The 144,179-nt window shown below is 41.2% G+C and overlaps 5 protein-coding genes and 1 non-coding gene across 10 annotated transcripts; 4 read left to right on the top strand and 2 right to left on the bottom strand.

The window, feature by feature from the left end:
- The first annotated feature begins 47,753 nt into the window (after nucleotides 1-47,753).
- Nucleotides 47,754-51,041, top strand: LOC113142282 (serine/threonine-protein kinase pim-3). Its single transcript, XM_026327237.1, has 6 exons — nucleotides 47,754-48,266; nucleotides 48,485-48,594; nucleotides 48,717-48,767; nucleotides 48,901-49,264; nucleotides 50,086-50,262; nucleotides 50,618-51,041. Exons 1-6 carry the CDS (start codon nucleotides 48,179-48,181, stop codon nucleotides 50,818-50,820), a joined length of 993 nt encoding a protein of 330 aa, XP_026183022.1. The 5' UTR covers nucleotides 47,754-48,178; the 3' UTR covers nucleotides 50,821-51,041.
- Nucleotides 51,042-78,894: 27,853 nt separating this feature from the next.
- Nucleotides 78,895-83,879, bottom strand: creld2 (CRELD disulfide isomerase 2). The gene is made up of 10 exons (XM_026326293.2): nucleotides 83,513-83,879; nucleotides 83,290-83,372; nucleotides 82,234-82,344; nucleotides 81,910-82,001; nucleotides 81,594-81,770; nucleotides 81,385-81,483; nucleotides 80,638-80,721; nucleotides 80,365-80,460; nucleotides 79,916-80,056; nucleotides 78,895-79,128 (listed from the first exon to the last, which is right to left on the bottom strand). The coding sequence occupies exons 1-10, from the start codon at nucleotides 83,645-83,647 to the stop codon at nucleotides 79,070-79,072; spliced, it is 1,077 nt and encodes a 358-aa protein (XP_026182078.1). The 5' UTR covers nucleotides 83,648-83,879; the 3' UTR covers nucleotides 78,895-79,069.
- A 288-nt stretch (nucleotides 83,880-84,167) lies between these two features.
- On the top strand, nucleotides 84,168-87,511 carry alg12 (ALG12 alpha-1,6-mannosyltransferase). Its single transcript, XM_026327327.1, has 9 exons — nucleotides 84,168-84,336; nucleotides 84,684-84,816; nucleotides 84,935-85,108; nucleotides 85,256-85,450; nucleotides 85,533-85,636; nucleotides 85,784-86,007; nucleotides 86,185-86,354; nucleotides 86,708-86,783; nucleotides 86,867-87,511. The coding sequence occupies exons 1-9, from the start codon at nucleotides 84,178-84,180 to the stop codon at nucleotides 87,132-87,134; spliced, it is 1,503 nt and encodes a 500-aa protein (XP_026183112.1). The 5' UTR covers nucleotides 84,168-84,177; the 3' UTR covers nucleotides 87,135-87,511.
- A 108-nt stretch (nucleotides 87,512-87,619) lies between these two features.
- Nucleotides 87,620-94,736, bottom strand: zbed4 (zinc finger, BED-type containing 4). The gene is made up of 2 exons (XM_026327326.1): nucleotides 94,575-94,736; nucleotides 87,620-92,433 (listed from the first exon to the last, which is right to left on the bottom strand). The coding sequence occupies exon 2, from the start codon at nucleotides 92,238-92,240 to the stop codon at nucleotides 88,461-88,463; it is 3,780 nt and encodes a 1,259-aa protein (XP_026183111.1). The 5' UTR covers nucleotides 92,241-92,433; nucleotides 94,575-94,736; the 3' UTR covers nucleotides 87,620-88,460.
- A 703-nt stretch (nucleotides 94,737-95,439) lies between these two features.
- On the top strand, nucleotides 95,440-110,288 carry brd1a (bromodomain containing 1a). 5 transcript variants are annotated; one of them, XM_026327325.1, is made up of 13 exons: nucleotides 95,440-95,543; nucleotides 97,108-98,536; nucleotides 98,906-99,062; nucleotides 99,337-99,468; nucleotides 99,581-99,709; nucleotides 100,989-101,301; nucleotides 101,438-101,758; nucleotides 103,031-103,612; nucleotides 104,096-104,237; nucleotides 106,129-106,262; nucleotides 107,103-107,212; nucleotides 107,855-108,009; nucleotides 108,562-110,288. In XM_026327325.1, exons 2-13 carry the CDS (start codon nucleotides 97,125-97,127, stop codon nucleotides 108,743-108,745), a joined length of 3,771 nt encoding a protein of 1,256 aa, XP_026183110.1. In that variant the 5' UTR covers nucleotides 95,440-95,543; nucleotides 97,108-97,124; the 3' UTR covers nucleotides 108,746-110,288. The 5 variants fall into 5 exon arrangements, with proteins under 5 accessions (XP_026183110.1, XP_026183106.1, XP_026183109.1 ...); XM_026327321.1 differs by having other exon boundaries at nucleotides 98,906-99,122; XM_026327324.2 differs by lacking the exon at nucleotides 95,440-95,543 and adding an exon at nucleotides 95,640-96,088.
- On the top strand, nucleotides 100,605-100,677 carry trnak-cuu (transfer RNA lysine (anticodon CUU)). The gene has a single exon. It is a non-coding gene; the product is annotated as a tRNA-Lys (tRNA).
- Nucleotides 110,289-144,179: the final 33,891 nt, after the last annotated feature.

The following is a 144,179-nucleotide window of genomic DNA, read 5'->3' as shown; positions in this document are numbered from 1 at the left end:
CATAAATGCACTGCTGTGCTATACACTTACACACCTCTGCTGCTGGAGTTCATTAGCATTTATCAGATCACTGGTTCAGACAGACCATGAAAGTCCCACTGGGTCGCTATAGCAACTAGAGCCAAAATAAAGCAGCCGTCGAGACAGCAGCAGCAGCAGCTTCAGCTGGCACACACACAAACACACAACCCCCTCTGGCCTTGGCACCTAGGAACAGACACAAGATGAGCTCTATATTAGACTGCAGAGGGCTGAGAGAGAAACGTAAAGAGTGACGAAGAGGGGAACAGTGTGTCCTGGACTAATCCCTATTAGCTCTGTTCGCTGTTCCCAAGACTGGAAAGAACCCAGAGTCTCTTTTAGTCTCTCTTTCACCCACACACACAGATACACTGTCCTGGGCCGGCTGGCACTCAAAGACTTGCTCAGCTCTCCTTAATGTGGTCTCACTCACTACATTGCTTTTAGCGTGGGTTTTATGTGTGTGTGTGTGTGTGTGTGTGTGTCATCCATGCCAACGGCCAGACGGGCCAGCTGTTCATAGTAATGCACTGTGAACACTGAAGCCTCCTCATCCTCCTGTTTCTCATCTGGGCATTTACTAGAATGTTCCAGGGGCTCTGCAGGCCCAAGCTGCCACCCCAATGCCTGTAAACCTCTATAGTGAGCTCCGGCCAAATAGTGATAGTAACTGCACATCAGAGTGATGATGCTCTGCAGAGAGACAGATAAATGATGAAATGAAATAACTGCAGATTTTTTGGACCTGTGTGTGTTTGTGTTGGAGACTTGTAGGTGGATTCTTGTAGCTTTTTTTCTATTGATCTTCTTTATAATAAGAAAAAGCTTATTTCAGAGAAAGGTCGACCTATTTCTTTAAGAGTGAGACAGCAGACATTTGAATAAAAATGCATCATAGATCTCTGAGTTTTAATATAGAATGAATTCCTTGCTGAAATACTTAATGCAGTCGGTCCACAGGAGTGTTCAAGACATTTCTTAGAAAGTAGACTATACATATCGGCCTACGTGTATACATTACATTCGTCATTGTGTATTCATTTATCATAATGCAAATGTTGCAGTCAGAGCCGTGCTGAAAGATGGTGAGAAGCAGTAGAAGTCGTACTGAGTCATTTTACATTTGAAGCAGACGCTGTGATTCAGAGGCCTGGATGAGAGAGCCAAAGGCCCCTTGCTGTGTCAGATGAATTTGCTCGTGCCTATATCAGTATCTGATGTCTGATAGAACACGCGACTCACACGTCGACTATAAATGAACACTGCGGTCCCCCACATGCCAGCCACGGCAGCTGCCTGTGGGTTTTTATAAATCAAGGCGTGTGACCTGGGTTTATAATATTAGACGGATTAGCAGAAATACCATGTGTAGTGTGTTTACAAGTCTAATCATTTTAAGATGTCTCACTTCACCAAGGAAACAATGCTATGTTTGTCTTTCTCCCACATAACATAAATACTAATATCTATAGATTTTTCTGTGGCTTTTTATTAATGCAACACGATATCGTTTGGTATATTAATAAAGGATGGACTGCAATAACCACATTCTAAAATTATAAGCAATACTAAAATAGCTAAGTAGGGGTTCTCAAAGCTAATAAATTATGTGTCTTAATTTCTATATATTTTTGTATTGTGGCTCAATGCAGTCTAATATTTAGATACTGGCCTATAACTGTAAAATTATACCAACAGCAGTCACATGGCCCATAATCTCATTTCATCAGAGTATCCTGTTGACCTTGTGGTCTTGATATATGAGGAATTATCGCACTCTCCCCTGCTCATTTCTAAACTCAATTTCAATGTAAAGTAGGAATGTCAAAGTTCCTACTTTAAATGAGTCAAATAACTTATTCAAAACCTGTTCTGATTATAATATGCCTATAATTTTAGTATAATGTGCATTAATTTTGAGTTAAAAGTAACCAAACTGCTAATCCTTTACATACATTTGTATAATGATGCATGTTCAGAAGAGGAGGTGTTGATTCTTGGAGATGCCATCATTAAGTCTGCCAGTCACAAGAAAGCCATGAAACAGTGCATCACACTCCACTTACTGAGCTTTAAAAAGCAGGAGACACCAACAGACGCTTTGACACGCATGCACACATACGCAGACGCACAGGCGAGAAAAACAAGTAGCAGGTCTGTCAAGGAAAGGCCCCCAGAGAGGCCTGATCTCTGAGCCCTGACAACCACACACATACAGTACACTCGATGCTTTCTAGGCAAAAGGAGAGTTATGAATATTCATGGCCATAATCCAGACATGGTAGAGTAGACATGCCACGTGAGTGTGTGTATTCAAGTGTTAGGGGTGTGTGTCTATCTTTTGGCCCACCAGCTTCTTGCTTCGCTGCTTTTTCCCTACTATCAAAGCAACCTTGAAATGATCTTTGGATCACTCATTCAAGTGTCTGCAGGGCCTGAAAAGTACTCTCTCTTTCTCTTACACACACACACACACGCACACACACGCACACACACACACACAGTGGCTGTCTCTCATGGGTTCAGTAACTTGATGACTCCAGTAAACAATCCTTTCAATCCTTTCCCTGCACTTGCCTACATGTGTACAGTTTGCACATGTACGTTTTGACTTTTTTTCATATCTTGTATAATGTCAACAATACGCACACCTGCCTCGAACAGACACACTCCCACCATCCATGTGTATAAAACATTGTATTTTATGTCATTTTATCGGCAGCACTAATTACACTGGCTCGCGCTCCTGCGTGATATGGACCATGGTTTACATATAAATTAATCCCCAGTGATGGACTTCAGGAAGCATCGATCCTGCCTCCTCCCCACACTGAGGGCACTTAAAGCTGATGGTCCCTGCACATTTCTCCCTCGCTCACCCACTCTCCATATTTTTTATCAACTGCTGGGATTAATGGTGACTGGTTTTAATTGTAATGGTTTTGCTATTAATAGCCCCATGTGATTCTGTTTCGCCTTTTAAGAATTGATGGATCTTTTAAATGCACTTTAGCTATAAATCATAGTTGACCGTTCACTAACCCCTGCCCCACTTAATTCCACCTGTCAAGCCTTTTGTTCTCACAGTTTTTGTTGATGATGGTGGCAGATTTGCCACATGGAAACTGTAGCAATTTTTTAAATGGGTTAAATGGGTCTTTGATTTTGCACAGAGGTGGACAAAAGCAGACTTCTCATTTCTAGCTGGCGACTATTGATTTTACCTCTTTAAACCCTATGTTTGGTATATTTGCTTGTAGCCGGAAGAGATATGATCACAGTCGACATTTAATTGTTCTTGTCACTGCGCTGCCAGTGTGTAACTGACTAAGTGTGTGAGTGTGTTTGTGCACAACTCCCGAGGGCCAAGTGGAGCATCAATAAATATTTTACAGCACACCAATCCTCTTCCAATTGTAATGGCCGGCCATCCCGGTCACAGCAGGCAGGGGGGTGGATTGATGAAGCTGTAGCATGTGGAGACTGGCACAGAGCTGGAACAGTGTCTGTACTATACCTGTAATAGTAAAAGCAGAGACTATGAGGATTAAATGAAAAAATAAGAGCTCCTGTGTTGATAAGGTTATTCCTGCTTTTTTTAAGCAGCTTTAGATGATTTGTACGAAGCTTTAATTAAAAAATGATAAATAACAGTAAATCAAAATTAAAAGAACCTTGACATGGACTTTTCCATCCATCTGAGATTTGTACCTTCCCAGTCCCCAGGCAGGTACTCCTCACTGCCATTCCACCTATATGTCTTAACAGTCCAATATCTTTCCCCATTTCTTGTCTTCTGTCATGCCAAATCGGTGACAGAGCAGTTCTATTAAAGCGTAAGTGCCACAAAGTGAACTACACATGTTATGAGGCTATCACGTCAGGGCAGGCAGAAACGCTTGACTGATTTCAGACCACGGGCAGGCATGTACGAAAAGTGAGCCATTCTGGGCAGTCAAAGGGAGAGGAATCCATTTCTGTGATTGCAGTATGAATGGCTTTGTATGGGATTAGATTCTGTGTGTATGTGTGTGTGTGTGTGTATGTGTGTGTGGCGCCTTATGTGTATGACAAATACAGCTTTGTGAGTTTGACCTATGTGGACGTGTGTGATGTATGAACATGTGTGTGGATAATAGTATTTAATGCACATGTACCAATTGCCCTGCATATTTCTTTGACCTACGTGTGTGTGTGTGTGTGTGTGTGTGTGTGTGTGTGTGTGTGTGTGTGTGTGTGTGTGAGACAAGAAAAATACTTGCCTGTCAAGTCAAAGTGATAACTGGTACTCTTAGGAACGCCAACTGTCTCTTTGTTTTGCTTCCTTGACCGGTCAGCAGTTATTTGTCAGCTTACAGCTAGGGCTTTTCTTTTTTCTTTTTTTTTTTTGTTTTTTGTTTTTGGCTCAGGTAACGTTGAACATGGGGTAATAACATCTGTGAGTATTTCTGCCATTCCTCATATGCCTCCTTACATACACTCAGTGTGACTGATGGATGCCCTAAGAGTAGATGTTTATAATGTTGCTAGAATAAACTTGATGGTTTCATAATGTTACATGCAGGGCTTGAGCTTTGTTTGTGGCCTTTCCCTTGTCACTGAATGATATGGCCTCAACAATAATGCTGTTTATGACCAGTCTGAGCATGACCGAGGCTATGTCACTTATAGCTATAATCACTATTATACCAATACCATAGCTATAATATTCTTATAGGCCTTTATCTTTTGTTTATTCATACCTAACTTTAAATTAGTTTGGATTTTATGTAATAATATGTGTTCTTTAGTAGCTACTCAACATTTGACATATTAGCACCATGTTAGTGTCAGTCTGTGTGTCCTGTTAAAATAACATGGATGTGGTTTGTCTGTGAGGAGCCAAAGCTGAACTGAGTATGCAGAATATTCAGAAAACCAGCTGTTGCTTACAGGGAGGGCACAGCAGCCTGAAGCTTAAACAGCCTTTGACCAGAAGGTTGCCAGTTTCTACATACTTAATACACAAGAATAACCCAAAGAAAAACAAGGGCCAGAGAAGTGGAGGACTTCTCTTGCTCTTTTGAACTGGCCATTAAGTATTTACTTTTATGTTTGCAGCCCTTTCTTCCTCTGCTGCCTCAAAGAGCCCGATCTGTTGCTGTAAATATGAATTTGCTCTTAGTCATCTCGCCGTCTTAAATAAGGGTTTTTGGCCTTAGTCATAACATAGTAAATTACCATTATCATGTTGCAAAACAGACACTATGATTTTTGTTATTGCCACAGTATGCATGCACTTTGGTAATTATGCCATCAACAGAATCCTCCTCCGTCCCAACACATATACGATTAAAAAGATTCGAGTCAGCCCGCTAACAGAACATGAAAGAGACAAATAATTCTCATCACTTGAACTGCACCTTTATGTGATTTTTTTTTTTTTCCTTTCCTGGGGAGCTGCCAGTGCGTCTCAGCTTCTCAGTAATTCATCGGAACAGAAAAGAAAGTCATGGACTGAAGAAAAGAAAGGGAAACATGACTTTAGATAACTTCAGCCTATGCTATTTTCTTTCTTTTTCATCCTCTTGGTGACGTAGATACTCAGTTTTATATGTTGTGCTAAGAGCTGCTGATACACTGTAATAGAGTCATATAGCAACAGTTGGCAGTTGAGCAGTTTTTGGGTTAAGAATAACTTGTTGTCATAGGATTATTTGAGTCATCAGGGCCTTTTTGCCCTGGGCCAAAGTCCCCACCCCCACCTCAAGGCTTCAACACAAACACAAGGCCAGCCGCTGACCTACTGACTGGAATTATTTTCACTTTAGCTTCACAGATAAAAACAGGTTTGGCACTTGTTGGGGCTTCAGTGGCAGCAGCTGTGCTCACAGAGCAGCTTTCTGTCCGAACAAGCTGCTGATCGATCGATATTTATAGCGAACTCCGAATCTTTAAATATTTAGTGAAATATAATCATCATCTAATTTTATAGCTTGGTTTTAACGCCCATGTCAGCGAGAACCCAGTAACCTGAACTGCCCTGCGAGCAAAGCGCTGGAACGCTACCTGAATCAGCAGAGTTTGATCGTGACATGTCGCTTTTTTTAAACTGTAGTCTTTATTTTTGACATGTCAAAGGCTGATGAGATCGGCTTGTCCTTTTCCACTCTCAGTAGGTTTACTCAGAAACAGTGTCACATTTCACTGTTGGATCGATGTAAGTTCAAGCTTTTAGTGAAGAGAATAAGGGGGCTGCCCGTCTGTGTGTCTGTGTTTGGACAACTGGACGGTGAGACCTTTAGAAAGGTCAGTGGCTAAGAGTGAAGTGGCTAAAAATAACACACACACACACACACATTTGCATGCACATGTATTCACACACATGCAGCTACAGAGCATAGGAATGCAGAAGAAATGCTGAGTCACAGTGGGAGGGCAAAGGTAAGAAAACGTGGCCTGTGTTAAATCAAATGCTGCACCACAAATACATGCACATTTTCTTTATTTTCCAGCTGGACACACACCTACACACACACTCATCTGGTGTAATTGGTAAGTGTTAACTTTCCCAGGGGTCACTGCTCTGACTGATATGGCTTAAGCAGCTACGGTATGATGGCTGCGAACCTGAAGGGAACTCTGAGCTCAGTGCATTCACTTAACAGGGTACAACCCGTACTCTTCCAGGTACTATCAGAGCCCCACACTAATCACCTCTAGGCTACACACCGTAGCGCTCACGTTACAGAAGAAACCTTGTGACTGTCAGGCTGATGTAAAGAAAAGCTTAAAATGATCATTTTGCAAGTGAAAACTACATATTAACTTGGAATCACATCATCAGTGATTGATGTGTCACAACACTGAATGAAGCTCAAATTGGAAAGCTGGAAAACAGAAGTATTTTGTTTAAAAACACAATAGTACATTTCATTTCCAGTATATTAAGCTCTTATTTTGCTGTGTGATATGTTGCCTGGAGTGTTGACTCACTTTTACTCCCGAGTTACAAACTTGATTCACATGTGATTCACTTTATGCGAATCACAAAGGTTGCCAGTGGGGATTCCCTGGAGGAGAAAGGCCTAACTGATTGATGAAAGTGGGTCCTAGTCTCAGGTCTTTCTGGATGCACAGATAGTGAGTGAAACATTTTCTACATCCACAAGATGCATCTGCAGTTTTCTTTTATTAAAACAATCTGTGCATTAAATATGGAGCTAGAGTCAGCAGCTAGTTAAGCCGTACGTAAAAGAGTCCTATAATCCTAGGCTAAAATCTGTAGACTGATGGCTGGTTTGACATGTTCACACACAGCCAATTAATGGCCGTTGCAATCAGTTTTTAACTCTGATGAAATTCTGGCAGCGTGAGAAGATTTCAGACACTTTCCTACAGTGTGACTTCTCCTACAACGACGTCAAACCAAGAATCAATAGCAACGCCGGACCTGATTACACAATTAGCGTACTGTTATTGTTGTGTGCCTATTCACACATATATTAACAAGTTCACCTCTGAAAATAACAAACCGTTCATATGAGGACACTTTTGATGTCAATATTAGTATAGTAGTAATATTAGTTTATTTATTAAGGGGCAGGATGTTTCAACTAGAAACTAAATGACCTCACGTTCACTCTGTAGAACTAGGAGTCCATAACATCCTCTTTTTGCCCAGCCATGACTTGCTCCACATGTCGTCTTCATTTTTTTTTGATTATCAGGGAATGTCATCAACAAAATCAACGCTACAGATGTTTTTGTTGTTTTGTTGCTGCTTGTTACCATTTGAGAATGTGGGTCTGAATGTGTCACCGATTAATGACGTAAAACTCCAGGCGAGTCTTCTAGTGTGCGTCCGTTTTTGACAGATGCTACAGTGTGACATGGGGATCACGTTCCTACAGTCTGACAAAGCAGCAATCACCGAGAACTATTAAAAATGTGCCTGGCTTTGGCTTAGTTTAGCCTAAAGGCATGAAGCAAGGGGATATGTATAGCTGGTGTTTTTTTATTTTTCTGTTGTATATCAGTTCTGCAGAAAATGCATAAATTACAGTAATATCAGTGTAGGAAAAGGAATTTGACAGGTACTTAGAATAGGCAATCAAGAGTTTATCTTTGTCTACTCCACAGTGTCTGCATTAAAGTGCTATCCATGCAGTGCATTATGGGATGAGGTTTACTATACAGTGTTATGCATCTGTGTCTACTTCAAACAGCTGCGATATTTGCATTCTTAAGATGCTTAGGCGTGGGCCATCTTAACTGGGGTCTGCCTGCTTTGCTCAACAATGGCTAATCCCATTCTTTGTGTTACTCAAGAGCACGTGTGTGTGTGTGTGTGTGTGTGTGTGTGTGTGTGTGTGTGTGTGTGTGTGTGTGTGTGTGTCAGAAGCTCACTCACATGATAAAGTTGTGCTAATATGGGCCCACGCGTGGCCACATTCTTCTCATAGTTAGCATTTAACCAGACATTTATCAAAGAATGCTGTTGTTTTTGTTGTTAGGAGATGCATGTGACCAGGAAGTAAGTGTGTGTGAGAGTGTGTGTGTGTGTATTCAAAAGTGTGCTCCATTGATGAGACAGCCTTTCATAAAATTCTGGTGGACATGTGCAGATCCAGTCACACTGTCCATCCATTCATCCATTATCTATATCCACTTAATCCAGTTTAGGGTCAGGGGGATCTGCTGGAGCCTATCCCAACTGTCTTTGGGTGAAAGGCAGGGGTCCACCCTGGACAGGTCACCAGTCCATCACAACTATAGTCACACTATAGATATTTTATTCATGTAGTTAATGATGATGTTAAATTCATGCAGAGGGAAATTTCTTTACCATACCAGCATCATGACCTTTCATGGAAAACCTTCTCCCTTAATACCACTGTTGATGTGGCAGTGGACAGTGGTCCCTCTTTGTCATCATCACACTGACACTTTGTGGGGGGGTTGTCTCCAGTTGGCTGCTATTTACGGGGCTCTGTCGCTTTAAATCTATAACATTGACAGTCAACTCAGGTGTCAAATACAGTTACTGCATGTTTGATAACTTCTCGTTAATGATTCACCTAATTCATGATTTGCTGATTTGCAACAATATCAAGTTCTTTGTTTTAACACTGGGAGCATTTTTGAAACTTGTGCACAAATGGCATGAAACCAGTAGACTCGTATACAGATTTGGGGTTTACACTAATGCTCACATTACGGACATTTAACATATTTATTATATTTATTCGTTTCACTTTATCACCCAGCTGTTCCCTGGTTGTCGACCCTCTGGTCACAAGGTTAACTTTTAGCTGTAAAAATATCACCTGTGACCTTCCACTTGCAGTTTATATGCCTATGAGGGGGCCTTATGTGTTCAGCTCACTCACTTAGTAATAAACTAATTAAACTAATATGCATTTAGTTTGGATTGTCCACAAATCTGGGCTCTTCCCTCACAAACATTTACTGTACGTGTAAGCAACGTATAGCACAACACATAGTCGTTCTGTGAGTCTGTGCCATAAAGATACATAAATGGCTTTGCTGCAAAACTTACTCATCACTATAAATAGATGCTTTACTAGTCTGATGCAGTAGTACTTCCATGAATGGTGTGGAAAGCCAGAGAGTGTGTAAGTGTGCTTCTGTGTGAGACTGCATTTGTCTCTGTCCATTGCTTTGATACTCACGTGCCTGTTCTGACCTATGATTGTTATCATGATGTGTGCGTGTGTGTGTGTGTGTGTGTGTGTGGTTTCTGGTTGTAGTGAGGAGGTAGGGGGATGAGTAAGCCTCATGAGGCATGACATGATCATAAGACACAAGTGCAGTGGCAAGAATGGTGAAGTGACAGAGGGGTGTGTGTGTACGTGTGTGTGTACGTGTGTGTGTGTGTGTGTGTGTGTGTTTGGAGAAGGATTTGACAGGACGGGAAACGAGGCCACAGGTGGTCAAGTGGGGGGGGCATTAGCAAGTGAAACATGGAATAAGGCAGGGATGCCAGTTTTTACACACCAACCCTATGTGGTCACTGTTTTTTACAAAACATGTATCCAGAAAGAGGACGAGGCTTTTTGGTCTGGTCTTGTTTGTGTTAAATTAGGCCACAGGACCTTCATAAGAAGTGGATTTTTTGTAAGAGCTTGTTCCCGATGGCCCAGAGCGTCCAAAAAAAAAAAAAAAAGCTGTTTCTGTGGGTTCAGAGTAATTGATGACCAGCTGAAATAGTTAGCTAATGGATAAACTGTTGGACAAATTGTTCGGTAGTGTCGATGAAGAATCATTTGGGTTCATCTAACAAAGCGCTTTTCTATCTGTTCACTGTTCTGCTTGTGAGAACCACTTTCTGTCTAGACAAAGAGAGGAACAGGTGAGAGGAAAAAGAAAAGCAAGACGGTGGGATGTGAGAGACTGTAATGAGAGGAATATTAAGAGAATGAAATGAGAGAGAAATTAACAGACAACACTCAGCCTGTCGATATGTAATTTTTCTCACATTTCTTTCTAGTCTCCTTCACTGGCATGTGGATGACCATGTGCAGCAGTTTGTACTTTATTAACTTATTAATATTCACTGTGTGAAATGTTGAAGACTGTGTTTCACAGCACTGGCTGTATGACTGAGTCTCAGCCTCACAGGGGAAGGGAGGCTGAGAAAAGAGAGAAGAGGATGTAAAGTAAAAAAAATGAAAAAAATGGTGGGGCATGATAAGATGTGAAGAGCAGAGAGGGAAGAAACTCCATGTCGCTGACAACAAGTGAGAGGAAAGAGATGAGAGCGAGAGAGACGATGGGCGACACAGAAGGGGGGGGGGGGTGGAGTCAGAGCTGACAGTGTAGCGTGACATTTTCCTGTGAGGACAAATCGTTCTGAAAAATCAACAAAAAGGCAAAAGAGAGGCAGGGTGACACTGCAGCACCAACTGCATAAATGTTCTTTTTGTTCCTCAAACGTATATAAGAGCTGCAGCACATCCACCCATTTTTGCCTTTTGATTGGCTCGCTCTGTAACTGCTCTGCACACCAAATCGAACCTAATCAAGGATTTCCTAATTGGCTCATGAGCTTGGTCATATGTTGGAACAAAACCGCACACTTCATGTATGTCTATTCCACAGTGTGCCTAAACCATCATATGCTCTGGATTTACACAGACACACACAAGATTAAATCATGACCATCTGTCCACTCCCATATCTCGGTTAATCTCCTATTTTCATTCACTGGGTTCTGGTAATGTGAAACTGTGGCAACGTAGGGAGACTGTTATCCAATTTCAGTTGGTTTACTAACCTCTTTCCCAGCCGCACCACTGCTCATCCTCTCCTCTCATCTCATGCCTCTCCCTCCACTTCCTCTAAGGCATTTTGAGGACATGGCGTACCCGGTGCCCTCCTGTCTCTGCTCGCCGCACATCCTCCCTCCTCCTTCCCCTCAGCTTCCCTCACTTTCTCTTTCCCTGTTCTGCTTTTCTCCTCACCTGACTTCAGCTCTTTGGTCGTCTCCTCTTTCCAACTGGCCTTGTTTTCCCATCTACATCTCCATCTTTTTTTTTTTTTTTTGCTGCTGTTGCATTATAACACCAAGCTGCTCTGCAGAGCCAATAATGTAACATCTGGGCTTCAAAAAGAGGAGACGACAGGAGAGGACTGCTTTCCTTCCTCATGAATATTACACCATCAGAGAGCACTGAGACGGCAAGTGGCCGAAAATAGAGCCTTGCACAGAGGTGTGAAAAGACTCAGTCACTGACATTCTCACACGTGCGCCCCCTGATAGGATAAATAGAAGCCTGCTCTCATGCAGGTGTATATATTTAGGCGTGACCGCGCCTGTTGGCAGCGGCTGGTATTTGGCATCTTCTCGACAGAAGAGCCTGCAAGCGGGGTCAGCTGACACTCAGTAGAGATGGGGATAACGGGAACAAACACAGAGAAAGACGAGGGTGAAACAAGAAATAGGGAATTCAGATTTTCAAGCAAAAGTATTTTTTTAAATGTTGCAGTTTTAATGTGGTGCACTGGAAGAAGCTTGACACAGACGGACAGTCTGTGTCAAGCTTGACACAGACTGTCCCTGAGCTCACGTCGCCATAACATTGCCTGAGACACACAATATTTGATGAAATTAAACACATTCTTAAAGATACAGTACAAATTTACATACACCCAATTACTAATATAAGAGGGGCAAGTTCCATATCTACCTAATTAATATGAGTTTTCTAAAACAGTGGGTGGTGTGAATAATTATTACTGGGGTGTGATTTGGTCTTGAGACAGAAAAGGGAAGATGGGAGAAAAACAGGGGAAGACAAGGGACAATTTAAAGCTGTACAGACAGGTAAAAGGATAAATGGAACGAGAGGGAGAAGATGCATCACACTGAGCAACCTGCAAGGTGCAGTACGTTCCCTGAGGAGCCATTTAAACAATACACACGCACACACGCACCGACACTCATGGCAGCATGGTATCAATATTGTTTCGTGCAGTGGTTGCTATCATGGTTGTGTGCACCAGCAGATGAAATCTACATGGCTAAAAACCCTGCTTTAAGGTGTGTGTGTGTTTTTATGTGTGCACAGGCACATCTTCTTTGTGTGTGTCCATGTGTATGTGGGAATATGTATGTGTTCAGGCACACGTGGCACAAGTGAGAGAAGGCAAAGATGCTGTTCATGAAATTGGTATCATTTATCTTGGATTTGTGGAGGTTGCTGGGGGGCTTCCATTGCTGGAAATATCCAAACGCAGAAAAAAAAAATCTTTGTTGTTGATGGTGGAGTGAAGCAGATAGAGCGTTTATTTAGAAACAAACACAACCAAATCTGGAATTGCTGTCTTTAGATTCTAAAATATTTTTTTGCTTCAGGGTTTTAAGTCTAGACTTAATGGAGACGGGTGGTGGTGGATCCAGGGCTCAAGGGACATTTTCAGAAATTCCTTGAAAAAGCTACTTTAAACATAGTGTTACCTACATGCACAGCATGTGTCTTGCATAAATAGAAACATATATAAACATTGTATTATAACAAAACTTAGTTACTAAAAGGTGCATTACTTACATTAAAAACACTGTGTGTTTTTCCCATTTTAAGGTTTAGGACCCCAAGACAATAAGTCTTCAATGGATAGTTTACTGTCTTTTGTTTTCTAGGGCTTGGAAATAAAATAGAAGAAACAAGAAAATGTATTAACTGGCCACTAGTAAATGTTGTTCTGTGGTTTTTCTTTTAAGAGTTACAAGCCCAAAAGGTTAAAAACTGGGACAAAGTGATACTCTAAAAAGCTTCTCCACAGGGTGACAAGCAGGTCAGCCCTTTATTACAGCCTCCAGACAGACACAGTGACATGGGTCAAACTGTCATCTGTCAAATAGGCCAATGTATCATGTGAGCTGACTCTGAGAGCATTCAGCCCACCGGGGTTAAATCCAGCTGGTAATTGAGGGAAGTTAGTGATATGAAATGAGCTTAGTTTTTTTTTATGAACAGTTAGATGTGAATATTGAGATCACTTTTATGTTTTTGCATTAAGTATAGAGCTAAGCACTGAGGTGTGGTGCAACCACATGTTCCAGGCATGTTATTATAATTTCAAAAATGTCAAACTAATCCTCCAAATGATACAAAAAGCCATGAACGAGAAAGAGTTCTGTTATTTAGCTGCTTCTCTATGAAGTCCATTCTAGATGAGGAACATCAACTCAGTACCCAAATGTAAAATCAATGATGCACTTCAGTTTAGTGGATTTAATTTTTTTTTTCCAGGAAAGCTGGGCTTGAATGCTAACAAACACTTCTCTTTAGTGAACACTGACAACATCATGTTAGTTATGTTTATAAATCACATCAAACGAGTAATGGTTTTCCCTCCGCGCCCTTACGTTCATGCTGATGTTTGCTATCAGTCATTTATAATGTGGACTGTATGTAATCTGATAGGGAGTGATCTCTGATGAACATCACTTCTGCCTCTAACAATGATTAAAATGGAGTACGCTGCAGTACACTCAGATGATTGGCAGGCCAATGTCATTCAGTATGCGTGTGTGTGCGTGTGTGTGCGTGTGTGTGCGTGCGTGCATGCAAATGAAAGCTTACATGCACTTTTACATGTTTGCACAGTAATGACTACTTATGTGTGTATTTACAGTTTAAGTGCAGTCACACAGACCGGGCACACTTACTGCGGTGAGGTTTGTGCGTCTAAGTCTGTCTGTTTGCACTGGTGTGTTGTGAAACATGTAGCGCAGGCATTAATGAGTTCAGATGGCTCTGACCTTGCCTAGTCTTTACCATAACTCTCTCTCTCCCTCTCTCTCTCTTGCTGTTGGTCTGCATCAAGCCCTGTCTGACGGCTTTGGCAGCTCGTCAAGTCTACTCTGCACACATGCCAATCAAACCCTGTCCGAGCAAATAAGCAATTAATCATTAGCATCCACAAGCAGCCAACGCGAGGGAGGCGAGGAGGAGGAGGAGGGGGGGGGGGGGGGGGGGGGGGGTGCAGGGAGAAGAAAGCAGTATCAGGGATCATTTGGGTCCAGATATGATCCCACCCCCTTCACACACACATACACACACACAGTGCTGGTGACTGTAGAACAATGGGATTATCTTAATAAAACGGGGGATGAATTATGGAAATGAGCATCGTACCATGCTCATTTCCATAAGAAGAAACAACTGGACAGCATCTGTTGACTAACCAAACAAACCATTGTGCCCATTAGGTTTTCCTCTCCACTCACACTAATGGCGATTAGATGATTAGTCTGTGATTGAAATGATTAAATGGCTCTTAGGGAAGAGGGTATGTGTGTGTTTGTGTGTGTATGTGTGTGTGTGTAAAACACAGATATGATCCATAATAATACATAATGCAACACCATTTTGCCATGATGCCAGCACATTACTGCTGGCATCATGGCAAAATGAGTAATGAATGAGGTGACGATTAAGCATTACCAACTTCAGTATAGATTCCTCTCACCCACAACTTTTGCGTTTAGTGTTTTTACATATATGCCTTCTATCTCCCAAAACTGATGGTGTTTATTTTGAAACCTTTAGGCCAATACAAGTATGAACACAGGTGTCAGGGCCTTATGTTGTGAGGTGAAAACTAAGGGTGTTCAGGGTGTTCAGATGTAGATACAGTTAAAATACATTGTCATCTGATGCAATCCATGGTTTTAGAGAATAATTCACTGTTCTTTTTAATTAGCAAAGCCGACATTTATTTATTTATTTTTTATTGCTTTATAAACATTCTGTAGACATTCATCAGATAAACTCAGCCAGGCTACATTTAATTTGGTTTCATATCTCACATATTGTTGTGTGAGTGCGTATACATTTAACTGCCTTTAGTCATTCTCTCCCATCTCGTTTTGTAACATATATTGTTTCCGCTCTCTGTTTGCTTAGTGTCAGAGAGAGATAGCAGGTTCAGTGATAGCGACTGCCCTGCCTTCTCTTCTAATTGATCCAGAAGCGCTGATTGTCCTTTATTGCTATCGACTGATCTTCTGTCACTGGACAAGGTGCCTGGGTCAACCTCTGACCCCTGTAGATAAAGTCACATATTTAATTACATAATGGGTGTGAGCGTGTAATCCTGCTGGGGATTTGATTAAGACAGAATGTGGAAATGATTTTGTTACTCTGGCACTTGCCAAAGGAGAGTGATTTTCTTCAGCCGACTTTACCTAAGTATAAAGGTTTAAATAAAATGCCTGAAACATTATCCCACTGTCAGTGACGAATGCTCACACACAATCTACCGTTTCATGATTCCTACCACCCCACCCCCACCCAACACACATGAATAAACAAGGGAACATGGTGACTGCGCCAGCGCACTTTTCGATGTGATAACTTGTGATAGTTGGATGGTAGGCTCCTGTGCTTCCTACAACCCCCCCCCCTCCTCATCCTCCCCTCACCACCACCACTGCTGGAGTCATGCCCGTCAGCTGCCAGGGCTGTGTGTGTTTGTGTGTGTGTGGAGGGACATGAAGGGAGAAACAGAAATGTAGAAGAGGTTGAGAAAAAAAAAAGATACAGAGAAAAACAGTTTGGTGGTAAATAAGGGCACTGACAGATTCTCTGTCCTTTCCCAGGGGTCCAGCTGTGTCTGTGTGTGTGTGTGTGTGTGTGTGTGTGTGTGTGTGTGTGTGTGTGTGTAGTCTCATTATGTGTGTGTCCTTGTGTGCTTACACCCTCTGTGTTTACCGCCCAGCAGCATCTGCACAGATACACATGATGCATTTATGTTACTGTCCCTCATCACGTCACCTCATTCAAAAGTGCCTCCAAAAATGCAAACAGATAACTCACTCTATCTGCATTAACACAGCTCCAAGCTGTTAATATAGGGATACCTACTACGTCGCCACTGTCTGCTGCACACACACACACACACACACACACACAGTGGCATGCGAAGAATGAAGCTTTGACAGGCAGACAGACTGTCTCTTGTTGATATCAGATGTGTGGCGATGAACCCAGCAGATAAGGTGTGGCATTTCTGAGCTGACATGCAGTATTCATGCAGTAAATTCCAATTAGACCTGCAGGAGGGAGCCCATTAGGAATGTTGTACAATAAAGATAAGATGTTTCCTGTCCTATGTGTCCTGTCCTAATTCCTAAATGAACTACATGTTCCATCTAAAGGACTATTGTTTATGACTGTACCTTCAGCTTGTTCCCTCAAAGTCAAACTGATGTGAGAGGTAACTGTTGTGCTTTTGCTGACTGTTCCTATAAGTCAGTATAGCGTTATACTCAACTGCTGAGAGAATAAAGACATATAAAGGGTTAGACAATAAAACATGTTTTAGACAAACCCCCAGAGTTAGGCTGATCTGCAGGTGGAACAAAGTGGTTCATGCAGTGTCTTCTGACACAAATGTTTATACCAGACAGCCACAGTCCAAGGCAGGGCAGAAAACTGCCACCATAGTGAGAACATAGATAATTAAACCTGACGAACAGAGATAGCTTTTATTTTTTTGCAACATGGTATTGTTACAACAGTTTACACTGAAGCCATTAGAAAACATGACCAAAACTGTAAGAAAATAAAAATTAAAAAAAAGTAAAAGTAAAAGTAAAAAAAAAAAAAAAAAAAAATTATCTTTTAACAATAATTGACAAGGGAAATCCAAGGTCAATTGGTAGTTCATTTGCTACCTTATCAAAACAATAAAGATAAAAGCTCAGTTTCAATCATGTGGTCAAGAAAGGAAACTTCTAAATCGCTGTCACATGAACTATCTCACTGTTAATTCTCTCTTTCTCACCTTTCACTGTACAAAGTATGTCTGCTGTGTGGACTGAAGGCCGCTGACTTGTAACATCGTATCTGAGTTATGCTTTTGTTTTCACTGAACACTCGAGCTATGACGCATCTGGGCTAGCGTTAGCCTTCAACTCTCTATGGCACTCCCTGAAGTGAGTACACTGATAACTGCATTTCAGGCATTCAAGAGACACGCTGTACTTATGTGAAGACACGTGTTGGGCCATCAGTGCAACAGCCATTAAAGTCATGTGACAATATAGAACTGTAACCATAGTGAAAAAGGCAGGGTATGGGTAAAAGGATAACAAATTGTGATTTTATGTTTTATTCTGCATGAAATTTTGAAGTGGGTCCAAAGGGAGCAGTCAAATTTTTCAAAATTTGGCTGCCCTCTCCGTCTGCATCTTTCTCTTCTTCCATCTCTTTTCTTCTGCCTCCACTCTGTCTGCTTTTCCTCTACTCCCCCGAGCAAAGGGGACAGCTGCTTATCCCTGATAAACGCCTGGCATTTGGTGCAGCGGGAGATGGGAGAGAGGGAGTGAGGAGAAGGGAGGGACGGGGAAGGGGGGGTGGAGGGATGGGCGCGGCACATCGATCGAGACGGCGAGGAGTGAGTGAAAAAGGCAGCAGGGTAAAAGAGCAAGGTTTTCTGGCAGCGGTCACCGTGGAAGAAAGATGAGAGAAGATGAGGTCTAATCGTGACCTAGATTCCAAGACGCCCAGACATAATAGGCAGAGCTTTACCTCGAGTGAACCCCCCTCACCCCCAACCCTCCACTGCAGTCAAAACAATAACAAAGAAGAGAGGAGCTGCAGGAGGAGAGAGGGGCCTGGTTCAGGGATGGTTCCACCCCACCACCTCAGCCCACCCTGTGCTGCTGTGTTTGGCCTCTTGCACTAACGCTCAGCAGCTGTATGTAATGTTAGCCCTCAAACCTCTGGAAATTCCTGGAAAGGGAACTTAGGGAATTTTGGGCCAGTGTTTGGATAAACTTCTGCTTGGGTCTGTTGAACCACCTGCAACTTTATTAAGTTCTGGATTGTTTCTTTTACTGGGAGAAGACTCCCAAGTGGAGTTAGCTACAAATTGACTTATAATGTGTGTGAGTGTGTGTATATAGATGTTTTGAATCAGAATTTGTTTCTTTTTAAACTACAATAAAGGAGTAGTTCAACATGTTGAGGAAACAGACATGGTCTGTGCTAAAACAGCACTGTAAAAACAATCATTTCACAGAATATTTGCGATGCACAAAGAACTCTGATTTTGTCTTTCCACAGTTTGTCAGAGCTTTTATCGACATATCACGATCCCGGCATGTTTTGCCTGTGTGTGTTTTTATCTCCACTCCTCCTCCTCTACCTGTTACATGTTGCCCTGGTTGTGGAGTCAGACCCAGACAGTCATGGCGATGTGAGATATCTCGCCGGGACATGTCATGTGGGACTTGAGGCTGCCCCTGGGAGTTGTGTCTTTGTAGCTTCTTCTGAACACACACACACACACATACAACAGATAACCAAAGCACCATTCTCTGTAGCTCATGTGCTTGTGACTGTTGGGTTTAACACTTATTCACTGGCCAAAATGTTTTAAGACTCTGATCTATCTAAGAGTCAGACGTGATCGCTGTCTTTGCATGTGCTCTGCTTGATGAACTAAATTACAATTGTCGAGCAGCGGTGCAAAACTATAAAGAAGGGTTGAATTTCAGAGCAGTTATGCAATCAGAGTTATTTTTGATACCTACTTACTCATCCACTCACCACCTCTCTGCAGCTACAGCAGGTGTTGCCAGGTCCATTCACCAGCTTGTCGATAGTAGTAGCTTGTTGATAGTAGAAATTAAAACAACTAATAGAATCAGCCAGACCACAAAGATAGGATCGTTGTTGACTCAAATCTGATTATTAGGTGCAAAACATTTGCCTAATTGCTACACAATGCCATTTTACTCCTATGGCTCTGTTTAAGAGGAGTCAAAGGCTAACTCCATTATGTGGCAAGAGGCAGCTGATGGTAGCCTGACCCAAAATGCTGCTTATTGGCTAGATTAGCACGGGTGGATCACAGGAATATTTGTAAACCCAAGGTCAGTGGGTTGGTTTGGGTTAAACAGAATTTGGTTGTGAGTCAGGGATAGGGAGTTAGTGAGTGCAGGCGTGGGAGGATTGTGGGTTTGGTGCAAGGGAGAGAGGCAGAGAAAGGCTCATCCCATAGCCACCAGCGACAGTGACCAGCCATTGGATTTGCAATCTGCAATCATTCCAAATAGATGCTGTGAATCCATAATAAGCATTTTGTACTCATGCAAAGTGACAATTTGCACTTAAATACAACTGCTGGATGATATGGTGGTCTATTTTTGACTCATGGCTGCACAGGGAATAGGCTGAATAGTAAAGTGGAAAATGTTGGAACTTTATTGCGTTGACTTTCGATGGAGACAAACACATTCGGATTTTTAGAAGAAGACAAAACGGTGTGAAATGAACCTCCACCCACAGATTCTCAAATACTCCCGGTAGCACGTTGGTTGTACTTCATGTGCAGTGGCTGCCAGGGAACACAATACAGCCATTACACAAGTGGGAGAACGACTCTATTAAAAAGTACAGGAGACTAAAAATAAAAAAGGGAGAAAGGTCCTGCGAGGAGAGCGGAGAGGATCTGCCAGGCTGGCTGGTACAGTGAAAACATACAATTACCCAAGCTACTTATGTGTTTCACCCAGGGCCAAGTGATTGTAGGTGTGCTCTCAAACAGCAGCATCCTTGACAACCATTCACTAAAACAGCCTGTGTTTTCAGCACCAAATCTGGCTGAACTCGACTAATATAACCATACTCCTAAAAATAAAACAAAGATATAAATAACCCCAGCAACTAATGTCAGGGGCACTTCCTTCCTTTGTTCCACGCTGAGACGGGCCTGTGGGTAAAAATAGAGAGAGTGGGAGCGGGAAGAAGGAGGGCAGTTTCGCGTTAAATAAAGAGGAAAGAGACAATGTGGGCAGTGAAAAAGACTGTGAGAGAGACTTGTGACACACATGGCGGGTAATGATGTGGCCCCGCCACAGAGAAGAAGAATGTGACAACTTTCCCTTCTCTTCCCTCTGATAAAGGGTCTAGTGGCTTGGGGCCAATGAGGCCAGGCAAACACTTTAATTATTAGAGACAAAGGACGAGAAAGGAGGTTTTGATGGTGCTGGTGTTTGTGGTGTGTGTTTGCGTGAGGGTCCTCCTGTGTGTGTGTGTGTGTGTGTGTGTGTGTGTGTGTGTGTGTGTGTGTGTGTGTGTGTGTGTGTGTGTGTGTGTGTGTGTGTGTGTGTGTGTGTGTGTGTGTGTGTGTGTGTGTGGTGGAAATGGGAGTAGAAAGGGAAATGGAAAGATGATGAAAGTTGTGTCTTTTCATAACTGTTCAGTTAAGAGCTGTCAAACTAATCATGTTTAATATATATTTACCCTTTCAAAAACACACTTGCAAGCATGTTCACCCACAATAGAGAATGGAAAGCATACATTCTCCTATAACCATGTCCATTTTCTAATATGAAAGGCTAATAAAACTGACAAAGATCTCAAGGAATACAGCTGAGAATATAATTTGACCTGATTTGAAACTGCAGCTTGGCGACAAATATAGAACCACAAAACACCAGCTCTGTCTAAAAATATTACTCCACTGACTGCTTGAAATCAAAAGTATAGTCTTTGGAATGACACTTAATAGCGATTCATTTTTTTTACTAAATTGGGCCAACAATTGAAACTAATTAAAGCTCATTCCTTGTGGGTATAAAAAAGCTTTCATTGCTGCATTTGAAAAAAAAAAAAAGAGCTGAATTGGTGTTGTTGTATTTGGGACAGTTGGAGGCAGACATGGCTTGACATGAGGTTAGAGTGGACTCTTATTAGAGGGTCAGAGTTTATGGAGGTTGTAATTGGGTAAACAGAGGTTGGTGGTGGTGCATTGAATAATGGATTTTTTTTTTTTTTTTGAGGTAAAATGGGCACCTAGTAAATGACGGGCTGGGCAGCTCTTGCGGCTTATGTGACATACGAGACAAGACTGCAAACATCATTAGGTGCACGTACACACATATACAAAAACTGTATTAATCCATATACACAGCACACAGCCACATTTGAACATTGCACAACAAGTAGTGACAGGTGCAGGTGGTTCAGGGACAAATGTCTGTGTGTGTGTGTGTGTGTGTGTGTGTGTGTGTGTGTGTGTGTGTGTGTGTGCGTGTGTGTGTGCGTGCGTGCGTGCGTGCGTGCGTGCGTGTGTGTGTTAACATGAAATGGAAACCCAGGCCACTCTTTAAATACTGTATGGTTAAAGAGCATATGCATTAGTCATGGTAATGTGTCCTCACCCCCACCCATACATTAGCTTTGAAACAGGGACATGGGGGGACCTCTGGGTTGGCATGACTGAAAGCTTCCACCACATGAAGAGAAGAGAAAATAACTCTACTCTTGATCCACTCTCTTCTTTTTTTTTTCTCCTTTTTTCAATTTTCAACATCTGGATAGTTGATTGCTTTGAAAATTAAGGTAAATGAGCCTCCTGTGTGGATCACTCTACCTTACATTTAGTTCAATCATCGAGCAGCTCACAGTCACAGAGCCAAACGTCAGTGTGTACTTTGCTGTTGACACATTTTGTGTTCCTGAGATGAGACCTCTGACCTTTTCAGTCACAGGCCTAACTTCAGTATTTTCTCAGCTTGGTCAGGTGATAATGAGAAGCTGGATCTTGTGGGAGCTGAGAAGGCGAGTTGTGATCGGGCACTCGTGCTGATGCATGTCTTGACACACAGCCAGCAAAACCTGAAACTCTGGGTATGTAAAAACCACAGTGTCACGCGGACTCACAAATAAACAGGCTGGGGGGTAAAGTTGCCTTTTAAAGTTCAGAAAAACCCATTGAGGGCACACAAAAAGGCTGTTCGCTGAGCAAAAGAACACAGTCCAAATACAGTGTTAGAAAGATGTAATTTAATTTGGTTTGACATTTAATGAATTCGCTTTCCTGCTAAGACTCAGGATCAATAACCCACCAATCTGATGTCTGTCCATTAAATCCTAAGCTACAGCCAGGTGACATTTAGCTTAGCTTAGCATAAAGGCAGGAAGTAGGGGGAAACCGCTACCTTACACCTGTCATTACCTCACAGCAGGTTTTTAAGATAAGCTAAGCATCTGTCTGGCCATTGCCTCATATTTAATGGATATGAGAGTGGAATCAGTCCACATGGAGGCCAGATGTTAAGTTCAGCTACTGATCTGCTCCACTGGAGCTGAGGCCATGATTCAGAATTAGACTCTGTTTTGTAAAAGACAGTAACCGTATTTCCAAAATGGCAAAATGTTACAGAGGCATAGCTTTGTTTCCCCTCAGCCATCAGTCATGAGGTTTTATTGGCGGTTTTAAAAGGTTTGTAGTTAAAAGGTTATCACATGACAACATTCAAGTAAGCAACACACCCCTCACATCAGACCAACCTATACTATATGTTTACTGCTAAACGGTAACAAAATGTCTTTCTTTACTTGACATTCAGGTTTAATCTCAGGCCTTATGAGGAAGGCACAAATGGTTCAGAGAAAAGGAAACAAATCGGGGGAGGAATCAAAGAACAATGGCCACAAGCACAACCAGCAGCTATTAAATTGGTGGCAGCTTGTGCCGTGTCTTTCCTTTGACCTTCACAATGTTGCTGCTATTAACTAACTTTACCAAAAGTCTCTGAATGGCATAATCAGGACATTATGTTAATGTAATGCAGGTTCACCAATGTGGAGTGGCGTCTAAGCTCCACTGGCCCGAACCTCGACTATGGAGAGGCAGTCATCCGTCCCACGATTGAGTGATGGATGTTGATTGAAGGTCATTGCTTAGCACCCTGCTGAACTCCTGACCCCCCGCTCAGGGAGGCAAAAGCCCCTTAACACAAGGTCGAACAGAGCATCACACATATGAATTGCCTCCATACAAGCGATAGAGACGCACACAGAGGGACAGGTTTACACACCACAAAGCTACACACACTCACACAATGGCTACAGCCCAAAGAGGATTCAATATCATATGCCATAATCGGTCTCTAAGCCTGAACAGAGGGGGTCTCTGCAATAGATGAGCTTAGAGCACTTCAATCCTGTTTTATCTGCTTATATTTCCTGCGCTCATAAGTTTTGGGACTTAATACAAGCTAGGGTCAAGGTAAGGTTAACCTTTAGGTGACCCTGCAAAGGTCTGTAATGCTGCGGTTTATTCAGAGGATAATGTCTGTCTACCAATTTCTGCTTTTTTTTTTTTCCTCTGTCTAAATTCAGGATAAAGTCATCTGGGTCTTTTCCTGCACAAAATTTTTATTCCGCAGTGTGGAGTAATACACAACACGAAACTACACGTGACCACACACACACACACACACACACACACACACACAAATACTTGCAATGATTCATTTACAAACCCTGGCTACATCATCTCCTGGGAACCCATTTAAACAAGCACAGAACAAAACACAGGCAAAGAGAAAAAGCTGAAAATTGGATCAGAACGTGTCCCTTGTTCCCTCGTTTCTTTCCTCCCTCTAAGCTTGCTTCATGTGTTACAGCAGGGCTCCTTTCTCAGTCTTCTGAGAGATAGGCTAATCCAACTGTGGACCCCCTGAGAGGAGGGGATACCCCCCCCTAACCCCCACCTCTTGAATTAGGAGAGAGATGATAAATGTAGAAAGACAAGGAAAGCCTCCCATAGTTATTTTACTAAGGCCTCTCTGTGGCTTTTCAGTATACCTCCTGTGTATTTAAGTCTTTATTCACCTGCTTCTCTTACCAAAGGGAGCATCACGTAATTTCTTCCTCATCAAAAGACAAGCTGGCTCTCCTGCACACACAAACACACATATATGCTCATTCAGACAGACACATGCAGCAGACAAAAGACATTGGTCCTTATGCATGTTTCACATAAGGCCACATAAGGCCTGAATTCTGTATAAATAAATTAAAGGTACAGTAGTGTGAATAGCTAAAGACAAACGTGTGAGGTATTTATCCACTCGTACATGGTGTTGAGTGCTTTGTTACCTTGCTGTTGTCAGTAAATCTTTTTTAATCTAAACTGTTTAGACCTGATTAGACTGACAAGCCTCCTCAATACACAGGTTTGGTGGGTTCATTAACTCATAATTGTGAGCGACATTAAAAATGTAAGAGTTAGCTGTGACCCAGTAAATGATAACACTTCATAAAATAAACAGAACATGATCAAAATTAATTCTCTTTCTCTCTACTTCTGTCTAATTGACTAAGAAGAAAGGTCCTCATCCTGACCTACAAGAACATGTGCTGGTGGGAGGTTGGGTTTGGATAGGAGAGGAGAAAGAAAAGGAACGATGGCACGGGGCGAGATGGCAAGATATACTGTTGGAGCAGAAGAACAAAGGGGACAGTGAAAAATATGGATAAGAAGAAAAAATGACCAGTAAGCAAAAGCGAAGAAGCACAGGATGAATGAAATCACCAGAAGAAAGAGAGAAGGGGGGGGGGGATACAGGAGGAGGCGGTGAACTCATCAAGGGCTTATACCGCAGGGATAAGGCCGAACAGCACCCTGGGTGAGAGGGGGTTAACTAATCCAAGCCACAGTCCCTCCCCTGGTATCTGGACCGCACACACTGCTCCACACACCAGCCACCAGCTAAAGAAGAAGGTGATTTCTTTCCACTTCACGCTTTTCCCCAGTACATCCTATAAGTGGGTGATGAAGACAATGTCATGGCTGATGTTGCTGTAAGGACCCGCTGGGGTCATGCTGATTGTTTGGATCTCTGGATGAATTCATGCAACAATGAAACACTGTAGTACCATATTTTCTGGACTACAAGTGTAGAAGTCTATAAATTGCTTTTAGCAAAAACAGCCTTGTTGAACACAAAAAAACATATAAATCACTGGTGTATAAGTCGCATTTCTAATTATACCAATTACAGTCTAAATTAGCCTATGAAGAACATAGGTTAGGCATAACAACAAGCAGAAGTGCATTATGAAGTTCATTCATCTGTGTCCAGTAACGTTAAATAACTGCGCGTCATCAGGGTGAAGGTGAAGCAGCTTAGCAGGTTGTCTAAATGCTGACACTCACTCCAAACTGTGTTGCAGCTCCAGACTTTATTACTTCTTTGGCAGCACAGTATTATCATCAGTTGAGTCAAGAGTGTCATCTAACGCTAGTTAGCTAGTTACTCAACAAAATGACTGTAAATATACACATATAAGTCCCTTCACTGTATAAGTCACAGGACAAGCCAGAGGAGTAAAAAAAAAGTTTGACTTATAGTCTAGAAAATACGGTAATACAGCTCCAAAACTAATGTCTTACTAATCAAAGAAAAAGGGTTTGTTTGGAGGCTCTTTATATCTCCAGATATGAAATTGAGAAGGTAAACATACCTGCGAAACATCAGCAGATTAGGGTTAGCATTGTGAATATGTTAACAGGCAAAGTGATGATTTATCTTCAGTTTACTTAGCTTTTAATTTGATCTGTGTGCAAGTTATAGAGCAGCGAGAGTAAATGTGAGATGATAGTTTGTGTCTGCGAGTTTCCCGTTTACAAAAGCCAAAAAGGAACAGTTTTTATTCACTGCCATTAAACAATAAAAAGATATTGACTAACTGCTCTACAGCTGCTGTGTCGTTTTCTGCAGCAGCTCACAGAGATCACTGTCTTTGTTTGCTTAACACTGAGCTCAGAGATCAGTTTTCACACTCATTTCTGTTAAACTGGCATTAACATTGACAGCCCGGTTGACAAATATCCAAATTTTTCTTAAAATTCAGAGTACAGTTATTTTTTGGCATGGAAAAAAAAAGTAGCATGACTGCCCTTTAAAAACTTTAACATAGTCCAAAGATATGTTTTTGTCCTTACATGTGTCTCTGTAAGGTAAAAAAAAAAACTCTTTATGCCCTTTTGAGGAAATTCTCTAAGTGAAGGAAGCAGAGAAACGTGTCTCCTGTTTAGTTATGTGTTGCACACCATTTGCTCCTTTTTGTACATTGTAGTTCTTTTGTGTCTTTTGTGCCTGTCTCTGTGTCTATTTCTGTCTTTTTTTTATTGGGCCTCTTTCACTTTGTCAATCTCTGTCAGTCTCTTTTTGTGTCTTCTTTCCTCATTCTTCTCCTCTCTCGCTCTCTCTCATAGTCTTTCCAGACAGTGGGCTGTGTGCTCTTTACTACATGTCGACACTCCTGCACCGCCTTGCTCTTGCCATAATTGGCCGCCTGGCTTCATCCCCACATGCTGCACAGAAGAGAGAGAGAACGGCAGACACAGAGAGACAGGAAAGGCAGAGCAAAAAGAGGGACAGGGCAAAAGGAAGGGGAGTGGTAGCTACCGGCGTCTGGGCCTGCTGAGTGTCTGCTGTTGATATTGGTTGTAGTAATATTTAGTTTAAACAGTAATAGCCAATTGCATGTAAGTGTCAGGCAGCCTTGGACGAGCGCCCTGCAGCGTGAGGGCTGCAAAGTCAGAAAATAGCAGACGGATGCAGAGGTGGAGAGGCAGCAACACAAACACAGTGGTGCACTAATACTGTACATACTGGAGGAGGTTGGAATACTCCACATAGAGGCAGCAAATATTACAGGCAAGCTTGTAATTGCCGAGAAAATACAACATGACAGATGGTTGTTCCTTTTTACCATCCATGCTCAATAAATTCAATTGCACTATAAATGCTTCTTATTGATTCTAAATAGCTATGTAACGCCGCACATTAAGCAGTATTGTCAGTATAATATATATTCATCTGCAGAAATGAGGCTTATTTATTATCTTATCCAAATAAATATAGCCTCAAACTATTCAATCACAAGGCTTAAACTCCCTATTTTACTTGTTTTGCAGTGTAAAAGCTTTGTTGTGATCCCAGGCCGAGAGCATTTTTTCCCCCTGAATTACTCGTCTCCTCTGTGGAGTAGGAGGGCTGCTTGGCCTAGATTTGTCTGCCCTGCATACACTTAGGGGCTCTAATGGGAACATAATGATTCCAGTGTAGATTTACCTGGGCTGAGTCCTGCAGATAAATGGGTCAGAAGGATGAAAGGATGATGGAGCTACTCAGCAGAAACAAGACCCGGCTGTGAGACTCAGAGGGGGCTTGAAGCGAGTGGGTGGGATTAAAGTAGTAGTAGTTGTTTGTGTAGTTCTAATCCTTAAGATTTCATTCCTGGTTAACTTGGTGTCGTCTGTGATTACAGTTTTAACAGCAGCTTCACAGCAAACATTCCTTTTTTTAGAAACACAACAGGAGCTCAAATAAAGTGTGTCTGTTTACATTGCAGCCAAACATATGTTAAAGCAGTCAGTCGACAATAATCTGTGACTGCTCTTTCCTGTTCTGATATTCACTGCGATCTTCCAAATTGATTTGTGTCTGTGAATGCCAAAAATGACCATTGTCTTAAATGAATGATCATGATCGTAAAGTTAAATGCTTTTAATATGAAGCAGCAGCAAATGGAAACGTTGGGTTAACATTTATTAATCGATAAGCTGAGATGGGTCTGATTAGGCTGTGGGAGTGTGAATAGTGAACAGTGGAAGTGATGTTAATGAGACAAAAGTAAAAACAGTAACCCTGGATTATTTCAAATAGAATTGCTGAACGCATGTAGACCATAGTCTCACAAAAAGCTATTTGATTTCATGAAAAGGCTTGTTATTCAAAGAAATAGTTGTCAATGACATCGTTTATCTATATTCCAACCTAGTATGACTTTGATTTGATTCAGGTCATGCTAATCAGCGTTTGCCCTTAAAAGGCCTGGTCCAGCTTGGTTTGATTTGGTTCAATACAGTTCAGCTCAAATCAATTGCACCTTTGATGCCAGCCAAAGATAGGACTGTTTAACTTGTGAATCCATACTGTGGCTCATTGGGGGTCCTTTACGCAACACAATCACAGCCCCTGACACGTCACCGCACCTTGGAAGCAGGCAGCCCATCTTTGCTTGACCTAGTTTGGGTTCACATTGGTGACATTCCAGACCCCATTCTCAAATAAGGCGTGCACGTGTGAGACATTTCCACTGTCTTGCACTGGGTAAGTATAGACATGACATTCAAAGAGCTTCTAGTTTGACTAGTCAGTTCATTTTGACAGACATAGAATAATCAGATGCCCCAGCGCTGTGTAAACTCACAAAACCAACTCAAATGAGCGGAGTGTTTGTTTATGTGTGGTGTGTTTTATAATAGATGTAGATTGGCTCGGCTATTTCAAATACACAAGGCGCATGCACTGTGCTTGCATGTATAGTATATTACTCACACATACAGGTATGGGCCTGCCTAGGATTCAAGGGAAAACACACAGATTGTCGTTCTCACCATAAAAATCCAACATCCCTAAACCGCAGAGCAGGTCTCTCCCACTGCTCCAAGGGGGGGTGAGACCGTTCCTCTGCCGTTGACGTGTATGTGAATGTATACGACAGCCACCAATAATCTGCGCTCATTTGGCACAGGATGAGAGGGAACCTCTACACCCTGATTTACAGGAAAAAAAGCAGGAATATTAATGACGTACATGTGTGCAAATAAAATACACCTGATGGGAAAAGTATGTCAGACTTATGATGGGGGAAGAGGAGGGTGGAGTGCTGACCAGGCGTGTCCTCGAACACAGATTGATAAGTATGCTGGATGTGCATGATGATTTTACACATAATATATGTGAAAAATTCCATTTTACTGTTTTATGAACACATTTTTCCAAAAGTTGATATTTTATAGTGAATCTGTCCACACTTTAGATATTACGCAGGTTTCTCTTATTCAAATTTCAAATTTTGATTTTGAAACGATTATTTGATTTTTTTCCTCATACTTGATTTGAAGAATTAATAAAATAGGTTGTGTTAAAATATTTATTTTGGATAAAAGAATAAAAAGGCTACAAGGGTTTAAATACAAGCAGTTTTATCTTGTTATGCAAATTCAGAGCAAGCTGAAATAAGCTTGGCAACCATCCAGCTTCCCTTCAGTCATTCTGTTATAGGCTATGCCTTGGGCTTTCATAAAACAGCATATAAATCTAAATACTGATCCCACTTGTCAGCTTTCACATAAATCTTTCTGAAAAATTGTTCTCTGTGTCACATTTGCACCTTAATACATTCAATAAAACTGTCACACAGCATTGAAAAAGAACGCAGGTTTATGTGTTTGGGTTAGTGTGTTCACCCAAAGGCAGGACAACCCTCTCTGAGCCTGATGGTGTGTTTGAGTAAGCGCTACTGTGAATGAATGTGTAACGTGTAAGGTGAGCAGCCTGAGCCGGATTGAAGCGGCTGAGTAGGGCATGAATAATGGAAGCTGATGCAGTCGAGCCACGGCTGTAAAAGCTACCAGTGTCAGTGCAGCCTGCTTTTGAGGATGGCCTGGCATTTTGAATTTCTTTACACATGCTCATGTTGAATTTTTTTTAATCTTCTTTCAGCTCAGGTTTCCCAGTCTAGTCAAAGATGCAAATTTTTCTCCTTTAAGCAGAATCCATCATAGTTGAGTTGATCTACTCAGTTTATGAATCATCAGGGATTTGAATTAGTGTACAGTGGTGTGTCATTGTTAGTTAAGCAAACAACCATAGTTACAGAATATGATTCATAGTTACACGACTGTATATTTACCCAGCTTAGGCCAACACTAGACAGGGATATCCCAAGGAATCAGGACACTCCTTGGGCTAACTTCTCTCCACCTTATGGCTTAAGTATCCTTACTCCATCTTTATTTATCCTGGGAAGGTTAAGTGACCACACCCTGCACACTCACTGTTAACTCACTCACTCTTCAGACCTGGCAGCAGCTAGAGCCAGCTGCACCTCAGTCAGGAGAGAAGGACTAGGTTGCACAACACTGGACAACACTAAACGATATAAGAAGCATCTTTGGCAATTAGACCCCATTGGCTAATTGCTTTTCACATAGGTAGTAATGCCATGAATCACACATAAGAATGCTTATCCCTCAGTTACTGCAAGTCTAGACATAGGTGGTAGTGAGGATCTGAAGACAGTAAGCTCTCTTAGTCAGTAAGACAGACGTAACCTGAAGCAGAACTTGTGGTGATTTTATTGGATGGACACATGCTGGGCGTGGAGGTTGAACTGGACCTGGAGTTCCAGAAAGAAACAGTTTCATTCTTGACCTTGGTAGCTGACAAAACAACCTCACCTCAAGGTCCATTTAGTAGCAGCTCCGGAGCGTCTGATCTCATCACATGATGATTTCGATCCACGGGTGAAAGCTGCAGGATTGAGTAACACGGACGTGAAGTCCTCCAAATGCTGAGAATCGAACAGCTATTTGAACATCTGGGCAAACTGCACCTGTCAGTAATCAATATGCGATCTGACTAAAAGCTATAGTACAACTACTAAATGGTCTTTGAGGTGAGTTTGTTGCATATACTGGCAATGAGAACATCACTGGTTTGCAGAGTGTTATACCAAAAAAGAAAAAAGAACTGTCACAGCAACATCATATGTTTCAGCAAAGAAATGACATTTGCTTTTGTCTGGAAATACTGTGACATTATTAGGGTGAACAGTGGGTCAGAAATGTGTTTTTCTGAACAGTATTGACATGTTTTGCAGGTTAATTCAACGAATTCTAGGTCAGTTGCTTCAATTGAAAGGGCAAAAAGAAACAGCTTGGCCATAGAGGTCAGAGGTCATCCACATCAAGAGGAGCTGCTGATGGAAAGAAGAGTGCTTCTCTTTCGCTTCCTTGGTGTGCACTGTTGCAGCTGCTTGACAATTTTCATCGACAACCTGGCAATCCTCTTTGATCTTTGACCTCCCAGCTGTCCGACTGCCACATCAATGGGTTGATCATATAGTTGATTAGCAGTAATCAATAACGCGTGATATGTTGATATGCTAAGGAGTAGCGTCAGAATGAAGCAACACTGAAATTTCCCCTTTTGCTTCTGTGTGTCCATAACTATTATGGGTCCACTCAGCATTTCAAACGTGATTCTTGTGTCAACATTATCGTAACCTACGCATTCTCCCTGCGCTGTTTGTTGCCATAGCAGAGCGTGCACCGTTTTGTGTCGACATTCAACAGAGCTTGTCGTGGATTCCGGAAGATTCTTGGGAAGGCAAGAACAAGAGGCAGCACGAGAAAACATGAGGGCGTGGCCTTAATCACGAATCATAACAGAAAGGTGACAGCTTTGGCCTGTGTCACCAGGAGACACATATCCTCATCAAAGTGTCCTTGAGGAAGACCCTGAGTGAAATATAGACCTGTCTAGCTATTTTACTTCTCACTATCTCACTCTCTGTAAATCTTTTTTGTTTGTTTGTTTGTTTGTTTTTTTTTTACTTGTTCCCTTCCCTTCTACCTCGTTTCTCACCTCTCTCAGTTTCCATATGTCTCTCTCTTCTGGTACAATTCGTGCTTTAGTGCGTGAGTACCATTCCCTTGAGGGTGCTGGAGATAGCAGGGGGATGCCAGAGCGGTACATTGTCTTCCTCGTGCACCGGTTCAGATGTTTGGCATTGTTCCATGGTTGTTCACACCTCCAGTGCAGGGGCTAATGATAGCATTGAAAAGAGGTTATAGGTCAGTATTGAGGGACAGTTTGTGTTTACCAACCTATTATGGATGTGTACAGTGTCTCTATAGATAGAGACATCAAGATAGCCATAGTAGGTAGGTCACAGCTGCTGCCTGCATGGTCACTGTTAGGATTTAAGTGTTTTAATGGAGGTTTTTATTTCTTGATGTTTTTACTGGGGAAATCTCTTGAGAAACTGCAGTACTAAGGGTAATTTTTAGACACGTACGGTGGTTAAAGCTGCACTAATGAGTATTTTTTTAACAATGGATAAAATCATATGTATAATGGAAGCGGTGTTGTTCGCAGTGATCTCTCATGAGCTCAACATTTCCAAAATCCTGGCTGTGAAACTGGAATTTGAATCGGGTGTGGGAGAGGTTTATGTTGAGGTTTCTGTGAAAAGACCACTTGTCAGTCATGTATTGTGCGGCCTATTTAAACTACACCTGTCACAAAAAATAAAATGCCTGGGGAGCCCTGCCAGGCTATAATTAACAAAGCCTAATTTGTGTATTGGCTTTAAGTGGCTCAACAAATACAGTTTAACCGCAAGTTTGTGAATGTGTTTTTTAAAGTATGCTGTAGGGTATGCCAAACTTCATAAGCGTCTACCTGCGAAATTGTAATTGAAACTGTAATCCTAACTTGCATTCATAAAATATACAAATAGTGTCTGCTGAATCAATGAAGCAAAGTAATTGCATGGTGTTTATTAGTAGCAATGATATTTCAATACACTTTTGATATAGTCTCCATGAATCAAATTGATAAGCATAACATGAGTGGTGATGCTCAGATGATACTTCTGACTGACTCATTGTGTAACCGGCTGATCAGCATCACATGCAGATGGGTAGTCCAGGATGAGAAAGGCAATGTACGCAGGAATATGAAGTTGCTCACATGATCAGAATGCGCATGTAAAATGAATCACACACACACGCTAATAAATGAATAGAAATTAATAAAAAGGAAAAAAAAACCTGGATATATATATATATATATATATATATATATATATATATATTTATTTATACACACATATATATATATATATGTGTGTGTGTGTGTGTCAAGGTTTTTATATATCCTGATAATTATCTACCTCATAGTGTTTTTGCCTTACAGACATTAACAGATATTATCCTAGAAAACTTGATTATCCGAGGTGGATGTGGGCAGTGATACATTGGTTGACATTTTGGCTAATCCCTAAGGAGAATGAATATTTCACTCAAATGTTGCTAACAGGATAATGTTTGTGTCCTTTCCTCAGCCACCTTTGTCCCTCAAATTTAATATTTTCAGTAATGCTGTATGGCTGCTGGCCTCTGTATAATAATACAAATATATAATAGCCCATAGCTTCATTTAAATCAAATTATCATTTTGTCTGTAAAACAATGAGGCTATATTCCATATTATCCTGCACAATTTCCATAATCATCTATTTTTGTCAGTCATTGTATTGTCCATATGTATATGTGACTTTGGACCGATAAAAGGAAAGGTAATTAGAGAAAACTACTCTTATTGTTATTAGGTCTTTAGAGAAAAGCATTTGCCCGTGTCTTTGTTGTTACATCATTCTCAGGCATCACAAATAACTGAAAATGTGTAATTCATAAAATAATAAAAAGTCACTGCATATTGTGCTTCATTGTATGATCATTTCTGATTTATTCAGTCAATAATTTCATTGAACGTTAATTGAATCACGGTGAGAATGAAGGTGCAGCGGAACAGAACGAAACATTTGAATAATATTTCAAGAGCTAATTATGCTTAAGGAGTATTATCTAACTGGACTTTCCAGTTGTCATTCAACCAAATCAAATTAATTCTCCATGCAAATATGGTTCTTTCTAGGAAGAAAAAATTATAAATGAGCAATTCAGCTGTGGTTGGCACTTCCATTTCTGCCTCTAGTTTTCTTGGAAAAAAACAGTCTGGATTTGCCTGAGATTGAGGTTTTGTGGGTGATTGAATCATTTGTTTTGTCATTTCATGCTGATTAGAAAGCAGACTTCCAAGATCCTTCCACTAGAAAGTGAACAACATGTTTTTCTGCATGAGATAATATAGCCAGCAACTGGAAACATGGCCCAAGTCTCTACAGATAGAGCCATTTATCATTAAATAGTTTTCTAAGGAGGTAATATAGGGAGCTACGCAAAATATGATGAAATGTTTGGCATTTTTTATGACTGTACATCATTTTAAACCAGGTTCTTAGCTGGTGCAGCTCAAATAGCATCAGTAATGGAAAACAAACTGAAAAAATGATGAAATGAGTTTCTATAAACAGACATTTAGCCTGTTCAGTGAGATCAAGTGTTTTTAACGCTGTTGACTTAATGACTCCTTCACATAGTGAAAGAGTTCATGTAATGTCTCTGAAACATGACACTTTGTCACTGGTGTGGCAACAAGAAATGCAACAGTGTAGTATGTCACAGTATCCAGACTTAAGCATTAGTTCGGCTTCATGCATGAGAAGTAGCTTTTAAAGCTGCACAATTTGTTGTTGGAACAACAAAAGCTCATTTACAGCTATTGGCAAGAAGTGTAAGTTAGTGTTGATTTAGCTTTGTCTGGCTTGGCTGAAAGATGCAGCGGTTCAGATCAGGAGGGGAGGTGAGCAAGCACTCAGACATTTTCTATCATTTCATTTCATTCATGCAGGCCAACTAATTTTAAAAAAGGGACTAAAGGAATTAATTTGACGATGTACTTTTTTACTTTCTTGGCAAGATCGATGCCTCTGTTGTCTGTACCGTAACTATGAGCAACTAGTCAGTTAGTTCAGCTCAGCACAAAGAGATTGGGAGTATGGTAGTCGAACCCTGTCAACTTCAGTTTTACCACTGTTGAAGTCAAAGTGCCTTTTCTGCATTGTTTTTACATATGTTTATATTCGGACCACCAAAAATGTACTTTGGCCACCAAATATAGGGGCTTGGTAGGAGGCTTGATAGGAATAGAAATTTGTGCATCTATCCCTTCATGTTTTTGAAATTATGATATGAATCCACATGAAATGTGGAGAAAGGTGACAAATCCATTAATTACGTGGTGGATAAACAATGCGTATGTTGATTTCATCATAAAATCAGCGTCAGTATGAGGACAGGGTATGCATCTGGGTCTGTTTCATTTCAGCTCCATTGGAAATGTACTAACATTGTCTCCTAAGTCCTTTTTTTCGTACTTCTTTCCTTGCAGTTTGACAGGGTTGCTTTACCTCCCAATGTCCAGAGCCTAGCCACACAGGCCTGAAGGCATGGGACTTCCAGGGTCCTAACATGGTCCCTCCCTTCCCCAGCCCACTAGCTGGTGTAGCAGGTCCCTCCTGTCCTTTATGGAGCTGAATGGCCGAAGAAATCAAAACCTCAACAAGCTCTATTGTGCCCAAGCATCAAAGGGACCGGTGGCACAGCAGGAGCTTTGATCATGAGGCAAACACAGGAGGGGAAAGGGGCTGGTCTGGGGGGTAGGGCACCCCCTGCTCGTGAGCTCATAAAAAGACACTAGCACACGCTGCACGAACATACGGTGTAACCGTGTGGATATGGACATACCGTGCACGCACAGTCACACTGGCGTTCACACACACACGCCGTCACATGAAGAACATGTGCTGCCGTTCCCTTTGATGCCCGTCTGTGTTTACACCTGAGGCAAAGTCACAATGAGTGTAATGTTTCACTATGTTTCACTACTGAAGGTTGAACTGGATTTACCACCGGTAGACTTTGGTAGCGTTTGCCAATGTGTTTACAAAGTGGGGCACCACTCCCAACCAGTTCTTCTAAAGGAGCACCTGAGCCTGTCCCAGAGTTTGTCTAGATGCTCTCACCAGTCATTACAAAATAGTATCATGTCAGTCAGCAAAAATGGACCTGTTGTGTTTCTGCAGCCATACGTGAGTCTTTTCCTCAGCATTAAAAACAAGACTAATAGTTTGTAGCTCGTTGCACGTTACATGCTATAGCGGTGCTAATCAGTACTACACATAAATTACAGCTAAGTCTTATAAGAATGTCATTAGTTTTGCACATATTTGGTAGTTTCCCATTTATCATCTCCTACTTCCCACCAGTATGGTTTATGTATCGATGTGTCAGCAGAACCGCGCTGCAGCTGGGTAAGCAGTGATTTCGATTACTTTCTCCAGCCCGAAATCTTGTTATGGTATTTTTATCAACCACATTCCAGTGCAACTCCAACCTCTCCTGACCTTTTCACACCACCGTGCTAATCTGTGTCCAGATATACACTGTTTATGTTGCTGTGTACCATGTTACTAGACTGGAGTCTTTGACAGCAATATTTACTTCTATCAGGTTTTATTTCAGGCTGCGTGTCAGTACTCAGAACATGGAATTACTGTAAAAGTACAAATATATTTTTCCAAAAAACTTACAGCAAATCAGAAGTGCATACAGTATGAAGACTTCCTGAATCTGACCAGGTGACATTGGATGAAAGGCATTTCTGTTAATAATTTTGGCCATGAAAGAAAGGACAAAGTACCTTAAGACAAATAATACATTTTGTACTCAAGTGAGGGTGTGACCTATTCCAGCTCAGATGTAGTTTGAGGCCTGTTCTGCAGTTTCCCCAGAGGGATCTGTTCTGTTGTTACTTCACCAGCCCTGGTCACATGTGGCAGAGTTCCCAGTGGAAAAATATCGGAGGGAGAGGTGGGCACCCAACAACAAATCAGCGGTCACCTTGGAACAAAAACCTGCGAGTGGTCAAACAGCGGAAAGTCACAGCCTGTCATAATCAGGGGTTGATTTTCTGTGCTGATAAGAGATTAAAGGCTATAGACCTGCAGTACAAACATTCATATATTTGTTGAACTGCCACACTACCATTAAATGCAAGTGTAAACCACCATTTAGATGAGAGTTTATCAGACAAACTCGTTGCTGACAGCCCAGACTGCATCATTAGGAAACCGCATAAAAGTTGTCCAAATGAATTTTGTACATTCCCTAAATAGCCAAACATATTTCATTGAATGAAATGTTATGAAACCTGTGGTGTTGTTTATTTATTCATCATCACTACAGTTAAAAAAAATGCAAAGGGATGTTATTTGCTTACGTTGACTTGATTGTCTTTTCATGTCTGAAAGGCAGCAGTCTGTCTGTAATGGAACTTGAAGCACTGTGGGGGACTGTTTTGCAAGCTGATGTTTAAAATGGAAAAGTAGACAGAGAAATATGAGTTAGGGACTATTTACACACCAACACAGTGTTGATAAAGGGCAAACACAGCTTGTAAAAGTCGAGGTGTTCTCCCCATTATGGAAAGTTTGCAATTATCTTGATATTAGTTTCCTAATCAGTTGAGAGGGGCAGAGGCCTCTGGAAACACTTGACCCCAGTCAGTGTGGTCACACCCTCAGACTGATTTTTGTGTGTTTGTATGAGCTGGGTCTGTGCGTGTATATGTTCGTGTTTGCATGTGAATGTAGAAGTGTGTGTGTGGGTGTGTGTGTGTTCTGGGGTCCTGGACAAACAAAGGCAGGGGTCCTGTTGACCAACCAATTAAAAAGCAGGAAGAATGGGGGAGGACACACCAGCCCAGCATGCTTCACCCATCATTCAAATTAGAGATGGCATGTGGAGCAAAAACAACCAGGATGTTATGAAGCTCTTTTGTTTTTGTTTTGTTCAGGTACAGTTAAATGTTCCAGGAAAACCTTATTCAAATTATTAGCTGTGCATCCATGCATGGAAATGACTCCTGATCTATTATTTACTCACACATGTATTTATTCTGTGAAGCTTCAGTTCCAGAGAAATCATCTTTGCAATGGAAAACACTTTCCTGTAGTGTGGAGACACCATACTTCGTGGAGCCTGTTGCACTTGACTTTTTAATGCTCCAAAGCTCATTTTTGTACTTTCAGGACCATTTCATAGTAAAAGTTAACTTTTTGCTATTGTTTGTGTTTGATTTCCACAAGATGTACAGTAACAACCTAAAACCCTTAAAAATGACTTCACAAAGACATTTAACTTTTGGCTTTTCCACTTGAGTTCAAGCATGTCAGTGGTGTAATTCACTGTAAAATAATGATCAAACTATATATCATTAGGGGAAATGGACCAGAGCGGCTTAGATTGGTCCAAATTGTTGACATGGGATTTTCCAAAATATTTAAGAAGAGCATGAATGGGAAATTAGGGTACTTCCAGTAGAGCTGCAACAGATGGATAATAATTGAGTATGGTCCTTGCATATCTCAAGCCAGCTAGTGGATCCTTCGCCTGACCAGGCTCTATAGTGTCGGGCCCTGAGGAGGACTTTCAATTCAATTCAATTCAATTCAATTCAATTCAATTTTATTTGTATAGCGCCAAATCACAATACAAATCATCTCAAGGCACTTTACAAAAACTAAAACTAAAAACCCAACAATTCCCTTATGAGCAAGCACTTGGCAACAGTGGAGAGGAAAAAACTCCCTTTAACGGAAGAAAAAAACCTCCAGCAGAACCGGGCTCAGTTTGGGCGGCCATCTGCCTCGACCGGTTGTGGTGAGTGGATAGAGCAGAGAGAAAAGAACAGCAACAATAAACAACAAATAGACACTGCAAGTTGGTGGGGCCAGTAACTGCACATCAGCGATAAACAGATCCAGGACCAGGGACACCTGCAGAAGGTACAGAGAGAGAGAGAGAGAGAGGGAGGGAACTGTCATGATTACGATAATCTACATGGTTAACGTTAAAGAACGATCGTGGTCATGTGTAAAAGAAACAATGCTGACTATCTGTTTGAAACAGAAAGTTGTCAGAGATCTCCAGTGTTAAAGTCAAAAGTTATATTCCTCTATGTTGAAGCCCTTGTTCTTCCTTTGTGTGATTTTCAGCCCCGTATTCCTCTAATTCCCTTCACCTACCTCCACAACTCTTCTGTTCAACATCCATTCAAATGCTGAATTTGCATATAAGTAAATTTCAAAGTGACTCAGGGTTGTAAAAAAAAAATCTTCCCTGACTGTTTTCAGTCTAATTAGCCGTGTAGTCTACAATATTTTAGATGAAAAGAAAATGCAAACGGGGACGCAGTGCGACACTGCTGGACATTCTGTACACACTCACTGGAGGAGATAAAGAATAAAGAGCATGGCAATAAAACTAGAAGTGGTTGGGGGGGGGCATCTACTCACAGGTGTTTCTTTGAAGCAGGGAATCCTTCCTCGCCTTTAAGGAAGAAAAAAATTAATACCTACGTGGTTGCCATGCCAACGTGTGGTCTCTCACTCTGCTCTCAGCTGTGAGCATTCCTGGCAGCAATTACCCACAGTTCAAGGGCCCTCCATAATTACCCACAATCCATCTGCACTTCCATCTCAGAAGAGGAACGAGGAACAGACCAACACTTCGTTAGGTGGGACATAGCTTTGAGAGGTCACACATATTCAACACAGGGAGTGCCAGAGATTAGCTGAGAGTCTGAACATGACCTTTGATCTAACCACATGTACTCGTCCCTTCACTCGGCCTCTTATCCCTCCCGCTGTCTGCTTTCTCACCTCATGTCACTGAAATTACAATGTATTAGTGATGTGTTTCTTCTTGTGGCAAACTTCTTCAGGGCTAACATTATGTTGTGCTGTTAGAGAATATTTTAAGATTTTAAGAGTTGGCCATATTTAGCTGTTGTTTAGTGATGTAAGAAGGCACGGGGTCTATAGTGGCGGATGCTTACCATGCCTTTATTTGTATTCAATGAAAAGGCTGCCATATTATCCTCACCAGTCACCCAGAATGTTCAATATTTGAAGACTTTCCAGTGCCATCATAATCCTCACATAATGATGAATTATACATGCCAGTATTGACAAGTGAGGCGAAAGCTTATTATAGTCACAGGAAGTAATTGGACATGTTGCATATAAGCATTCGGTGTTATCTTCGACAGGCACCAGCTTGGGTTGGGGTAGTTGTGATTACAACGCAAAAGCTAACCAATTACGGCAGCGGACGGGCATCTTGTATTTCAAACTGCTGAGCATGCAAAGCCTATTGACACACAATTAGCCTGACCATCGTTAGGAGGCATTTCATTGCTGACTCTGACGCTGACGCTTTTCGATTAATTCTCATTACCTCCCTGCTTGTGTGTGTGTGGTTTGGCAAGAGTAGAGCTTTTCAGTGGCACTACTAAAATCACTGGAGTAACTTAGAACAATGAAAGCAGGGAGGTCTGTACAAACCTTCAGTGACAGAGAAGCTTTCCTCCATGATTCACCTTACCATTTACTGCACATGACAAATGCACCTGCACACAGACCATCTCACAGTGCATTGGCCTGGTGTCTCACCTTCTAATTACCCTGATCGTGTAAACCTGGACAAAGCCTATTTGAGTCTGAGGGCCTGATAATACAGACTCCAGTCACTGCTCAGGTTATTTCATTGTGGGCACTCAGGTGTGAAGGGTTTAAGCGTCGGTCACAGAGCAGTGAAGATCTTTTTATTATCATGGTGAGGGGTCTGCAGCTGCCTTGCTTGCTATTGTCACTGTGTCATAATGTCACAACCTATGGATTAGGGCCTCCTGAGGGTTAAGCTTCTGCACAATGTGTCTGAGCTCTGCTATGACATGTGGCTATTAGCCACAATGGTAAATAAATAACGACGAGACTGCAGCAAAGATGCAAGATGGAACATAAACACACCATCACGTGCGTAGCTGCATTTAGTGGGTGTGAATGGATGAGCAGCCTAATTATGTGTGTGTGTATTAGGCTTCATGCACATGTCTTTGCACAGAGACACGTTTTCTTCTGAACTGTGTGTAATCCTAAAACGTGTGCTTGTGTATGTGGGCTCAGAGTGCTGATCAGGCGGCCTGGGCTACAGCTTGGGCCGTCACAGACACACAGTCAGCACAATGCCTGTCACAGCGGCCAGCCAATCAGATCACTTGAAGCACGGGCCAAAGGGCAGACAGGAGCCAATTGTCGTGACAGGATCCTTCGTGCAGTGGCATAACTGGTGGCTCATAAACACCTGCAGATAGCTCTTACTCACACTGAGGGTTACTGATATCTTGTCTTTGTTGATTAATGAAATACAGGAGGTCAATGAAACAAACATGGCTATCGGCTACAAACAAGTAAGTTCACATCGGAGATCACCTTTCCCCCCTAGAATTAGTACTAAATAGCAAAGTCCTTCTCAGGGAACATTTATTTGATAGACAACTACAGACCTGAAAAATAAAGCATTTTATTTCCCAACGCAAAGGTCTAAATGCCAATTCAAAGCCCCTCCCCAATACCAGGAATATGGTTAAAAGTATTGAATTTAACAGTGACTGTGCAGATGGTTTTCACTGGGGAATCTTGATTGTGTTTGAATTTTAATTAGCAAAATGTGTACACAATTATTATAGCGCTGTCTCTTCAACAGCCAGATACAAGTTTGTTATGTTATTCTGATATACTTCCACATGCAGTCATTAGATAATCTTATTTACAGGACAAAATGTTCACTGTTGATTTACTGTTGCTGAACATAATACTACATTGTCCTCCTGCATTTTGGTTCTGCAATGCCCCTGTGTATTTCAGGCACTGTCAGCCATGGGTCAAGCCTCTTCTTTCGTCCATATCCATCTGTTTCTTTTTAACCACATCCTCTTGGTTGAGGTTGGTGCATATTTTAAAATGGGAAATCAGTTAAAGGATTGTGGTTTTTACTTGGATGCCTCATATTAAAGTGAAAAGGTATCAATAGGAGCTCCAGTATTAGCTCCAACCCCTGCTGCCCTCCCTTCATGGGGTCATGAGCCTGGAGGATTTAAGGCTTTGGTCTCAGTATCCTCTTAAGACGGGGATGGACAGTTAAATAGATCAAGTCACTGGCGGGAAGTGGAGCACTTAGCTGAGACCTTCATGTATACAGTATGGACAGTATGTACACTAGTTCTGCTGCTGAAGATTAACTACAAGGCAGCTGCTGGGGGGAGGTTTGAGCAACAGCCTTGGAAAGTGATTATTGACTGTTAAATAATAGCGTCTTAATAAGCATAAGAAGTGAAAACTCCATTTGGAATCTGAACCATTTCTCTAGACTGTTGACTAAAACTTGCATTGTCACTTTGATTGCTAAAATTGTATCCATATGGATGCCTAGGGAAGACCCCCATTACAGGGAAAGTAGTGAAAACATGGCACCTGTTTTGAATTTTGCCATCAAGAGTGTGCTAATCTTTTCTACTGCAAAATGTTTCAGTGCCTTAGCTCTGAGTTGGGCAACGTGCCGGCCTTTTTACGTAGTATACAAATGCTGACCCTAACACAAAACCTGAACTAATGCAATAAAAGCTTGTTCCTATCCAAATGATCAAATAGGATTTGTTTTTATGAAATCTCTTACACTAGCCCTCCGGCCTGTTCTGTCCCCTCCTGAAGTATTTATGCAAACACTTACACACACACACACACAAACAACACACACTGACCCTCTGCACAGAAAAGAGGGCTGAGATAGGAATGGACTAGGCTTTAGTGAATGATTTTATAATGAAAAACAACCAAAATAAAATAAGATTGGTAACAAAAAGTGTGTGTGCCTGTGTGAGTGTGTGCTTGAATCATTTCTTGCACTGTGTGTGTGAAGTCCCAGAGATTTAGGTCTTATTTGCCATTCACAGTTTCACTGTGGGCATCAATGAGCTGGCATCTGCAATGCCTAACGACTTTATTAGACCAGGCGTCTTAGAGAAACAACAAATATTTCAGGAACCTGTCAAAAACATTTATAAGCCTCACCATTCTGAACAGGAATAAGGAATTTCAAATTCCCAAATTCGGGCTGGCACATTGGAACAATTAATCGAGCATAACATTTGCCCATTAAAACTTATTTTTCCATTAATGGGGGAAAGTAAATAACTGTAACTGGCCATCTAAACAAAAAAATAATGTGCTTTACAATATTTTTCTGCCTTTCTTGTAAAACAGTAAACTCCAAAATTCATGGATAACAACAATAATTCAATTTTAGAAACAGTAGTGTGACTAAAGAGCTTGGCGGATTAACCATTGTAGACAGATAAAAGGTTTTGGTAATCACTGATACTGTTATTTTATGGCAGCTGTGGCACAAAGCGTACATTGGATGGTGGTGTAATAAATTTGTTAAGCACTCTGTGCTTTAAAAATAATTGCTAGTCACTTAACACGAAGTTATGGGCAGCACAGTGATGCATTTGTCAGCACAGCAAGAGGGTTCTGCATTCAAACCAAATACTGGGACTTTGATTGGGACTGTATGGACTTTGCATGGTCTCCCTATGTTTATGTGGGTATTCTCCGGGCACTCTGGCTTCCTCCCACAGCTTAAACACATGAAGGATGCGTTGACTGGTGACTTTAAATTGTCCCCTTATCAATGTATGTTTGTTGGTCTGTATGTGTCAGCCCTGTCATAGACTGGCAACCTATCCAGAGTATATACTCTGCCTCTCACCTAATGTCAGCTGGTATCAGCTCCAGCTTCCCATAAGCCTCTGCAGGATAAACTGTAGATAATGGATGGATGGAAAAGGCAGGTTTCTTTTTAACCAAAATCTAAGCCACAGAGGCACTAGAACTCATTTGTGTTTAGGAAGCAATAAATGTAATGCAGTTTAAATACTACAATGTTTCCATCCTCGCTTTGTCCTCCTTCGACATTTTGACTGGCTGGTCAAACACACACATGCATGCGAGTATGACCCTGGGCTATCACCATGTGCTAACACTAGACTACATCTGGGGTAAATATTCATCTTAGTATTAATGGAAGCTGCACATTCTACATAAATAATTGGGAAATACATACATCTGTGTAAGACGTGTGAAAGCAAAAGTGTGAGAGAATGTGTAGAAAACGCTACTGAATAGTTACGCAACGTGGCAGCCAGAGCAGAGGGCTGACTAGGGACCTGACATCATTGCATAATGCTAAGTCTAGACAGTAATCCATATAGCAACCTGGCCGGCATGCCGCACACATGACCAGTCGCCTTAACCTGTCCTGAACAAGTGCAAGTGACCAGAGTTTGTCTCTCAAAGGAATATGGGAAACGTTTTTGAATTTTAACACCTATATCCTCAACATATTTTACCATATTACTGCATTTATATGTCCGACTGAAGGCATAGTCATGAAAACAATTTACACAGAGAAACAAATCAACATATAGTCATCACGTACAGGGCGAGCAGCTGAACTACTGTAGCCATTTCAAATGCTGGTGTTAGTATGAAAATAGTATGAAATAGTCATTAACTTTTTAGGCATTAATCACAATTTCATACAAAAATCTTAAAAATGTATAAATCTACAAATCACTTTTACAAGGTAATGCACCCTTGCATCTGGTAGCTATGCTTCCTGCAAACATGATACATATATATCTTGCACACATGTCGTGGAATCTAACCCCAGCACAAGGCATGACAAATTCAGGCCCTGAGATTTCCCTGGCAGAGGGCACCAGCTCAACCAAGCTGGGTCGATTTCAATCAGCGGCTTCCCAAAATGATGTGGCTGCCAGCTGACCAGCATGATGGGGCTAAAAATAACCTCAGCCGACCCTATGGCTCTGATGTGGCCACATACCCTCTGGTGAGTCTGGTTTTTTGTGTCCCCAATGAAACCCTTCAAATTACAGATGCAAACGTGGCCGGACCCCTTATCAAAACTATTTCGGCTCAATGACACAGTTTACTAAAGCAGTAATTAGAGCGAAGGAAAATGGGAGGCATCCCAGGCACGCGGCGAAAAAGAAAGACAGGGCAAAAATTAACTACAGCAGGAGAGAGAAAGAGGAGGATGGACAGTGACAGCTCATCAGTAGGCCACAAGCCATTTTTCTTCTTTCTCTCACTGCCCCCTCCTTCTTTCGTCTTCTCAGCATCCACAGGCCAAAATGATAGCTGAACATAAATAAAAGCCCTGATGATGATTTCCCATGAGAGCTGTGAACAACTGCATAGCACCCGTTCACATGAAGCCACTGCAAAACAGCTGTCTGCGCTTCTGCTGTCAGCATGCCTGGTTGGCCAACTGCCTGACTGCCTGACTTGCTCCTTAACCGGTTCATACCACCAAGAAATGACAACAGACCGGTTTATATACATACTGAAAACCATACTGTGTGTTAAATTCACTGTTTAGGTGAGATGTGTTTACAGAGACTTGCTTAAAGGAAAGAAATGCTCCTGTGAGCTTTATTCACCACAACAAACTGTGTTTTGTATAGTGGTACCTCATTAAGGACAAAGTGGAAGAGGTAATGATGAGGATTATTTTTATCCATCCAGAGTATCTTTTTATATCCAGGATCAAGTGATTGCTGGAACCCATCCCAGCATGCACTAGGTGAAAGACAGTAAACACCATGGACAGGACACCGATCTATCACGGGGCTGACACTCAATATCATTCCAGCCACTACACCTTCACCCTATCCACTCCAGCTCCATTTACACACTTACATTGAGGACATACCACTCTGAGAGACATCCCTAATATTCTTTTGGCCAACCTGTTGCATCTGCTCACAGTGCAGAAGGACAAGTACAAATGTTTTTTTTCTAAATTTCTCTTCAATACAGAGCACCCTTCTTTGCTCCAAGTGTGACTTCAAGTGGTGTGACACTCAATATGGAAATGCAAATGACAACAGACCGGTTTTAGGTAGGGACTAAAGACATAAAACTAATCCAACTTATAACTACAGGCAATTTAGTATTTCCAATTCACCTGAACTGATCTGTTTGAACTGTGGGAGGAAACAATGAAGTTTCACATGGAAATGTACAGGAGATTTGGCTTCTGAAAGCACTTTAGAGTAAAAGAACAATGATCTGCAGTATTACAAGTGATTAGTAATAACATTGGTATGGGTCAGACCCGTAATGCCTCTAAAAATAAACCCATGACAACCAAATGATCATGCAACAGAGTTGGGAGATATTTCTGTAGGGCTGTTGCAAATACTAGACCACAGATGAACATATTTTTTAAAGTGTAAAACAATAAAACTATTAATCTCCTTAACTCTAAACTCTTTATGCATACTGAGATAAAAGGAGACTGCCCTTTTAGTTTGTTTTTTTTATATGCCCCAATACAATTTGAACATAAAATGCAAATACATTATGATGTCCTCATGACACACACACACACACACACACACAGGCCTACTACTTTTTCTATATAGTGTTATGTTTAACATAAAGCACTGCACAAATGTGTTTACAGCATGCATTTTCTGCATGTATGAGTGACAATAAAAGCATGGAGCTGTGAATGTTATCATATAGTGAGTGCAGAGCTTCACTGCAGGTTAGCCTACAGGCTTACTTTACTGTGTGTGTGTGTGTGTGTGTGTGTGTGTGTGCGTGTGCGTGTGCGTGTGTGCGTGTGTGTGTGTGTGTGTGTGCGTGTGTGCGTGTGTGCGTGTGTGTGTGTGTGTGTGTGTGTGTTCACATTTACATAACTTTTGCAGTTGGCTGGCCTATAGCAAGATAAGGTTCCCTGAAATTCTTTGATGCTTCTGTTTGGTTAGTGGTCACACACAGACACATACATGCACTTGCAGGTTATCGGAGGTAGAACCCGATAAAAACTGGAAAGTTCACCAAGAATCAAGGTCATGTCAGATGTGAAACAGGAAAATTGGAAAGTTTACCTTCTGAAATGGAACAGCTGGCTCCACAAAACTTGGCCATCCGATAGTGTTTCCATGTAGTATTGTTATCATGATACTATGCTGTTTTGTTTTTATACTCATGTCAGTGCATGACATAGTGTTCTCATGTATCATCCCTATGTATCATCCTTCAAATACTGAGTGTGTGTAATGTTTGCCCAGTCATCCGTGGACACAACATAATGTAAATGCAGCAACATGATGCTGATGTTTGCGAGTATTTAAAATCCATATGTGTAAGCGTCATTAAATTGTTGCTTTAGACTGGTGTTATTAGGCTACTGGTATTTTTAAACCACTTTTGATGTAGGAAGATCATATGAAGCAATTCTTTTATATCATTTGTATAATTTATTCGTGTGTGATTTATTAACTATAATTTTGCTATATAATTTGTATAATTTTTTTCTTAGTTTTTTTTAATATATATTTAGCTTTAGCTGTTTCTTTCTTTTTTTTTTTTTTTTTTACAGCCTGTACACCAAAGTAAACAAATAACACGTAGCAGATGAATACACAACGTAACAGCTGGTTAGAGGTCATCAGTAGTTTGTGGTGAATTACAGAATAAAGTGAAGTGTCCCTGCCATAAAGTGTCTGTCACTGCAGAGCTGCAGAGGAAAGGGGGGGGGGGTAGAGGACGGCTCAGAATTACCGCCACGTGCACTCAAATGCCTGCTTTATTATGAAAACCTGTCCCGGATTGGTCCAGAGACCAAACACGGTATTTATATACGACATCTGATTGGTCGCTGCCATCCGAGTCGATAGTGAACACACCGCAAAGCTTTCCAGACAAGGGATTCTTGGGCGTCTCGTACTATGAGAAAGTAGTCCGCGGTGAACATCATTATTTCGATGATATTTTGATGTACAAATATAATAAAATTACAGCACATGTTCGTTAGTTAGATGTTCAATCTGTGTGTTGGGAAATACGGCGATTCAGCGCTGGAGTTTAGCAGAATTGTCGACTTGTATTGCTGGCGGAGGGATACCGTTATCCCACTGCGCGTCAAAATATTGGCTTGGGGAGACCGCGCCAACGCTCAGACAGCGACCGCTCCTCGGGACAACTACAGGCAGCTGAGGCGCCCTAAACGCACTCTGCTGTCGGTACTGCTGCTATACGCATCGGAGTGTTCGCTTTTTTTTATTCCCTAAGAGGACAGTTTTTGGCTGAGGAGCGTGAGTCAACACACAAAAGTCAGATTTAATGCCAGTTTTCGGGAAATGGTCTACTACTTCGCGGTCGTGACGCGGCTTTAACGGGCGCGGTGCGGCGGAGTTGGCGCACTGCTGGACTGGATATATTATTATTCGCTTGCAGCCAAGTCCGCACCACCACTTCCACTGCGCCTGGTTCCACTTGTGCCCAAACTGTACTTGTTCTTCTGACCCTCGGCGGGTGAACAGGCTCGTCCTCTCCAGCTTTTCAGCTCGAATATGTTGCTGTCAAAGTTTGGTTCTTTTTCGCATATTTGCAATCCTTCAAGCATGGACCATCTACCAGTGAAAATACAGCTCCAGCCGGGTAGGTCGCCCTCACTGAGCGGTACTTTTCTGTGTCTTTGAATTGTGTTTGTAATTTAACACAGAAGTGCTTTGAAAAAACGCATTTTACTGCGCTAATTTAGAGCAGGCTCCCGCTGTTGGAGCTGACCGGCTGAGATCTGGCAACCTGACTTCTCACCAAGCGGCGCTTTGTTGTGGAAATATTCTGTATCTTAACATTTTCCCTTTCTCTTGCAGTCAAAGTGGAAAAGGAGCCCTTCGAAAAGGTTTACCAAGTGGGGTCCGTGCTGGGCAGCGGAGGGTTCGGGACAGTGTACGCCGGCAGCCGGATCTCTGATGGCGCACCGGTAAGGAGGCGGACTGGGATCGGGATCTTGTCTTTTGAGCTTACATGTGGTGCCATCAAAGCCGGGAGACTTGGACTGTGGCTGCCTTGCTCACTCTTTCTGTGTTTGCTGTGTTATTCCAGGTCGCTGTGAAACATGTTGCGAAGGAGAGGGTCACCGAGTGGGGCACAATTGTAAGTAGTCGACTCTGATCTGGGTGCGTTTTTTGTTTTGGTCCCCCCCATCCCCATCCCTAGCTGCTGTGTTTGTGTGTGTGTGTTGTGTATTATCCACACATATTAATTAAATATCCCATTTCTGTGGCAGAGCGGAGCTATGGTGCCTTTGGAGATCCTGCTGCTGAAGAAGGTCAGCTCGTCGTTTCGCGGAGTTATCAAATTGCTGGACTATTACGAGCGGGCGGACGGCTGGCTCATCGTTATGGAGAGGCCGGAGCTCGTCAAGGATCTCTTCGACTTCATCACAGAGAAGGGCGCCCTGGACGAGGACACGGCTCGGGGCTTTTTCCGCCAGGTTTTGGAGGCGGTCAGACACTGCTACAGCTGCGGTGTAGTGCACAGAGACATCAAAGATGAAAACCTGCTGGTGGATCTACGCACCGGGGAGCTCAAGCTTATTGACTTTGGCTCAGGGGCGATTCTCAAGGACACGGTCTACACCGATTTCGACGGTAAGCAGCCGCCGCCACCCCGTCCTGTTACATTAATCGCTGTTATGAGACGGTACAGGGCTGGATGCGTAATTAGGTTTTTTTATGGATACGTATCCGTGTGGGCTGGGTTGTGTTTGCCCTTGATGCTCCGCTGGGCTATATTCAGACATGGAGGCGTTCACGGGGCTGTGACGCAGTGGTCTGTTTTTGGTCCAGGGCTTTCCTCGCTTAGGGTCTGTCGCCTTTTCGTTGTTACGGATTTAAATCGATGGTGCCAAATGAAAACCTTCCGCTGCCGGTGGGTGTGTGACGCGCTTTTTATGGATTAACAGATATGACTCAGACTCTATCGGTTCTATTAGTTACCGTCTTTTTTGTTGTGAGACTGAGTGTATGTTTATGTTTCCTGTTGTTTTATTAGTAAAGCCTGAGTCACTGTCTTGTGGGTATTAGGTCAGTGCCACGTAACATCTGTTTGTTGTGAAACCGGAGTCGGCGCTTCACGTGACGGGCTCACATTGCCTCTTTCTGTTGTTGTTTGGTATCCAAGTTCCTCCTTCCAGGCAAGGGAGGGGGGGCAGAAAGGAGGGAGGAGACACAGACAAGTCACCCAGTTTGTGTTTAGTGGCTAAGGGAAGGTGGAAAGCATTTCTACTATGACTCAGCCATTTTAGACACAGACATCTAATTATTTTCTTCTTCTTTTTTTTTTGATTCGGGGTCTGTTCCATATTTTGAGCACTGATGCCCTTTGTATTCTTATCCCTGAGGAAATACAAGTAGATCCCTTTCACTGCAACTTACAATTTGTGTTTCTCCTATGTTCATCTCATTTTTAGGTACAAGAGTGTACAGTCCACCGGAGTGGATCCGCTTCCATAGATACCATGGTCGCTCTGCAACGGTGTGGTCGCTAGGCGTGCTGCTGTACGACATGGTGTGCGGAGACATCCCCTTTGAGCAGGATGAGGAGATCCTCAGAGGGAGGCTGTACTTCAGGAGGAGGATTTCAGCTGGTAAGTCAACCACAACAAGCCACAAAATGCAGGAGGTGACTCTGTTGCCCTCTAGTTACTATCACAGGTACACCCTGAAATCCACCTCCTGGTTTCACTGTATTATAGATCAGTTAATGTTAGATTAAGACACCGCACACATAATGGATCACCTGGCAACCACAGAGAGGTAACTTAATAAGAGCATGTGTGCTCTCTCTTCATTGGCTGACTGTGCCACCTACACCCTGGGATCCATTCAGACAGACAGAGTCCAGTCTAGTGCAGCCACATACACTACACACCCAAACACACATTATTTCCCTCTGACTTCAGTGCACCTGATCCTCAGTACTGTCTCTCCTGCTTCCTTTAGAATGCCAGCAGCTGATCAAATGGTGCCTCGCCCTGCGGCCCTCAGACCGACCCACCCTGGAACAGATCTGCGACCACCCCTGGATGAGGGCGACGACTGAGTCACCCAAGCCACCAGAGGAGCCGGTCGCCGGTGACATCCGCCTCAGGACCATCGACACAGACTCTTCGTCAAGCACAAGCTCAAGCAAGGAGAGCCTCTGAGGCTGACTCTGATGGACTGAAAAGACTTTGTGGGGAAAGAAGGGGTGAGAATGGAGGGAGCGATATGGACTCAAGACCAGCAGCCTGTAGCCCAGCAAACCCATCAGTGGGTGGGCACCTGGCTCAGCTGGTCCAGCAAGAAAAATGTATTTTAATTTTTCTCTTTTGTAGGGAATTTCTAATTTATTATTATTTGTTCTTCCTTACCTTATCCCCCCCCCCCCCCCTTTTTTTTTTTTTTTTTTTTTTTTTTTTTCCCCCTTTGTTGAATATACTTGTTTCCTGATGGGGAACATTTTGCTGTTTGGGCGGTCTTACCAGCACTGTTCATTTACCCACCTTTTAACTTTATTTTACTTGTTTTGTTACTAGGCTGGTATATGCAGGCAAGGCCCTCCTATTCAGTCACAGCTGCTCTCATAGAGCTTGGAGAGAGACATTTTTATTTAAATATTTTATTTTTGATTTTGGAGTGCCTTTGTTTGAAAAGCTGCTTTTCTGGTAGCTTTCATCAACAACTCTGATTTCTGGATTTTGTCCTCAGCTCGGTGGTTAAGTTGGCTGTGTTGTGGTGGAAGGAGGGGCTTAGGCTTTTTTACCTCTCCCCTCCTCTCCATCACTGTAAGCCAACAAGCCCCCAGCCAAGAGGCTAAGATAGCATTAGGTAGGAGAGAAGGAGGTGGGGGCTCTTCCTGACAATGGAATACTTGAAACACACTCGACTCAATTCTGTGTCGCTCTCTTTAACGCTGCTCACTCACTCTATAGCCTGAACAGGTGTTTGGGAACTGGATCCTGTTTTTTCTGAATGTCTACAAAATGTCAACACACACACATTTTTCTCCCTCTGTTTCCTCCATGCCTGTTGCAGGGCGTATGGCCCTTGACTTACCTTTTCTTTTTGCCTTCCACCATCTCACTGCTTGACACTACACAGCCCCCACCCCTGACCTCCCTCAGGGTTTGGGGTGTGAAATGCACAATCAATGCAATATTCATGGACTCAATCATGTTTGTTTTTTTTTGTTTGTTTTTTTTTTCTAACAAATATTGTACAGCATGTTTTATTTTATTTTTTTGTGTGTGTATTTTTTTCTCCCCATTGCATTAATTTATTTGTTAACATGTAGACATTCCACACTCTGTGGCTATTTATTTATTTATTGTAAGTGCTTAACCCCCCCCCCCCTGCAAAAAAAATTTGCATATCCTACTTGGCCTTTGGTTTGCATTCCTGTAACTTATTTTTACATTTCAACATGTTTTTTTTTTTTTTTTTTTTTTTTTTTTTTTTTTTTGTGAGATGTGGAGGATGCACTGAAGGAGTTGTTGATATAAAGCAGAATAAAATAAGTTTACTTAAATTTGAAAAGAGCATTTGAATGTTATTTAACTACTTTAAAAAAAAGTTTGTTGGTAATGTTGAACGGCAAAGTGAATCAATTTGAGTTCTGTGGAAAGCTAAACAATGGGTGCAACAGCTTTGATAGTTGTCACATAGCCTCATATCGGAGACCTTTCAGTTTAGATGTGTGACTTGTGGCTGTTAAGAATGGATATTGCTATTTTTTGATACAAAAATTTCAATTAAACTCCCATTTTTATGTACAGAACAAAGTGTGGTGTCTTGATCATTTCATTCCAAAACAATCTGTCAAGTTGTGAAAATTGCATCTACAGATTTTATTACACCATGTTTTGGGGTTTGTAAATGAAGTCCAGCCAGTATTCTCCATCTACATGACATGGTCCCCTGGGAGGCTGAGCGGGGCTAATATACACATCAAAATATGGCACATGGTTCATTTACACCCCCTATAGTAATAATATTGTGACCTGTCTTGTGGCGTGGCTGAGAAGAAACATCATAAGAGCCATTAACAGGATGACAACCTGCAGCAACCGGGGGTAATAACAGACTGAGGGGGGAGAGGGAGCGATGCTGGTGTGACTGGGGAAAAGAGAAAGTGTGGACATTAGGCATCATCACACACTTACATAAAGCCTCTAAAATACAACTAATTGCTTTTCCATTTTATGCCTCCTGCATGCCTACTTACCTTACAATAACACAAGTCATTCCATTATTGGACAAGGGAAGGCCATGAGTAACAGACATGGTGTGCCTGAGCATGTGTACACAATGTTTGTGTGTGTGTGTTTGAGGGGTTTCCACGGAGTGAGCACTTGGGAATAGTGTCATTTTTCTGAGGAAGTGCTGCCCCCTCTGGTGAGTCAGTGCCATAACCTCTGTCTCCTACCAGTCATTATAACTCAAAACATTATTGCAAAAGCTTTTCTTTTGATAATGTGGACCCTCTTAATGCTGCCGCTATAAATCACATGTTATATAGGCATAAGGAAGACAGACAGACAGAAAGTGACTTTACACAACACAACCCACATGTCCTCATTAGACCTGCTCCTTAGTCCCCTTGATAGCTCCTCCAGACACATATACATGCCCAGTTATACTTGACTGGCTGCTTCCAGTTGAAGCGGATTGGCGACATATGGGTACTTGAAGACTTCATTAGGCATCTGTTCCTTAAATCATCTCATGGATCTAATTCTTGATGAAGGGTCTGATTTATTTAACATTTAAAACAGCAATCCAACATTATTCTGATGTTCACTCGAAGAGTAAATGAAAGCAGAAATATGTTAAACCATTCCTTTAATGTTAGAAATCCTATAGAAAGCTTGAACCAGAGCTACCTAGCTTCCAGTAGGGACATAAATATAGCTGGACACACATTGTTTGATCAAATAATTCCTTACAAGCACCAGTGCACCACCCTGTAATGAAATACAGAGCTATAAGTGTTTGCTCTTGTCAGACTCAATACATTGACATCTGTTTTTCTATATGCACGCCTGGTAATCCACTACTGTCTTAGTGCCTCTGGGTTTTTTGACATGCAAATGACCCACAACTTGTCTTCATCAAAATCCCTTCTGCTCAGACTCAACACTACAGCAAGGTCTCATCCACCCTCACCGTGAAATCCTGATTAAACGTAGCGGGGCATATGTCATGGTGTTGTCTCCTTCAGCTGGTTAATAGCATCCATCACTGCCACGTCATTCGATGCTATAAAGATTCCACTGCTTCATAGGGATCTATCGAATGGTGTAACATCATATATTATAATTATCATCATTTTTATAATTTAATTAAGCAAACTCTTTATCTGTGAAGCTGTACTGGGAAACAAGCATTGGTGGTGCTAGACAGTTATGGCAAGGTGGTGAGTTTAGATAGCAAAAGAAAGTCTGTGTGGAACATTAGGAGGCTTTTATTTTTTATATTACTTTTGCTTTTATTTTGAAGTCTTCTGATATCTTGAAACCAATTTTGGGTAGTGGTAGAATATTGAAGCTTATGAATTAATTGATTCTTTGTGAATATATTTTCAGTATGTATATTTGTAATGTAAACCCTTCAGTCGAGCTCACTGCACTGTGAGTTTTTTCCCGCCTTAGTCTGTATTCTCTGAACAAAAGTGTTGGCACATTATAATTGTTGATGGTGGCCATCATAGGTGACAACTCGACAGACACAGAGGAAGATGCCAGATGGACTCTGGGCCCGAGGGCCCCAATGGGCACAGATGGGTGGGTGGGTGGCACCCACACATGCAGCACAGGAGGCAATGGTGGGACCGAGACAAGGAAAAGAGAGAGATGACACCACCATCAGTGATACTACATTTCACACTATTTCTCTCTCTCTCTCTTTGTGTCCATGCATCTGTGTATATGTCTGCATGCTCAAGTCTGTGCATGTTCTCTCACGCAGAAAAAACACTGAAGGTAACAAATATAACCTGTGATTCATCCCCCTTGTATAAAACTGCGGGTTTTTCGGCCTGAGACTGAAATATCTCTGCAGCCTGTCTGCTCCTCTACATCAGTTTACAGTTTTCTTCAAAGAAGCAGACCAAACACATGAATTTAGCAAGCGATGACAGTTGGTCAGTCTACTACTGGACTGAAAATGAAGGCATTCATTCCAGCATTTTAACTTTGTAGAAATGGAGTAATGAGGTCAACATAGTATTTGTAAGGTCAGTTCACCCAAAATCACAAAAAACTCAGAGCTGTTTGATGTTGCTGTGTAGATTTGCAGATAAATATTGATCTCCATCTAAACAATGAATAAAAATGAATTTTGTGTCACATCCTTTGTCTTTGCCCCATGATCTGCTGGGCCTGTTGGCTTCTGGGCTTTTCTAGTAAAGGCTCATTGAACTGCAATACGAGCATGCCCAACAAGAGAAGAGGTTTATGGCTAAACGTAGGTCGATGATGGTTGCAGACGGCCCCACATGCACACCTTTGAAATCTTAACTTCTTAATTGCGTGAACCTGTGCGTCCTGCTTGCTGATTGGTTGATAAAACTTCCTGTTGGGAGGTTGGAAAAGGCATAAGGTGGATTCAAACGACAAAATGGAGAAACAAAGTGAGGAAACACTTATTCCTTATCCTTTGTTACTCTTGTTTTGCTGCTTGTTATAACACAGAAATTGTCCCCCTTGCCCATGTCAGCTTCCTCCTTTCTGTAGTACCCCCTAGCCAGAACAGTAATGTTTGCACAAGTATAAATACAACAGCTATGCAACCATCTCTGACAGACAGATGCATATGTTCCCATACAGGCAGTAATGCAGACATCTAAATTCAGCTTAACCGACATTCCCTATCCAGTCTCCACCAATCCCTGGATTTTCCTCCAGTCCTGACTTTCTCCCTCACCACACCTGTGTCCATTCTCTTGATTAGCCACCTCAGGCTAAATGTTTGTCTGTTGTTTGTTCTTTGATTCCTTTTATTTTTAGGTTCCCTATATATCTAGTTCCCAGTGATGTTTGGACTTACCCTGTCTTTGGATTCTGCCTCGTGTTTACTCCCCTTAGGCTGTTTGTTTGCCTCAGATTGATCCCCTGTTGCTGACCTGCCTCTAGACTCCAATTGTGCCCCTGGTTCTCCTTCCTTGGCCTTCCCTGCTCAGACTGTAAAGTAAGTTTTGTTGTTTCCTATTGTGCTCTATCTGTCTGTTTAAGTCATTTCTGCATTTGGGTCATCTGTCTTTGCTTGGTGTGTTAACCTTTCTGATACGATGCTAGTTGTTTGAAAGCATTTCCCTTACTCTGTTCAGAGGTGAAATATAATCGGACTCAAATCAAAGCACATGCATACGTGGCATCATACACACACTTTTTGTATTTGCATTAAGTTCTGAACTTATTTGCAGGCTGTAGAAGTCTGATTTGTCTTTGTATCATTTCTACACGTGACAGTTTTTTTCAGGCAGATGAGGCGTTCATGTGTGGGCACACTATCTCCTTTCTGTGAAAAGCCGCAAGCTTGTACTGTACACCCTGCTTTACTTCTTTCTTATGTTATTCAGGGTTATTCAGTACTTCATGTGTCCTTTTTCAGGAACCATGTTTATGTACTTGTGTTGTGTACATGCCTTTGTTGTTAGCCCTCAGGCTGGCAGGATGCTTGAATTGACTCTTGAGGCTTACTGTTCTCTGTTACCCAGAGAATAGTGTCTGCTGGGACTTTCCCTGGGTCTGGCTTAGTCTTCATTAAAAGCTGTGTCACCATGACAGAGAAGTACCTGGTTGCCCAGCTGGTGGAAACCTGCTGCTGTCATTGTGCTGTGTGAAGGAACTCACTGTTCTGGGTCAACAAGATAGAAAAATAAGGTGAAAGTGCGTTGTAGGTGTTGCAGGAAGAAACAGGTGTGTAGTGACAACACGGACACACACAAGACATGAAACAAGCACGTAAACAGGTCTGTGAGGTTAAACAGAAACAGGTTAACCTCAGTCCTCAGTCCTGTGCAGTTTGTTGCTGCTGTTGCCAAACTCCCAAACAACCTCATCAACAGCTGCAGAGCTCAGCAGGTGAACCGAGGTGACCGCAACAGTCCAGTATTCCTAAGTCGGAACAGTTTGTCCATCGTGTCCAATTGTTGAGTAAAAACGAGGGAACGCAAAAAGTGAGATGGTGAAAAGGAAGCAGGGATTAGATGGGATGAACACAGGGACTATGTGTGTGCCGAGAGGGGAAGAAAGAGCGATAGGAATCTTAATCGTTGCAGTATTTTTACAAGCTTGTAATGTGATCAAAGGAATTATTGACCCGGTGCTTGTTCTGCCCTGTGGCTGTTTTTGTATCTGTTTTTCTGCCATGATGAGAACAGTCTTTTTTTTTTTTTTTTTTTTTTTTTTTTTTCTGAAGAAGCAGGACACTGTCTCGAAAAGCAATATTTTTGTGCAGCAGTGTGTTTCAACACTATCACCGATGATTAAAGTATTAAGCTGCAGTTATGCTATGGAGTTTTTTTTTTAATTTCCCTTAAAGAGGTCTGAGAAATAGCTGGCTCTGATAATTCTCAGTGATAATTCTCTGTGACACCTTTCACATTTCTTGTAGCTGTTAAGAGGTCAGAGTTTTCTAAGTTTAGCTTATTGAAAATACATAAAACTCGACACCAATTCAAACTAGAGTTACTTAGTCTTGTAAGCACGATGTCGCTACTTCCTTGGGTCTGTTTTGTTGTTCAGGTTTCTATCCGACAATCCAGAGACATCCAGGTGAGGAGTGAGCCCTGTGACGGATGGCACCCAGAGCAGTGTGATTCCTTTTGGAATAATGCATGGTGGGACAGGCTCCAGTCCCCCTGTGACCCTATAAGAAACAGGTGAAGAGAAATAATGGCTGAAGGTTGTCATGGCTGAGTGTCACAGGACTCCCTGTCAGTTTACAGGACCTCTGTTCTGAATGAAGACAAAGCATAGCCCCTGTGAATATCAACTATTCATTTCTAGAGAGAGTAGAGATTGTGTATACAGTATGTGTAGAAGAGTAAAAAATAAGTCGAGTTTGTAGTCCAGGTCTGAGGACGAGCTTTGTTCTTCCTCATTTTCGCTCGGTCCAGTCTCCAACAACTCCTTAGAGAAATAACCGGCTCTGATAATTCTTAGTGATAATTCTCTGTGACACCTTTCACATTTCTTGTAGCTGTTTGATCTATTACTCATAAAATAAATATGGATTTGTGCTTTAACATCAAAATCAAATACACCGAAACTGTCAAAAGCACTGTGTTAGAGTAAACAGCGTTTGGTATGAAAATGAAGTGGAGTTAGAAATCTGAGAGATTATTATTATTATAAGTAAGAAATCTGGAAATGAGCATCACTCCATTTTCGAGGTTACAGGAAGAGAAGACTGATGACAGGGACCTAGATTTCAAGGAGTATTTTTGTTATGACTCACAACTCTTGTATATAGCAATCAAGCTAAATTTGATGTTTTTTCCTGGACAAACTTGACACTGAATTTGAAAGCTTTGGCAAGAGAAGATAGCAATTTTAGATTTCCAGTTCTTTCAGAATAATTTAAAGATTTCGACCTTTATAAACCATTTCTGGGCCCAGACTGTCTCTTTAAAGAAAAACAAGAAGAAGAATGGAGCAGTAAAAGGGTTATATCACAGCAGTGAAAACAAATCTACTTCCCTTTTATTTCAGCTGAGTAAATATCACTACGTGGTAGACAGACACAGTTTACACAAGCAGGGCACTGATTACAAACTGTGAGAACAGCAAAGCATACAGCCTCCCATTCAGGACTGTCACAAATGCCGGCATGTCTCGTAGATGACGGTGATTCAGGGGTGAATGTTCACCGCAGGTATGCAACAGCCACTTCAGGCTGAGCCGAGCTCCCCTCATGCTGCCAGGAATGCATGAGAGCTGCTGAGAGAGGGGAGAAAACCACCACAGTGTGGGGAAACTACTCCTTCATTTCTGCCCTGCCTCCGGGCTTCTTACTCAACCACATGCAGCAGATTCACCATCGGGCCGCACTTTACCACTTGTTCAGCCTGAGAATCCATGGGCCTGGGAGGACCCTGGGAATCAGTGAGAAAAGAGAAGAATGAATTATGGGCGTTGTCGTGCTTTCTATGAACTGAAACCAGTAGAGAAGTGAAACTGAGAGCCAAAGTGCAGATTGTTTTGATGACTTTGAAACATAAGCCATTTTATCAAGGTGTTCTTTTTTAGTGCTGTACACATCATCATATAGATTCTTGTTGAAATATTTTAATGCTGGTGATTTATTTTATTTTTTTCCCAACTGAAGTGGATCTATGTTCATCTATGTTCTATATCACAAACAGGAGTCCTGCAGTTTTGTTACCCAGAACCCTTTACTGAATTTGAGCCATACTAAATATTAAGGAACTTTAATGGCCTTAGTGTCTGATACTTACTGGGTTCACAATGGTGCATAAGTTGTTTGTAATGTTTGTCTATAAATGCTTAAGGGAAAAAGCGTTTAACTGTTCCAGATGGCTATTTGACAAGAACAATGGCAAAAGGTTTTACTTCTTTTTTTTTTTTTTTTTTTTTTTTTTTTTGAACAAATTAAAAAGCAAACAAACATTAAACTCTTGCTCCTGATAGAGATCAGTTTCCTCCACCAGCAAAAATCTCACTTGTTCAGAAGTTGATTAAACCATGTGACCTGTTGCACTGCCGGTAATACACATCTCAGCCTCAGTAACTGAAATGTGTTTATGAACTAAATAAATCTTCAATACTGAAATCCAGGATTAATGCTGTTAGTCAGGCCATCTCAGTCTTCCATCTCACTGTGTTAATCTTCTCCCACTATTTAACTGAACGCAGTCAACGGCGTTTTAGTCCAAATGTGAGTAAGTCCAACATGTGCACTGCAGAGGGATAGCGTGAGCAAACACCTGTAACCATGGTAACTGCACACAAGAAAGATAGCAACAGGATAAAAAAAAAAAAACACGAAATGAGACTAAAATGTTTTTAGCATTTGACTGAAATTGACATTTTCAATGGAAAACTAAATCAATATTCAATTCCCAGTATTTGATTTCTCAAATGTGTATCATGTCCAGTGTCAACACTGCATGAGTCCTGATATAGAGATTTAAAGAGGCCAAGGACTTCCTCAAGTGCTTACTCTAAACACTATGCAGATGTGCTGTAGCAGGCACAAACAGGTGATAGTAAAAATAATACTATGGAGGAAAGATGAGAATAAGACTGAGAGGAAGTCTCCTTCTCAGAGATCATAGTTTACGTGAGATTATGATCCAGTTAGCCAGCAGGCATGGGCTAAACTGATATACTGTAATTCAGAGGAAAAACCTGAGAAACACTAGACCTGAGTAGTTTATCTTTTTGTCAGAGAACTATTTGTAGCTGGTTCAAAATCAATACATGGCTTGCCAAAATTTCAGTCTCAAACAGGCCATGTTTTATACAAATTATTTAAATCAGAATATTAGACTGTCTACATACTTTTAAAACAGAAGAACAAAAGCATAAAGATGTCACACAATCAGCATCTTGAAACAATATCTTGATATTTAGAAATAAAAGAAATCTGATAGGAAGTGCTTAATTAAATCAAAATAATGTTTTTCATTAATACTATCAGGACTGTTCTGATCTCTGTTGCTATCAATACATTTGGGCTGTTCCAGGTGCCTGTGCTGAGCGTCAGAGCTCAAGGTGTGACTCAGCCTTTCTGCATGTCAACATCCGCCTCTCTACCGCTTAAAAAAAAAAAAGAAAGAAAAGAAAAGAAAAGCTGCCCGTCATGGAACAGCTCTGAAACACCGTGACCCCGATGCAGTGCCAGCTTGTCATGAATAAAAACCCCAAGGAGCAGGGTCAGTGGCAAACACGGCCGCTTCCTCTGGTGTCTGACTTCAGCAGAGTCCGTTCGTTTCACTTATTCTAACCTTGCTGCTTCCCGACTGTGTCCTCAGTGCAGACAAATGTCTTAAGGTGCTTTTCCAGTTCTTTTCATTGAAGGTAACATGAGCATGTTCTCGCCCACAGGTTGTTTTATCAGGACACTCAGTTGTTTTGGTTTGTCCTCTGAAGTTTCATTTGGATTATGTGATACTTCCACCCCAGACAGCACACAGGGTAGCTGCAAACTGACATGTTTTGAGAGACAGAATTCATAAACAAAGATCTTCCTCATTCTCAGAAGATTTGTTTCTGGGAATCAATTGTTTTAACATGAAGATATTGGCTGGTTTTACCAGAAGGTATTTGATGAGCCTTCACAGATGTCTATACTCTCTGGTTATGATGCTTTTTGCACACCTTATACTCTTTTCTCTCCTTGTTGTGCTTAATTTCCCTGTTCAAGCCTCTCCTCGTGTCTCCATTCTCCTCTTTTTCTTCCTTCTCTATCCTCATCCTCACCTGTTTTTCCTCGACTCCCCTTCGCTCCACGTCCCCCTCCCCTTTGTTTACTCGTGTCTCTGTAGTCACAGTGATGACCATTAGAGTTGCCACCTGTCCCCTATAATACGGGATTGTCCTGTTTTGATAAATAAAATGTTCTGTCCTGTTGTTCCTTCTTTTTACACAGTCAAGGCGGCAACGGTTGTTACAGTGATTGTGTTACAACTGGGACAGTTCCAGGAAAGGGGAAACAAGGGATTCTTAATAATAAGGCACCGTTCTTCCCATAAGGCGCTCTCTCTCTCTCTCTCTCTCTCTCTCTCTCTCTCTGTACCACTCCACTCCCATAACACACACACACACACACATTAGAAAGCTGCCATGTTCTGTTTGTTTGTATCTAGTTTCACATCATAAATGGCTGCAAGTACATTGTGTGACATGATTTTAAAAAAAAAAAACTATAAAATTATAAACAAACATGGTGGCATGTCATAAATAGGATTTTGCATTTAAACAGTAAAATGTATCAATTTTCTACTTGTCCAACCTTGAAAAAAAAACCTAATACTTTCTGTCATAGTTCTTATTTTCTTTTTATTTGGTTTTCAGAGGTCAGAGGTCTGGAAGCAGGATATATTGAACTCCTACATCTTTTAGACTTCTAGTTTGTGCTTAACTTATTCACTTATTCTCAGTGAGACTGGCAGATTTGCAGAGGTCCTGCCTGGCTCCATCCTATGAAGACTGGACAGCAACTTGACACACAAACATAAAATAGGTAGAATTTACTCAGGCAATTATGTGTTTATTGAAGTTATAGTCCTTTATTTGCATTTGCTGGACATGTTTTACTGTGTTGCATTTTATTTAGTGATAAGAAGTCATTGCAGTTGGGTTTTTGCATTATATCCTAAGATCAGTTCAATGTGGTCGGTAACAGACTTATTAAAGGCAGGGAAGTGTCCTGCCACTGCACGTTGTGCCAGTTTATCAGAGGAGTGTGTGTGAAGGCGTAAAGGCAGAGGACCAAAGTGTGTCATATAGAGCAAAGAAACAAAAACAACAAAGCTGAGGTCAGTGCTGAGCAGTTGATTTCCACTTGCACTGCTGCATAGAAGCAGCCACTGTTCCTCTGGCTCTGCTGCAGCTGAGCATGAATTCCCAAAGGCTTTCTACAGCAACCACAGGTATCACACTTCAGTTTTATAGGAAGCAAGTGAGTGCAATGCAGTACGACCTGCAGCAGAGAGCTCAGCTGCTGCCCAAACAAAACTAGGCCACATCCAGCATCATAACGCATAACAGTAAAGTGGAAGAATGGTTGAGCAACCAGGCCACTGATTATGGCCTACTTTTCCACCTCTTTCTGCAACCTTGCTGTTTTCGAAAGTTATATGACACGCAAATGGGGTTTGACATAAAAAATGTAGTCCAAGTATATTGGAACAATCTTTTACCAAATCCTCCCTGACACAGACAATTAGGAACCAGAACTTTATATATAAAGTTCTGGTTCCTAATTGTCTGTCATCTTTGTCTTTCTTCTATAAACTGGTTATTTAGTAGTGGATTCTCCTCTTAAATGCAGCAGATTTTAAGTCCACCAGTGAATCTGTAAAGCCTACTTCAACTTCTTTTTTTTGAATGTGAGAGCACAGACATATATTCAAGTAACTTTTAATAAAGCACCTTGTTCTCCAGTTCTGTGCCAAAAATGTGAGAAAAATAGACAGAGAGGAACACAAAGAGTCAGAGTAACACAGAAGAACTCTGGAAGTCAACCAAAGAGAGGTACTGATGTGGGTGTTTCTGTGTTCAGGTGGATGGCAAAGGTCCCAGGAGACCTTGTTACTCAACAAGTGATGATGCTGCCAAGGCTGTGGACACTTTCAGAGCATTTAAAAAAAATGTTGAGGAAGAAGAGGAAACAAAGGGGCCATTAGCTCAGTAGAAGAGCTTTAAGCAAATGCTCACAGTGGATGATTGCTATTGCTCTACTGAGTGTTGTGCTAGATTTCAGATTCCAGAGTCCAGCAGGCTGCAGGGCAGTTTTTTAGTTAGTGTCCTCTCTGTCAATGTGTGTGTTTAAAAGCCATAATAAAAAAGCCAGTGTAATTGACACTGTACTGTGTGTGTGATGTTTGTCGGCTCAGTCATACATGTGTTTGCATTTTCTCTGTTTGCTCCTGGTTATCACCGCGGTTGCAGTGATGTCACCAACATGGCTCCCCCACTCAGTGCGTCAGGTTATGGTTATGGATCAGGTATCCTATTTGCTTTTCAGCCAAATCTATTTATGGAGGTTTCCGCTTTGCACAAACAATTACGTACATTTGTGTTGACAGAGATATAGTATGGGTACAATTGATATAAATAATAAGCACAGTGGTATTTGTGTGACAGGCTGAAACCAGATGACACACAACTGTCCTCATGATGTCATTACCACACAGAGACATTTCTAAACATATTCTGTTAAGGTTAATAAAATATCAGTTTCAGTTGAATGCTCGTACTGGTTTTAATTCATACATTGTGCCTTGTGCAATATCATGACCTTTCCTCTATCTTAACCAGAGCTGAGTGTCAAAACATAATCATAAAGAAGTTATATAATGCTGCAGATACTGAGGGGCAGATATTGTATAGCAGGCTGTGGTATGTTGCCTGAAAAGGAATTATATGCATGGACAGGGAATATTATACTGATACATTCATTATCAAGTCTGTGATTTGCCAGCTACATTAACATTTCCTCATTATATTATTAGATAGTGTAACCCAAACAACATTATTTTTCCTCCAAAATGAATTTGCGACTGCACATGAGTATAAAGAAAATTTACATCTCAAATCAGCTTTTAGTTTATTTATTTGTGTTGTGGTCTATCTCCATGTGAGCGATATCATTTTTGGTTAACCACTGGTTATTTTGGTATGCAAAGAGCCAGCTGTCAGACTGGGAGTCACGGATTGTACTGATGACATCATGGAGAGGCAAATTTTGCGTATGTGTATATTTCCAAGATGTTGGAGTATGTCAACATTCTCTATCTTATTTTCCGATATTCCCTTATCACCCTCAAGTATATACATCTACATTCACCTCTCATGTTACATGCCCAAACTCTGCACCAGGGGTAACCAACTCTGGTTCTTGAAGACCACTATCCTGATTGTTTTACAACCTACCCACCTACCCACCTACCCACTGCTGATTACCTGGATCAGGTATGTTCAACCAATTCGATGGTTAGAAGGCAAGCCAGATGGTGTCCCTCAAGGACTGGAGTTGGTTACTCCTGCTTTACAACGCTTTAATCCGTCCTCTCTCCTCACTGTGATATTCCATATGAACTCTTAAAAAAAACCCTCCACTGCAGGATGATTTAACGTGCTATGACAGCATGGAGCATGTTGGTTACTGAAGCAAAAAGACAAATGTCAGGCGTAGCTGAATAGAATAGAATTAAAAACTGGTCAGCAAATTTGTTAAGAGCAAGCAGGGATATATAAACTACATATAGGAGTAGGAGGGTTACAGTCTATGCTGTGAAATTGACTAATCCCAAAGGATTCTTACCCAGCAGGCTTTGAGAGTTCAGTGGTAGGCCAGTGCACAAATGCAGGTCACAAGATGCTTGAGGGGAAAAAAGTAACTGCTTTATATACATATGTACACAGTAGTTCTGTTGTGGCCTGAAGTGCCTCGCCCAAACCCTGCACACAACCCTGACCTCCAGTCATCACCTCTTGACCCCAACTTGAACCTCCGCTCTGTGTCACAAGCCAGCGAAAGGTTCTGCAAGAGACATAACACACAAACACACACAAGCACTCACTCTCCGTTTTCTTTCCGACATACATATATTCAAAGAGCACGGGAACTACACATGTGAGGCAGACAAAACACACATACAGTAGCACAAAGGCAGCAGTTATGGGTGGTAGCCCAGGGGATCATAGAGTCACATACACAGATGCCAAAAATAGTATAGAAAGTCAAGCATTTTGAGCCTCAGGGGTCTTCTGGACAATTGCTGTGGGAAAGTGCTCCTCTGAGATTAGTCTGAGATTCCTTCTATTAAGGTCTTTACGTCAGTCAGTGTCATTTTTTGTTTATGTGTGTCTTATTATAGACCAAAGTAGTGTAGTGGCTCTGAAGCGACACTCTTGAAAAACATGTTCAGGAAGGTTTATGACAGTGTTCTTGTTATGTTTGATGTTCAGCCTATTGCTTCAGCCACAGACACACTGCTGCTATCACGTGACTGCGTTTGTGTGTGTGTCTCTGCACACAAGTGATGCGAGGGGACGAGCAAGTGTGCGTACGACCTCAAAACAGGATTAGGTTTCCATGCATATATGCATATGCTTGAATGCAAGCATCCATATGTATGGCTGTTTTGTCTTGTGTGCTCTGCCTCTTACGTTTTAATGAGTCATGACCAGAGAGCACTGCTCATCCTGACTAAAAATAGAGTTTTAGTTATCTGCTCAGCGGACCGCTCAGCACTGCTTAATTATTCAAGGCTGGGAAAAGGCTGAGGACTGCCATTTCCCCCCTCCCCTTCCCCAGTGCTGCGTTTTGTTTCCAGGACATGAAGTAGAAAATGGATGAAAGCGTCTGCGTCACCACTGAGTGCGTGTTACCGTGTCATTCACTCAGTGATGATAATATTGGCTTCTAGGCTTTTCCCCTTATCATGCTGCGTGTGTGCGTCCGCGTTCACGCTGTTTGTCAATAACATCTGACGTCAGAGGAGGAGGAGGGTTACCGTCATATGCTCACTCACAGGAACCCACTCACACGCAGTTGTTCCCTTATTTTTCTACATATTGCCTAAAATGAACTGTAACAAACACCATTAAACGCCTGACTGCTGCGCTTCATGAAACATTGATTTTTATCATATTTCCTACCTGGAAGCCCCCAGTAGTAAAACAAGCACCAGCATCTCTCAGTGGTGCTGGTAGGATGTCCTCCATCGCTGGTATTTTTTTTTTTTTTGTTTGTTTCTGTTCAGGATGGTGGGCTTTGTTTCTAGGCACAGATCCAAATCCTACTGTGCCTGCCATCCCCACAAAATAGGCTGGCAATATTCTAGATTTTATTTATTATCAACAAATCGTGTGAAAAGACTCAATTATTAAGTTCTATGTGTAGCCACAGCTTATTTCTCAGTACCACAGACATGTCTACAAATATTAAAAACACAGAATTTAGCCACACAATTGCACATTGGAATATATACTGTAATTTGTTATAATGAAAAAATGAACTAACTAGTGTTATGGGTTTGTGACCTCAAACCATAAGAACACCAGTGATGTGTGGAGGCATTTTGGATTCAACACCATAAATGGATAGAAATTGTGGAAGTGACATTAAAGCAGCGTGATTGTAACAGTAACATGACTAGTCACTGGTAACTGGGCACTGCAAATGAACTGAAAAACACCAAATATATGGTAGATTTTAGAATTAGCCTCAGTGCGATGGGTTTTAAACTATTTCAGCCACATGCTTGTTGTGTGAAGTAGCTGCCTCTTCATATGCGGCAGGCAGCAAGGTAACAAGTCACTGTTTGTGGTGATGAATGATTGTGTGTGCCTATGGAGCTGTGTGCACCTGTGCGTCACGTCCACCCCCTCCACAGCACCTTTTGTTCCCTGGCTGTCACCTCTTGTAAGTCAAACTCTTCCTCAGCCACTGCACACTTTTGCTTTCCTGTCCTTCTCCCTCCCTCTTTATCTCCTCTGTATCTCTTCATCACATGACATCAAACCCAGTTTGACGTCAATTTGACATCAACAGAATTAGGAAGGACAAGACAGATGCAGATAAAAACCTTTAATTCACAAAAGAATTAGCATATTAAAAGAGGATAAATAACCACATGACAATGTTTATTGCTTTAATTCCAGTGCTGTTTGCAGGTCACAGACAGATGTTTACTGGTCACAGACAGATGTTTACTGGTCACAGACAGCTGTTTATCACAGTGCATGTCACTGTGTTTCTACAGCCGGCTAGGGCTGTGTATATGACTGGTAGTCAGCGTGTGACGATGCCTTTGTGGTCATTAGCGGTTCATACCTGTTGTTGGGCCCAGTTGGCCACCAACTCTTTGTCTTAGTGTAACTAAATCGTTGATTTCTTGAACGTGCCTCATGTTAATCCTGGCTGTGGAAACCTGTAAGAGAACAAACAGGACACATTACAGGGCCCTGTATTGTCCCGCAACAGGTCTAGAGAAAAAGCTGAATCCAGTTATAGAGTTCACTGAGGCCATTTGGTGATAGTGCCCCTATTGAACCCTGTGCCACATAAACAGGCAGGCATGTTGGGAATGCCCACATGCATTTACAAGCATGTTTTGTGCCACCGGTGCCATTTGTTTGGTTAATCAGTCGGTGCAGGCGGCGAAGTCTTTTGTTATTGGCTGGGCGGGGGAGGCGGGGCCTGCTCTCTGAAAGAACATATGAGCATCAGCAACATCCTGCTTCTTTCAGCAGGGAATACAGGATACATTCCTGTTATATGGCACCATTGTCATCTCATATAATACCAGAGGGAGCAGGGAGGAGAAGGAGGAGAAAGCCCTCATCTGTCACTGTCAGAGATTCTCTCCGCAGATCTCCATTTACTATCTGAAAGGGAAATAAGATCACAGAAAATGTCCCATTTATTGTCTGGATGGAAACTTATTTTCCAAGGCGAGGATAAAAGACAATGGATGGAAAAAAAATACTATACTGTTCCAAGTTAACAACAGTTACAGTCAAAGTGGTGGTGGGTGGTGAACAAATGCCAATTCAGTAAATACAACACACTGATATTTTCTGGCATCTTACTACATCACTGTCTTAGCTCACACTTCTTAGTTTTGTTTGCTGTTCCTTATTTTAATAAGTTATTGAACAGCACTGACATCTTGGTTCTACTGAGTAAATGCAAATTGCAAATTTTTAGATTATATCTATTTCCCTGGTTTTAGGATTAGATTACCTTCCACCCAGGCTTCCACTTTAGTCAGTTCTCTCGGGTATTGAAATCCATTTGAAGAGACCTCAGTTGTACTCTAGACGAGTATAAATGTAGTATTTTTTATGAATTAAATTTGTTTTGGTACAGTGATGAAGTTGTGTAGGTAAGGAAATGTCGTCTCCTGTACTGGGCTCTTGTATCTAATTTGCCTCTCTGCATCTGCATCTGCAAACACCTAACAGTTAAGTAGGTTTGATAACGCCCACGTTATTTAACCTGCAGACAGGTGTGTGTGTCACGAGTGTGTTACACTAGAGACAGAAAAGGCAAATAAAGACTGGAATAACATTCAAGACAGTCGTGACAGAGGGTCTTATGGATAGAGAGTCGGGAGTCTGAGTCTGAAAGTTGCGGGTTCAGGTCTCAGGACCGGCAGGAATTGTCGGTGGGGCGGCGTGAATAGCCAGCGCTCTCTCCACCTTCTATACCATGACTGAGGAGAGACCCCTGAGCAAGGCACCAAACCCCCCAACTGCTCCCCGGGCGCCGCAGCAATGGCTGCCCACTGCTCCGGGTGTGTTCACGGTGTGTATGTGTTCACTGCTGTGTGTGTGCACTTTGGGTGGGATAGATGCAGAGCACAATTTCGAGTATGGGTCACCATATTTGACAAAAAGTTACTTTCACTTTTCACTTTTTTTCACACTGTTTTTCTCTTGCATACTCTCACCTGGTGGTGCTGGGTGAGTGCAGTCATAATAATTCCCCCCCCCCCCGTGGCCCTGCTGCGCCCAGACAGAGTGGCCTGTGTCCAGTGTAGGAGCAAGGTGACGCCAGTGGGCCACACTGAGCCTGTTGTTAAATCTTTTACGTGGAGAGTAGTGGGAGGGGGGTGAGAGGAGGGATGTTGGTGTTCAGGGGGAATGGTAAGGGCAAAAAAAGTAAGAGGAGGGTGATACGAAACAAGGTCTGAGGGGAGGACACAAATGAGGGAACAACTGGAAGAACAAGATTCTAAGGTGTGTGTGTGTGTGTGTGTGTGTGTGTGTGTGTGTGTGTGTGAACACGTGGCAGAAGTTACATCTGTTCCCTGTTATCCCCCCTCACCTCTAACTCCCCTTGACTCCCCAGCTTGGTAGCATTCTGGACACGTGTTTGCCACCTTTTGACAGTAGCCCCACATGACTAACAGACCTTCAGAACAAGGGCAGGGGTTTTGCTACATGGCCGGAGATGAGACACGATGCAGTCGGACCTCGTTCTCTTACAACCCCTTATTGTGTGACCACCTCATTGATGAGGTGAAAGTTCAGAACCACTGCACATCCTGTTCATATCATTCAAAGTGGAAACATTTTCAGGGGTCAATTTTTATTTAAGCTTTACATCAAAAAAAAAAAAAAAAGAATAAAAGTGTTAACTTCCTTCCATTTAGACTAGATCATCTAACTGCTACTTCACTGTACCAGTGTCAGGCTGTGTGAGTTAAGTGCAATATTATCATATATGATTTAAAAAACTAATGTAAAACCCAAAATGTAATGAACTGCATTTATGCAATAACATCAATGTGAGTGTCAAACAGGCATTATAATTTCTGCCATGGTACTGAGCGATATTGCTACTGTGTAGTAGTAGCTGTAATAATAATAATGATAAAATTTGTAATCATCCCCACACGCACACCTTCTGCTCACACCCGCCTTCCCTCCCATTTTGACTGCACATCCACACAACACACACCTCACACAGTCAAACTGTTGTCTGTACTATATGTTTTTTTGTCATTTCGTCTTTCGTCAAGGAAGCTGGGCCCAATTTTAAAAAAAAAGAGATATTATAACTTGGTTTCTGCCATGGTGAGTACTATCAAAGGATGCACTGATGCATTCATATGGAAGAATCTTCTCTCTGTGTCTCACTGTTTAAGTTTAAAGTTTGGAGTTTCAAACAGGCCTTTCTTATGTAATGCATGCACTGGTAGTACTCCATCTGGGAGTACTCTATTGGCACGTACAAACATGTGTGAGAGTGTGTCAGTGTGTGGGCGAGAGCAAGATGGAAAGAGTCAAGAGAGTGAGTGTGTGTGTGTGTGTGTATGAGCACTGTGGGCGTGCATGAGTGTGTGTGCATGTTTGGCAGATTTATCCATAATTGATTAAAGTAAATCATTTCAGAATCAAATTTTGCGATTTGTATTTTTTTTTTTTTTTTTTCCCACCTGATGATTTGGATAGACCGACAGCTCACCAAAGCCTTCCTGTAGATAGGAGTATATTTGTGTGCATGTGTGTGCGTCTGTGTGCGGGGGCATCAGCAGGCTGGTGAGTGGGCTGCTCATTGCCATCCATCCTCTGTTCAATCAGAGACACTTCCACACGGTTTGCTACCAAAGCCATTCACAGCCATCACTAAAGAGTCCCAGAGACAGGATATAGGCCAAGCCGAAGCTGCTATTGCTTGGCCAGGGGAAACCAATTCAGTTCCAGCATTATATAAACCTGCCAGATCAAGCTGTGTAGTCATTTGGTCACACACTTCATTTACATTTTAAGCAAAGGAATGAGACACCGGAAGCTCTTCACTTTTCTCTTCTCTTCTCTCTTCTCTTCTCTTCTCTTCTCTTCTCTTCTCTTCTCTTCTCTTCTCTTCTCTTCTCTTCTCTTCTCTTCTCTTCTCTTCTCTTCTCTTCTCTTCTCTTCTCTTCTCTTCTCTTCTCTTCTCTTCTCTTCTCTTCTCTTCTCTTCTCTTCTCTTCTCTTCTCTTCTCTTCTCTTCTCTTCTCTTCTCTTCTCTTCTCTTCTCTTCTCTTCTCTTCTCTTCTCTTCTCTTCTCTTCTCTTCTCTTCTCTTCTCTTCTCTTCTCTTCTCTAGCAACAATAGCAGGTTGTTCAAAGGGGACATAACTGAAGAAACCTCCAGATCAAAGACAGACGGTGTGCTATGTCACCGCTCTTTAAACTCTTAGGAGGAGTACAAAGAGCGGTGGTCATAAAGTTGTGGTTGTGGTACCACATAACACAAGAACAACCCCCCACATATGCACTCATAGTAATACCTGCTTAAAAAAATCTGGCTCAGGCTTTTTAAATGTGCCATTTTAAACAAATATAAATAAGACTTATCTTGTTCAAGATCATCACCTGAGGGCATATTCTACCAGAAAAGAACATAATGGGAAGTCCTGGCGTTGTTTACATTACTACAGTGAGGATCAGTGTCTTTTATTGGCCTGTCATAAACTCAGAGATTCAGGTCCTGAGGCAAAGACGCTCATGCAGGCACCACCTCAGAACAGTAAAACAAAGACAGGCCGCCTGGAGGAGAGCGCTCTGCTGGATGATTCCTGTGTTCAGCCTTTCAGTTGCTTGTGTGTCCAGATGTTTCTGGCTATTAACGGTGGGGCAGATGACGGATTGCCTCTCACACCAAAGTCGCCACCTAGTGGTCAGTGCTGAAAAGACAGTAGGGGAAATACCAGACATAACCCGCGTTACCTGAGATAACACTGTGGAGGTTCATAGAGCAGGTGGTGGAAAGTAACGAAATACTTCAGGTACTTGGACATAGCTGAAGCACTGTAACTCTGTTTTTTTTTTTTATTATTATTATTTTGTACTTCTTCTCTTTATGAGACTTGAAGTCGTAGCTCATAACGTGGCTTCACTGATTTTAAGCATATTGTCTTTCAAACCGTCTTTTCCCAACTGTCACTTTCATAGATGTTGAGCTGAACTAAGCCATGCTATGCCAGTTTATCTCAATATTTTCCCCAAAGAATCAAACACAAGAGGGAAAATCACCGAATGTGTCCATGAATTTAAACATTTATATTATATTTCTTGTTTTAGTTCATAGATTTTTATTCAACTGCATGTTTAATTACTCACATTTCTGAGCATGAGGAATTCTGTGAGTGTGAAAAGTTCAAAGAGAGGCTGTAGGAAATGAGCGGCTTTAGCAGAGTGGGTTTTCATTTGGGAATGAGTGGCATGTCACAGGCCCAGCAGCTCCACATGGCAGATATATGTCCAAAAGTGCTGAGCTGACAGAGAGGTGACAGGCAAGGCTTAGCTGACCCAGCAGCGCTGATCTCCCCCTCACTGTCTGACTGCAGACTCATCAGCAAAGCCTTCAATACAAAATGTACCCCGTCTCCTGGAGACCAGACTGTCCAATTTACACTTTTTAAACTTTTCGCAATAATAAACAAAAGGTTTGAATGACGTCAATTTCCACCAAATCTTCGAGCTCAAGCATGTATGTCATTTCAAAATCAGCTCTCATGAGAACTGCCATCTCGAAGAAAGGGCTGTGTTTTTACCCTGAGATTGTTGAACTGAACGTGAATCACCCCTTGCGCTGACCGAAAGTAGCCTTGTTAGTTGCATAACTGCCATCAGTGGGGTGGTCAGCATGGCTAAGCTGCTAAGCCCTCCTGTGATTGCGGCTCTCTCTTTTCTAGGGTTCCCTTCCAGAAAAAACAAAGCCATATGAACTGATAACAACCAGGAAATAAGTTCCACAGAGAAAGACACAGGCCTGTTTTTTATTCAGTCAATTATACTAAGGGAACTGATGCCTGCTGTTGTGATGGGTCACTCTGAACGCTCTTAAGAGACTCATGTCCTCTCTTATTATGTTGCAATGAAACCCTACCCAATAACACGCGGGTCAGACAGAGTCACGTGTAGGAAGCTGGATGAAGATGTGAGGATGTTTATGTATATGTCACTGTTTCCAACACAGAGACATGGTAGCAGTCTCAAAAATGGCTTTAGCACTAACTTTAACTACATCAGCTATTAATTTATGTACAGTCCCTTTCCCCAGTACATCATGTAGTCATGCATTTTTCTAATTCTTACAGCTAATGGGCTACTTCTGCACAGTGATGTCACACATTAGCATTTTTGTTATGTTTTTTTTTACCATATGTAGTAATCTGCTCTGTCTGTCTGACCCGGAGTGACCTCTTCCATCCCCCTGCACAACAACCCCATGTTCCTTCTCCTTCATGTCTGTTTACACCCTTCGCCGTCAACACCGCCTCAGCACCATGGCAACACACACGGTTACAAGGAGAGGTGAACACTGGCCTCCTCTTCCACGGGTGTTTTACAACTGGTTTTAGGGAAAAGGTTTAGAAAAAAAAAAAACTCTGTGAGAGAGAAATATGCCTTTGATGTGGTGAGCAGACTAGTGTTTTGTGTTACTACAGGTGTAAATTGGCTTAACAATACAAAATAGAGCCTATTCATAGCAAAAAAAAGAGGCAGTTTTACAGCCCCAGTGCTAAAGAGGTCATATAATCACCTACACAATGAGTGATACACTATTTGTTTAACCAGGTGATGAACATCTGCTCTGACCTGTCACAGTAAATCCTTCTTTACTTAGGTGCATTTTTTTGTGAGGCTCTGGAGGTATCCAAAGACAAATCTCCTCTGCACTGGTATTCAGCTTTTATTACCTGTAATTATAGAAGCTCTTGAGCATCAACATCTGGTTGGTTAGTTATAATGTGACAGGGTGGAGATGGTCCCGCAACTGAAAGACCACAGGCTCGATCATTAGAGCCAATATTTGTCCTTACAGCTGGAAATGTGTTCCAAATTAATTTGGATTTGGCACATCTACATAGGATTTAAAATCACTTTATAGCAACCAAAGAGAGCAGAAACTGGCCAGTTCCATCTGCAGCTGCTCTAACTGGTCATCACTATCATGAGTCTGGTTACATGATGTGTATTTTGTTTTTAACTTGACTTTTTTTTTTTTTTTTAACTTAACTTAAATGCACCATCTTTTGCATAACTCTATTTATTTGTAATTGTTTTAAAGGACCAGTGACCACCTAGATCGTTCTTCCCATGCAAACAAACATTATCCAAGCAGATCCATAGTCTTAGTCTGCAAAAACATGTTTGCAACAATGTGAGTCACATGTTGACATCACTTAATTTAAGACATTTTGTTCTGTCTTGGCTTCAGGCTTTTCCAACATCACCAAATCTATTGGACAGTCCTGTAGCCCTCAGTTCGCATCTGTCTTTTTAAAAAAATGTCACTATTGCAAGTTTAATAAATTGCTGTTTATCATGTTGATTATTGTGGTCTATCGTGGGATTCGAACCCAGAACCTCCTAGCAATGGCTACAGTGCTAACGACCCCTCTTCTAAATTAGTGTCATATGAGACTGAAAATGTACAGCAAAGTGAAGAGTTTGCTTCTAGGGCTCTCTCTCCTTTGACTGTCCTATCTTAAAGCCTTAAGCAACTAAAAGATTTTAGGAAAGAGGAGAGCAGCCTCTCTTAAAAAAAATCAATCTCTGGAAGATCAAAGTCATCCTCTCTGTCTCTTCTCATTCATGATGCCTGTAAAAGATCAGAGGCCAGATGACGCAGTCACACTGCAGAGCTGGACACATAACCACACAATCTCACCAAAACAGCTTGAACAAAAACCGAATATTATCACGTTCACGAAGAGAGGATTTATTACACAGTCCGCTTTATTAGACTGAATAGTCTACGTTTTAGCTCAGTGTACTTAATAAACTGCATCTGTGAACACAATAGTTTTTCCAGCACACAGAATATGAGGCTCTACTCACAAGTAAAGGAACACACAGAAGAAATTCTTAAACAGAGGAAAAGATTAAAAAAACACAACATGAAGAAACTTATCTCCAACCTTTCAGTTCTAGCACAATGAACCAACCAGGCCAATAACATGCTGAATAATTCAAACTGTTTGGAAAAGCTTTCCACTGCTATTGAACAGAATATCTGCTAGAATATAATTTTTACCAGAAAGGAAAACACCAATGTTGCTGAATGTTTTGCTGAGCTATTATTTCTTTGTTGCTTGAGGCCCAGACCCACCAGGACCACCATGCCCTGAAAAAAGTATCATGAGCTCATGATGTAAATAATTCAGATTCGCATTATGTTTGCCTGTGTACTCCCATCAAAAGTCAATTGAATATCCCGTGGACAGACATGTTATCAATCCAAATACACAGTAAATGGAGAGCACAGTGCTGTTCGACTGTAGCAGCCTTAACTTGACACATTAACTTTGATAACTGGCAGCAAAAGCAGCTAGAATAAACACATCAGCAACTGGAAATGACAACTAAAATAACAACATGCAATAAACTTTTGATATAATGTGCTTAGATTTGTTCCAAAATGAAAATCAACATCAAAATCAGCATTAAAATTTAGCTAAATTTGGTTTTGATGAAACTTAATATCCAAATATCATAGTCTCAGCTCCAATAAGCGTTTTAGCTTCAGGTCATTGTTTTGATGTCAGATGGTCAGAAACATAATTCAAGATGAATGTTAATGTCGCTGTGTCAGCTGGAGGTTTGCTAAATCAGCTTTATACAGTGATAATATGTCAGTGTTGTGTCTACGGGGTGTTCTTCTTTTCCCAGAGGGGCAGAAGCAGAATTTAAAAAGTTGCACGTGAATTCTTATTTTTCATATTCTATTAAAAAAGTAACCCACTGTGCCACTCCTCTGGATGATAACCAAGTTAGAGTTAAAGCAAATGTATTGTACTGTAGATGGATTACATACATGTGTAAACACAGATCTGCACTTCAATTCCAATGCATCCCTTTGTCAAATATAAGTATGTTCTTTCTTGTACCTTCAGACACCAGCAGGCAAGTAAAGAAACATGTTGTCTGCTGAAACCCAATATTTGGGTTCGTCTGTGTTTTAGGGGTCACACAGAATGCAAGTTGGTGTGTTATATCACTTTCACACACAAAACCAAATTTCCAATTTCCCCTCCTTAACCTCAGGCAAACAGCTAGAGCTACCCATGCAACCCCAGCTGTTCCTCTGTTCCCCATCTAATCTTTTTCCTTTCCAAATGTCTGTATTTTATAAAGCATCCTGGAGCAGGAGTGCTGCATCAGTTGACGCTCTTTTGCACCTCAAGGTAGTATACCCAAACAGCACCCTGAGAAGTTTTATATTTGAATTCCAGTTGGGTCTGCCCTGCAGTGTTTCCAATTTGTCTGCCCTAATCGTTAGTGGTTGAGTGTCCAGCTGGGTGAAAGGAAGGCAGACCCAACCACATCAGAGAGGGCAGCAAGTTTAAGGAGTGCCTGACATCAGAGGCAGTGCAGGCCACTGACAGCTGAACAAAAGCACATGGTGCAACATCTGGCTTCTAGTTTAGCATGCAGTTTCTCTCCGCGTACCTCAGCACTATGATTATCTCTTTCCCACTGCCTTACAATGGAACAAAGAGAACTGTTGTTTAAGGATAGTTTTGGGAAACAGCAACCCTGAGATTCATCTGCTGATGAATGAGGCAAAGGAAGAGAGTCAAAGTCGTAATTCAATGCCAGGGAATAGAGGACAGGGTGCCCTGATCTTGTAGGTGTGTACACTGTGCATTTTAATGGTAATAAGAAACATAATGGATAAGCACTATGGCTCAAATTCCTCCAAACAAATGGTACAAAAGTATCTGTTTCTGCTAAAATAAAAAAGGTTTTTGTAATAGAAGAGATTAGGATGCTGTTAGCTCAGCGTCGGTGCATTTTCTCGCTCTGCGTGATCCTGGGTTTCCTCAGAAACCCTGTCAGTGTCCTCATAGTCACCTCACTTCAGCTTGACCATGTGTTCCACAGCTGAGGTTTACTGGCAGAAGAAAACCACCACAAAGTGAAGAGAAAAGAGCAGGGTGCCCCTCCAACCACACAGTACTCATGCACATGCACATGCTGCTCCAGTCAGTATAAACATACACAAGGCAATTGCTGTGCATGTGCAGACACACAAACACCATCCACATCTTGGTGCGTGTTTTGCGGATTCCAACAGGGGAATCACTGCACCGCACGAAAGGTGAGGCCAGCATGTGGAATAAACAATGCTCTAATTTCAACAGCAGACAAGCCCAGTGGTTAGGAGACCTGTCTTAGAAAGGTCACAAGGTCAAAACACTAAAACCTGCATGTCTGCTCCTGCTCCTTAAATTCCTTTTTTCATTTTAAGCCAAAAGTTAAATTTTCAAAATGGAACTAGGCAAAATAAGATGTTTGCAGCTCCAAAAGTGGAAAACCTTTCAGGGGTTAGTTGTTGATATCACATGCCAAACTTGGGAGAAATTATGTTTTGCTTTCAATTCTTAACATAAAACAATATAATACATAAACACAAGGTAACCATTTAAATTATAGCTAATTGCTCATGCACCTGCTCGAATGATGCCCCACCTCAATGTGTAGAAAACCAGAAAGGCCCTTTTGAGTCAGATCAAGTCATGTGGAACTGTAGCGATTACTCATGGTACCCAGTCGCTCAGCATCAACTTGCTGCAACATGATCCCCAGCGTTCCTGGTTGAGCTGTTCTATCATTATTACTTTCCCATTGATGAGGTATTGTATCAAATATTCCTCCTGCCTGTCACTGGTCTAGTAAAGGCTAAATTCACCTTGATGGGTGTTGTAGCATCAACAGTAGGTACATCATGTATTTAGTCAGCATGCTGACGTGTTAATGTTGTCCCATGCTTTGTCTGCTGTTTGGGTTCTCATCTTGGCTAATCCCACTTATAAAGACAAACCATTTTCTGCCTTGAGCTATTGATGATACATGCATTTTACAGGTGTCCCAGACGTGTTTTATCTTAATCTTGCTGCTTTGACACTGTCTCTTGTTCTTGTTATGTTGTTGCTTGTGTTTGTGGTGATAAAAATTACACTCACTAGCAACCTATTCACTTAGAATAGCACGACGATAGACGATTTTGCGTTTTTAAGTCCTTGTAGATACAGTTCCCATTTTTTCATAGAGAAATCCCATTTATTATAACATTTATTCCTGAGAAAATAATTGGTATGTAAAGATTATAATTGCATCCTAGGTTTAATATCTGCTTTATCACTATGATCATGACAGATTTAAAAAATGAGATCTGCTGTGGTTAAAAGTCCTGTTAAAATGCTGTGGTTAAAAGTGAAGGGTGTGTGAAGGAGGGGGTGGGTCACTAGTGTGATTGCATCCCTGCTGCCTCACTGCCAGCTCAGACAGGTCTCAACTGGCTCTTCCTTCCACCTTAGCAGGCCTGTGGAGTCAAAACAGCTGACATCATCCCACAGGAAACCGGGAACACTTTGTTCAAGATGAGACTTGGGTTAGAAAAATATTCTTTGATCCTAACGGAGAACGGCTCTTTTGAAAAAGCACCCTAACACCTGAGTGGTGACGGTGCTGTAGTCAAGATGTCAGTGACAGGATGATTAGATGATAACCAGGCCACATAATAAAACTGTGGATTAGTGTTGCATGTGGAAGTGCTCTAAAACCAAGGACATAGATGGAAAATATACACTATGACTCATATGTATGAAAGACACTCAAATCTGGTCATGCATCAAAGACAGACATGAGGGTAAGAGGAGACGAGTAAATACAGTGAGTCTTCACTAAAATCAAAAATAATGACCCTCTCAACACACAGTATTTTCATAGGGCAACAGTGCCACCTTGTGGTCATTACCGTTTACCTAAACACTTCCTGTGGCCTAACTTCCACCTGCTACTTTAATCCAGTGCATTTTAATTTTGTTGATCAAGAATGGGCAAAAAAAAAAAGGGGGGGGAAACATTTAAGAAAGTACAAGAAATACTGACATGTGTTTGTCATAATTTTAACATAATTAACTTTATTCATCTTTTTGACCATCTCTGATTTTTTTAAAAACTGAACAACAAATATAGACAACAGTTGGTAGTTTGAGCACAGCAACAATGACAAACACTCTAAGAGCATGAAATGTCTCTTTTTGAGTCCTTTAATCCACTGCTGGAAAACACTGTCTTGGCAGCTTTTGTTGGTTTCAAGTGCAGCTAGTAAGTACATGTTGTTGACACTTCATAAACAGGAGGCTTCAGATGTGCAGAATTTCAACAGTTCTTCCTGATTTGCTCCTATTGGTCCCAGTAATGACATCAAAGCTCCCCGTGTGGACCTGTTGTCATCTCAGATACTTCTGACTCCTCCGTTTTTTCTGATTAGAACAGAAGCATAGACAAATTATACAGTGCCCTCCACAATTATTGGCACCCATGATTAAGATGTAGTAAAATTGGTCGTTATTGGGTCCTTCAGCAGGATAATGACCCAAAACATGTGGCAAAATCTACTAAAAAATGGTTCAGCTGACATAAAATCAAGCTACGCCAACGGCCATCTCAGTCCCCAGACCTCAACCCAATTGAAAACCTATAGGGTGAACTGAAAAGGAGGACCCCGCACCTTGGATGATCTGGAAAGATTGTGCAAAGAGGAATGGTTAAAGATCCCTCTCTCTGTATTCTCCAACTTTGTGAGATGTTAGAGGAGATTAAGTGCTGTCTTGTTGGCAAAAGGGGGTTGTACGAAGTATTAAGATCAAGGGTGCCGATAATTGTGGCACACATGATTTCATATGAAGTCAATTATTTAATGTTATTTTTGTTTTTTGCTGAATAATTGTACTTCAATTAAAGGTTGAATTTTTCTCTTTTTTTTTGAATTTTGATTCGATTTTTAAAAAGAAAATGAATTTATTAGAAGCTTAAAATCCAATCTTAATCAGGGGTGCCAATAATTGTGGAGGGCACTGTATATATTATAAAATATATTAACATCTAATAACATTGTCAAAAACTCAGGTGCCCAACATACAATGTGTGTTTTCTTCAAAACGTTATAGCAGACAATACAAACTTTCAGTTCAGGAACTATAAGACTCCCTAAACTTCTGCTAAAGACCTTGATTACTATTCAGAATGACACAAAGTGTTAATACTCACCTGGCTGTGGCGTTTGGACACACTCGCCATCTTGCTCCTCATAGCCACTTGAGCAGATACAGACATAACTGCCTTTAGTATTGACACACTCCTGGTTCTCCTTCGTGCATACGGGCTCTGACTGGGAACACTCATCCATGTCTGGGAAACATAAAACCCAACACTGATAAATCAACCAGGTATGTCTGGTGATGTTCTACAGTCCCCAAATAAATACACCATTTAATATTGTTTGAGTTACAACTTTTAAACTACAGTGCCTAGCTTTTATCACTTAGCCTTAAAAAAAAGCAGGGCTATAAACAGACTAACCATTCGCTGTTTTATGGTTTTGTATTTGTTGACAATAAAAAAAAATATATATATACCTGCCCTATCTTTTAACCTCTTTCAAATTGCAGTGTTTGTACTGTAAACACTGTTCTAGTAGTGAATTATTTACATCATACCTGTGCAGGTGCCCTCCACGTCTTGGTACCCACTGGCACAAGCCTGACACTTATCAGGGCCAGCTCCGGTGCAGCCAGAACACACTTTGTCACAGGCTGTGAAGGACAACCACAAACACAATTTGTATTAGATAAATATCACAGAGAAGTCTTTCAGTGAAAAACTAAATGACTTTCCTGATGTCCAAAGGAGGCATGGGCCCTATAGCTTATTGAATTTGGATATATACAGATATATAATTGACGCTGATGATGCAGTGTCAGGCCTTTTACCTTTGCAGGAATAGGAGCCTTCTGTATTAAGACAGTATTGATCTTCTTCACAAGGAGAAGGGTCTTTGGAGCACTCATTTACATCTGAAACACATCAGATAAACTGCAGTAACACAGGCTGTCACACCTGCTTCACATTCTTATTCCTTTCACTACATCCTAATGAAAAACATGCAATATCAATGCTGTATGCTAAATGAGGATCAGCAACACGTGCTTTCTTCACTGCATTAATGTTCTTTCACAATCAAATGTGTGTGTAGAATCCATCTTTCTATCTATCCAAACAATCCTGTTGATTCAAACATTTCTACATTTTAACTGTGGTGCAATTAAAATATTTTGTCAATCTGCTTAGAATTTTCAAAATAAGTCAATTAATGGTTTGGTCAGTGAAATGTTAGGAGGTGGTGAGATGTGCCAGTTACAGTCTTTTTAACCCTAAAGTGATGCCTTTGTAAGTCTTGTGTTATCCAACTCATTTAAATGTTCTAGTGGATAAACTGCATTATGTTACTGAAGCTAAATGTGCCCTGTGATAGAGTGGTGATCTGTCCAGGGTGTACCCTGCCTCTCGCCTAATGATAGCTGGGATTAGATGCAGCCCCACTGCAACCCTGAATTGGACTAAGTGATACAGAAAATAGAGGGATGGATGAAAATTAAATGTCATTTTAACCAAAATCATGCAGTTGTGGCTTTCTGCATATATTACACCAGCTGTTATTTTCTCCTGGACGCTCTCACCGACACAGGTTTCCTGGTCATCCTCCTCCCAGCCTTCCTTACACTCATCACAGTCCTGATTGGTTGCTCCCGCGCAGGTTTTGCAAGATGAGTGGCATCCTGTAGAAGGAAGTGAAGCCCAGCAAATAAAACCTGACCTCATTTTTCTTCTTGTTTGTATATGAAGGTTGGTGACAGGTTCCTTTTTGGCGACATATGCTGAACTGTACCTGTACACAGAGAGAAGGTGTCGTTCCGCACTTCACTGAAGTAGCCGTCGATGCAGTCTAGGCAGAACTCCCCTTCATAACCGTGATCACAGGTGCACTTCCCGTTCCCTCCACGAGTTCCGTCACCATCACACATGCCATTTCCATGACAAGGTCTCTCAGAGCCTCCAATGCAGGCTTAAAAACAGAAGGACATGACACAGAAGGATTTAAGGTGAAGTTTGACCCCACAGGTTCCTGACAGTGGAATTTGTTCTGGTGTGACACAAACACAACCCGTGTATGTGCAAACTGTCATTCTGCGGTTTTTCCTCACCATTGCAGTCTGGTCCAAATGTTCCCTTTGGACAGCAGACCTTGAGGGTTTCAATGCAGAACCATTTGTGCAGATCAGGATGTTTTGTTTTCCTGCATTACAACAGGAAACAGAACAGGAAGAAATGAGGTTTACCACAGTTTAGTAAGTGAAACAATCTTTTTATATCTTTGTGTAAATCTGCAGGCACTAATTCTGTCAGGGCTGTCAAGTGGTCTGTTTTATGTCTTACTTTCTGGTGTTGGGAATTGATTCTTTCAACCAACTTGCTGGTGTCATGCTGACATTAATATTTCGACAATATTTGCATAAACCAATGCCCACCTTTTGAACCACCAAGTCTCAAAGTGCTCTTCGTGTTCTTCCACCATGTGGTTGCACTCAAAACTGCTGCTCTCACATAGCCCCTCCACAATCTCCATCAGACGTATCTCACTGTCAAAAGAAGGGTGAGGTGAGCAGGAAAGACATGGAGCAAAAAGAAAAGGAGGAGTAGGGAGAAATAAATTCCAGCACATATAGTACACCTGTGTGATTTAAAGTTAGTTTGAGACTGCAGATGTGTGTGGAATGCAGAAAAACAAACATCTGTTAAACAGTACCTGGCTACAGGTTGAAAGTTTGTTTATTCAACCAGCCATTTGGGCATACACTTATACCTATACATTCAAATCCATGTTGCTTATGTAAAACTACAATTTTATTTATTGTATTATTTTTTTAGGGACAATACACTGAGCATTGTTGCACGCAGATAATCGATGCCGTGTACATAGGGCATATAGTATGAAACTAGTTTGCAGCCCCCATCCCAAGCATAGGGAGAACATGCAAACTCCACACAGAAAGGCCCATGGTGGATTTCGGTCTTCTGGCTGTAAGGAAACAGTGCTAACCACTCAGACACTGTGCCCCCCCACTTTTAAATATTGTTCTAATAAATGAAAATTTACAAAAGTTATAACTTAAGAAATTATACTTTGGGAGAATTTGACAGTGTCATTTCATTGGTTTCTGATCCATTACCTTTAAGGTTTGTTTGTATAATGACATTACAGGCTTAAAAATTGAGGCCTGTCCGCCGAAAATTGCACAATAGGGCATATGTGATAGAATCATAATCATACATTTCATTTAGGAGATATACATGGTCTTAGCATAGGAAACAGATCAAATTTGTCTTAATAGTCAACAATCAGTGAAATAAAAGAGCAGGTGTGGAGCCTGACAAACCACCTCTGCTCTCTGCAGCCATCTTGATAAGCATCTTGTGCCAAGTTCAACAGCCTGCAGTCCAAATGCAAAGCAAGCACAGCTGTGATGACCGGTCATTGTCAGGGTGACCCTGTAGTCCGGACAGGTCAGGATGCTCTGTCTCACCTGGTCTCATATTTAGACAGTTTCCTCTCCTCCCAGGCTGTGTTGCCTCCACCAAAGTTCTGTTTCGCTGTTCTGTCAATACCCTAAAACACAAAACCAGAACCATGTTTGTACACAAACACACAGGACAGGGGCTGGAGTAAGCAGGCTACCATCACTAACATTATATAGGCGTCAAAGGTCAGTAGCATGAAAAGCAGGAGGTTCTGAAATGCTCTCTGACCTTGTTAAAGTTATCTGTTATTTTCTGGCAGGTGTTACAGGCGTTTTTAAAATCCCTCTTGGCGTCGCTCACTTGGAAAAGTAAAAGCAGAGTTAGACAAGACAGGAGCCGCCGCTCTGGACCGATGGACAGCATCTCAGCAGATCAATTCAGACCCACTTTCACATCAAGACGCGCGCTTCAGCCAATCGCAAGCAAGCTTTCCACTAATATCAAAGTGCTGCACGGTTCGGACTCATCTAAATGAGGTGTTCTTAGCATAAAGTGCAAGTTATATTTATCTATGCAAAGCGCAACAAAACGTTATTTACATGCCGGTGCTGAAAAAACGGATGCGGTTCCAGTTTTCCGCGTCAGCTTCTTGGGCGAATTGTGGCTTGTACTGATTGGTTCTTCTCAGCTGTCAATCAAATTTACAACCACTCACAGCCCGCCACGCGCGGGACAAAAGCCCCTTCCCCACGTGGAAAATTCAGGAACAATATTTGTAATATTGAAAATACTTTTGTTTTTTTAAATTTGGGTGATGCACTTGTTTAAAATTTTAAGCAGTGTCTTAATCCCGTTACTAGCAAAATAATGTTCAGATTTTTAAGGATCTAAAAATAATGACCTGTCGTTCACGTCCTGTCTGCACCGGAAGTGACCACAATATTTCGGCTGTCATGGCGGAAAAGAGGAGTGTTTTGGAGTTGCCACTGCTCTTTTTGCTCATATCTGTGACTCTCTTGCATTTATTAATTTGCCCTTTTACCAAAGTAGAGGAAAGCTTTAACTTACAAGCGACGCACGACATTTTGTATTACGGACTCGACTTTGACAAGGTAAGTGGGAACCATTGATTCATGTCCTACATTTAACGTTTCTGACAAAATAAACACCAGTGAATAAAACGTTTGTTATTTTGAAATTAGACATCCGTCAACATGTTCTATTAAAGGTTCTGATAACTTTCTCAGGGGGACATACGACAGCTGTTTGAATATAAAAGCTATAAAGAGGATACCTTTTGTTTTATTTTGGTAAACTGAATTTAATTCATAATTATTTAACAGTTGAACAATGAAAGCCCTAAAACAGCTACTAAATAGACTTTCTGTAGACATTGTTTTGTCATCTTAGCTGTGTTAGTGTTGTTGAGATCCATTTAAGAGCCTGTCCTGTCTTTTAGTATGACCATCATGAGTTCCCCGGTGTGGTGCCACGGACTTTCCTTGGCCCTCTGTTTCTCTCCATGCTCTCTTCCCCTGTGGTGCTTCTGTCCTCTCTGCTGGATGCACCAAAGTTCTACACACAGCTGATAGGTAAACCACTGGCATCCCTTTAGGTTTTTCACTTTCTAAGCAACTGCTGTGTTAAAATCAGTGTTTCCTCTTGGACTTTAAAACACTGAACCATAATCTGTTGATGTGTTTTGTTCAGTGCGAGCTTCCCTAGGTGTGTGTGTTATTGGGGCATTATGGCATATGCAGAGAGAAGTGAGGAGACAGTTTGGCTCCACAGTAGCCAGGCTATTCTGTCTGACATGCGCTTCACAGTTTCACCTAATGTTCTACAGCACAAGGACGCTCCCTAATGTGTTTGCACTGCCAATAGGTAAGATGCAGTAATGCTAATAATAATAATAATAATAATAATAATAATACAATTTTCCAGATGCTGCGGACTAAGCTTGTGTTATTTTTACCTAAATTAGTGAGTAAATCTACAAATCATACAATAATATTACATTTCTCTTCTCAGTTCTTATAGCATGCACTTCTTGGATGGCTCAGAAATACAGCTCCTTCATCCGCCTCTCGGCTTTGGTCATCATTGTGTTCAGGTCAGAGCTCTGCATCTTCTTAGGGCTCATGTTGCTGATATCACTGTCGAGAAGGAAACTGGGATTGCTGCAGCTGCTTTATTTTGCCATTCCTGCTGGGATCTTGTCATTAGGTGTGTAGTGATTATATAGTATAAAAATAATAAATCGCCTAAAGTGAACATGTGAAGATATCGGATTCCCTGTCTGTTGCAGGTCTGACAGTGGCTGTTGATAGCTTTTTTTGGAGGAAGCTTCTGTGGCCTGAAGGTACAGTTTTGTGGTATAACACCATTCTCAACAAAAGTTCCAACTGGGGAATATCCTTTCATTTATTCCTGTACATTTCAGTATTTAGCTATCTGAAATCTAGTTATCACATATGTATTTATTTTTTGTTCAATTGCGATCCCTATAAAGCCTCATGGATGATCTCCAGAGTTCTCCTTGACTCTTTTCCTGAGTAAACCTCTCCGTTTCTTTGGTACTTCTACTCTGCGGTGCCCCGTGCCCTGGGCTGCACGCTGCTTTTTGTCCCCCTTGGCCTCCTTGACAGGCGGATGAGGCTGCTGTTGCTACCCACCGTAGGCTTCATCCTCATCTACTCGTTGCTGCCCCACAAGGAGCTGCGCTTCATCATATACACTTTCCCCGTGCTCAGTTTGGTGGCTGCACGTGGCTGTTCTTTCATGTAAGTTAAAACATAAAACTCTATGAAAATCATAAACCAGTCAAATTAATCAATTCAGAAGACAAATATGTTGTGGGAGTAACATTTTAACAGTATGACAGACAAGTAGTTTTTGTAAATGAACCAGTGCAAATGTATGTTCACATTCCTTACTTCATTTTTTCCTGTGTGCTTTAGTTTGTGTAACTATCAGAAATCCTGGATATATAAACTGGGGTCTGTGGTTGTGGTTGGCCAACTGTTGACCAACGCAGCATACTCTAGTATTTCCCTATATGTTTCACATCACAACTACCCAGGGGGCCGCGGGATGCAGGAGCTACACAGGCTGCTGCCAGTCACAGCAGGTTTGAATTAGTTTCAGCCCGTTTTGTGTTTGCAGGGAGTTCCCCATGGACCAACTCATGCTACCCATAAAGTTTAAAAACTCCAACTGTTGAAAAATCTGTTTCAAAAGTTTAAAATATCACCAATCCTGATGGTGCTTTTTGGATAACTGTTTATTCATTTTTTAAAAATGCATGATAAACCATAATTGTTTAGGAGTCAGTTAAGAATTTTGTCTTTTAGGCCTGATTTCAAGAAATGATAAAGTATTAAAAAATAAAGTATTATCATGAAACACATGCATTAAAAGATTTGCTGAAAGTACACATGCACAATGCACTCACATGGTTACATTTGGATTTTGTTCCCTCAGATGTCTTTGTTCATATCGACACCTATGCTGCTGAAACTGGAGTGTCTCGCTTCTTAGAGCAAAACAGAAACTGGAGGTTAGTGTATTTTTTTATTATTCTGAGTTACAAATTGTCCAACTGGAGATGCCCATTGTTATTTAAGGTTTTGTAATCAACAGATACGACAAACGGGAAGACATGAGCCCAACGAATCCTGAGGTCAAAATGTACACACACCTGCTAATGGAGGCTAATGTCACTAAGATACAGCTACTCCAGGACACTCATCAGCCTCTGGCCTTCATAGCAGGTTACAACAACATTGTCTTCAACATGTTTGACTTCCCTCCTGTCATTGTGAAACTAGACAGAAAAGCAGTGCTGATGGAAAAACCAAAGCCTGGCAACAAAAAGAGTGACTCAAACAGGAATCAAGTGCTGCATTAAAGAGCTATGTTTTCTTAGGAAAGTAAAATATGACCCAAGCTGGAACTGTTATTTAACAGTGAGCTCACAGGTAATAATTATCTGTCACACTGTACTACAACTGTTTACATATTCTGCCCATGTCAGATAAACAAGTTGCATCAAAAACTCTATCAGGCATCTTTTTTGATATTTATATTGCTATTCCAATTAATATAGTATTTTCATACCAGTAGGAATAATGGACTTCCTGTGCTGTGAATTTCCCATGAATAGCATTAAAACTTTGTCATATCAGAATGTGATTTGTATATTTTGTAGATATTTTCTAAATGACTAAAAGCTGGTTATGAACACAGAGCAAAACATTTGAAATTTAGCAGAAGCATCCAGAACCTTAAGACTTTTATGTTTCAGTCCTGCATATGTCTGATATTGCTAAACTGACATTTTGACAATAAAAAAAAAAAAAAAATCAAATTGGGAATAACCTAGAAAAAAAACTCTGCAGTATTGCATAAGGAAAACCTTTATTTACAAATGACCACAAAATTTGCATGGTTCCAGTCTCAATGCTAACATTTATCAAATTAGGTTCAGAAGTCATTTAATATAAAAGTGTACAGTACATTGTTTTACTCAATAATAAACCCATAATTTAATCCCCTGGACATAAACTTAAATTGTGCTCGAGACAAGTTGTATATTCCAACTCCCTATTCTGAAAATACAGCAATATTATACAGGATCTTATTAAAAACATTTCAGCAAGTAAAAAAGATCTATTTCTAAATGACAGTACCATGAGCCACAAATTCACAATGAAAATTAAATAACATTAACTTAAAACATCTTTCAGTCACAGCATTTCTTTTTGGGCCATTCAGAAAACAATTCTGCATCTGTCTTTAATCCATAATAATCAAAAAGCATCCTGATGTGATCTGCACAATTTCACTAAATATTTACAGCATTTTTGACCTGAAGTAGTTTTGGATAAGGCACAAGAAGAGAGTAGACAGAAAACAAAAATGTCAATTTACAAGCAAACACATAATCACCAACCCCTACAGCTAAAGAAAAAAAAAAAAAAAAAAAAACAAACAAACAAAAAAAAATACCCCCAACCCCTCCCTGATACACTTCTGACTGAAAGTTCATCACAACAGCTCCAAAGTGTTTAACAGTAGTACGCAGTATACAATAAAACCTCAATCTGGCCTTTGCATTGAGAATCAATCAGTGTATAAATTGATATTTTACATTTTGCCCAACAGAAAAACCCAATTTCACAGCTATGTAACTTGGTCCTTGATAAAGGGTTTTCAAGTTAATGTTCACTGTTTATCAGTACTGAAAATAAATCAAAGGGAGGTTGACCTTGAGGAATAGCAGACCCTCCATGTTTTCCAGTAAAGGCCTGGGCTGATTCAGGGCACAGTTGACACTAGCTGTGCTGAACAGTGTCTCTGCTGGGACAATGCTGGGGGGGCAGCCCACATAACGGGCAGCTACTTTGGCAAGATCAGGCCACAGGAACCTTTTTAGGTTCCAATAGTCAAGGGGGTCACAGCTTTGATCTAGTATGTCTTCCTCAAGGTACTCCAGCACTGCCAGCTCTGAGGACTTTGGCTTTTCCTCGTGTTTTATCTTTTGTCGGATGTCAGCCATTAGAGACCAGAGGTTGTCCTTGTTTGAGGGGGAAGCATTGGATGAGTCAGGGGCCTCGTTGCAGCCATTGGGCAATGTAGGTTTAACTGCAACTGAAGTAGCAGAGCACACATCCAGCTCCTGAATTAGATCTTGTTTATATTGCTCTGCTTCCTCCTCTGTGAACAATGACGTCTTATATCGTGGGTCCAGCATAGTCGCCCAGGTGTAGCGTGGGTCATGCAGACATGGGGACATTCTGCTCACCATGGCTTCCTTTAGAGACTTGAGCATGTTGTCTATGCCCACAGTCTCATCAAACAGAAGATCTATTTTTCTGTTGAGGATGTGAATGAGTGGTATCACTTGTCCCAGAGTGGCAGTGCGGTTACTCATCTCCCTGCAGGCGACTTCAAAAGGTTTCAGTGCATTGCAAACCGACTGCATCACTTCCCACTGATCGCAGCTGATCATTTCCCTGAAATTGCACTCTATCGACATCTCATCGATGGCTTTCTTCTGTTCCACCAGTCGCTCCAGCATGAAAAAGGAGGTCCTCCATTTCGAAGGTATGTCCTGAATCAACTGGTTCTCTGGCAGCTGATGGACCCGCTGGAGCTCAGCCAGCTTCTCCTTGGCCTTTGCTGAGCGATGCACACGTTCACATATCTTCCGGGCAATACTCAGAAGGTTCTGAACCATTCTCTGGCTCTTTATGGCTTCACTAACAATGAGGTCTATAGTGTGTCCAAAACACTGCATGGTGACATGGCCATGGTCCTCCAAGATGTTTCTGATGGTGGTGTTATCAGTTACAGTGAACCCCTTTTTCAGCCCTGATGAGGTGATCCAAGAATCCCACAGATACTCAAGCTGCTTTGGGATATCATGCATATCATGATCACAGTCTATTTGTGAGACACTTAAGAGAGCGGAGCAGTGAAAGTCCTGACCCTGGGGTCTGACACTTGACTCATATGTCGTCCAGTGGGCAGTGAGAGTCAGGTATTCCCTTGTCTGGCTACTGACCCAAATACTAGTTGTGAAGTGGACAACACCACCTTCAGCCTCTTTCAGATGGGTGAGCACAACATCCTTCACCCTTTCGTACATATCTGGTATGGCAGTGCTGGTAAAGTAGGAAGAGGGTGGTAGAGAATACTGAGGCTGGAGGTACTCTAGCAGTCTGTTCAGTCCAATATTCTCCACCATAGCTGATGGCTGAAGATCCAGTGCGAGCATTTCTGCAATAAGTTTGGTGATTTTTTTGGCAACCGGGTGGTGTTCATCAAACCTCTCACAGTTCTGCTCTGTTTCAAAAACAGAAGTGTCCATGAGCTCTTGTTTAACATGAATTTCAGCAGACGGCACATTACCTGAGATAGTATTGTTACTTTCAAGAACATGTCCGTGAAACCTTTGCATGTGCCTGAAGAGACAGCTTGTGCCAAGGTTTGTAGTCTTTTTGCCCCTGCTAATTGTGCGGCTACAGTGCAAACAAACCACTTTTGTGGGGTCAGCAGGCGAAATGGAGAAATGGTTCCACAGTTTTGACGTCTTTTTACTGAAAACAGGCAGGGTTTGTGGTTTCTTCTCACTGGCAGGGCTTTCAGTTTCTTTGGTTGAAACTGCGTCTGTTGCAGTGAGATTGGTGTATGGATGAGGAGAAGATTCCTTCTCATCTGTGCTTTTTTGGTTTTTGAGAACATCCGGGTGGCGTCTCATAAGATGCCTCATCAAACAGCTTGTACCAAAGTCACCCCGTTTCCCCCGACTGATGACGCATGGACAATAACGGCACAGTGCTTTTAACTGGTCAACTGGAGACACTATAAAATGGTGCCACACTTCAGATTTCACCCGTTTCATGATCTTCTTGTTTTGCTGGAAAACTGAATGATCCTGATTTAGGCTGGGGCCCTCAGAGAGATCACATGGTGAGGAAGTCAGGGGGGTGTCTTCCCCCTGAGCTTTGAAGGAGAGATTGAGTGAGGACTCCTGCCCTGAGAATTGCATCACCTCATCAGAATCCTCCTTAATATCCATGTTTTCCTCCATGCTGTGGGGCACTTCATCTGATATTGTTTCCGGTGAGGATGGGATAAGTGGCGATTCTTTTTTTACTTCCATTGGATCTTGTAGATGTGTCCGACACAAAAGTGAGGGTGGGTTTGTATAGGGTGGGGGAATGTGATTGCCCTGCCCATTTTCCTCAATGACAACCTCTTTGTGGGCTCTCCACATATGACGAATAAGACAGCTTGTCCCTAGATCCTTCCCATTTTTACCCCTGCTGAATTCATTCATGCAGTGGATGCATACTGCTTTAGAATTGTCAGCAGGTGACAGGTAGAAGTGTTTCCACACAGCTGATCTCCGCCGGGAACTAGAGCTTTTTGGTGTCCCAGAGAGGCGCTCGGGCCCTCCATCTGACATGTCTTCAAGGTTGTTTTCACTGGAATGTGAGGACGGGAGCATGCTGCAAACAGTGTCGTTGGCATATGGTTCTAGTTTTGGTTCGACTTTGGGTAACACTTCTTTGGATGACAGGTCTGAATTTTCAGCTGAGGAGGTGGACGGTGAAGTGTTCTTTGAGGCAGAAGTAATGACGCTATTTGTCAAGTCTCCGTTTTTTGGTGAGTTTGGGGAAGGAGGTATCGAAGATGAGGCAAAAGAGCTAGTCAGATTATTTGAGGATGCATCTGCTCCGTCTTGTAAGAGCACAGTGGGGTGAGCCCTACGTACATGCCTCATTAAACAGCTTGTACTGAGGTCTTTCTCGTTCTTACCCCGACTGAACTCTTTCATGCAGTATAAACAGATTGCTTTGGTACTGTCTCGTGGTGATATGCAGAAATGATTCCATGCAGGAGATTTCTTTCTTGGGTTAGTTTGACTCCTCATAGACGACAGAAGGCTCTGAGTGACGGCGTCCATGGCGACATCATAAAGGGTGCTTGTGTATCCGCTTAATAAACTACTATACTCATCACCATCTCTTGTTACAAAAGGGCCAACTGAGCTTCCAAAAGCTAACCTTTCATCATCCTGTGTTTCCTCCTCCATTCCATTTGCATCCCCAATGTCCTCTTTGATATGTTGACTTGCGTCATTATCATTTTCACACTTTTCATTCTCTGTATTTTCCTCAATATCAGTATTTAGGCATTTGTTTAAAAGACTGGGAGAAGCTGGGTCACTCTGTTTAGCTTCGTCTGAATCCAGCTGTTTGTCACCCTGAGAAGTTAAGTAAAGAGAATGGGGAGCATCCATATCCAGCGTTACTGAAGAGCAGGCAGGTGACCTTGCATCTCCAGTCTCATGAGGGTTAATGGTATAGGATTTAAACACATAACCATCCTGGCCCTCAATTTTCAGACAGGTCCCTTTTGCCTCTCTTTTTTTATTTTCTATGGAGCCATCGGCTTCACTGACCATATCCTCGCTCATGTGAGAGACCTCTTCCTCCCCATCCATGGCAGCAGCCAAAGGGTTTCTGTAGAACAGTCAGGTCTGCGTTGTCAAATGCAATCACTTTTTTTAGGTGTAGTCATCGATACAGCAGCTCTTAAGCAGGTGTTGTAATGTTTGTGTGGCTGTCCAGGACACAGGGCGCTTGCTTGTACCTCTCCATTTATGACTGAAGTAGTTCCACCTCTCCGCCCACAACCTAAAGAGATGGAGGGGGGTGGAATCAAAACATGAGTAAAAAGATTCTAAAATTAAAAAAAACAGGTAATACAAGTATTTTGCAATAACAGAAATCCTGTGCATAATATTTTGCTTTCATTTTTATTTTATGAAACCGACTATAGACTCTTTACACACTTTATACTGTGTGGAAGCAGCAATCACATTTTGAAGTTAAGTCACAACTTTTGCTGTAAAGTTTAATGAAACTCCAAATGTTCTGCTGGTATTGACCACTTTTTTTGTTTGAAAGTAACTTTGTAGTAATAACCATTGAAATGTTTGAAATTTACAAGATAACAGGCAACACCCAAACTCCTCTGGAGGGCCTTTTTAGGTTCCAGCCCTTAAGAAGACACCTGGAAAATGGTAATCATCTCTCAAGGGCAGAGAGCTTCTTCCACAAAAACGACACTTAAATTACAATAGTAAAACACCATGTTCTAATTCATACAACTGAAATATTTTACTGTCACCTTCTAAGACTGTATGCAAACCAATTTAATGAAATAATTATCCTTACTAAAATATTCTTAATGCATGCCATTTGAGTTGTAGAATATGCTCTGCAATGCTAGTAACCTTCTTCTCACTGCATCTGATTATGTATAGCTGCCTCACGGTACAGTAGATCTATGCACTCTACCCCCATGCAGATCACTGTACATATGTGTATTTATTACACCAGAACACTTCAGCATGTGATATCACTAATCACTAAAATCAACTACTTGTAGCATTTTTCAGTTTTGGAGATTGCTAGTGTGTAATTTTTCTGATACCAGTATTTACCCTCAAGTGTTGCATAGATTATTATAGATATTTTAGTATAACACAGTTTAAAAGCACTGCAAATTACAACCTCAAAAACAAATGAGTCAGTCAACGCCTCTCTAAAAACAATTTGTTTTAAACAAAAACTGAACATAACCTTTAAACAACTAGGGTTAACTTAAGTGTTGTAATCTACTGAATGGATTTCAGCCAGGTGTACAAAATAAACCGGTTGGTGTCTATTTCTTTAACAAATCATCTGTGCCCTGATGGCAGGTACACCACAGACTGTGGGACCAAATCAAGAACTAGTGCCCGACTTTGCACCGTTTAAGAACATGTACCATTATTTTCCTTATAACCTTAGTACTGGGTTATTACATGTTAGTGCACTCAGACATGATCTACCTACAGAAGATAATAAAATAAAGAAGCGAACACGCATTAAGTACAGAACTATTTTTTTTCTTTATACCACATGTTAAGCTTACGTTAAATCCAGTGTCTACATTCGCAAAGCTGACCGAGTAAAACCCAGAAAGCAAACCGGTCTAACCTGTAGAAATGTCTAATCAATAACCATGAAAATCATCGATCATTCATCTTTATCTAACTTGACGAACGCGGCCAACGCGACCACCAGTTGACCTTGATTAGTATTACATGACCTCGTTTATGCAGGCCTCCAAAAAAATAAGTAGCGTTAAGCCATTTCCTAAGTTAGCAGTGACAGCCAGTTTTTCCGGGTTTGGCTGAAGCTATAGGAAGATGCGAGAGGACAGCAGAAAATAGCCAGCCTTCACTAGCTTTCATCTGAACGCACCAACTCCTCAGGGGGCATCTACAGACCGGCTCTCGCCTTACACTCGCTGAACAATAAATAACACGATCCCAGAACTTGTGAGCCCCGTACCAATAAATATTTCACTTTGTAATAAATCATTTCTGGTAGTTACGCTACATCATCAGTAAACACCACGGTGGCTATCCTGGTGCTAACTGAGTTAGCCACAAGGCTGATGAACACCCAAAAACATCACACAGGTACAATCCGTCTGTCACATGGGCTTGTAGCGCAGGTAATCCACCAAATGGGACTTTACAGCTGTCCCATCAACACCGTAACGCTTTGGGAAGCGCGTTTGGTGAACTGCGACCACAACACGATTGCTAGCTGGTTAGCTGCCAGCTAGGCCACACACAGGACACACTAGCTAACCTGGCGAGGCAGAACCCAGCCGAGGCAACACACGAACCACACGGGATCCGAGTGAGCCCGGGGCTCAGCACGACGTCCTGGCCGCGGTGAAGGCTCCTCACACATGTTCGTGAGCTCGGCACACTTACCGCGAAGGATGACGACGTGATCGCCGGGTTTCGGCTCATAAACGGTTAAATATGACACATTTGATTGATCCGGAGGGGGGTTCACTTTGTTGCTTTTGTCTCCTGGTTTGCTAGCAGTTCACGTTGGGCCGAAGCAGCTCCACACAGCGTCGGACGGAAGGAACAGGTTTTAATGATGTCACTGGAGGGGGGAGGAGGGGGGAGGAGGGGGTAACACATTTAAGAAATATACATCACACATTATTAGACCTACACGTCTTAAAACTGACGCTAATATTTAAAAGACAAACGCATGCATTTTATTTTTTTCGCAACACACAACATTATTTTGCTTTATTTTTATGGTTTATTTTATTATTCCTGTGTTTCATCTATTTGTTTTATTTATTATATTCATTCATTCATCATTGATTTTACTCTGTGTTTTGCTTTAAGCCTACGGCTATTTTATTGTACAGCACTTTATGATTTTTATTTGTGAAAGGTGCTATCTAATCTTATATCTTCTATCTCTCCGCGTAGAATATTGTATTATATTTATTTTATTTTATTGTAACCTGTGTTATACTATTTTGTTATCTTTTTGTGTGGTGTTTGTGTGTAATTGAGCTACTACGACCTACGACCATGTCCCTTGTGGATGAATAAAGTTTAGTCTAAGTCTAAATAAAGTTACTTACTTACGTTACTACAACAAAGTAACATACTATAATAATAATAATAACTATTGCATACTTTAACGTGTCACTATGAAATAATTAGTGCTCAGTGACAGCAGGACTGCCTGTAGGTGTTGCATTCACTGTCATTCTTTTAAACAGTGTGTTATTATTGCTGTAACCCGATGGGCCCACTTGACCCGCAGAGCATCATTTTGGGGCCAGTGTTATTCCACGGGTGGGGCGTGTGTTTGTTGTTGTGCCCGCGTCCCGACTGTCCTCTGTGACTACAGGAGAAATGCTGATTCAAGTAAGACACATGACAGATCGAAACTTATTACGACCTAACACACCACGGAAAAAACAAACAGTGATGGGTGATTCGAGCTTTGTTTGGAGCAGTGTGTGTGTGTCTAGTAAGGGTCGACAAAAGGCAGTGCGTTGATTTGTGTGACAGATGGGCTTTTGTGTGAAATGTACGACTCACCACCAACATGACCTCCAGCGTCACACGTAGAGCGGTGCGTGCGGGTGGGAGTTGTCTGCCGAAACGCATTGTTATGTTGGGGGATGAGCGTCTGTGTCGACTGTGGCTAGCGACTGATTCTAGCCCATGAATGGTCCACAGAGCAGACAACTGTGTTCTCTGTAGGGCTTATTGTCGAAACCTATCAGGCACCAAGCAGGCGTCTCTCTGTTTTTGTCAGTGGGGGGAAAACAGCCCAGTATCGCCCGGTGGATGAGAGCGTTGTGTGCGGAGTTAGAGCCACTTAGCAGGCCCTGTCGCCATTGCTTTGTGAGCCTGCTGGCTAGCTGCCGTATTCTTCAACTAGCAAAACTGTTCGTGCATCCGAGGTATGTGCTTTGGTTTTATTTGCTTTTCTGTGTTTTAATGCGTCGACGACGAAAAAGACACACGGCGCATCTGGGAAATGGTTGTCTAGTGTTGCAGCCCGGGTTTGAGTTAGCTGCTGTTTTAAAGAGCTGTTCAGTTTGACGCCATTTGCTCCGTTAGGAGGGTGGCTAGCTCCTCTGGCTAGCTGATGTTATTGTTAGCAGCTTGGCCCCTATGGCTGCGCCTAACCAGTAGAAAGGCCACAGCATCCCTGTAGCAAATGGGAAAGTGCCGAGTGCTGCACAGTCCTGTTCCTAATGTGTCGTGTTGCCACCTCCCGCCGCAGTTAAAGGCCCTCATTCATTAAGAAAACATAGATGGTCACCCTGGTCTGGGGGCAGTAACGTCCAGGGGCGATTCTAGGATCAGACTTTCAGGGGTGCTCAGCCCCCATGGAGAATGTGGATTTGTACACATCATTGTCAGTCAAATAGCATGCTTAGCATCCAGTCATAGACTCTGTAAACTTCTAAAAGGCACAATTTGATCCATACAGATTTATATCACTATTTGGATACTGGGGTGTTATGGGTAATGCAGTCAGGTAGTGTCACTTTCTCACCTGAACCTGGTTGTTTTTTTGTTTATTGTAAACATAAAACAGAATTTTTGTTGCAGAGCTTTATAACACTGCACACTATTGCCATCTCATAGCACTTCTACTAAAATAATGAAGTGCATCAGTTTCCTGCCAAGTGTGCAGCTAACTCAGCTAACATTGCTTGACAGTATTCACACCATGGAGCTGTAACCACACACGTTCTAAGTCACAGAAATAACGACCCAGTGTTTACAGTCAGAACAGGCAGCAGCTGTATTTGCTTTTCAACTTACTTGTGGCTGTATGCCATAGAATACTGTCAGTAAATTATCATACTATTTATTTGGCAGCCGTCCTGATAAAATACATCTGCCTTTGTTTTAATTTGCTTGACTCAAATAAATTACATGCAGATCTCTCCAATCTGTGCCTCCGCAGCAACACGGAGCGTCAAGATGAAGAAGAAAGCTCGGCAGCACCGGGTTGCGGTGCCGCACAGGCCGCCATCTCCCATCAAGCCTTCGCCCAACAAGCAGATCTTGACTTACGAGCAGGCTCAGCGCATGGTGGAGTTTGAGATCGATGGCCGTATCCATCGCCTCAGCATATATGACAAGCTGGATGTGATCTCAGATGATGACCCCATGGTGCAGGAGATGATGGAGTGTACCAGCAATAAGGAGAATGCAGAGAAGCCACAACAGCAGGTCCTCCTGAGGTCAGTCCGACTAAAAAACAATCAGGAGAAGAGAAATGCTGCACTCGGCATCACTGGTCATGGAGAGGTAGGCAGACATCACAGTAGTGGTAATACCGGGCCAAAGCTTCCAGAACCTAAATTCCGTACAGTGGAATATAATCTTCCAGCGGTTCCAAAGCGCCCAGCCGCCTATTATAAATACGCAGAGAAGACAGAGGAAGAGCTAGATGAGGAAACAGAATATGACATGGATGAAGAAGACTACGCCTGGTTGGATTTGGTTAATGAAAAACGGCGAAGTGAAGGGGTTAGCCAAGTCTCTCACAACGTTTTTGAGTTCCTTGTTGACCGCTTTGAGAAAGAGTTGTACCTAGAGAGTCTGGACCAAGGCAGTGAAAAGCAAGCTACTGTTGATGGTGATGATGATGCGATCTGCTGCATCTGCATGGACGGAGAGTGTCACAACCGCAACGCTATTTTATTTTGCGATATGTGCAACGTGGCAGTGCACCAGGAATGTTATGGTGTGCCGTACATTCCTGAAGGACAGTGGCTTTGTAGGCACTGCCTCCAGTCACCCAGCCAGCCTGCAGACTGCATCCTTTGTCCTAACACGGGTGGAGCAGTTAAAAAGACTGACGATGGCCGCTGGGGTCATGTGGTATGTGCCCTCTGGATCCCTGAGGTTGGATTCTCTAATACCACCTTCATCGAACCCATCGATGGTGTCAGCCAAATTCCCCCAGCCCGCTGGAAGCTCAACTGCTACCTCTGCAAGGAGAAAGGTGTTGGGGCATGCATCCAGTGCCACAAAGCCAACTGCTACACTGCCTTCCATGTTAGCTGTGCCCAAAAGGCAGGCCTCTTCATGAAGATGGAGCCCATAAAAGATGTAACGGAAACGGGAGAACCCACTTTCTCAGTGAAAAAGACCGCCTACTGTGGAGCTCACACACCTAATGGCTGCGTAAGGAGGCCACTTAAGATCTATGATGATGCCAAACCCAAAAATGTACTATGTAAGAAAGTGGATAAAGGGAGAGGTGCTGCTAATGGACAGCCAAAAGGAAAGCAGCAGAAGAAGAAGAGTAAGAGTAAGAAACCTGAGTCTGAAGTTGAAAGTGAAGCTTCAACCCCTGCTACTGTGCCTGTTTTCCCTGCTCACAGGTACATAAATTACATAATTACATACTGCAGTTTCTTTATTTGGGATGGCATGTTCACAAACTAATATTTGCTTTGCTGCTTTGAGTAGTAATGGTATAGAGAAACTTCTGTCTATAAGGACATATAGTAGACACAGTGTTGCAGGGTTTGACCATGTGATACTAGATAATATTTAGCCTCCCTGATGATGTGCTTGTATGCATTTTGCTAATGTCAAGTGCTGGTTCAATTCAGCCTGTGGCTGTTACAGCTGCTGTTTTCTAAGAATCTGCATCCCTGGTGAAATGCACTGCAAAGCAGCTGGTGACATGTGAGGTGTTGTAGTTGTGCTGGTGTCTCTCATGAGCTTTATGCTTGTGGCTTCTCTAGGTTACAAACCATCTTGAACCAGGTGTCAGTACAGAAGAAGAAAGCATTTGTGGAACTGGTCCTAAATTACTGGACACTAAAGAGGCAGTCTAGAAATGGGCTACCTCTCATCAGACGCCTTCAGACAAGCTCGCAGTCTCAGAAGAATGTGCAACCGGTTTGTTCATCTGTCAGTCAACCACAGAAGACTTTGAACTTCATTTTGCCTTTTAATAAAGTAACAGTAATTTATGGAATTCAAAATATGTTATTCATTTTCACTTGTATTGTTAAGCCTTATATATTTTAATGTTTTTCCAACCATGCTGTTTACTGTGGGCTATAATGTTGCAGATGACCTTACATTTACATTTACCTGTTATGCAAGCTGGACATGTTCGATTCTGTTGTGCTTTTTAATGCCAAACTGTTTATTTTATTGACCCCTCCAGAGACAGAGTGAGGACAAGAGCAGGACATTAAAGGACCAGTTGAAGGAATGGCACCGTCTTCGACATGACTTGGAGAGAGCCCGGCTGCTGCTGGAGCTAATCCGCAAACGGGAGAAGCTCAAGAGGGAAGAGGTAGGAGTGGAGGAATCCATCGGCTTTTGACTTAACCTGTGGTCAGAGAATTTCTACTATCTGAAAGTAGCTGATCTGAGTAGTAATGATTTCCTTTTACACTGTGGTGTAGATTAAACTGCAGGAGACTCTTCTGGAGATGCAGCTGACTCCCTTCAGTATTTTGCTCAGAGCTCTGTTGGACCAGCTCCAGGCAAAAGACCAGGCCAGAATCTTCACCCAGCCGGTCGATGTCAATGAGGTGAACTTCAGTGGATACTTTTTTGCACTCGGTCCCACAAAAATATTGTTCTTAATCCTTAGGATTTCACATATTCTTGCTTAATGTTTTCCCATGCATGAATATGAATGTGTGCATATGTTGCAAAACCCATTTCTTGTACAGAACTGCTTTGTTTTATAAGGGGTATTTGTTTTTTATTTCTGTACATTATCAGTCCTTTTCCTTTTTGTGTGTGCAATATTGCCTTGAAGAACTTTCAAGCTTAAAAAAAGTACATGTCCAGAAACTTCCTGTTTAATAAGGAAAACTGCACTTGCTGTACCATATTTCAGCCCAGACGTCTGTATTTTGCTTTTAGGTTATTGTTAGGATGAAAGCCCATTAACAGCAGTCCAGTGGTTTTGTTTTATTTTTCTGATGACCAGATAAGTGCTTCTTGAAACACCGGGCTATGTGTTTTTATACAAATGGTGTACATGATAAATGAGAAATCATGCACTTAATTTAAATTTTTTGTGTTTTTCCAAAGCAAATTAGACCCACGAATCCGGGGGAAGACAACATAATGTGATTACTGTACATATCAAGTTGTTGATATGAGCTTCCCTAATCTCTAAAAGCTCAGACACATCAAAGAGATCTTAAGAAAATTGCTTACAAAGTGAGAATAATCACAGCCTCTGGTTTCCCTTGTCTTACCACACAGCTGTTAGAAGTTGCACTCAGAAACACCACCACAAAAGAATGTAACAGGTTTTTGATAGTAATCCCCCCCCACCTCTGCCGCCTGTGCAGACAAGTGTTAAGCAATGTGACTTCCTGCTAACTGCAATGTGTAACTTGAGATTATGAGCCTTTGGCAGCTGGTGAGGTCTGTGAAATGTGAAGGGTGTGCTTCTTTTATCTTTAGCAAGCCCGGCTAGCTCAGTCGGTAGAGCATGAGACTCTTAATCTCAGGGTCGTGGGTTCGAGCCCCACGTTGGGCGCTGCTTTTTGTCTCTACTCGTAGCCCATTCCTTTTTCTGGTTATATTTGCATGTAAGAAAAGTCTTTCTATATGTGGTTCTATATGATTTTAAAGATAATATGCCCTGCTTTAATGTGAAGCATAAAAACTTTTCATACTGTATGTGAAATCTTCAAATGTGGTAAAGTATGCTGAGTAAACAGGTAACAGACAGTAATTCTTTTAGGTGCTTTAAGTCATTTGAAAAATGTAGCTTTTTACTTTTTAATTTTTTTTCTCCATCTTTTAATTTTTTTATATTTGTATCACTTTATCTGCTGTTTGTTGTAGGTGCCTGACTACCTTGACCACGTCAAGCACCCAATGGACTTCTCTACCATGCGGCAGCGCATCGACGCACAGGGCTACAACAACTTTGAGCAGTTTGAGAATGACTTCAACCTCGTTATTGACAATTGCATGAAGTATAACTCGAAGGACACTTATTTCTACCGGGCTGCAGTTCGCCTGCGAGACCAGGGTGGAGCCCTGCTTAGAAAAGCCCGGCGTGATGTGGAGAGAATTGGCTTTGATGTGGACAGTGGCATGCATCTGGCTGAGGCTCCTGAAATCAAAGCACCACCTTCGTTTTCTTGGGAGGATGGTAAGGACAGTGGCAAAGATATACACGTTTGTGACATGTTTTCATCATTAGAGCAAATAAATGTGGGGTTTTCATAAAATTTGTCAAACAAAACCAGCTTTTAATGTCATATTAATTGTTGTACTTCTTTTCTTAGTGGACCGCCTACTAGTGCCATCCAGTCGGGAGCATCTGTCTCTTGACAAGCAGTTGCAGCAACTCCTGGAGAAGTTTGACCTGACCTGTGCCATGAAGTCCAGCCCCTCACGCAGCAAGCGCCTTAAGCTGCTCAAAAAAACCATCAATGATGTTCGCAATGAAATGAGTTTAAAGAAAGTTCTGCCTTCTCACCACCACTGTTCTTCCTCTATAACCCCTTCCACATTAGCATCATCTTCCTCAGCATCCTCCTACCCAGAGCTGGGCAAACCTAGAGAGGAAAGACTGATGCCCAATGGACATTTCCCAGATGATGAGGGTATGTCTGAAGCGATTTATATATATATATATATATATATATATATATATATATATACTGTATATCTTAATTATTTTATAAACTATAAAACTACTGAATAGGGTTATTAGTGGTTACATTATCTGTAAATGTGTATTAAGTTTTTCAGGGACATTGTCACATATTTAGTATATCAATAAAGTATATCTTAATTGGCACACAATAGAGCCAACAAATATAATATGGGTCATAAAACTTTAATGTTCATTGCAGATGTAGCGTCTACAGGTTTTGTGTGGTGCGTTTATTTATTTATTTATTTATGTATTACATTAAAATTTGAATAAATTGGCTCTAACTTTGAGAGGAAAAAAAATGTTTTAGCTATTAATATAGAATAGTAGTTGTAGGTTTTGAAATTCAGAACAAGCTACCACTGCAGTAGGTGGACTGTAAAAAGTCAGTGAAAGTGCGGAAAAGCCAAAAAAAAAAAAAAAGTGATTTCTTGTGGATCAATGACATTGATCTGTATAGAGTGCACACAAAACATTTTGTGAACTTCTTGTTGCGAATCAGAGAACCAGACAACCACAACTTCAGGTAGGAGGTGGTGGTTGTCTAGCAGCAGAGAGACGGTGGCGTTGCTTGACATTCTTGTGTGTCATTGAGGAAATGATCATGGGAACAAACACTGCCTGCTAATACACATAACACATAAGTACCAAACTCGAATCACTACTAATCATTTGTAAACAACGGTCCTAACACAGTGATACTGTGCCACAGTACGTCATCGTGGTGGCTTCCTCAAGCTTAAACTCACAGTAACAAGATGTCTGCTGAAGACAGAGTTATAAGCTTAAAATCTAAAAATGGATGGAAGAAGTCTGTTCTCATTTTTTATACATAGGAGTGTCTTGGTGTTATGGTACGTAACACCTTGTTTTCCTTTTTTTGATAAACCCAAAAGCTGTATGATAATATGCCATATCAGCTTTTCTCTGAATACAAGGACAAAATGTGAATGTTGGAGCACATTACTGTCGCTAATAGTGCTGTAGTGCTGGGCATACTGTTTGGGCTTTGTCATGGCTACAGTTTTGTTATATTTTTTCCTATTTGTACTTAAAACCCAGAGAAATCCTGGTAGCACTTCTAATAAACAAATATAAAGAAATGTGGTGCATGATAACTGAATACAGCGTGTGTGTTGTACAGTACTTCATGGTTTAAATGAATAATATTGGTGACACAATCAAATAATTGTGCTTTTTGTATTCTCCTACCCCACAGGAGACAAGTCTCTTCCACCTAAACTGGAACCTTCAGACTCTATACCTCCCCTCATCCACTCAGACACAGACCCCGAGCCCCCCACCCTCAAGCCAATCAATGAAGTCCCAGACTGCGAAGACAAGACTCACAGCAAGCGAGTCAAATTTGATGAAGAAATACCAGAACTGCTTGCCTCTACCCCACGCCTCAACGGTCACTCTCATGATGGCCTCCAGAGCTCCCTGCTGGACAGAGACGTGAACATGGTGGCCACATCGACCCTCGCTGAGCCCACATGTCCCGTTAGCCGTCGTACTGCTGTGCTCTTCCGCAAATCGAAGGCTGCGAGTCCCTTGAAGCCTCCAAAGAACGGAGACAAGGGGAGTGACGGTATAGACAGTAAAGAGAGCAAGGATGAGGAAAATGAGGACGAGGCACAGCTGGGCTCCAAATCCTTCCTGTCAGTGGTCATACCGAGGCTGGAGACACTGCTTCACAGCAGGAAGAGGAAGCACAGTGGCAGCAGAGACAGCGAAGAGGAGGGGGTAGAAGGAGAGCATGAAGAGGAGGGAGAGTCTCGTGTTAAAAGAATTGACACTGGTAAAATGTGCACAAATTAAAATACCCTCAAAAAAACTCTGCCTAAAAAAAAATTACCATAGGTTTGCCTGGCCATTCGATATTTTCATCACCTTACAGTAATGTGTGAATTTTTCAAGAATGGTCACAATTTTCAGCATGGCTAAACATTTCTTTGAATTTCAATATGTGAGAAGTTGATTGATAATTCTTCAAGTCCTTGATTAATTGAGCACAGCAGTATTTAGCTCTGCTGCCAACCACTGAAACTGGCAGCACAAACATGGCAATTAGCTGTTAGACTGCTTACAAGTCATCACAGTAAAAATTTAAATAGCACAGTAGTAAGGAATAACAAGCACTTGTTTACTCCCTTACATATGTTTGTTTAAATTAGATTAGTGGTTGGATCAACACCCTGTAGCCAGGAGTGGCTCAGATTGTAGGATTTGGATCATAAAGTAGGAAGTGAAACCAATTTCTGCCTTGTGTTCTTATGTTCAGGATTGTCAAGTGGATTTCTGGAGGTGGACGAGGAGAAGGAGCTAGAAGAACCCAGTAGAACCAGTAGACCTGTGGAACCACGAAGACGCTGTGCCTCTGAGTCGTCCATCTCCTCATGTAGCAGTCTGCCAGGAAGCACCAGGTAAATCATTATATGAAAAACGCAAACGTGTATTACTGTGACGTTTCTTTTTTGGCATTTTGTCATTGGGGTTCTGCAACAAAATATGAATGAAGGAGCAGTGTAATAATATAACTGACTTGTTATCACAGCAGTGCCTAAAGAAGGCAACGCCAGTTGGTCTATCTCCAGTGGGTACAGAAAGTATTCAGACCCCTTTAAATGTTTCACTCTGTGTCATTGCAGCCATTTGCCAAAATCAAAGTTCATTTTATTTCTCAATGTACACTCAGCACCCCATCTTGACAGAAAAAAACAGAAATGTCGAAATTTTTGCAAATTTATTAAAAAAGAAAAACTGAAATATCACATGGTCATAAGAATTCAGACCCTGTGCTCAGTATTGAGTAGAAGCACCCTTTTGAGCTAGTACAGCCATGAGTCTTCTTGGGAATGATGCAACAAGTTTTTCACACCTGGATTTGGGGATCCTCTGCCATTCTTCCTTGCAGATCCTCTCCAGTTCTGTCAGGTTGGATGGTGAACGTTGGTGGACAGCCATTTTCAGGTCTCTCCAGAGATGCTCAATTGGGTTTAGGTCAGGGCTCTGGCTGAGCCAGTCAAGAACGGTCACAGAGTTGTTCCGAAGCCACTCCTTTGTTATTTTAGCTGTGTGCTTAGGGTCATTGTCCTGTTGAAAGGTGAACCTTCGGCCCAGTCTGAGGTCCTGAGCACTCTGGAAGAGGTTTTCTTCCAGGATATCTCTGTACTTGGCCGCATTCATCTTTCCTTCAAGTGCAACCAGTCGTCCTGTCCCTGCAGCTGAAAAACACCCCCACAACATGATGCTCCCACCACCATGTTTCACTGTAGGGATTGTATTGGGCAGGTGATGAGCAGTGCCTGGTTTTCTCCACACATACCGCTTAGAATTAACGCCAAAAAGTTCAATCTTGGTCTCATCAGACCAGAGAATCTTATTTCTCATGGTCTGGGAGTCCTTCATGAGTTTTTGGCAAACTCTATGCAGGCTTTAATGTGTCTTGCACTGAGGAGAAGCTTCCGTCGGGCCACTCTGCCATAAAGCCCCGACTGGTGGAGGGCTGCAGTGATAGTTGACTTTGTGGAACTTTCTCCCATCTCCCTACTGCATCTCTGGAGCTCAGCCACAGTGATCTTTGGGTTCTTCTTTACCTCTCTCACCAAGGCTCTTCTCCCACGATTGCTCAGTTTGGCTGGACGGCCAGGTCTAGGAAGAGTTCTGGTCGTCCCAAACTTTTTCCATTTGAGGATTATGGAGGCCACTGTGCTCTTAGGAACCTTGAGTGCTGCAGAAATTCTTTTGTAACCTTGGCCAGATCTGTGCCTTGCCACAATTCTGTCTCTGAGCTCCTTGGGCAGTTCCTTCGACCTCATGATTCTCATTTGCTCTGACATGCACTGTGAGCTGTAAGGTCTTATATAGACAGGTGTGTGCCTTTCCTAATCAAGTCCAATCAGTTTAATTAAACACAGCTGGACTCCAATGAAGGAGCAGAACCATCTCAAGGAGGATCAGAAGAAATGGACAGCATGTGAGTTAAATATGAGTGTCACTGCAAAGGGTCTGAATACTTATGACCATGTGATATTTCAGTTTTTCTTTTTTAATAAATTTGCAAAAATTTCTACATTTGTTTTTTTCTGTCAAGATGGGGTGCTGAGTGTACATTAATGAGAAATAAAATGAACTTTTTTGATTTTGGCAAATGGCTGCAATGACACAAAGTGAAAAATTTAAAGGGGTCTGAATACTTTCCGTACCTACTGTATGTTTTCTAGCAGTTTATTTTGGAGCATGATATTGTTTCAGTGCCCACTGTCCACTTATTTTCTAATGTTAATTTTCTTTTGTCTTCTGTTTTGATTCCAGCACTGTTCTCAGTCTTCCAAAATGTGGGAAAGGAAAACCCGCCTTGGTCCGGAGAAACACTGTGGATGACAAGAATGAATTAATTGCCTGCATCGAAACCGGGAATTTTGCAAAAGCTGCACGGATCGCTGCTGGTAGGTTGGCTGCAAAGCAGCAAAATAATCTGCATGCATGTGGGGTATTGTATAGAGACTTATTTTATTCAGAAAAATTGAAAAGCTTTTCTCTATTTATTTCCAGTGACATATTGATTTCACTTAGTTTTCAAAATTCTAACAGGCATATTTCACTACTTACTGTCATTTTATAGATTTAATCAAGAAAGTAACTATTAGGTGCAGCTCTACCTGTATCAATAGGTCATAATAACTTTCTGATACATAAATCAAGTTTGAAAATTTATTAGTATAAAACAAAACACATTTATTTTAGCCTGACTGTGGCTGAAAACTAATGTATTTGTGTAAATTCCCAGATATCTCAGATTACATAATGAAAACCATAAAAGGTGCAGGGTTATTCTACATATTTCACAGTAGAATGGACATTATATTGTATTATAGCTTCAGTATCAGTTTGATCATAAAAGTTTAACTTGATCAAACTTGCAGCCACCTGGTACTCGTGCACACATAGAAAGCAGGGTTGGAAATTAACAGCAGCTATCAGCCAAGTTTCTGTAACTTTTGGCAGAGACCGGTGCGTCTGTGTGCTCTGCCTGCCACCGTGGCATATAACCAGTCAGCATCTGGAGACTCTCCCCCTCATCTAAAATTCATATTTGGCTAATTAAATGGAACAAGTGGCTGGTAAATTTTAATATCTGTCATTCACTGTGGCTCTTAAAGGGAGAAGTTAATTTCCCACACTTGTATGCTGTATGTGCTCCTGCTCTTAATGCATACCTTTGGAAGTGTGCTACTGTGCACTGTGTTTAAACCCACACATAACTTCTGTTGTTCCCGCTTCCATAGAGGTTGGCAACAGCAATATTTGGATGCCCGCTAGTGCTGCAACAGTTGCACTGGAACCCCTAAAGCTAGTTTGGGCCAAATGTAGCGGATACCCTTCCTACCCTGCCTTGGTGAGTGTGAGAGAGATGCATGACAATCACTGACTAAAGTCTTTTCATTCTGACATTTTGTTGTCATCTCTTCACTGTGGGACACATTGGAACCTAATTATGACACTCTTGTGTCACAGGATGAACTCGCAGTTTCATTACAGCTGTTCTATTAGGTAGCAAGTGCCCACTTTTCAAAACTGTATGTTTTCCTCTAGGTGGCAGTCTTTCACTGTTAACCAGTTTAATTTGACCTTAGCATGAAAGGACGAATGAGGAAAGCTGGTAGTGTACATGCATTTATGTGTATGTGTAAGCAGTATGAACATCTTCACTATATGTTTGAGTAATTCCATCTGTGAATTTACAGGGGCACCTAAAAGTATTCAGACTTCATTGCTTTTTGCAGAGTTTATTATTAAATAAACATTTATTAAAAATCACAAGCTGAAATCTCGTAATCCTAAAAGGATTCTGACTTTTTGTAGTGTTGCTTGGAATAGTGGTTTGCTTTAATTATCTTTGAGATGTGTCTGAGGCTTGGTCCTACCATTCATACTGCATGTGAGGACAAAACATGTCTGAATCCACTATTCGTTTGCTGTGTTTGCATTCATAAGCATATGTGTCTAACTCGCCTCTACACTCTCCTGCTGTGCATAGATCATCGACCCCCACATGCCGCGTGTTGGCTGCCAGCACAACGGGGTGTCCATCCCCTTACCCCCCATGGACGTGCTCCGCATCGGAGAACAGATGCAGTACAAAGCCGAAGAGAAACTCTACCTCGTCCTCTTTTTCGACAACAAACGCAGCTGGTGAGGACTGCTATTTGATGCATTTTTCTGCAGGGATAAACCTTTCAACCTGTCTCTCAGCTGGTCATTATTCATTGGTGACTATGTGAAATCAACTGGTTGTTGTCTCAAGTGGCATTTGAAAGTTTTCACCTGTATTCCCATCACTGGGTTTAATATCTTTCTCTATAACAGTGAAAATTGCACCGTAAACTTTGTCAGTAATAACTGACCTTTTATCTCGTGCTAGGAAAGAAAATTTCCCATGTATTAATCTGAAACTTTTTGACTTTTGGTATGTTGTAGTAACTTTTCATGATAAATGGTTGTTGTGTGGCAAAAACACTGCAAACCTGGATTAGGTTTATTTTTTTTTCTACATGTCGAATGAATAGCCACAAATATAGATTAAACTTCATTTAATGACAACTTATATGTAGCACCTTGATTAAAATAAAGCAATTTATAGTGAGAAATTCCAGTTTTGTGATAAAATGATATAATCCTCTGGAGTAATACTTACAGGATTACAGAAAATATCCCGTAATATCAGTGTTGTTTTTCTCACTTCAGGCAGTGGCTTCCTAGATCCAAGATGGTTCCTCTGGGGATAGACAAGACCATAGACAAGATCAAAATGATGGAAGGACGCACATCCAGCATTCGAAAAGCAGTCCAGATCGCCTTTAGCCGCGCTATGAACCACCTGAGCATTGTACAGGATGAGCCAGTCAGCGACCTCAGTGACGTGGACTGATGACACTCGCTGGATCTCTCTCCCCCTGAAACACACACAAACATATAAATTTGTACCTCTCCTGTGCTGAATATCTTTCTCTTTCCTTCCCACTTTGTCTCTGCAGGAGACTCAAATGTTTACTGGGCACCTGCTGTAACAGGTGGTGTCTCTTCCTCATCCATTCCTACTTGTACTTTGACACTCCTACCATGTGCCGATGGGAAACGGCTGCTGCTGAAATGAATGTTTCAATCTATCCTCTTTCATCTCCAGGCTTGTAACTGTGCTTAGAGACTGCTCCCTTTCTGTCACCCCCACCCACACTCCACCTTTCATTTTCATTTATCATTTCAAGACCAAAATGTGAGAGATTGATTTCCTGTGTTTGGTAACATTAGATATGTGACTGTGGTGTCGGGACCTTGTGATAAGACTTGGCAGCAGTTTGGAAATTTTGGCTGTGGTTGAGAAGGTTTTGTACCTTCGGTTCATTTTGGGAGGTAGCCAATCCTCATTTCTTTTCCTGAAGTTGCTACAGTAGCTGGTAAAACAGCTAGTTTCCTGCCTACATAAAGGCTTTTCAGTTCAGAACTGCATTGGCTATAGCTACAGCCTATGTTTATGTCAAGGTCGCATTTTCATACTGAAGACATCTCCATGTACAAATTCCCCTGTTGTATTTAAACTGTAAATATTCTGTATAGTTGCGTGACACTAACTTATTTTGTAGTTTTGACATAAATGGGTACTGTACAGGAGTTTTCTTAGTATTTATACTTGATACATTCTTGGCACTAGGGTGTGAGTGCTGTTTTTGCCTGTGTTGTGTGATCAAGAATTAAAAAAAAGTGCAAAAGCCTTAGTATTAAGGAGATTAGGGCTAATGTGTCATGTTTTTCAAAAGTATGAAAGTATTCCCTTTTTTTTTTTTAAGTTATTGAAATTTATAATCATAAGCTTCCATTTGGCATTAATCCTTTTTGTACTAAAAATAGTTTTAGTATATTTTTGTTCATATATATATTTATATGATTTAAATACATGGTAATACAGTGTGTAAGTCTCAAAACTCAGTCTGTCAGTTGTGGACACGGAACGTAAACTGTTCTCAAGAAACCAAAAATATTGCTACCCAGAGGTTTTGCTGGTTCATTTTCTGTGTGATGTGTGTAATTGTTGCCAAAAAAGAAAAAAGTAAGGTGTATTTTTATGTGATACATTTGACTGTTACTTGGTTTTGCTGTAGTCGTAGGGAGATGTACCTGCGTTAATTTATTGTAAAGTATTGCTTTACTTTATATCCAAGGAAAGACGTGCAAACTGATTGTGGTAAAGTGGCACATTTTGTGGTGGATACTTGCCTTCTTTTTAAGTAACCTTTTCTAACTTTTTTTTTTGTAGCTGTAGACTTCAAGATATTTCATTTTATACTATTGCCTTTTTTTTTCTGGGTAGCATTGGGTATATATTGGGTTTTGGTATATTTTATTTTAGTAGTTTTTTAAATCAGGTCATACAAAATATTGCTGGGAATGTTTTTTGTAGCAAAGCAAAAAAAAAATAAACATACAAATATGAATAGGTGCCTCTCTTTTTTTATTTTTTAGATGTTTTTATTTTTGTATGTAGTGTCTCTCAGTAACATGTTACCAGGTAATGTTCATATAAATGTTTCAAGCATCCACAAACCCACTGTAAAAGAGACTGACCAGAAAACTGTTAACAAAAAACGCAAAATTTTAATTCACTTTGTCATTAAATTTACATCTTTTGAGCCTTATTTGGTGCACACAAGTCTTTTTCTCCTAAATGTCACTTACAAGGATTGTGCCTGCATGATCGGTAGATGGTAGATATTAAAGCAACGTACTACTTATGGCTATGTGGCATTTTAGCATGATGATCCACTCAGCTGATGATAGTCCACCTGTAAGAACCCGAGGTGACACAGGTGTGGCAAACACCAGGATTGACACATTTGTCACATGACTACATTAGCATGTTCAATAGATGTCACTTCCTGGTTTAAAGCTAAGGATAAAGTAAAGTAGAACTTTTACAGAACATGTAAAAGGTGTGTGATACTTAGTCCACCATGGATTCTTTAGGGCAGGGGTCTCTAACTCCAGTCCTCCAGGGCTCTGCTTTAAGGGATAACATCAGATTGTTCCCCATAAATGCAGAGAGTGGCATAGTGGATTGCAGCATATCAGAGTGGTCACACGAAATGTTATAAAAAGTAGGAATATCAAATTATTAAAAATTAAACATTTTGGCTAGTTAGGGTTATGAATCTGAGGGGTCTTAAGATGATTAATGGGTTAATAAGGAATTTAAAAAATCTTCTACAACTTTTTGACATTTCTTTAATCATTTTTTCCTCAGTAATGTTTGGAGTTATAGGGGAAATGAATGATGGAAATGCCAACAATACCTGAAAGGGGGCACCTGTAGATATGAAAACCCTTAAAAGTAGGTAAACAGTACAATAACTCCCTGTGAAATGTAGTGGAGCAGAGGCAGGCAGTAAAATACAGATGGGGACCCTCCTGGTCAAGGTGTGTTTGGGTTTAGCTCACCAGGAGGAGGTGGACATTTTAGGTGTATCCTCAGAGAGGCGCTGCGGCTCCACACACACCCCCCCCCTCCATTTTCACAGGCCGCCGTTTCCAAACCCAGCACACCTGAGTGTCCACCGGTTCCACTCGTCCCTCCTCAGGTAGGCCTCTGTGGTCAGCGTATAAGTCGTTTTCACCACCGTGTTTAATAAATAAATAAGTAAACATAAATAAATGCTGAGTGCACCTGTTAGAGGAAGTGTCAATTAACTAGCGCTAACGGTAAAGCGGTTTGTTAAAAGTTTGCTAATGTCAGTCACTGGTTATCTCCCCCTCCCTCCTCTTCAGTTTAATGTTTTTGTCGCCAAGAGTGGGCAGAGAGTCCTCCTCGTAAATGTTTGCTTGTTTACGTGTTGGTGTTGAATGTTTATATGCTCACTACGCTGCTGTCCAAAATAAAGTCACGTTAGCTAAAACAGGTAGAGACGTAGCGTTACATTAGCCACGAACGGCTGAGCACTCAGCTAGCGTTAGCTTTAGCTAACTGCGGGTTTTATCATGAGTGCATTTTAAAATGCCAAAGCGAGACACATTTTAGATGCAAATTTAGCTTAAAACTGTTGAAATATGCATTTTACTTAAGCCAATCCAGCTTCTGTTATTTCAAGCTACTGACATTCAGAGAGGTAAAGTAGTTTTATGGGTATTAAATGAGCTAGTAATGGCCCTGCGATATAGAAAGCAACCTTCAAGCCACGTTGAAAGACATCTCCCATCTTTATAAACAATTGGAGCTAATGTAGTCGCACACAAACACACAGCAGAGTGTGACTCCATCCCTCTCCTCTCTCTGTCTGTCTGTCTTCACCAGATACTAATTGTGCGGGGAGGTAAACATAGCAGTCAAGTGGAGAGGACGCCGAGTCAAGCGTGAATATCAATCTTCCCACATCAGTGTCATCAGATGACTTTGACTGAGTTGAGGCGGGCTCATTAGGGTGGTGGAGCGGGGTGCCGCAGGCAGCAGTATCATCCAGGTGGAGGGCTCTGAAGTTAAGAAAGCCCACAGACTCACCAGTGAACAGGTGAGTGTGTGAGACAAAGCCGCGGATGTGTAATCCAAAGGTGTCACCAGGGTTCAGAGTGGAAGTGCCATATACCCACACATGCGCTCCTTTGCATGTGTTAGCAGGCAGGCTGGCACATGGAGCCGCGCAACTTCATGGCTGCAAATGTGTGAGCGCACACTCCATATTTATGCATCTGATTATTATGAACTTGTGCCACCGGGGCTCGCACATCAGGGATTGACAGCAAAAATTGCCTGGGTTGCACACTGGTGTCAGACCTGGCAACTAATTCCTGATGACTTTTCCTCTGCTGCAGAGATCTTGGCAATAAGCAGAAAAACAGTTTCTTTTCTTGGTTTTTTGTGGCATTTGTGACTTTTCTCACCTGGTAAATTCAGCACGGAATGACATTGAACCACAAAGCTGCTTTTTTTATTCCACACCTGAGTCATTGTTGGCTTTCCAAGAGACTCAAAGTAGAGGTACTGGGCCTTTACATATGTCACATTTAATAAAAGCTCGAACTATTCCACCTTTTTAGTTCAGGTCAGGGTAGGGTGAAGCATGTAGAACTGGAACGATTAGTCAACAGAAGAATAATCGGCAACTATTTTGAGAATCTATTAAGCCAATTTTTAAAATTCTTAAATCAGAGGATTTGCTTCTTTGTGTATGTGTATTTGCTTTTTGAACTTGTAAGGTGCTTTCAGCCATCACCTTGGGAAGCTGTCATGAACATATTTTCAACAGATAGATAGATAGATCGATAGACACAGTATTTTTTTAATCCCCAAAAGGAAATTCTGGAATTGGGGATTATTTTTGACATTTCACAGAAATTAACCAAAAGATTAGTCGATAATGAAACCGTTAGTTGCATTGTAGCATATCAGTATTTATTTAACCTACATTTTAAAATCTGATAGAGCTAAACCTGAAAAGTGTCTGTGATCTTGTGTATTGTTTTAAATATGTTTCTTGTAGATTTTGCCTGAAATATGTGGTATCTTTAGAAGGATCTCCAGTTTAGAATACATTTTGTGGTTCAAAGAAAGATTGAATTTTGTACTGATTGATCTAAAGGTAAAAAAGTGGAGTTAAACATGATTTCATGTTGAATTTAAGACATCAAAAGCAGTTCTTTACAGGCACATAAGTCTTAAAATGCCACTGAGACTATTTGAAACTGAAACTTTGTGGGTGAGGTGACTCGAAAAGGAAACACACTCTGAACCCTGCCTCGATCCTTCTGCATTAAACATCACGCAAACCGTCCACTTTCCATTTTGGAACACACACAAAAATATTATCCTCCACCGCTCTCTTCCATCTCCCTCCTCTTTTCCCCCCTACCTCTCTCCCTCTCTCTGGGCGGGTCCCTGATAGCCCAAATCTCCAGTGGCCATGTTCAAAACAGCCAGAATAGCACGGGCCCTAGGTAGATAAATATTTATGGGGTGCGTTTACTTCTTACCACAGAGGAGAAGTAGAAATAGTGTGTTTCCAAGGTGAGCCAAACAAACAACTTCAAAGGAATTTAAATGCATTTCATGTAAATTTTATCTTACAGTCACATGTTTCTGCAGACATTATCGTTAGATAGTTAATGTTGGATGCACGACTGATGCCAGATGACCTGATTATTGTCTGTTGTCTGCAGAAACAGGAGCCCAGTGGTACTACTGAGTCTACTACACAAAGTGGATTAAAACATATGCACAGAAGATTGTGCTTTATAATCACAGTCAGGAGGTCTTCTGCCATTAAGTCATGGCATTTGGCCAGCAGTCAAACATGCAGCTATATTATTCATTGATCAGAATAGACTGTGATTAAAAACAGCACCGCTCATGGAACGTATGAAAACGCTGCTCAGCATGAAAAACAAATCATGAGTCATCCTGTACCAAAATGCAGGCTTTCACCAGGGCAGTAGCTTAACACCTGAGATCTAACAGCTACTGTTAGATATTTGTATAATTTCTCTGTGGATTGTTGTTCACTTACTCAACTCCTAGACGGCTGCTTGTTATGTGTGTGCCCCTCAAATGCAGCCTAGCGATTGTCTAATTATCTGTTAATGCCATTATTTAGCTGGCTCTGGAAACATGGTGATTTTGGTTTGTGTGGTTGTGCGTGTCAGTCAGGAGGGTAGTTGATTGGTGGGGGTTTAGCAGGGCTCATAGCACAGTGCTTTGATGTCAGGGATAATTATTTATGTAGTTGTGAAATTTGGCAAAAGTCCAGAATAAAACTAAAAAGGCAAAGTGTCGCTTTCACTGTAGTCTAAATGAACAAGCTGCTAGCTTTGCTGTGAGTTAAATTGTATTTAGGATGTATGTTTGGCCACAGTTGCTTTAGATAGATATAACAAAATATCTATCTATACTAATTCAAAACCTGTAAATACACCTAAAAATCAGTGGCGTACCCCTTTAACAGTAGCAAAACACGAGGGAGAATGCCTTTGCAAAAAATAAAAATGACTGATAGAAATGTCATGTGTAGCCTGCTTCTGTTTAAGGCTGGCGGTTTGATGTTACAATGAGGACTCAGTGTGAGTATACAAACTTTTGGCCCAATGCTGACCCTGTGTGGTGTCTAGTGAGAGCAAATTGAACTTATTGCGGAGATAGAGGCCAACTTTATGGGTGCAGAGCTGAAGTGCTGATGACACACAGACTCTGACCTTATGTATGGAAGTAGTATGTACGTATGAAAGCGAGTGTTGAAAATGGAATTGACTGCTGTTCCACTATAACATTTGAATAGAGAACCCCCTCACCCCCCAAAACAAAACAAACCAAAAAAAAAAAACATGGCAACATAAAATCCGATTGATGGCTTTGATTTTTATTGTTATTATTTATGAACTTGAAGTAACTGCACTCTGCATCTTAGACATGTATGTTTTGGTATTGTCTGCAAACTCAGCTTTGCCACACAAACCGTGTGTTACCTAAACGGTCTCTGGAAAGTTATAAGACATGATGTAAAGTGACATTTACAATAAAGGGGTTGCTGGAGGTTTAGCTGCTGGGCAGAAATGTCTTCATCTTGTAATGCAGAAGTTTGGGGTGTGGGGCCAGGGAGCACACACACACACACACACACACACACACACACTGGTATGAAAACAGTATATTGGGGGCTTGTTGACAGTTGCTTAAGGAGACTCTCCATCTTCTTCAGGACCGCTTCTTTGTTTGACATTTGCCTTTAAAAGTTTGCTTTCCAACTCAGATTTCCAACTTAGCATCTGATATATGCTTTTAATTGGGTGAAGCACTTCATTTGATTATTTGTTGATTGCTTGCTTAATACTTTGTTTGCTTAGTGTTGATTTAAGTAATGTAATTGGTGATTTCCTGGTTATAGAAATATAATGTAATATTTTGTTCTCACATATTGATTGATAGGCATTGAGGGACATTTAGATTTTTTTAAATTGCACTTTAAATAAATGTTAAAGCATTTATTATGTCATATTTTAAACATTTTATATATTTTTTTAATATTCAATTGAACCGTTTTTTCATTGATATTTTTGATAAATATTTATCTATTTTGATATTAATCTTTTGTGATTGAATACATTGACACGTTCATCTTGTTTTTTTTTGATTGATTGCTGAAGATGATTTGCTTAATTTTTTTTTCACCTAAGAGTGTACCTTTGATTGGTGATTTGGCTTGATTGTTTATTTATCATCACAGAAGCTATGTTGAACATGCACTTAAATTTGAGACAACTAAAGCTAACTAAAACTTCATTTTTGTTGGTGCTGCGGTTGAAACTGCGCCTTAAAATAAAACGTCTAACAGTATATGCAGTGAGTTCTTATGGGTGATGGAGGTAAAGATAACACAGAGGGCACACACTTTAAAGAGGGAGCTATTTTGGCATAAGAACTTGAAGGAGATAGCACCCAAAAACGTTTTGATTGGGACATCTTTAATTTTGTTTCAAAGCCATGGATAATACTTTAATGGGGAAATATAAAATTCTTTACTTTTTTGGCTTTGCACGTAGTAACATTTGAACATACTGCATGATAAAATACTTGATTTTAGATGTAAATATGTGGATCTTATCATAGACGGCATACTGTATGTTTGTGTGCTTTAGGTGTTAAATATGGTGACCCCTCGGGGTGATGGGAGTTTTTGTATGCACTTGCACAGATGCGTGTCTAAGTGGCTTCATCCCAGCTCTTATGGAGAAGAGACTCCCCTGCCATTCTCATCACCATTCTGCCACATCCCAAGGACACTGTTGTGATTGACAGGGCTTAATGTGTATCTTGCCAGAATTGAATTTGATCCTGGGGGCTCTGTCACGGGGCCCTCATGTTAGATTTTACACTCCTCCACCCCCGACTCCCATCTTTCCCTCCCTTTTTTCTGTCGAACAAACAGAAACAGAATTACCTCTTCTGAGGCAGCTCCTGTCTGCCTGCTGCATTGTGGTGAGATCATGTGTGGCTCTGTACTGCTGAGTGATTGTGCTGCTTGTGTTTTTCCAGGGATGGCAGGGATGTAGGAGAGGATTTGTGTATGTTAAAGAGAGACAGAAAAGAGCAGGTGTAACTATGTGAGCTTGGTTTAATGCATAGGTATGCATTTTGTGTACAGGTGTGTGTTGCATGTCAGTCTACATTTGCGTGCCTATTTATGCCTGACTATGGAAGGTGGATGATTGTAGATGCACCTGCTGCCATAGAGCTGTTATTTTCCCTTGCAGAATTTGGCTGAATTATCACACTCACCCTGCTGGCGCCTCACGCTTCAAAGCAGTGATGAGATGAAACAAAACAATGATTTGTGGCGAGCTTGTCAGAAACGCCACACCCCCCTCGGTCTGGTATAAGGTGGCTTTGCAAGTCCTGTTACATAACAGGCAAAACTTTTACCACCTGGTATACATCAATGCCTGATCACACCTTAATCATGTAAATGGCAGCATGGTGCCTGAAATAAAACTGGGCTCCAGTCTGAGCAATGTCTCCATGGTGACATTTACTGTCAGCATGTACATAAAGAGACTTTTATCCCAAGTTACCGTCTGTCCAGCTGGCATAAAGATACGTTGAGCTCACCATTACTGCGTTACTGTTCAGACTTTTGAAATTTGTAGCATCAGTTCAGCATGCTCCATATTGTGAAGGTGTGGACATACAAGCAGGGCCACCTTCTCCCTGACTTTTAGATAGCTGTCGCTTGTCTCCTACAGATCTGTGGCAGTAACATCCTTATCACCAGCGAAAAGCCTGCCATCCAGGTTTATCCATTTGGCTGAAGACTGACATTACTGCAGTAGCATCCCTCCTTATCTATCTTGTCTGAGGCTGAGCAAGCGAATGCAGTCCAAGACAGATTCCTATTTCAGCAGAGAAGGAAACAATGGTTTTCTATCTCTGCTCCATGTGGAGGCACTCTTGTGGTGTGTCCTTTATCCATTCTCACGTGCACAAATATCAGTGTGGTGTTGTGGTTTTAAACTGCCTGTTTTCAACCTATATATTAGATTACTTAACTATATTTTAGTCCTCTGCAATTTTGCATAATATATAACTAACAAAAATCAGAATATTTGTGAGATCTTTTTTTTTTTTTGTTTTTTTTTTTTGTTTTACATATTTACAGTGTTTCCACAAAAAAGGTCTTTCTGGTTTACTGTGGTCCAGTTTCAGCAGTTACCAAAGTGGCAGCGTGAACAGGCCTAAAACAGACACCCAAAGACAACATGAATATTTTTACTTTATCCACTACTGATTGCATTTCTACAAATGTAGGAAAACTGATACAAGTCCCTTTCAAGTTAAATGTTAGGCCATAACTAAACTTCCTTTTGACTTCAGTGCCATTGACTAAGTTGTAAAGTGGATGAAAGTGAAACATTTCTAACCTAATACTTAAAACAGACCAGAGTTCGAATAATTGGTCTCATAATAATTTGCCTTTTTTGGCATTTTCTGCTATGTCATAGACCAGATGACTAGCAAAAAATCAGTATGGATTAATCAGCAGTGAACTAGGTTAGCTGCACCCCAACAAGCTATTTGGTTTATGGAGCAGTGCTACACAAGATAGTAGAAAGCAGCAAGGTTAGCCATACACTCAGTTCATGGTAGAAAAAAAATGCAGAAGCACTTTTGGCTAGATAACAGCACAAGGTAATAGTTATTGACAGAACGGGGCATTCCTGAGATCCAAATAGACCCTAAACTATTGCCACAATTTGTCACTAAATAGGCGAAAATACTCAAGCCACGGCAAATGCAGTAAATTTGGACCACGGTAATGACAAAATGACTCTGCAAGATTCTGGAAGGACTGATATATGCATTATATTTATGGAGAGTATTTATAGAGGGTTATGCAGTGAGGCACTTATTTTGGGAAGGGGATGAGTCTATATAACATTGCTGGGTAGTCCCCGCCTTGGGTGTAGATCCAGGGGAATGCAGTGCTCAGGTTGGAGATTATTAAAAAATAAAGGATGGACTGTCTAACAGGTTAGAAGAGAAATGGTGATGTACTTTCTTTCCTGCTCTGCCTTTTTTTTATTACTCGATCTGGCGCCATTCTCCTGTCAAATAAACTCACTAAGTTATCTAGCTAGATGGTGACAATAAAATCACTGCTGTTTCATTCCCCACAGATCAGTGGATTAAAAGTGATCCTTTCTCTCTCTCCAGTCCTCTTCAGCTCTTTTATTGTGCCCCCTCCACCAACCAGTCCTTTTGCATAGACCCTGTTTTCCTGTAGGGGCCTGTTAATGCCACCGGATATTTCCCTGTTACACTCGACTACTTAAGTGTTTGTGTTCTCCTGTGTTTTTGCTTGCCCACACTCATCCTGTTAAATGATTAATGCTGAATATAGACCCACCGACTTTCTCACTCGTCTCTTCCCTCGCTTCCTCTCTCTCCCTGTCCTCCTGCCTCTCACCACCTCCTCCGAGGCTATTGATTGTAGAACAAAGGGGAGGAACTCGGTCTGACCCCCCAGATTACAAGTGTATGGACTATAATTACCTGCACTGCTCTCTCCTTGCATGCCTTCACAGACTCACTCTCAGTTTAAACAAAAATGGAACCGAGCCGATAAGGGAAAAAGCTCAGCTAAATTAAACATGTCACATTTTTAATGGAGTTTATTTTCTTTCGTGTGTTTATCTATTAACGTCAGCTATGATTTCATCTGCATGTAGGTCCTGTGTGTGTGTGTGTGTGTGTGTGTGTGTGTGTGTGTGTGTGTGTGTGTGTGTGTGTGTGTGTGTGTGTGTGTGTGTGTGTGTGTGTGTGTGTGTGTGTGTGTGTGTGTGTGTGTGGCTCACTGGCTGTGGTTTTGTGTGTACTGGCTTGCCTGGAGGCTTAACCCTGCCCTGTATAATTATTAGGTACTGAGAAGACAGTCTCTTGTCACTAATGTTCACAGGAAAGAGGAAGTATTATCAGCTCGAAAATCTGTACTTGAGCACTGAAATATTTTCAATGACAATATCCATCATTAAATTTGTTCACAAATAAGGCAAGGCCATTGTGCAATGTGCTGAAATGTCTGAAGTGGAAATATTGATTACTTGAGAAGGAAAAAAGGTACTGGTTTGCATGTTACAGCTCATTAAGTAGAAATACTTGCATAAATTAATTAAAGTTGATTAAACTACTACAGGAATGTTGTACAAAATGAATAATAGCACTCTTGGCTTAGAGGTCTCATCGCTTAAGGATTTATGCTGTTTTGTGTGGTTGTAGGAGGAGGCAGACTCTGTTACTATTCAGCATCTCAGCAATGAAGGAAGCTGTCTTAACTGAGCCATGATCACAGCCTGTGGTTTCCATTTGATTTACCATTGGATTAAAATGGATTCAGTACGGAGTCAGTTATTGGATATACATGAGGGTTTGTGTAATGCAATGCAGTGCTTCACAACCAGGAGTACCTGGGCTCCAAATGGTACAAGTGTGTGATGATGCTTAGCAGCAAAGACAGTGTGATTTGATTGAAATAAATAATATATGGATAGATGGTTGAAACAGGTAACATTGTTATAGCCTGTTAGCACTGCACAGACTTATTGCATTAAATTACAAACAGAGCTCATATACTGCTTCACCAGAGAGCACACGCTGGCCTGCACTGCAGTACATTTGCAGTTTAGTGTTTTGAGCCTTGCTTAACATGTGCTTGTGATGGACACTGTATAGACAGAGACTAGGTTTCGTGTACAAGCGTTATTTGATCAGTCCTTTGACTAGTGTGGGAAAAAAAATAAACCGTGTGCCCTAAAAAGCTGTAATTTTTACTTGAGAGCATCAAAAATGCAGTTTAAACCTTTGAAAATGATAAAATAACACTTTAGAGAGAGACACTGCTTTTAAAAAAAAGCATTGTAAGTAACTTCCATTAAATTAAAAAAAAAAAACTACTGTGTATTTTTTTGCTGGAGAAAGATGTCAACAATCCAAGTGGTTCACACCCATGTACAAAATAGAGTAAGTAGAGCATTTTGTTTGCAGCGACAGACTGACAAAAAGTGGCGTCTGGTGGCTAAAGACTATTGTGGCCTGATTTGGTGATATGCTGTGAGGGGGCGAGCAGCTGTGGAAAGATCAGCCAGCTCTAAAGGCGAGACTTCAAGCCTTTGACTAAAATCAGCAAGACAGTTTGTGTGCCACTTCCATCATATAGTATTCATGGTTAGGTTACTTGTTTTCTAACAAAATTATTACAGCTTTGATATCCATTTCAACAAAGGTGTCAAACTGCTGTGTCATACCCTCTTGAATGTCACCGTGAAATGTGAAAGAGCTGTGAAACTCATCACAGCCATAGACAGTTTTATTGTTCATTTTGTAATATTGTGACGGCCACTTGAAAAAGAAAAAAAATCCATTTAGCTGGCTCTCCAGAGTAATCAAAATAACAGGAATATTTTTTTTAATCTCTTATCAGTGCTTCTCCTAAACAACAGCATGGGATTTAGCACAGTAGTTAGCACAATGTAACACATGTCACCAGTGATGAAATATATTTAGAAATTCTGTGAGCTACAGTAAGTGATGGCAAGACCACATTCCTGTTATTGATCTGCGTCATTCAGTTCAACCACGCAGTTGTCTCTGAGCTTAAAAAATATTTTTCTCCTCTTTGCTTCAAGAGGTGAAGGCAGGAAAACACTTCCACATGGATCTTATTAATCTGCTTATTTTGTAGAAAGAGCAGAGGCCTTCATAGTTTTTTATTCTTTTATATACCATATTGATTTATTTTGCACCATTTTAGGCTTCTTAAATTCTCTAGATTGCACCCTGAGGCACTTAAATTCATTAATTTCTTTTTATTGCTTATTAATTTATATAAGACACAGAATATTTACACCACAAACAAAACTGCACATTTTTGTGCTGTGAAATCAAATGATTATAAGTTATTGTGATGTTGTGGTAATTCTGACTTGGTTGCCCCTCTTAGCCTTGCTGTAGCCTCCAAGTAGTCTGGGCCAGTCCTGTCCAGTGCAGGCCAGGCTATGCCAGGGCAACCTGCCTGTGAGCATGGCCCAAGGGTCCATCCATCTGCAGTGTGACAGGTCCTGGCTCTCTCCCAGCCCATAAGCACAGCCATTACAAAACCAGCCGCCAAAGTGGTGCCACGTGTACGTGTATTCTAGAAACCAGGGGGAACAAACTGCAGGCAGATACATGCATGTGTATGACTGTGTGGTGAGGGCACAAGCCCAAGTGTAATAGGTTGATAAATCACCCACTAGCTGCAAATGAATGACCAGCATATGGGAGCGAGTGAAAATATGCCACCAAACTGAAACAATTTCACCAAATTACTTTATCCTGCAAAATAAAAATCAATTAAAGGCTGATATATATCTCATATTGCTTCAGCACTTATGTTGCAGAGAAAAACTGAATGCTGGGAATGTGCAAAGCTGGTGGTTATAAAGTGGGCATTTGGATTAGAGAAAGAGGGAAGTAAAAGCCTTGCTAAAGGTCATTACAGAAAAAGCAGGAGTTTCTTTCTGACTTGTTTTCCTGAAAAACAAACGAAATCAACAAGCTGGACTTGATAGAAATTGGATAAAACCTTCATGACTGCCTCTCAAGAGTATGAATACCATATTTATTACGTTTGAACAGCAATGTAATTCTGGCCCACTTTGGACCAACTACCTTAAAAAAAAAGATGCATCAGTGTAATGGCATTTCTTGTTTTTCAGTGGAGATCTTCAGTGTGACAGTGGTGCACTGTCATGAAATGGGAAGAGACAGCAGAAGGGAGGACAGATGATAAAAAAATAAAGTGAAAAGAGTTAGTTAGGTGGTCGAGGCGCCACCTGTGATCCCCAGTAAAACTAAAACCTCTCATTCCCAATCCTCTCCTTCTTCCTTCATCCCTTTGTTTTTTAAGGTCCTCAGAGGATATTGCCACCATATTCTTCCACTGGTAAAACATCCCCAGGCACAAAGCTATTTCAGATGCTTTACCGGCAGGCCCAAAGTGATAGAAAAGGCGTAATTTGTTTTGACTTTTCCCTCTCGCACAAACCAATCTCCCAGTGTTATTTAAGTCCCCGCTCTTCTCTCGCTCTCAGCAGCATGTGATGGCAAACAACAAATCTCAGGTTGCCATGGATCTCCACTATTTATAGGTTGTTTGTGTGTCTTTGTTGCTTATGCACCTGCGTATGTGTTTAATTGTCGGAAATTGTGCATGTGTTTGTGTATAAGCTTTTTTCCCTCCCCTCTTGTTTATTTCCAGGATGCAGTTGAAATACTGTCATAGCCAAAGTACCGCTGTGCGGATTTAGCTGCAGCCCATTGTTGCAAGACGACAAAAAAGAAAAAAAAACAAAAAACTTTGTAACTTTGAATTAGACTTAAAAAATGTATTCATGCTGTATTCCCAGTGCACTCATATCTGGGCTGTTATGATCCGAGGCTACAGAGAAGAAGCAGGAGAGCCTAGGAATAGCGACAAGAAGCCTAAAAAACACCTGATGGTCCTGAAATAGAGAGCTTCATTATTCCAGAGCAGGGAAGGATCCAGCCCTTGCCTGTTGCTAATCAATTCCCTCTGGTGACTTGTGAATTGCACTCCTCAGCCATGATACAGGAAAAGAGAGGATAGCTAAAAGGAGTTGTATCTGAATTCACAGTTGCTTTGCACAACAAAACGTCAGGTTGATAACACATTTTATTTTATTTTCCTCTCTTTTAACTGTACCTGACTGCCTGTGTTTCTTGTGTGTTTCTTTGAGAGATGCTTTATTGTCAGGAAGTAGTTCGGTATCGTCACTAAAACAAATAGTGAAAGAGAAAGCAAAGACTATTTGTTTAGATGCAGCCTCCCACACACAACTGTCTCTCTGTCACACATGTCCTCTTTTCCAGCCACAATCCTATGTACTCCCACAATCCTACCAGGCAAGATAGTAAAGGAAGTGCCCTTCTTCACCACTCATTACGCTCATTAAAGTGTATGAATGGGGTGACTTTAGTTGTTATTAACATTCCCATCAACATGTTAAAATGGAAGTTGTTTCAGTTTTTTTTATATAATTGAATTGTGTAGTTTCTCTGCACTACTACCAGTTTGAGTGGCAGAAGCTGGATATTTCAACCATTTATCTATTACTATTACAATCATATGAAGTCTTTTGATTGCTCTGGTTTCCTGCTTTTAGGCAATTGTGACCTATGGTGCTAAAGCTGGTCAGTTGGTATCATACATTGGAAATATACCGAAGATCCCAATCACATCAATCTGTGTTCCTCTTCGAGTCCTGTTGAGTTATATCCTGGCAGTGGTGATCAAAATACTCATGGTTGGGAGTTACTGATTTTTGAAAGACACATTTTCAGACTTGCAGCTGCTTGTGCTGCTGCTGTATGATCTCATCTTCTGCTATGGTAAATTAGGTTCTGCTAAAAAAAAGAAAAAGAGGTGGAGCTATACATGAAACCCATCATATAGCCAGGGCTCTAATTACTTTCACGCTCCTCCCTTGTCTGAGATGGATTCTCAGGAGCCAGAAGTGGAGGATCAGCATTTTCCATCCCTCCTATTCTATGCTCTTTTTCTCCTTTGTCACAGCAGGGCTTGTGTTATTAACCTTCTGTCAAATAGAAAGCTGTAGTCGTCTCTCTCTTCTTGGTAGCTTGTTTTAGACAGTTGAGCCCCCTTTTGAAAATGTTCACATTTTGTTTTGTGTGAGAAATCATGCAGTATTCGGACAGAATCTAGAGCAAGAGAAAAGGCAAATAGAAGGGAAACTGGGAAAAAGAGACAGATTGACTGGGCAATGTGGGTCAATTATTTTTATATTTCAGTTGAGAAAGGGAGGAAAAAAGGGAGAAATGTGGAGAGAAGAGGAACTGAGGCATTAAGAGAGATCACACAGAGAAACAGAACAATAAAATGGCCTTCATGATAACTTCAAGTGTTGCTCTGTTTGCACTTGAGTCTGTGTGTGTGCATGTTTGGCTGCAAATGTCCTACTGCACAGCATAAAAGGGTCAGGGGTGTACTTAGTTTTGATGGCTAGAGCTCTTCAGTCACATGGCAAGTTCCCCATCCTCTTATTGCGCTGCTCTCTCAGCCTCATCGTTACAGCCGCTAAGCACCTCTCAAGGTGGTTATTGTACGTCTCATCAGCACAGCGCACCGATTGGGCAGCATCGGCGAGTACGAAAGCCAGGCAGGGACGGGAATAATCATCAGATGTGAACCAAGCGTGAACTGACATCTTTACACTAGGTCCTCCCGGCTGACAAATGGACAGCTTGTGGCTAAAGGACAAGCTAACATCCTTATTAGCATGCGCTCCACCGCCACTAGCCCAAACCCCACTTCTGCAATGACCAATGATGAGGGCTTGTGGTGTTGCTCATAAAAGCTGTATTCATGCTTTTCTCTATAAGGGCTCATAAAAATGACAGCTGCACTTTGAAGTGTTAGTGTGTAGTTTGTAACGGCAGACACAATGAGATACAAAGTTGTTAAAGGCTTCTAATTTGGCAATTATGGGAATGGAGATGCTGCAGAAACAGTGTGTGAATATGCCTGATGATCCTCTAAGCAAATGTCAATGACATCAATCTATTATGTCTATTGATCAATCTGCTGCAGTTGCTGTTTGCAATTTTTTTGTCACAGTATTGTGATGAAGTATGATACTGTTTAGTGCAAACATTTCAAATGAAGCTACACACAGTAATATAAACACTTTTAATATTATGCATGAATGAAAATCACTAGCATCTTGAACCAATAGAAATATTATATCTGAAAATCAAAATCTGTCTGGTAATTATTTATTTTGGTTTATTTGGCAATTATTGCAGTAGTGACAATGGAATTACAAGTACATTGACTGACTGATCTCAAAATTTCAAGGAAAAGTATAAAATAACTGCATGTTCCAGCTTCTCAAATGTTTACTGCTTTTCTTTGTTTTATGTGAGATTTTGGGCTTTAGGAAATTATGAAAGATATTTTCACTGTTTTCACTTACATTTTATGACAATATTTTCGTTTCATGAGCACAAACGGGAATAGAATAAATCTTCATTAAAAGCAGCCAGTAGTGAAAGCTTTGGTGCCATATCGCTCGCTCATTTCCAATAACTACCAGAACTGTTTGAGAGAGATAGAAGACCTGAAGAAGGCAGCATATGTATTTATTTTTGCAGAAACTCAGTACCCTCATCCACAGGGCATTGCTGGTTGGTGTGATGAAGATGAAAACAAAACAAACTAAGTGTAGTGGTTATCTGAGTCACCAGACTTCCACCCATGTGAGTGCGTGTTGCTGTGTTTGAGAGTTTTTCAAGCGACCACGAAAGCAAAAAATAATGAAATTTGTTCCTAATCTCACACTACTTTTTGCACACACGCCTGTGCGCACACACACACGCATATATTTACAAACACAGACAGGTGAGTTTAGCAGTTTTCATGCACTGCAGCCAAGTATGTCCCATCGAATTACGCTTGACTTTACTAAAATAATAAAACCTTATTTCCTCCTGCACTCTTATCAGTTTGGATAAGAGGGTTACTGAAAACAAAGCATCAAATAATAGTTTTTTTAGGAGTGCTACAGTATCTCAACCTGTCAAATTCAGGTAGATTTTTATGTGTTTTTACTAAGGTACACTGAAGCTTCTCCTAGTGATTCAACACTAAGGATTTTCATGTCTGATTTATTGATTTACATTTTAGGCACTTAGTGGCCCCGATATTTAAAAAAAAAAAAAAAAAAAAAAGCCAGCAAATTGTGTCCATATCCCTATTTTAGTCAATCACATCCTCATTATCACACCCTGAACTCTTTCAGTGACTTCAGCCAGTCTGCAGAACTACAGAGGAGGATTAAATGACAAATCAACAGAATACATTTCTGAGGACCTGTGTTAAGACACTTGATATAGATGGTGCATTTAATTTAGTGGCTACCTACATCATAAAATAAGCTGTTTGGTCGATAAAACATGTTGCCTATTATGTGTTGAGAGGAGAGTTGTGACTCTTTTCACCACTGATTGATTTAAGGTTTACCTGCCAGTCTGAAACAGATGACTAGGCAGTCATATGAGATGGAATCTGACTGGGCTTTTTGCTAAATGTGGGGTTAAAAAAATCCAGCTAGCTTAGGCTGACTGATATGTTAAACATATTAGCAGACAGCCAAAATTGTTCCAGACAACTGATGTACTGTTCGTCTTTGACACTAAAGTTTTCATAGTGTCAGGTTCTGTTGAGCTCAGGCCATTATTAAACTGGTCAATATACAGTGTGGCATGGCGTGTTGATGCTTCCTCTGCTGATGGCTCTGCTCTCACTCTTGCCCTGGCTACGTGTGTAATTGCAGTATTTGTGGTTAGAAAATCTTGTTTCATCATGTCTCCATACCATAGCCAATGCAATTAATTGTTCAGCCCTAATATCATGCTTCTCAGTTTTTATGCTGGGCTAGTAGAATACAGCTGCTTTATAGCTGTGTTTTTTGGCTATAGACAGAAACTGAAATAAACTGATCCAGAACATTAAAGCTATAGGCTCTGAAGCCAAAAAAACAGAAGAAAGATACTAAAAGGCCCCGTAGAGCTGAATGGACCTGCAGAGTTCAGAACGATAACATTATCAACACCAAATTGCATAAGGTGAATATTTTTTGAAGTGTACTCTATTTTTTGTCTTTACCTCATCGTGAAACTTCTGTGAAGTGATTTTTTTTTTTTGCCTTTCCCAGTTCATTGCAGACACACAAGATCTGTTTTTGTCTTGTACCAGAGAAAATTGGAAAGCCTGAAGCTACCTAAATATGAAATGCAGAATCAAATCAACCTCCTTGTATTTTTCAGTAGTGAGTGAGCAGTGCCGTAATCATACTTCTATTGTTTTCACAGTTTTTGGGAAAGGGGGGGGGGGGGCAACACCACTTACAGGCATTTTTCTGGATGTGTGTAAGGAGACAGCTGAGTTTAAGTGGGCTTTAGCATTTTCATGCAGACAATAACTGTCCTTTTGTTTCCCTCTTTGCTAAAGCATTGTTGCTATGGTTTCAGTCCTGACTTGTTTTAAAACATAATCCAGTGAATACTGCAGCAAACCTCTTGCTCGCGATTAGCCGACATCTCTTGTTTGTAGCTGGCTCCATCTCACGCGGTGTGGTTGTTCTTTTTCTTGCTGTCTGGTACTTACTGTTTACGAGACATGCTGGATGATCAAATTCAGGGCTCGGGAGTACACATGTGCAGAGGCAAGCAGGCACGTGCGCAACACACATGCACAGTAGATTACCGGTAGCCGCCAGGGGCTGAATAAAAAGATAAATACACAACTGAACCAAAAAAAAAAAAGAACAAAATTGAGCTCTTTTTTTATTGCAGAATATGGTACAGTATACTATACAGCATGTACACTGCAGAATTTTGTATAGTTAATCTTGCAGTCTTTTCATTAAAATACCCTGAGGTACATTCAGCCCTGTTCCTGGGTTGTCATAGGAACATACACTGTTGAATGTCTCGGCTCAGTTGAATATAGTACGTGCGTGTGTATGCGTGTGTGTTTGTGTGAGTGAGGAGCTGTGGGAGAAAAAGAGAGGTGAAGAAAATGAGAGAATGTTAACCACTCGATAGAGTAAGTGAGACACTTCATAGTTAAATATAACTTTTTTTTTTCTTCTCCCCCCTGAAAGCGATCAATATCCCATTTGTGGGTTTTAGGGCCTTTGTGCTCCCCAGGCTTTGGACTCCTCTGCCCCACACTGCATCAATAAATTACATTTGGTTTCTGTGTCCAATTGCTCTCAGAGCTTTGGCAACCAAAGCAGAGGATTTCTTCTTTATTTTTTTGTACACAAATGGCATCGAGGCTTACTTCCTCTTTTTAAAATTTAATGCAAACAACACTTACTTTCATCAGTTTTAATAGTTATTGCTCTATTTGATCTATTTGGTAATGCACCACTTAGTGCGCCCATGTGACCCATGAAGGAAGGATTTTAAGGCTTGAGAAAACATGACACAAAGACATGCTTTGTGTAAGACCGATTCAGAATAAGAGCCCGTATAATGCATAAACAAATTATATGCATGACGAAACTATCATCTCGGGCGCTGGGTTTCATGTACTCAGCACACTCTAGCAGCAGCCAAGACAGCTTCATTTTCAGTTTAAAGAAATGACCAAATAAGATGATAGGATGGTACAAATTTTAAATTGAATAGGCCTGATTGTAAGTCCTCACTGCAGATGCTGTTGCACACCTGTCGGAGTGTAAATAATATCCAACATATAAAGGCACATCTAAGCAGGTGGTAACTGGTCGAGCCAAAGCTGGGTGAGCAGAATTGTCGTATCATTCAGCAAAGGCAAGAGCGTGTCGCACAGCAGTAGACTGAGTAGCCAGCAAATAAATTGTCTGCTCTGTTCAGGGGAAAGTATGTGTGGTTTATAGTGATCATGCTGAAGAGTGGGCTGTTGCACTGTAGCCAGCAAGCATTTCCTGCATGAACCTTCTTGGCTCAATAGGTATGTACTGTTATATGTATGATTAGCATGAGCAGAACCATTACTAAATGTGCATGTGCTGTATTTCAGCCCACAGTTCTGTCTTTTACTTTAAGCTGCGTAATTCATCACAAGAAAGGTCTTCTGTAGCAATGAGGCTGACCTGGAGCATCACTTTCACAACTGTCTTGGAAAGTGCCTTAAAGATCTTTTTTTTTTCTTTTCTTTTTTTAACATTTTGATTTCTGACCCAACACAGACCCACATGTGGTAATTCCCCCTCTTGGCGGCTGCCCTGTCTTTCTCAATTTCGACAGCAGCGGTCAAAATGTATCAGATATCATTTGGATCAAACAGTGTATCTATTTCCACTACAGCCATTGAGAGTTATCAGTCTGCCTCCCCGACACCAAACAAACACCAACCCTCCCTGCCAAACGCCCCCTTATCCATGATTACCAAAAAAGATGCAGCGTTGAGCCCGGCCTATTATTTCCAATTTCTCCTGGAGAAAGTTAATCTAATGAGCATTATCGGCAGCTAATGGGAATTATAATTAGTCAGATGCAGCAGATTATCTGCGCATAATTAGCTGTGTCTGTCAGCTCCAATTAGCATGACAGGAATTAGGAGACTTTGGAGTTTGTATCAGGAGAAGAGCGAGAGGAGGAGAGGAGGGCAAGGAGATGGAGACAGAACAGGTTGGGGAGTGGAAAGGGAGAGATGAGAAGAGAGGGAGGAGGGGAGGTGTGGGTGGTTGAGAGAGGCCAGCTTTTGGCTCTGAGCTCAACCTTGTGCTTAGGAGAAGGGATGTGCATAGAAAGTAGAAGGACCTTAAATTTCTTTTGGTGTGCTGATGGGTTTCATGCAGAGAGAACATCTTTCGGTGGATAGAGAGGGTGTCAAGTGATGTGGACATATGGCAGGATTTTAGACACATTTGTATTTATTAAAAGCAGCTTATGTTTTTCTGTTTGAGTTTACCTATAAAATCAAATGCAGTAATAACACCTGAGAAGTAAATAGTTCTCAGTGATGAGCTGAACTTTGACAATTTTTATGTCCAATGATGGTTCATACATATGTGCATTAAGAGTTAGTGGTCACTGGCTTTTAATTAAGTGATTGTTTCCTGATGCAACTTTATTGATTTTGTTTTGGCCACATGGGGGCAGTACAACAAGCCATAAAGCTGTTAGACAGCACTAACATTAACACCTTTTAAAGCAGATACAGCAAATATATTAGCCAGCAGTGTGCTACTAAGACCTTCAGTAGACATGGAGTGCCATTAGCAGTCTGTTTTAATTGTATTTCAGGTGCTTTAACAAATACCGGTGGTTTTCCCATTTTGCCAACAGTACACAAATGCAGCAAAGAACTTTTTCAGTAACTGTTCTCTGTCTGCTTGTGACTGCTTAAATGTTTCTTGGACCTTGTTTACAGTCAGTGAGAAGATATGCCCTGGCAGCTCAGAGGTTAAATTAAAATAAAGTTCTGCAGAGATGAACCTGCAAAGTTGGGTGGTGATTCTCTGCAGGTTTGTCACCATGAGCGACAGTTTACATAATACACATCATCATTTAAGCTATTGTTAACTTAAAAATATTGATTAGAGCAGCTTTAACTTGTCCTCTTTGTAAAAGCCTTTATTTTGTACGTCTCTGTTCTATGTCTAACAACATAAATGAGGAAACAAGCTTGTATTCAGTGTACATTAAAAGAACACACATTTGTCTGGCGCCCTTGCAGCTAAACAAACCACTTTGTAATGTTTGTAATCAGTCTCGTATCACGAAATCACACCACTGGAAGCCCTCTGGGATCTGTCACAATGAACACATACAGGAAGATACACAGGCAGCTAAATAGCATTTGATTGAGAAAACACTGTGTTACATTTGCATAGATTATCTCTATCTATTTGACCAGGCTGTATGTGTCAGTAAAGCACGGTTAGTAAATAGCTGCAGTCAACAGCGAAAGCGCGTGGAAACCTGGACAACACACAACCTCATCCAAAATTATGTTAAACAGCACAAATGGCAGCACACAATCACAGTTAAACTAACATGCCTTGCCTGTAAGCAAACACGCCTGCACATATGCTCACACTGACACGTTTGTACATACAAAGCATGCAAGCACACACTGGAGCACAGGTGAGGTGTACATTCTGACAGTTTAGAGTTAATGTGGTAATGCCTTAAGCTTCTTTTTGCTTGAGAAGATTAATCAGGCTGAAATTATATTTACTGATGGGTACACCACCCTGTGATGTGTTTGTGACGTCTACTCACAGATGAATATATACACACCACAATGTCAGCCATACACGCAGGCAGAGATGAAGCCACATTATTGCATGCACACACAGTAATACAGAAATGCACACGTCTCCAATCCTCGCTCAAGGCTACTTCCCTCCTAATGCTATGTCAACGTGCTTCCTGTTTTCCCCAGTTGGCTGCGGTGATGTCTTGCCTCTTAGACAGGCGCACTGATATAGACAGCATGATTTGTACTGAAACACAAACATGCCCGGTAACAATAATTCCCATGGTATGGCTAGGAAACGCCCGGGAGTCCCTCTGACTGTGCGTTCTACATTTTTAGGTTGAACTTCAGAACAGTGCACAGTGGGTAAACTGCTTTACGTTCAACATCTCACTCAAGCACTTTTTGTTCTTGATGATGATTGCCACTTTATGCATTTAACCATGTAAGAGAGCGACTTAGAGAGGAGTAGTGTGTATGGACTGTTTTTATTTGTAAATGATGGGCCAGGGTCTTTGTTAAATGCATATTAATATTCACAAAAAAATGTACTGCTAGTAATTTCAACTATTTATGCATTACTTTTAGCTTATTGTAGACATTTATATTGTTAGCTGGCTATTAGTAATTTCTTAATTTCTTTTAGGTGCTTTGCCCCTAATTTCTCTTAGCTATTTTAATGTTTTAAGTATATGTTTAGCAAAACATTTTCAACCATTTATTCATTACCTCTTGATAATTATTTTGAACTTTTTTTTCCATTACTATTAGTTTGCTGTTTCAGAATTGAAAGTACTCTCTATTAAACCCTTGCAGGAAATTGTTTTGTTCTGTGCTCCATACCACACCATATAACTTACAGCAAAAAGTAAAGTTAAAGCACTGCCCCAAAGTTAAATATAGTATAAAATACAATAATGACAAATAAAATAACATAAAATTAAATTTTTGCCATTCAGTCATTACTTTTAGTTATATGCAATAATTTCCCATGCATTCTCACTTATGGTTTGTTACAACTGACTTAGGCTGGTGGGAGGTAAGTCTTGTACAGCTTTACGCTCACATCTTTGTAGTTACTATGGCAGTAAAATTTCTAAAGGTCAGTATCCCACTAGTTAGTGATGCTTCCTGGTTAGTGATGCTGCAGGGGGCCTTTCTGTGTGGAGTTTTCATGTTCTCCCTGTGCTTGTGTGGGTTTTCTCCAGGTACCCTGGTTTCCTCCCACAGTCCAAAAACATGTATGTCAGGTTTGATTGGTGACTCTAAATTGCCCATAGGAGTGAGTGTGAGTGTGTGAGGTTGTTTGTCTCTATGTGGCCCTGTGATGGACTGGTGACCTGTCCAGGGTGTACCCCTGCCTTTCACCCAAAGAGAGCTGGGATAGGCTCCAGCAGATCCCCCTGTCCCTAAATGGGAATAAGCGGGTATAGATAATGAATGGATACATGGATATATTATGAATTTTCAATATCTGTCTGTTTTTCTGTTTTTAAATTTTAAAATAATCATAGATTAATTCCCAAATAATAAAGCCTACACATCTGTGAAGATTCTCAGTCGTCAGGGTGAAGTTATGGCAACCGGCATCTCAACCTCTAGATAAAGACTACACGTGCAATATATAATTGAAGTGAATTTTAGCGCTATATAATCCTATGTATCGAATATAGATTCAAGAGATAACACATCATGAACTTAAGATTCTTTACCCTTTGTAATAGATAAGTCAAAATGAGTCTCTAGATACTGTAAAGAGGAATTCACAAGTCACAATGTTTAGGCATTTTGATTGGTAGGTGGGAGAGGGCTCGCTGCACATCGATTGGTACCTGGAAGGGTGGGCATCGTTCAAGCTCCAGTGAGTCTCATGGAGTCGAGTGTGTGTCTTCTGGGCAAAATCTGTGGATTAAGGGAGGCCTGAACTTGAAACAGGAAAGGACAGAGCAGTCAATAACACACTGATTAATGATAATGGCATGCAAGCCAGGGGGATAATCTTTCTAAGCTCTTTTTATCTAAGGACCGATTGACTGAAAACATGGAGGGCAGAAAGAAAATGCACCAATTCTCAAGCAAACCTGGGGTTTATAAACGGTTTAAATATTTGTTTATGCCTTTTAGTTTTTAGTTTTTATAAGGGTGATTAGAGATGCATCCATGGATTTAAAACATAAATTGGACTTTATGATCAAATTATTTGTTGGACCCTGAATACCTACAATATTTTCGGGTTTTTCATTGTTGAATAGCAAAGCAAAAACAATTGTTGTATTAGGTCTTTTAGCCATCATATGTTCTTGGAACAGTCTAAATGTGAATAAATGCATTCATGCAGTGCTGCTTCAGGTTGGCATCTATTTTGATAACCTGCAATATTTTTCTCCACCAAATGTCCATATTATTCCACAATCGCATCATCCATCTGTGCATCTATCAGTGCAATTTTCTGTCACCTTGCTACCAAATATGATCATAAAAGCCTCACTTATTATAATAACAAATTCCCTCCTCCCATTTTATCCCTTGTTATCAAATGCTTATTGACAGGGATAAAATGGAAATGATAGTTTATCCTGGTCTCTCCCCATTAATCTGGCCCATCTGAGACTTGGAAGCTCTGCTGAGAAATTTAAGAGGCACTGATCCTCCTGCTCAGGCCTCATCCAGTTGCCTATGGATTTGCCACAACCACCAGCTAATTTATGCAGCCTCATGGTTGCAATTATTCCTTATGTCCACAGTTGTGAAGAAGCGGTGGGACACTGACAGTCTCAAGATGGATCGGATACTTCTTCTAGTGTTTATCTGAGCAGCTTGTCATCAGCATGTGGATTGGACATGGATGTTCTGCTCTCACTTTGCTGGGAGAGGCCTGCTGAGCTTTGTGAACTTGGGCCCTCTGGGAGGTGCTGCCTTTCATCCCTTCATCTCTTATCCTACTATTTCTTCATGTTCATCCTTTTGTTTGCTGTTTCTCTGATCTTTCTGAGAACTGAGCCAGGTGGCCGTCGTCCTCCTCTTTTTTTGCCTACTTAGTCTTCTGTTTAATCTTACCTCTCACACTTCCATACCTTCTTTTCATCCCCTCTCACCCCTATGTCCTCCTCAGTCTCACATTCAAGGGCCAGGCACTAGCTGTCCTGGCCCCATGCTTCCTGTTCGATTGGCCCAATAGTTTATTCACTTCACCCAGACACAAAAGACATCAAGCTGACTGATCAGTGGGTAGGAGCCAGGGCACAGCTGATCAATGAGGCCTTGGACAGACAGGAGGGGAGAGGGAGGATGGATGGAAGGAGGCGAGAGAGGAGAAGGTGGGAGGGAGAGCTGGACAGGTAGGCTGACAGACGCACAATCAGTGGGCCAATCGATGAACTTTTGCTGAGCTCAGATAAGAGGGTGCAGCTCATTCAGGACACACAACCTGCTCACTGACAGGACCTTTTGTTTCCCATGCTCATGAGCTTCATGCTGCTCTAGGTGACACCACTGCAAAAGAAAGAAGAAAAAAAACAAAAGGTACAATCTATGAAACAGCAAGATAGCATCTGACCCATTTGTTTGTTTAAGCACTGTCTTTTCGAGTCCTGCGTTCCATCAAAGAAGAGCAGAAAATCTGCTAATGTAGTGTGATAAATGCCTTCTCAATAATGAAATTGTGTGTATGTGAGATGTGGGGAAGAATTGACTGAGGTCTATTCATGGCATTGTTTGCTTGTTCATCATCATAGAGACTATTGATTCACTATATTGAAAACAATGAAGGCATCTGAGTATTTGTTGTCTTATTGTACCACTTTGAAATGCAAATCCACCTGTTAACTGAATTTTTCAAGTAGCACTCTCTTAAAGTTTTAAAATTTTAGTAGGATCTACATTACGGCTGGGTATTAAAGAGATAAAAGATAAAATTAGCAACTAGCTGACAAACATAAATGATCATTTAGCAGCGAAAGTGCCAGATATTTTCCTCGGTGGTTAGTGGAATCTGAGGTTCAAGACTGAAAATGGGACTGACATGCACCTAATCTCAATTATTGCTATTGTCAGAATTTCCTCTACTTCTTATTTTCTACCCCCCCAATAAAAAAAAAACATCTTATATACGTTTCACTCTCATGTGCCATTTTTACACTCCCCCCAAAAATGTGTTTCATTTCATATTTTTTTTTTTACTGTTAGTAAAAGTCGGTTTATTCAGAAGTGGCAGGGAAGAAGTGGTGCTTATATTTCGTAGAACTGACCCTCATATTCAGCTCATGATCTCATCAGTCATGAGCTAAGTCCTTGTCAACCATTTTGAAACAAATTTTCTTCTTTTAAAAATGCATTTCCCTTTAATGCATTTGTGACCTTCTTCTGTTTCATTTTCCTGTCAGAAAATTGGTTGTTTGCCCACCTTTCACTCTGAAGACAGGTACTAATGGATGAAACACACATCAGAGCCAAAATGAATGCTACACCATCCTACCAAACCTGGATGGTTTCCCAGGCATGCGTTCTTGTCCACCTCCACTGTGTGGTGAAATCTTGACAGAACTTGGACAAAGTGTGGCTTCAAGCCCAGTCGGTGAAAGGCACAGTGCGTCAAGGGGCTTGCAAACTGATCGATAGCAAGCTAATTGGAAAATAGCGGCAGGAAATGTGATAATGTGGCTGTTTGCTCTGGTCTTACTCTGGCTCTACTCCCCACCCACCTTCCGCCCCCCCTTCTTTTTTTTTTTTTCCTCCCTCTTAGGGTTGGGACTGAGTCCTTCACTCTAGTGGTTCTTTAATAAGGCTTGAACCACCGGTCGACCTGAATGAACATCACAGTAGCTCTAACTGCACAGACATAAGGGTGCTGCCACACGCTTACAGGTGGATTTGTTCATACCAGTAAATGAAGGTCCACCTTTACTGCCCAGTCAGTACCGAAAGTGGCACAGCAACATTTGAGTTTCTTAATGAAATTGGTGGTGTGTATTAGCTTTTGTTTGTGTAAATGCTGGAATGACAAGGTACTTAGGAGAACATGTTGAATATAACAGCATGGAGTTAGGTGATGATGAAACAGAAAGACTTAGGGGAGCAGACATGGGTACTGGAAGTAGTCAGGAAGGGAGGGAAGAAAAGAGAGGGTCGCTTGTCCCATTCAGACTCAGGGGATCTCTTCATGTCACCAGAATGCGTTGTACTGCCAGACATGAGTGACAGTGATGGGCACTGTGGGCCTGGGATCCACATTTTCCACTACTTCCAATTCCCCTGGCTAGGCCTCTCAATCCCTGTGACAAGATGAGGAGACGTCGTGTCAGCTCAAGTGCGACAATCTTACTTTCAGTCTTACTTTCACTCACTCATTCACTCACTCAGCCTCTTACTCCAATCTCTTTGCTAGCATTTTGTGTACCTTTCTCCTTTATTTTCAGACTTATTTCTTAGTCTCTGTTTTTCCTCATTCTTTTTTTTCTTTTACTGATTTGCTCTTTGACCACCTCTCTCATGCCTCATCCTTTTATTCTCCAGATCTGTCCTCCTCTCCTGCAGTGCTCTTCTTCCCTTGGAATAGTAGTTCTGGAGTGGATGGCAGAAATACAGAGCAGGTGGTCAACGCCTGCCGGATTTCCTAGATTATGGACAGTCTCTTTGATAAGCAACCATTTGTCTGCATCAGAGGTACTCTTTTAGGACAGGCTTCAGTATGAGACCTCCCATGGAGCAATGCTGTCACCTTTCCTTTTCATTTTCTACACCTTGGATTCTTGCTTTAAGTCTGGGTCATGACAGCTCAGATGGCACTCTTTTGTAGTATATGTGTAAAAACATTTTTTCTTTTTTGCTAGACAGCTTCATCAGGTGGTACAAGGGGGTAAAAAGCTTGTCATAACATATCCACAATAATCTGGACTGGTTTTTAGTTTGAAGGTTATGTACAGGAGACAGCAGAGTAACCTTAGTATGCAATAATTTACATTGTCATTGTTTAATATAGGGCTCCAGACTAACATTTGCATTGGCCTAGCATTTTTATTTACACCATTTATATTTAGGTACACCAACACAAAATTAAGGTGCACCCATTTGTTTCGCAGCACCTTTAGCATCACAATTTAATGGGTTACCTTTTTGTCATTTGTTTAAATCTGTAAACAGGAGTAATATGCAAATTTTTTTTTTTTTTAATTAATTTTTTTGGGTGTCTGCAGTCATCCCAACAAAATGGGCAGGCAGTATCGTTACTGTAGTTTAGCTTCATGTTCAGATCTTTTTCAATGGGATAATCATTGATTTGAATGTAGTGAAAGGCAGCTCTTTTGCAGTATGACATTGAATCTAATTATCATCTCTGGCCCCTCACTACTGCAGATTGCTGCTGCCTGGCACTGAAATAGTGGAGCTGTAGGTGGCCACACACTTATCACAATATAAGATTTTGACACTAATGGATAGGGAGTCGGACTTGTAACCTGAAAATTGCAGGTTCGAGTCTCAGGTCTGGCAAGAATTGTCAGTGGGACGGAGTGAATAGCCAGCGCCCTGTTCACCTTCAATACCACGATTGAAGGTGAACAGTGAACGACTGTCATCGTTGAGTAGTAGCTTGGTCTTGATTTCAAACTCACATTAATTAATGTATTGTAATGTGAAAGTCAGAGCCGAAGGCCCACCTCTACTGAGATTTTGATTTGCCATGTCCTTCACTGTGGGGCGTCCTCTAGGCGTACTATTGTGACCAAGAAAAAACATAATCGAACTCGAGGTTTTTAGTCGCATTTGCCGAATTAGTCGTACTCTGGAGCCATGTGATGTTGGTGGTTTCACAATGTTTTCCTGGTTGCCTCTCAGTCCTCTCTGTCTTCAAGACTGTGCTTTGTATGTCGAAGTGTTGGGTTATGCTGGAAAAAACTCAATTATATGACCTGCTGTCTAACCATGCCAAAAGACAAAAAAAATCTATCTTAAATATAGGGATAATACCATTCATTTTTAATAAGTCTCTCCTTGGAAGGCATTTAAAGTGCTGCACTCTTATGCAATGAAAAGTGAAAAGCAGCATAAAGAATAAAAAAAAAAAGATAGCTTGGGGGAAAAGTTCATTCCCTGGCTGCTTTTTGAGCTCCACACAGTCATGCTGTTGAATAGGTGTGATTGTTGGATCGTTTGTTTCGAGTAAAAGTTGTAGAACTTGTCAGACACTCTTTCTCTGGTTTCAACATCAGCGCAAATTAAAAGGAGGGGCTTAGTCGACCATTTGGCAAGAAATTCTAATAGACTTTCATGCTAAGTAGTCTTGATGAAATGAATCATACCGGGTTAAGAGCTAACACTTTGGCAGTACCTCATCAAAGACATTCATGCTCCTGTATTTGCAAAAAGTGATGAAATTTAAAAAAAAAAAGAAGCCTACTTTAGGTTTTCCCTCTGACACACCTAGACAGTATTCTTGTAAAGTAGATATAATGATTGTATTACAGCTTTTCAAGTGCAGCACCTCATCATTATGGAAAAGTTGTGGAGTTTCAGAGGCTGTTTGATGATCCAACATGCACTCCTGAAATTTGCAACAACTCCAGTTTCAGACAGGGCTGTGTATGTATGTAAAATATTGTAAACTATCAATGCATTTCTGCATTCTGACATAAGAGTGATATATGTAGGGCTACAAGTAATCAGTGTGTTTATTATCAATGTCAATAAATATGTTAAATGCCATTATAAGTTTCTATAACATATCTACAAATTTCTTTATACATCTGATTAAGTGTCCATAATACAACAGATTTGGGAAGCTGGAACTATCGGCAGTATTGTCTATTGATTTTCTGCCAGTCATGAAAATGATAAAGGAACTAATCCTTTCAGAACTAAATATTGTCTAAAACACTTTTTGCACTCAGGTTTTATTGTGTAGACCATGTTGACGTGTTTTCAATTACGAAGCATACGACTTGACTGTTTTCCATCACTGAAAACTCCATTAAGCTCTGCTTTTCTCTTTTCCTTTTACTTTTTTAATCACTGTGGAGCCCTTATCAAGTGGGCTGCACCTTAAAAGCAGTCTCCCCTTTTCTTCTTTTGACTATCTCAGCTTCAACAACACCATTTATTTTGCTGTGAAGACAGGCCAATCTTGTTTTGTGTGTGTGTTCCCTCCCTCAGAAGCTGCTTGGCTTACCTGTATCTCCAGCTCCATCAACTTCCTGATGAAACCCATACTGGCCTTTCTGCTGATAAGGTAAGCCAGGCAACGAGATATATCCATCATTCACCTACTTAACGCACACAGAGGCAAGAGTACACATGCACTTACCTGTGAGCGTTGGCGTGTGTGTCAGACAGTGGATTTGTGGATGGTGGTGGGGGGAGGGTTATACTATAACAAGATTAGGATTAGAAATGTGAATGAAATCACACCCTCTGCTGCCACCCAAGTAATCAAACAGTTTTCAAACAAAAGAGCAGTTCATTTAGTGCCACTAATTCCTGCTTGGTGGCTTCACAACAGTCTCATTACTCTATTAACCCCCACGCTGCTTCTCCCACCCACACACACAAATGCACAAAACCTCATAAATTGTGTTGTGGGACTGCTGCCAAAGTGGAGCCTGTGTTCAGCTGGGTAGTTAATCATCTCCTATAGCATGTAATTCGTGTAAACAATGTTTGTTTGTGCACCAGGAGAGCACGGGCCCCCCTAGGCTCTAGTTAGTTGTGATGTGGCAGCTTGGGGATAGTAGTTCATGTGTGAGAGGGCCAAAGGTTGCAAAGTGTTCATAATTGACTTCCTCTGTCAAGTATGAGTGGATGCATGGAAAATAACTCATCGGCATGGAACCGGTTGTCATGACAGTTTTGTGGCGGGGAGTGTGAATGTATACTGAAAGGTTACGTAAGCTCAGAAGAGGAGGTTGAAGCTTTAGTGGACAGGTGTACAGCGTGCCATTCATTTGTGTTTGTTGCCGCATTAACTAGCATTGCAGTGTAAAGTGGCAGACCTTTTCCTCACCTTTGCTTCATCTCAATATTGCCATGTTAAACCTGCCAAGACCTTTGGATGATGTAATTTCTTCTGCATCTCTTGGTTGGCTTTCATGATTACTGTGTACACAAGGTCATTTAGTTTCTGATCAATAGCTTGTATTGAGCCTACGCTCCCACACCCCACCCCCTGTTTCTGAAATGGCCGTTAAATCGATGGGAACAAATGAAATTAAGCTCCTGGGCGACTTGGAGGAGCAAATGATCTTCCTGTGATTAATAACACACTGTAAACGCATCTGTGCTGGGCATATCACATCAGACAGTATTTCTTTGCTTTGGCTTGTTTCCTCAGGGTGAGAATAAAAGAATGAAGATGTGGTAATGGTGTTTATCTGGGGAAGCACCATTTGATGCACCGCTGAAACAAACGGATTTGTTTGTACATATGTAAATATGCTACTTTTAGAAACTGTAGTTTCTATAGTACCAAGAATTTTGTTATATAAGAGGATAACATTTACATATCTTGAAGATGTTACATATTGAAACTTTGTTGTCCTTTCAATTTATTAATTAATTTAAAAATAAGCCTACCAAATTGATTGGCCAAGATTTTAAGAGAGGAATTGACAAATTGTCATAACACTGTCATACTTTGACATAAGCCAAGTCAGGACATAAATGATGATGTCATAGTTATCTTATGGTATTGTGCCTGTATAATATCACCAAATAAGTTATGTCTTCTTGTCAACCCCATGAGAAAACATGGATATCACAGTGTAGCTACGGTTTAAAAAAAGGCTCTGTGGTTTTATGAAACAGCACTGTAGTTTTTAGCATCCATTGCTTAAACCTGACTAAACTGTAGGTTCTTTGATGTACTAGTAAGCTGAATCAGTTTGTTGGTTTTGGTTTGTCATGGTTTTTCTATACAGAGAAATTTAGAATTTGAACAGCCAGTTATTCGTTAACTTTAGTATGTAGCTCTGTTGTTACTTATAATACTTTTATTATTCTCATTAGTTATTCCTTCAGAGAACTTTGCCCGGTCCACTGCTAGCTGTGTCTCTCAGTAGTTGGTATATAGTGCTAATACATCTTTGATGCTGAGGCATGTTTGTGCCAACTCTGAGAATTCCCTGCCAAGGCTTAACCAGGCAGAGGCTAGTCAAGCTATGTTGTATTGCTTTTCAGGAAATTCGCCTGGGGTGAGATTTGTGGTCTTGAACTTACCATCATAAACCATTCTCCTCTGTGCTTTTGGTATATAGTGCTTAGCAAACAAGAACTGGACGAGTTATTAGTTGCTGGATCTTCCTCCAGGGAGGGCGAAGTAGGATTTGGGGTGTATTTCTGTAAAGCCCGTTTATGTTCCTACAAAAAGATAAGTTGCGAAAGCAGGAAGAAAGCCAGGCCCACCAACACTGAGCCTAATATCAAATATATGAACATCATATCATAATGTAGATGAATACTTAGCTGTGACCTTTCATAACATGGTATAAAATAAAGACCTCTGCATACTGTGCTCTGGGGAATGCAGTCATTTCCTAAAGCTCACAAAGCAGCTAAAGCGAAGAAACACTTGCCTCATGCTGCCTGTGTGTGAATCCTAAAATTACTAAATCTGTATAGCCCATATGCAAAATTTCTCCTTCTCTCTGTGTTTTCTTTTTTAAAATGTCATCACGATTATCACTTCATTAAATCAGAGTGGTGATTCTGCCTCTGATTGCTAGGAGAAATGACAGGGCCTGTGGGGACAGAGGGCAGTGGTGCTGCTGTGGCCATACCGCCACCACACATGTAGTTTGCTTTTTCTAGCAGACATACTGTAAAACCTCTCTTTTTCTGCAGCTGCACAGATGGGCTGTACTCTTTTATTCATAAGGACTACACTAACTTTGATCTGGCTTTGCATTTGCAGCATGTGTCAGATTGAGACGGAGAGAGGGAATGGGTAGGAGGGAAACAGCGGGGAGACAGAACCAGAGTGGGAGGTTGGCCTACTGGCCAGACACCCTAACTGCTCCCTGTGCCTCTTTTCTATGCTCTGAAGTTCCTCTGGGCATGCTGTGCTTTCTATTATGCATGAGTGTCATAACCAGTACAGTGAATCTGCTGGCCACAGACACAGGGAGAACATCCCCACAGCTGTATGAGCAGGAGGTTTTGTTTGATATATAAAAAGGAAACATGCAGAAGCATAGGCTTTGGTTTCTTTTAACTACAGTGACAGTGTGCAACCTATTGCTATGGTTGCTGTAAATTATATGCACTTATGCATGTTAATATAACAACAATGACACATTGAACACATAAAATTCATGGTAATTAAAAAAAAAATCTACTATCACTGGGAGGTGTTTTAGTTAACTAGCTGGCTAGTTAATGACTCCATGAGTTAGGTAAAATCTTCATCTATTCAGAATTTTATATTTTTCAGCTGACAAATAATAAAATGAGAACTGTGAATGTACATATGTGGTTGACATGGTGTACTGTGTAATTATTCAAAAGAGAAAGGCTAAGGCTTACAGGCAAACCCATTGGGTAATCCATTCTGTATACTGTTGCTAGTGTGTTTTTGTTTTTAGTCACACAAGGCTAACAAAAGGAAAAAAAAGCAACCCTCAAATTCTATTATATTGTCTACCTGTGTTGTGCTAGTGCTTGAATAGAGAAATGGTTTCTTCTCTGCTCTAAGCCCAAGCCCATTTATTAAGTGTGTTTATCATTCATCGTGACCCAGGTTAAGTGTCCTGAGAATTATATTTAAGGCTGTGGGCCTCAATTGGCAATTAAGTGCAATTCATTACAGCAGACACACAGCCCAATGGGGGAAAAGGTAAACGTCATGGCAAAACACTGTAGCAAGCAGGGAAGAGAGAATCATGCAAGAGGAGGGAGAGGAGAGGAAGTGTGAGATTGATATAAAAAGGAAAAACAGGTGGGATATGTGTAGGAGGAATGAATGTGAGAAAAGAGGCAGATTGGTTGTGTGAGGTGTGTATCGACAACAGGAAGCGTATTAAAAGAAAGAACAGCATGATTCTTAGTAGAAGGAGTTTAATCAGAAAAAGATTTGTCTCTGGATTTACCAGTGTTGGCTTGGCTCTAGCGTCACGTGATGGTGCTGCTCTTTTGAAGATGGGGCCTCAAGCTGGGATGGGCGGACAGCTCAAAAATCTTTGTTGTAACTGAATGAGACACACTTAAAGCACTTGAACTAACCGAATTTCTAATTTTGAATCTTATACATGTTGTGAGTAAACACAACATTTACAGATCTAGCAGTAAACTGTTTATTGCCCTTTGATACTATGGTATAAACTGCCTTTAACTTTGACTTCTTATCTTTGAAAATGTCTGGGTTTCTACTCTCTATGGTTCTGTTATATACCAAAAAAGGTTCTAGGTTTGTTGGATTTGCTCACATAAACTCACACCAAGGTTCAGTGAGCCTTTTGAATCTAATTTGTCACACATTCTGAGTCTGGATTCATGCATGTTATTTATCATCATGATTATTTA

The sequence above is a fragment of the Mastacembelus armatus genome, chromosome 23, assembly GCF_900324485.2.
Source record: "Mastacembelus armatus chromosome 23, fMasArm1.2, whole genome shotgun sequence".
NCBI classification, from domain to species: domain Eukaryota; kingdom Metazoa; phylum Chordata; class Actinopteri; order Synbranchiformes; family Mastacembelidae; genus Mastacembelus; species Mastacembelus armatus.
The sequence above is the reverse complement of the archived record's forward strand: the minus strand, read 5'-3'. Positions and strand labels throughout refer to the sequence as shown.

Excerpts from the sequence above, each read along its gene's own strand:
- zbed4 (XM_026327326.1), bottom strand. The coding sequence starts at position 92,240 with ATGGATGGGGAGGAAGAGGTCTCTCACATGAGCGAGGATATGGTCAGT.
- creld2 (XM_026326293.2), bottom strand. The coding sequence starts at position 83,647 with ATGCTGTCCATCGGTCCAGAGCGGCGGCTCCTGTCTTGTCTAACTCTG. Across the intron at positions 82,345-83,289 it reads CTGTCTAAATATGAGACCAG|TGAGATACGTCTGATGGAGA; the intron begins GTGAGACAGAGC and ends TTCTTTTGACAG. Across the intron at positions 80,057-80,364 it reads CGTGGAGGGCACCTGCACAG|ACATGGATGAGTGTTCCCAG; the intron begins GTATGATGTAAA and ends TATGTTTCCCAG.
- LOC113142282 (XM_026327237.1), top strand. The coding sequence starts at position 48,179 with ATGTTGCTGTCAAAGTTTGGTTCTTTTTCGCATATTTGCAATCCTTCA. Across the intron at positions 48,595-48,716 it reads GGATCTCTGATGGCGCACCG|GTCGCTGTGAAACATGTTGC; the intron begins GTAAGGAGGCGG and ends GTGTTATTCCAG. Across the intron at positions 49,265-50,085 it reads GGTCTACACCGATTTCGACG|GTACAAGAGTGTACAGTCCA; the intron begins GTAAGCAGCCGC and ends TCTCATTTTTAG.
- brd1a (XM_026327321.1), top strand. The coding sequence starts at position 97,125 with ATGAAGAAGAAAGCTCGGCAGCACCGGGTTGCGGTGCCGCACAGGCCG. Across the intron at positions 99,123-99,336 it reads TCATTTTGCCTTTTAATAAA|AGACAGAGTGAGGACAAGAG; the intron begins GTAACAGTAATT and ends TGACCCCTCCAG. Across the intron at positions 107,213-107,854 it reads ACCCTTCCTACCCTGCCTTG|ATCATCGACCCCCACATGCC; the intron begins GTGAGTGTGAGA and ends TGCTGTGCATAG.
- alg12 (XM_026327327.1), top strand. The coding sequence starts at position 84,178 with ATGGCGGAAAAGAGGAGTGTTTTGGAGTTGCCACTGCTCTTTTTGCTC. Across the intron at positions 84,817-84,934 it reads GTTCTACACACAGCTGATAG|TGCGAGCTTCCCTAGGTGTG; the intron begins GTAAACCACTGG and ends TGTTTTGTTCAG. Across the intron at positions 85,109-85,255 it reads TGTGTTTGCACTGCCAATAG|TTCTTATAGCATGCACTTCT; the intron begins GTAAGATGCAGT and ends TTCTCTTCTCAG.